At 45.6% G+C, this 130,824-nt stretch overlaps 2 protein-coding genes across 3 annotated transcripts; one reads left to right on the top strand and one right to left on the bottom strand.

The window, feature by feature from the left end:
• Positions 1–18,532: 18,532 nt before the first annotated feature.
• On the bottom strand, positions 18,533–43,952 carry LOC311580710 (uncharacterized protein; the record flags this gene model as incomplete). The annotated part of the gene is made up of 4 exons (XM_084752401.1): positions 18,533–18,626; positions 20,236–20,361; positions 42,075–42,761; positions 43,900–43,952. The coding sequence occupies 4 exons, from the start codon at positions 43,950–43,952 to the stop codon at positions 18,572–18,574; spliced, it is 921 nt and encodes a 306-aa protein (XP_084608527.1). The 3' UTR covers positions 18,533–18,571.
• A 5,025-nt stretch (positions 43,953–48,977) lies between these two features.
• On the top strand, positions 48,978–115,148 carry ELOVL5 (ELOVL fatty acid elongase 5). Of its 2 annotated transcripts, XM_084751903.1 has the most exons (8): positions 48,978–49,136; positions 88,976–89,041; positions 93,208–93,395; positions 106,154–106,231; positions 107,520–107,691; positions 110,444–110,568; positions 112,135–112,269; positions 113,284–115,148. In XM_084751903.1, the coding sequence occupies exons 2-8, from the start codon at positions 88,984–88,986 to the stop codon at positions 113,425–113,427; spliced, it is 900 nt and encodes a 299-aa protein (XP_084608029.1). In that variant the 5' UTR covers positions 48,978–49,136; positions 88,976–88,983; the 3' UTR covers positions 113,428–115,148. The 2 variants fall into 2 exon arrangements, with proteins under 2 accessions (XP_084608029.1, XP_084608030.1); XM_084751904.1 differs by lacking the exons at positions 48,978–49,136; positions 110,444–110,568.
• The last annotated feature ends 15,676 nt before the right edge of the window (positions 115,149–130,824 follow it).

The following is a 130,824-nucleotide window of genomic DNA, read 5'->3' as shown; positions in this document are numbered from 1 at the left end:
TCTGCACAAAGGCAGAGTGGATGCTGCAAGAAAGGATCGATTTCAAGGAGAGACCTGCGCTTCACTGGGATAAAGGGAAGGTGCCCTTAGTACAAGACCCCATCTAGCTAAGCTTCTAATTTGTGAAGAGTTTTCCTTCTAGGAAGTAACAAACAAAAAAAACTGCTGCTAATGTGGTTCAGGGAGGCTGGCTCCATCCCAAGCTGGCAGCCAACCTTGGCCCGTGACATCTACATGGTGCCGGCTTTAGAGTCCTCAACCTGTGGGTCATGACCCCATTGGAGGTCACACATCAGATATCCTGTAGTTCATATATTGACCTTATGCTTCCTAACGGTTGAAGAATTACAGCTAGGAAGTCGCAACAAAAATAATTTTATGAGTGGGGTCATCACAACACGAGGAACTATATTAAAGGGTCACAGCATTAGAAAGAGTGAGAACTTCTGCTTTAGAGGCATGAAGGATGGAAGAAGGAGAGGATTGTGGATACTTCCTTTGAAGTTTTAGGGAGCGACTGAAGCCAGGATTCATGTGTGACAGGGGAGTCCCTGCATGAAGGCTTTAAGCGGACAAGAGGCTATGAGAGAGGGTTGTGGGAAGCTATGAAGATAAAGTCTGAGTAACCGTGGAACCTCCAATATCTGGAGATGCCAGAGTCCTAAGGCATCTCACAAGGACAGCTATATTCAGGAAATGGAACAAGCCCCAGAAGACAGGATCAAAAGATAGTCTGTTATAGGCAGCAACGCTGGAGGGACAGCGCCATCTAAACCCTTTGACAATGAACTTGGAGCTACAGGATTTAATGTGTTTGTCTCGCTTGGTTTTGATCTTACTTTGGTCCAGTATTTTCTCACTCTGGCCCAATTCCTCCCTTTGGCATGGTAATGTATATTCTGTGCCATTTTATATTTTATATATCGTGTTACGACCAGCGAGTGGAATGTGGGGGTATGAATGAGGAGGTGGGAATGAGGCTCAGACCCTGGACACTTGGTGGCACTACTGGGGAGATTTAGTTAGTGTGGCATTGTTGGAGGAAGCAAGTCACTGAGGTAGCAGGAGGAGGTGTTGAGAGTATGCACCATCCCGTACTTCCAGCGTGCTCTGTCTGGTTTTGCTTACACTTGAAGATGTGAGCCTTCAACTTTCATCTTCCTCTATGCCCATGGTTGCCTGCTCCGCCGTTCTGCCTTGACAGACTCTCATCCCTCTAAAACTGTAAGCCCAAATAAACGCTTCCTTCTATAAGTTGTCTCTGTCATGGTGTTTTATCACAGCAGCAAAACAGTAACAAATACACCCTCTCCCTCTCTCTTCCTCTGAGCCCACCACGAGATAGGTTTACTTTGCTCTGCCACAACATCCCTGCCCTGATAGTCTGCCACCTATGAGTTCTGACTCAGTCCAGGGGCCATGGGCTGAAACAATGAGCCAAAAATAAATCTGCTTTAAAATTGTTTTATCAGAACTATCACACCCTAGTAAAGATGTGAGATCCAAAGTCTCGGCTGTGATGGTGTCGCTTCCTGTGTTAACCCATTCCAAAGGGATTTTATTTTTGCTTTCCTGTTGTTACTTTTGGACTTGAGATAAGTTTGAATTTAGGGTAGGGACAGTCTTAAAGGCTTTCTTCTTGAAATCCTATGGACAAGAGTCCAGTGATCTCTCAGAGGCCACTACTGGGATCTCTGTTTCAGAAAACTTGTTGTGAGCACCAACATGGAGGTCCTTGTGTGCACAGATCTTCAGAGAAGCCAGGAATATTAAGCACACAGGATGGTCTTTCCTATGAGAAAGATGAAAAAAAAATCTGTTTTTTTCCATCCAAAAAACTGAGAATTGTAAGTGATTAACAGCCTGGTGATCTGTGCTATCCGTTAGGCCAGGCAATATAAAGCCCCTACAACCAGGACATGAGGTGGGTGGTCATCTAAATGACCCTTATAGCTAGAGGCTCCCGGAAGTTCCCACAGCCAGGACCAGAGATGGCTAATAGCCCAAGTGACATCTATGCTATCTGTAGGAATGAGATGAGGCCAGACCCTTAGGCCCTTAAGCCAGTACAGGCAGCCTGTCTCTAGAACCCGTCTTCTTGGAAGAAATGACGTGACCCTGAGTTGAGCTTCAATGTAATTATAGTTCCTTGTATAATGGGGATTGTACACACCAGGAAACATTTTTCCAGATTATGCTGGACTTAAATGCATTGGGAATAAACCACCTGGCATTTACGATAACCCCCCTGCCATCCCCCCACCCACTCCCCCAGTGTACGATCCAGACTGACAAGTCAGTCTGCACCATGTTTTCATTCTTACCTTTCCATGTGGTTCACTGCTTCCTGCAGTGACCCCCCCCCTCCCCACACACACACCTCAAAGACCAACCTCTCTAAGGAAGACTTTCTGATCTTCTTTTGTTACTGCCACGAAGTTAGATTTCAGTTTCTCTCCTAAGGGACACAGGGCACTGACACTGACATTGACATACTCCCATGGAGGAAAAGAGTAAGTGTGGGGAGCCACGCCAAATTCTGCCATGTCAGAAATCCTGTGCTTAGGCTGTATGCTGTGATCTTCGAGTTACTGACTTTTACCTCACCACGAGGTCTTGTGTTCTAGGCTATCCTTGGACTGTTTAACTTTCAAAGAAGTAGAGAAGTCTCAACTTGAAACCACCCAGAGGATCTAGGAAGTTCTTACAAGGAACTACTCAGAGAACTAGGAAGTTCTACAGAGAGCAATTTTGGCTATTGTATTCTTGCCCGGGGGCTAGGGTGAGTGAGATTAAAATAAATCCTATTAACCTTGCTCTATATATGTTCCTGCTAGTTGGCAATAAAGTGAATCTTGATCAGAAATTTCCTGACTTGATTCGTTATTTCTCACGTCTCTGTACCCTACTTTCAATCCCCACTCCCTCTTTCAGGTGAACCCTGACTCGATTTTTCCCGCGGGCTGGGACCCGACAAGTAAGCTGGCAGCAGCTTTTCCCATCCACTGGCTATGCTCAGCACTACCATGTGGCTGACAATTGCTGTCATCTTTCCTATCCGTGCTGAGTGGTCTCTTCAGAGCCGTGCGATTTATAAGAAAGGGTATTCAATAAGATGCAATGATAGGGTAATCATATCTTTACAACTATAGATAATATGCATAGAGGGGCAATTTCTTTTCTTTTTTGTTTATTTGTTTGTTTGAGGGGTTTTTGTTTGGCTTTTTTGGTTTGTTTTGTTTTTTCAAGACAGGGTTTCTCAGTATAGCCTTGGCTGTCCTAGAGTCTGTAGACCAGGCTGGCCTCAAACTCACAGGGATCCACCTGCCTCTGCCTCCCAAGTGCTGCGATTAAATGTGTGCTCCACCATAGCCCGGTGAGCAGCAGTTTCTTATCTCCCACTGATGAACCTGCTTGAAAATAGGAATCGTTTCTGGAATTTCCTTGCCCTCACCTAACCCTAGCCTTAACCCTTTATCCCAAACTCAAAGCCTAACCCAAGCCCAAACACTAACCCCAGCCTTCTAACCCAAACCCCACTTCTGAGATTTCTTAAATCCTGATTTGCTGCTTCAGTGAGTCACAGAAAGCATGCAGCCTGCTTGAGGTTTGGATTTGATGAGTGCCGAGCCAGGACACTATGACTCCCAAACCCTTCCCTTAACACCACTAAGGAAGAACATACATAGCAAATCTCTGAGAAATGACAGCTGCCATCTGCAAAGAGTTTGATAGTTTAAAGGACAATTTCTTTTGATGAGTATATAGTGTCCCTTCCCATCTGTTTTGATTAGTTTTAGTTTGAAGTCTATTCTGTTAGACATTAGAATGGCTGTACCAGCTTGCTTGTCCTGTACATTTGCCTGGGAAATGTTAATGCCCAGCTGCGGCTCTGGAGAGGTCCAGAGTAGAGAGTCTCTGGGGCTGGATGAAGATGCCCTTCCAGTTCGCTTCATGTCTTATGTCGCCAGAGCTGATAGCTCAGGCAACTGATCAGGATTGAAAGAAGGAAGAGGAAAGGGAGCCCAGGGTTTCTTCTCCAGGGACTGGCTGTACTGCAGCTGAGAAGGAGAACTTAAACTGACCACAATTTTCCTATAGCTGAGGCTGTAAAAGCGGCTTCTGGCTCAAAATTGCAGAGGGGCTGCAAAAGGAGGCTCTTTGATCTGAAGATAGGCCTCTTTGCGGAGATCTCCAGTAAGCTAATGTAAACTTAGACCTGCTAGCCCTAAAAGGCTGATGGTAAAGCCCTCAGTCTGCTAACTTATGTGTGAATCTACAGGGTAATAAGAAATGAGAGAGAGAGAGAGAGAGAGAGAGAGAGAGAGAGAGAGAGAGAGAGAGAGAGAGAGAGAGAGAGAGAATAAAACACACACACACACACACACACACACACACACACACACATTCAAGAGAAAAGGTGGATGAAGTTAGGCTTCCTAATTTCAATGCCGTTTATTGTTGGTCACTGTACTTACACATCTGAGAAAGGAGAATTACCACATAGTCAAAAAAAAAAAAGGCAATTAATCATGAAAACAGACAAATTCTAAACTACAACAGGTTATATGTTTTAAAGCTAAACATTTCTTATCTAGATATCCATTACATAAGTTCACAGTGCGTTCAGAGTGACAAAGGTCCAGCTATCTCTTAGTTTATAATGAGTTCAGGACAATAATTTTATCTGTTTTTCATTCTAAGAAACAGAGTAAATTTAAAACAACAGCATATGATGCCACAAAGTGGCAAGGTATAAGGAATTAGAATAGTTTGTATATTTAGACATTAAGGTTTGTACTTAGTTTAGAATCTCTAGGTAGCCCCTTTATATCTTGGGTTCATGGAAAGTTTAAACCAACTTGAGTATATTTATGATGAATACCAGGATTTGTGGTGCCATCTGGAGTGGAGGCTTATCTGAGGCCACAAATCTGCTTCAAGGCTATCCCTAGAGAGGCATCTGAAGATCCACAAAGGTATTTACTGCAGCCATAAACTCTCTAAAATTGTTTTTAGAAGACCTAAAACAATTTAACTTTTACAACTATTTGAATCAAATCAGGAATTCCATAATCAGGGATTAATTCATCTGAACAATAAACAGTACATCCTCAACAAGATCCTGTAGGAAGTTTGCTCAGTCAGAGCTGGTCTTTACACAGAAAGTAACAGTTCATACCAATGCCAGATTGTTTTTCTTTTTGATTTTCAGAAATAGAGTTTCTCTGTGTAGCCTTGGCTTTCCTGGACTCACTTTGTAGACCAAGCTGGCCTTAGATTCACAATGATCCACCTGCCTCTGCCTCCCTGGGTGCTGGGATTAAAGGCATGCACCACCATGCCCAGCTGTCATGCCAGATTTTAGAGTGATGCAGCGGTGCACAACTGACAGAGTAGTCAGAGGTTGGAAGCAATTCTGGGGTGCATCAGGGTACAGACCTTGAAAAATACTTCATTCTTTCCAGAGATCTCTCATGCCTACTGAATTTCCCCAAATCAATGGCTCTTAACAGTGTGTCAGAGGCCAGAAGCAGTTCTGGGGTTGTATCATCGTACAGACCTTGCCAATACAGGATCACCTCCTAGACAGCCCACATGCCTAGTTAGATTCCTTAACAGGGTGGCTCTTGACAGGGAAATTATCTTTACTCTGAGGTAATGTCAGTCTTCAATGTTGAAGTGTGTTTCTTGTATACAGCAGCAGAATGGGCTCTGTTTTTGCATCCATCCTGGTTAGAGAAACCAGGAACATTAAGCACACAGGATGGTCTTTCCTATATAAAAGATGAAAAAAAATATGTTCTTCCATCCAGAAAGCTGAGAACAATAAGTGATCAAAGTCTTTAGTCTGTATGTTTAATCTCTTTTTATTGGGGAATTTATTCTATTGACAAATTTTGTTGTTGATGGTAGTGGTGGTGGTGCTGGTGGTGCTGGTAATTCTGGTGCTGGTGTGTGTGTGTTTGTGTGTGTGTGTGTGTGTGTGTGTGCATGTGTGTGTGCATGTGCATGTATGATTGCATGCATGTGCATGTGTGTGCATGCCTGTGTGTGTATTTTTCTTCTTTTGGTTTTGCTGGTGTGAGATTATTTATTCCCTGTGTTTTTATGGTTGTAGTTACCCTCCTTGGGTTGGAAATTTCTTTCTAGCACCTTCTGTAGGTCTGGGTTTGTAAATATTTCAATTTGACTTAGTCACGGAATATCTTGTTTGCTTCATCTATGGTGATTGAAAGTTTCACTGGGTATAGTAGTCTGGGCTGGAACCTGTGGTTTCTTAGAATCTGCAGAACATCTTTCCAGGCCCTTCAGGCTTTTAGAGTTGCTACTGAGAAGTCTGCCTTTATACGTTACTTGCTCTTTTTTTCCTTTGCAGCATTTAATATTCTTTCTTTAGGCTGTATTTTTAATATTTTCATTACTGTGTGGTATGTTAGGGGACTTTTTTCTGATCCAATTTGTTTGGTGTTCTGTAAGCTTCTTGTACCTTTATCTCCTTCTTTAGGTTAGGAAAATTTTATTTTATGATCTTGTTAAAAATACTTTCTGGGCTTTGAGCCACGATTCTTCCCTATTTTCTTCTCATAAGTTTGGCCTTTTCATTGTGTCACAGATTTCCTGGGTTTGTGTGTGTGTGTGTGTGTGTGTGTGTGTGTGTTAGGATTTTTTTTAGATTTAAAGTTTTCTTTGACTACTCCTTTTATTGTACCTTCAGCACCTGAGATTCTTTCTTCCATCTCTTGCATTCTGTTGGTTATGTTTGCATCTGTAGTTCCTGTTTGCTTGCTTGGGTTTCCCCTTACAGAATTCCCTCCATTTGTGTTCTCTTTATTGCTCCCATTTCCGTTTTTTAGGTCCTGAACAGTTTCATTCTTTTGTTTATTGTTTGGGTTTTGGTTTTTGTTTTTTTTTTAATTGGCTTTTTTGAAAGGACTCATTCATTTCCTCTAATTTTTTTTCTTGTTTGTACTTTTCTTGATTTCTTTAAGAAATCTATCCATTTACTCTTTAAGGGCCTGTGTCATCTTCATAAAATTGGTTTTTGGTCCTTTTCTCATGCTTCAGCTGTAGTGGAATATTCAGGACTTGTTAGGATAGGATGGCTGAGCTCTGGTGGTGACACACCTTGACTGATGTTGATTGTGTTGTTATCTGGGCATCTAGGCATCTGGGTTTCAGACAATTACAGGTTTTGAGGCTGATTTCTAAATTTGTCTTTGTTGGACGGATGCTTTGTTCCTTGGTTTCTGTTTCCTCTTTAGTCTTCTGGTCTGTGACCTGTGGTTAAGCAGAAATTCTCTGTCGGAGTAGGTGGCTGGAGTTCTGGCCACTAGTTGGAGTCTCTGCCCAAGGTGGGGGCTGGTATGTGACAATGTTGAGAGAGAAATAAGTGAAACTTGAAGTAAGACTGCAATAAACAAGGGGCACACAGATGTTACCATTTAGCTATTTTAATTGCCTTTCTCATTATTCAGATGGTATAAAGGTAGAGAAATCCCCCCTCACTTCGACCTCTGAATGTTGACTGAGATGACCTGACAACACATGGACTCTCAGGAGACATGATACAGCAGTTTGCTGGTGTGCACAGGGGCACTCGTGTGCCTCCACTGAGCCAGTGAGGTCCAGAGGTCAGTGTGACTCCTCACTGTCTCAGTAAGGCTCAGGAGTGTGATTCCCCACTAACCCAGTGAGGCTGGGAAGCCTGTGCACCCTTCTCCATTCAGAAAAAATGGTGAAATAGAGGCAATATAGAGCAATAGTAAATGATCTTTAAAGAAAAGGATAGGTTTGGAGATAGAGTGAGGTCATAAAATGACTCTCTGGATTCTGAATGATCCAGAAAGAGAGATGTCATCTTGGGACAAAGTCCACCCATGTGGGGACACCCTTTGATAGACAATGTGCTTCCTTCATGAGAACGGAAGACAGTTGTGATCTTTTGTGGGTCTGGTCTTAATACAGATTAAGTCCTTTCCTGTACCCGTGGGAGAATCAGGGATAGAGGGGGCGGGGTTCAGAAGGATCCTCTCTAAGATTACTCCTCCTATTCGGCATGCCTGAACGCGCACTTGGAGAGTACCATTTTGTGAGTCCCAACAATACATACATGAAGAAAGCTTAGCATCCCTACCACAAACACTGGTGTGGGGTTGGAGGGTCTCTATACATGCTACCTGTACACAACCATTTGATTCAAGACTGGATGTTTCTGTTCTCTTCTTCTAGGAAGGCTCTTTCACGTTCCCTTCCCAGTGTCTTCCCCATGAATTTACTGGGTCTCATAAAATAATATCCCTAAAGTATAAAGACTAAAGTGGCAATCACAGAGCCTGCATAGGTCTTCACTAGGTTTTTCTCACACGTGATGTGGTTGTTTAGATTGAGGTTTTTGTGGACCGTCTAACAGTGGAAGTAGGACACCTCTGTCTCTTTTATCTGCTCTTGGGACCCTTTTCCTCCTACTGAGTTGCCTCATCCAGCCTTAAGATGAGGATTTGTGTCTAGTCTTGTTCTTTGTGATGCCATGTTTGATTGATATTACTGGGACATCTGCTCTTTTCAGGAGGGTAATGGAGGAGATGTGGATCAGGGAAAGAGGGGAGGTGGACTACTGGGAGGAGAGGAGAGGAGACAGGGGAGGTTACAGTCAGGGTGTATTGTATGTGAGTTGGCTATATCAGTAAGATTTTAGTGTTCTTTCTCTCTCCAGTCCAGATATGTTGTATTTCTTTCTGCCCTATTTGCTATCTTTCATTGTAGACCTGCGTATCAAAACAACCACTCCACAAACTCGGTGTTACATTGCCTTAAAATTTCTTCTGCCAAAGAAATTAGTCTACTATTTTTTTTTCAAGTTTAGCCTCAGACAAGTCCTCAGGACATGGACACAAAGAAGCTAGATTCTTTTCTAAAATATTACATTAGTGACCTATAACCCAGTTGCTAACCTTGCTTCCCTCTGAAAAAGAGGTGGGCCTCCACCACCTGCATTACTTCTCAGATTGCTATTTTTCAGTCTTTCTAGTACAATGGCTCACTAATCTCTGTTTACAGTATTCAACCAATTTTCTAGCCAAATGTTTAAAAGTCTTCTACATTCTTCCTAAAATAGCAGAGTTGTGTTCTTCATATCAACACCCCACTCCTGGTACCAACTTCTGAATTCATTGCCTTTCTATTACTGTGATAAGATACACTATCACCCAGGCCACTTACAGAAGAAAGAGTTCATTTTAGATTGTGGTTCCAGAGGGATAATAATAGGTCATCATGATAAGGAGGCCTGACAGCAAACAGCAGGCATAATGGCCAGAGCATGAAGCTGAGAGCTACATCTTCAAATGGAAGGACAAGAAGACTTAACTAGAAGTAGCACAAGGCTCTTAATGTAAAATCTCAACCCATGTGATATACTTTTTCTTGCAAGTATATACCACATAAATGCCCCCTATAGTACCATCAACTGAGACCAAGTGTGCTGGTTAATTTTATTTTGCTTTGTTGCCAACTGGATACAAGCTATAGTGATCTGGGAAAAAGAAACCTCAAGTGAGGGATAGTCTCTTTCATATTAGCCTGTAGGGAAACCTGTGGGATAGTTTCTTGATTAATGGTTGATATGGGAGAGCCCATCTCACTGGGGGGGGGGAGGGGCAGGACCACTGCTAGGCAGGAGGTCCTGGATGGTACAAGAAAGTAAACTGAGCAAGCCTTGGGGGGTGGTAAGTCAGTAAGCATTCCTCTTTGACCTCTGATTTAATTCTTGCTTACAGTTTCCTGTCCATCTTAGGTTTCGCGTTGGCTTCCCTCAATGACTGGCTGTTATCAGGACATATAAGCCAAGTAATCCCTTTCTTTTTCAAGTTGCTTTTGGTCATGGTCTTTATCACAACAACATAAAGTAAACTACACCAAGTATTTAAATGCTGGAGCCTATTGAGTACATTTCTCACTTAAAGCATCAGAACAGAAAATCTCAACAAGGAATAAGACATTCATTGCTACACTACGTCCGACAGCTTAAGCCCACCACCATCCCAGCTATGCAGGGGTAGAAGAATACTTTTCTTAATGCTGACATCACTGAGGCTATTCCCATGAAAAAGTAGAGGGGCCGCTGCGGATGTTCCCTGTAAAACAATACAGCCTTGTGCTGAACACAACATTAATAAAGGCCAGAGAGCAGCTTTCTCACTGCTAAGCATCGACACGGAAAAGCCTGCTACTAGCATGACACCTCACTGCTTTAAATCAGTGGCTTGGATCTCAGCCCACTAATCACACCACAAGAGGGGCTGGCCATACTCCCGAGCTGGAAACCGATCTGGCAAGTTAATATGAGAGATTAGGAGATACCACACATCAACACCTATCACAAGATCAAGCTTCTATTTCCTCCATTTAGCTTGAATGTCCTTCACTGAATGTAGAGGAGGAAGTTGGGTGTCTAGTGCCACCTCAGATGAACAATGACAGGTTAATCCTGTGCTGTGGGTTTTCTAACAAGCCCCATGCCAACAGGCTGGATATGCCCATTAGCCCACATTTATACCTGGCTAGTGCAGTGAGGTGTGCATCTGAACAGTCAGACACCACACCTTTTGGGAAGATAATCAACACATGAAGTGGTACCATTAAAATAAGACAAATGCCAGCTGTAAGGACAGCTAGTTGCTAATTGCTCCTGGGAACCCAAGGCACCCTTAGCATGCTCAGCGAGCATTTGACCACTGAGCTGCAGCCCTAGCCTTGGGGTAGCACTCTTGATCTTTATAGGGTCCAGGAAAGTAAGGGGTGAAAACAAATTTTAAAAGTGATCTCTACATAAAGACTGGTCTGAAGAAAGAATAAACAATTTGCCTAATGGTCCTCTGAACAGACTTCTTCAAACTCCTTTATTCCAAGGGAAAATTCTCATTTTATTTATTTATTTTTAATTCTCATTTTAGGCCCAGTCCATTCGTCTTCAATACAGACTGGATAAGCTATAATAATCTTCAGGGAGGAAACCACATCAGAAACAGGATGGCTAGACAAAAGGAGATTTTAACAAATTATTAGCTTATTATGAACAAAGATGCTCAAATCATCAGTGAAGAAGCACTCTTTCATGAGATGTGTTTATTTATAGCCAGGCACAGTAGCATACCCTTCTAATCCCAGAGCTTAGGTAGCAGAGGCAGGCGGATCTCTGTGAACTCAAAGCCGGCCGGGTCTACAGAGTGAGTTACAGGACAGCCAGAGCTACATACTGAGACACTGTCTCAAAACAAACAGGCTTATTTATTTTTATTTTATGTGTGTGGGTAGTTAGGGCCTCTATTGCTGTGGAAAGACACTATGACCATGGTAATTTGTATAAAGGAAGGCGTTTAGTTGGGCCTTGCTTACAGGTTCACAGATTTAGTGCATTGTCATCATGGCAGGAGGCATGGTGGCACACAGGCAGTCATGGTGCTAAAGAGGTACCTTAAAGTTCTACATCTAGATCAGCAGGCAGCAGGAAGCGATGGTGACACCAGGCCTGACTTGAGCATCTGAAACGTCAAAGCCCCACCTCTGGTGACATACTTTCTCCAACAAGGCCACGCCTACTCCAAGGAGGCCACACCCCCTAACTGTGCCACTCTCTATGAGCCTATGGGGTTCATATTCATTGAAACCACCATAGTCAAGGTCTCTTCCTCCTTCTTAAGCCGGCAGAGAGCGCCCCCCAGGGGAAGCAGGAAGGCAGTTCAGTTCAACATGGCTCAGTGTCCAACGTTGGTTCAAACTTCAGGAGTCTGACTCTGAGTGTTTTATTTTTGACATGTTTAAGCACAGCACAATTTGGCAAAACTTTCTGGTGATAATTAACTCAATCCCATATGCACAATAGAGTTCACACAAATCTCCTTGAGGAATTAAGTAAGCTAAATATGATCATATGTGAGTATAGTGAGGCTTTTTGTAAAATGCATGTGTCAATTTCCATATAGATGGATTTTAGATTGGTGGGGAAAAAACAAACTTATGATGAGTCTGGGAAAGGCACTAGGGCAGTCTCCAGTCACACAAATAGTGCAAAGGTCATCAGGCTAGAAAGCATTCCACTCCCATCCTTCTGGAATGATAACAGGTGTTATGTTCTTTCTTCTTAAGAACTTGTATACTTAACCTTTCTAGATTCCTCCAGTGTTTTTCTTTGAGCACAAAGACCTCCATGCTCGCAATATATGTGTATAACTATTTTGTCTGAAAGAATATCTTTGCACCACGTGCATATAGTGCCCATGGAGACATGTCATTAGGTCCCTTTGGAGCTGGAGTTACAGACCAGTTTGAGCCATCACCATGAGGGTGCTAAGAACTGAACTTGGTCCTCTATAAGGGCGATAAATGCTCTTAACCACTGAGCCATCTCTCCAGCCCCAAGGAGTCTTTCTTAAATAGGCAGTAGGCCTTCTGTTTTTGCAGGAACAGACCAAAGGAACATGAATTATGGTGCCAAACTTTAGCAAGGAGTCGGCATCTCCTTTGCTGTGCATTTCTGTCCGTACCAAGGGCTACAACTGCCCACCAGGACTCATCTTCGGGGAATAACTGGATGCAGGCAACTGAGTGTTACCATTGGAAGAAACAGCTTGGGCCAAGGTTCTTTCTTCCAGGTGTTTATCACAGCTGCCTGATAGAAACCCATGGGAATCTAAGTCTCGGGGAAAAGTGATCTCATCTTCCCTCCCATCATCAGATCTGTCTCTTCTGATGCTTTAACACTATTCACCCCGACTCTCCATCTAGAACCCTGAAACTTCGCCTCTATCTCAAGTAGGCCACCTCATCATTTGCTTGTTTGGAATTTTTGATAAAGGGTCAGACTATGCAGTCCAGACTGTCCTCAAACTCTCCCTCCACCTTCTCACCTCTGTTTCCCAGGGGCCAAGCTCACAGTACACACAGCCCAGTCAGCGATTTTATTGCCTCATTATGCCTCAAACATCATGCTTTTCTCTACTGTAGTCTCCATTAAACCCAGCATTTATACTATCAGAATAACCCATCTAAAAAATAGTATGTCCATGTTACTGGACACTTCTGTTGTTATTTTATGAGACAAGGTTTCTCTGTGTGGCCCTGGCTGTCCTGGAACTGAGCTCTGTAGACCAGGCTGGCCTGAAACTCACAGAAACCTGCCTGCCTTTGCCTCCCAAGTGCTGGGATTAAAGGCATGGGCTGTTACAGGACATATGATTAGGATGGTCTTCTTGCATAAAACCATCAATGAGTTCCCTTCACTTCCTAGATTCAATCTCAACTCCTCAACTTGCTGTGTGTGGTGATTTGAAGAGGTATGGCCCCATAGACTCATGTGTTTGAATTCTTGGCCCATAAGGAGGAGCACTATTAGGAGACGCTGCCTTGTTGGAGTGGGTGTGGCCTTGTTAGAGGAAGTGTGTCACTGTGGAGGCAGGCTTTGAGGGCTCTTATACTTAAGTTATGCCCAGTGTGGCACACAGTCTCCTGCTGCCTGTGGATCAAAATGGAGAACTCTTGCCTCCTCCAGCACCCTGTCTGCCTGTACGCTACTCTGCTTCCCACCATGATGATCATGGACCAACCCTCTGAAGCTGTAAGGCAGCACCCGTTAAATGTTTTCCTTTATAAGAGTTGCCTTGGCCATGGTGTCTCTTTCACCCTAATGAAACCCTAAGTAAGACAGTATGCAAAGCCTTCTGCAATCTGACCTCTGCCTACTAAGAGCCTCACCTTTTGCAACCCCAACAGGCATGGTAGGTGTCAGCATGTAACATGTAGAGCCTTACACACACACACACACCATGTTACTGGCTCCTGGATGTTTCTAGCATTGTTTTTTAACCTGGAATGTCATTTTTCTTTTCTCTGTCTAGTGCTTAGACTCGGCTGCTTACACACTGTAGACAAGTGCTCCATCATTGCTTGCATCCCAAGGCCTTTTTTTCTCCCTCCCTTCTTCCTTTTCTTCTACTTTTTCTTCATTTAAAATAGGTTTATTTGGCCAGGCATGGTGGCACATACCTTTAATCCCAGCACTCTGGGAGGCAGAGGCAGGCCAATCACTGTGAGTTCGAGGCTAGCCTAGTCTACAAGGAGAGCCCAGAACAGCCAAGGTTACACAGAGAAACCCTGTCTCGAGAACAAAATTGCTTTATTTGCAAGTACACTGTGTCATTGTGTGTATGTATATGGTGTGTACTTGTTTATATGTGTATATGTGGAGAGGAATGTAATTGGGTATATGCGTTCCTGTAGAGGTCAGAGGTTGATGGCCAGTGCCATTCTTCAATCATTCTCCCTCTTTTTCCCTTCCTCCCTTCCTTCCTTTCTTTTTTTCTTTTGAAACAGAGTCTGTCACTGAACCTGATTCAGCTGAACTAGGTCGGCAAGGAGCTGCAGGGATGCACCTTTCTCCACCCTCACCCCTGCACTGTAGTTACAGATATGTGTCACCACCCCTGGCTTTTTATGTGCATTTTGGACAGGAGGACTCAAGTCTCATACTTGCACAGCAGGCACCTTCCAGCTAACCCATCCCCACACCCCCGAGCTCCACGTCAGCATGCCACAGCGATACCAATGCTTATCACAACACAATTCATAACAGCTAAGTCAGGGAACCGACCTAAGAGTCCAACAGCAGAGGACTAGATTTTTTAAAATGTGCTGAGTTTACAACAGAAGATTGTTCAATCCCAAGGAATAAAGTTATGTCACTTTAGAGAAAATGAAGGCAACACGAGATACTCATAATTAGGAAGTTGAGCAGTCAGTCTCAGAAATACAAGTATCTTTCTCTCTCACGTGTAGCTCCTACATTTTATATAAATACATAAAGGTATGCATGTACAAATGAAAGTAGAAGACTGTCTCGGGGGCCAAAAGAGACTAGGGGCAGAAGTGAGAAAGGGAAAAGCAGGCGTGGGTGTGGGTGGAAAACGTCAACTTCTATGCTTGTATGAATATGTCCTCATATAAACAAGTACCATGCACCATGAATGTATACAGTAAAAAAGATTTTTGAAGAAGTATTTGTTCATCTCCCTGTTTTGCTCTGCTTTTCAAAGTACCTCTTTCAATTATTTATATACATAATCTTGAAGTATTTTCCATCCTTCAATCACTATCATAAAGCAAGAAAAACATGTAATCACTTTTATGAAGGGCTGTGCTAGACACTAAAGTACTAGGTTTGAATGAAGTAGTCTCTGTCCCCAACCTGGCCCAGACACAATAAAAATTTATGAGGTGTGATTTAAATTCCAAGAGATAATGTAGGGGAGACGCAGAGGTTTGTCTCTGCTGCCTCTGAATCCATCACTTTGCCCGGCCCGTGCTGCAGCCTGGCCATGTGGCCATAGATATTTCCTTCACCAAGTGTATGGTCAGCTGGGGGGAAAGCACTATGGCCTGTAGGAATGGAAAGTAGGGGAGTGAGGAGGAGTCAGGTAGGAGAAGGTAGAAGTCAGGAGTAAGGGTGAGGAGCAAGAAGGGACCACACTGTGCCTGGAGTCAGAAAAGGCACCGCTGTATTAGCAATGCAAGTTCAGGATGGAGAAGTCCCCAACATGAAGTGGCTTCCAGGACATGATCATGTCCACTGTAGAGGATGTAGGAAGCATAAACTGATCTGATGGGATCAGATAGAATACTTTTTATTCCTACAGATCTATTTACTACCTAGAAATATTTTTCTCTTTTTTCTTGTTTTTGCCCCCCAATCTATTTTTCAAAGATTACTATTGTTTTGAAGTTCACATTTAGTTATAAAGGCTTGAAGTTCAATTTAGGTTTAAAGTATGTATCTGCCTACATTTGTGATACTATCTGCAAGAGACTCATCAAATATAATTGTATTATCCATATTTAGAAGTATTAGATATACAGAGTTACTGAACTTTGAAGTAATCTAAGTTACTCTTTAAAATCTCTGCTGGAGGCAGGAGAGATAGCTCAGCAGTTAAGAGCACCAGCTTTTCTCCCAGAAGACCCAGGTTTAGTTCCCAGCACCTATACAGTGACTCACAACCATCTGGAACTCCCATGCCAGGGTGTCTAACGCCATCTTCTAAACTCTATGAATCCTGCATGCATGTAGTGCTCAAAACATTCATGCACATAGAATTAATAATTTCTAAAAATGAAATAATAAAGAAGTAAAATTTCTGCTGAACCTCCAAGGAGCTTAGGTAGAATAGCATGGCCCAGATCTTAATTGTTTTAACATAAAATATTTAATGTGTTAAGAGAAATTTGTGAAGGAAGCATTTGACGAAATGGCTAACCGTGCTTCAGTTTTAGCAAATCAAATTGTGATAGAATTCTTGAGGGAAGAGAAACAGTTGTCCTAGACGATTGTCCTGGTGTGACCAATAAGCATTCTGGGGGAATAGGATGTGTATCAAAGGGAGCAATAGCAAAGAGAGACAGACAGACAGACAGACAGACAGACAGACAGACAGACAGACAGACAGACACAGACACAGAGACACAGACTGAAACAGAGACAAACAGAAACAAAGAGAGAGAGAGACAAAGAAAGAGACAGGGAGCCTCTTTGATTATTATTTTTACTATATACAAACACCATCTTCTGAGACCATTTAGTGTTGCCTGTATGTGTATGTTTTCAGGGCTGACCACATTACCAACTAGGGGGCTCATCCCTGGAGAAAACTTTCTCCTTCTCTCTGTAGTCATGAATTGCCTATAGCTCTTCATCTAGGGCTGGGGCTCAGTGAGATTTCTCTCTTTCGTGTTAGTATGTCTATTGGTATTGTCATTGTGCCAGTATTGTTTAGACAGCCATGTTGTAAAGTTTTCATTGAATGTAGCTTCTGGGCCACCTCTAGGAAACACAATCTCAGCAGACGTTGCAGTTCTAGCTCTCACAGTATTTCTGCTCCCCTCTTATGCAATCGCCTTTGAACCTTAGATATAAAGATTGTGTTGCACATATATCAAGCGAGGCTGGACAACCCACGTCCAGCTGTTTCCTGTATTCTGACCACTGGAAGCTCTCTGAAACGGTTCTTGTCTGCTGCAAAGAGTCGTGTCTTTGAAGAGAGATGAGAGCTACGCTTATCTGTGGGTATAATATTAAGTGTTTAGAATGCAGTTAGAAATTATAATGGTTTAGCAAAATGACAGCATTTTCTTCTCTAAGATCCATCTATGCACAGTAGGCTGTTTGCAGTACCAGGAATGATTCCCCTCTGGTTGAGTGGGCCTTAAGTCCAATTGGACATCTGTTGGTTACTGCCAAGATATAAATGCCACTATTACACACTTAGGGATGTCTTTCCACACTGGTCACTGTTGTGGTTCCGTTGTGTCACCGTTGGATAGGATATCGGTTGCTTTCCTCTTGGTGGCTTGTGTAGCACCTTCTAGCACTATGAAAGCTAGTACTCAGGGAAGAGATTCTCAGATCAGATCCAGCTGAATTTCTTCTAAAAGTTCTACATCCAGTATACATGGTGTCTTCAACAATAAGTACTTAAGTTCAACTTCTAGGAGGCAACCAAGAGCAATAGCCTATACTGTTCTGGAAGTCTCTTGAGTTCCCCTGACTAACAACTTGACTACCAGGCTTTTTATGCCCAGTACTGAGGTTTTTTGTTAGATGGTTCGTGTATTTTGGAGGAGTCATTTTCACCACAAATGGTTTCATTTAAATTAAACTTCATTTAAACTATATATGTATGGATTTACATATACATACATGTATCATATATACTTTCAGGTAAATATGAAAGGATTCCCTATGGATCTTTAAGCATCCTTGGTATCATTGTTCCTTCCTCCTGCCCTCTCCTCTGCATTGACCTCCTTTCTCCCTTCATATCACCTCTATCTCTCTATTTCCTCTCTTGTGCCCATCAATGATAACCTTTCTATGGTCCTGCTCTCTGGTCACTTTAGGCTATGCGCTCACACCTGAAGATTTGTAACTAGGAATCACAGATAGGGAACAAGCATTTGTTTTTCTGGGTCTGGGTTACTTCATTCAGTGTAATGTTTTCTAGTTCCAACAACTTACCTGGGAATTTTATGATTTTTTTCAAAGCTGAATCCCACTGTATACATGTACCACACTTTCACTCTCTGTGAAGACAGCAGCAACGAACATCACTGAGACGAATTTGCAGTGTATGATGTCAAGTCCTTCAGAGACGGCATGGCTAGGTCATATGGGGGGGCGTTATTTTTAGCATCTTGATAATTTCCCACACTGATTTCCAGAATGGCTGCACCAATGTGCATTCCCAACAACTGTGAACGAGTGTTCTGTTTCCCCACATCCTCATAAGCATTTATTGCCAAAGTTGTTTCATTTGACACTTCCCCAGGTGCTAAGGGTGATGAACATTTTAAAGATATTTCTTAGCCATTTTTATTTCTTCTTTGGAGAACTCTGTGAAAACCCATAGCCATTTTTTAAATTAGATCATTTATTTCTTGGTTCCTTATATATTGTGGATATTAATCTTCTGTCAGATGTATAACTGGCAAAAATTCTCTACTACTCTGTGGCTGTCCCATTTACTCAAAAGATTGCTTCCTTAGCTGTACTGAAGGTCTTTAGTTTTATGAAGTCCCACCTGTCAAGTTTTAAAAATAAGAGGTAAACAGAAACTTCGTAAGAAATATAATGATATCCAATAAGTACATTTTAAAAGGCCCAGGATCTTTAGTTGTTAGAGAAATGCAAATTAAAACTACAATAATATATTACTGTAAACTCACTCATATGGTTAAAGTTTAAATGGCTGATAGCCACCCAATGTTATTGAGAATATAAAGGAGACAGAACTTTCATCTGTGCTGGTAAGAATGTAAAATGGTTTAACCGGTTTGGCAATCTAGCATTTAAAAAAAAAAAAGAGTTAAGCACACATCTGTTGTATGACTCAGTAATACCAATTTTAGTGTTTATACAAAATAAATGAAAACATTCGCCCACAAAAAGCCTTGTGTAAGAAAGCTTAGAGCAGCTTTATTCATAATAGCCCTCAAACTGGAAACAACACAGGTGCCCATCAATAGAGCAGAAAAATAAACTGATGTACTCAGACAGTGGAATGCAATTAAATAATAAAGAGAAACAAACCACCCATGCGTGCAGAAACATGAAGAAATCCCCCAAATCCACACTGGGTGAAGAAAGTCAGTTGCAAAAATGTATAGTATTCAATTCTATGTATCTGAAGTTCTGGGGGGTGGGGGGGGGAGAGGGGAAGGAGTAGGGGTGGGGGGCAGGGGGAGGGGGGCAGGGAGAGGACTATGAAAAAAATCAGAACAACAACTGCTTCTAGGAGTGACCAAGCATGAGTCAATCTCCTGGTTGACGAAAATATGCTAACATATTTTAAAATATAGAGTTCAAAACATTTTAGTAGCAATCTTACTAAGACAGCAGGGAAGATGGACACTACCGACATGTTCTTGCACGCTGGGCCACTCAGAGCAGCTTAGTGAGTGCATAGGATCTACTGTGTGGTTTTGGGAAAATGCTGCAGATACCATCCTGTTGCCCTCAATTAACAGTTTATTTTTTAAAGAAAAGTCCCAAGGCTGCCATTGCCTGGAGACTTGTAATGGTTCTGTGTATCGTTGTGTGGCTGCTGAGCTGAAGGAGGGTGTCACAGCACACTCTGGCTTGGGTTAACGCGTCTATCCTCACATTGATATTAAAGTCACACACAAGTCAAGATGGAAACGCCATCGGGGTTTGCTTCTGCCTTTTCTCTATTTGCAGTCACACATTAAAGCGCCTCTGATCCCGTGCGGCAGGGGGGCAGGGACGGGGGATGTTATCTAATGTTCAGAACTACCAACAACTGAAACAGGGGGGATTCCATTTAGAATGGAGTTTGTCCCTTTGTAGTGACTCTTGAACATACATGCCCTCCATGAACTAAGATTTCCGGAAAGATGTCTTGTCATAATTCTTTCACTTTTAGCATGAGTAGTGTGTGCAGGTTGGTACCCTCAGCGAGGCCAGCTGATCAGGCATGGTACATGACTGTAGAAAGATTATAGGTTAAGGCTTTAAGGCCAGCCTGTGGCTTCTCCCCCCCCCCCGCCCCTCCCCCATCTCACCCATGCACTCACACGTACACACACATCTACATACATCTAGAAATGAAGAATAACAAATCAAAGGTCCAGTGGACTTGTGACATCTAATTTTCCCTACATTTCCAGTACCTGTCAAGTGAGGTTTCTCCTCCCGTCTGGTGGAAGCTGCTGTCTTGGCTAGCTGCTTTAATAGTCAGTCTGAGTGCACAAATGAAACCAGCTCCCTGCACTGTTTCTCCTTTGGCTAACCGGGAGCTACAAAAGGATGCTCGCGTTAGAAAGGAAGGGCTGCAAAGAGTGTCAGTATGTTGACCAGATGTGAGTTACATGAATATTCACATTTGCCAAAACCAACTGAACTCTATCCATCAGCACTGTGAAATTCACTCTTTAAACATCTTAATTTACAAAGAAACATATTTCTTGTAAGCAATCATACCGTCTCCAGCTCCTTTTAATTTTACATTTGCAGTGAGGAATACACTATGTTTTGAAGTGTGTCCCTAGATATGTTTATCTCAACGTTTAGCCTTTTGGTAACATGAACATCATAATGAAAAAATAGGTTCATCATATTATTAGATCATAAACTATAAAAGAACCAGGCGTGGTGGCACACACCTTTAATCCCAGCACTTGGGAGGCAAAGGCAGGGGGATCTCTAAGCTTGAGGCCAGACTGATCTATAGAATGAGTCCAGGACAGCCAATACTACACAGAGAAACCCTGCCTTGAAAGACCAAAAAAGGAAATAAAGAAAATAAACCATAACAGAGAGGCTCCTCTGAATCATCTTCTTAATTCTCTAAACTGCAGCTTTTCATGGAAAGAACAGCATTACCAGATAATGGAACAACTCAAGGCTGCACCCTGGGATGACACAGCTCACCCAAGTGCCTGCCATGAGAAAATTCAAATCACCCAGAGAACGTGCTGCTTATCCAACCAACACCCAAAGACAACCTCCCAGGCTCAAGGCAAGTGGGCACAGTGAAGATACCCAATCTCAAGCTGTACTATAGAGCAACAGTAATTATAACAGCATGGTACTGGCACAATAGGCTGGTTGATCAATGGAATCGAATTGAAGACCCAGATATGAATCCACACACATCTGGTCACTTGAGTTTTTACAAAGACGCCAAATCTATTCAATGGGGGAAAAAACAGCATCTTCAACAAATGGTGCTGGTCTAACTGGATGTCTACATGTAGAAAAATGCAACTGGACTCATATTTGTCACCATGCACAAAACTCAAGTCCAAGTGGATTAAAGACCTTAACATAAAACTAGAGACACTGAATTGGTTAGAAGAAAAAGTGGGGAAGAGCCTGGAATACATTGGCACAGGAGACAACTTCCTAAACAGAACACCTACAGCCCAGGCCTTAAGTCAACAACTAATAAATGGGACCTCATGAGGCTGAGAAGCTTCTGTAAGGCAGGAGACACTGTCAACAGAACAAAGCGACAGCCTACAAACTGGGAAAAGATCTTCCCCAACCCTACATCTGACAAAGGTCTAAAATCCAAAATATATAAAGAACTCAAGAAATTAAACACCATCAAACCAAATAACCCAATTGAGAAATGGGGCTCAGAACTAAACAGAGAATTCTCAACAGAGGAATATTGAATGGCTGAGAAACACTTAAAGAAATGTGCAACATCTTTAGTCATCAGAGAAATGCAAATCAAAACGACTCTGAGATTCCATCTTCCACCCATCAGATCGGCTAAGATCAAAGTTCAAGCGACACTACATGCTGGTGAGGATGTGGAGAAAGAGGAACACTTCTTCATTGCTGGTGGGAATGCAAACTTGTACAACCATTTGGAAATCTATCTGGTGCTATTTCAGAAAACTGGGAATAGGGCTTCCTCAAGACGCAGCTATTCCACTCCTTGGAATATACTCAGAAAATGCTCCACCACAAAACAAGGACATGTGCTCAACCATGTTCATAGCAGCCTTATTCATAACAGCCAGAACCTGGAAACAACTTAAATGCCCCTCAGTTGAAGAATGGATAAAGAAACCGTGGTACATTTACACTATGGAATACTACCCAGCTATTAAAAACAAGGAAATCCCAAAATTTGTAGACGAACGGATGGGACTAGAGATGATCATAATGAGTGAGTTAACCCAGAAGCAGAAAGACTCACATGGTATATACTCACTTATAATTGGGCACTAGCCCAAAAGGCATGTCCCACGAAAGTCTTCACTTACTAGGAGATTGGGAGTAGGAGGACATCCTACTGAGACTCTAGGTAAGAGAAATATAGGAGATGGGGAAATAGAAGGACCCAGAGGGTCCTAGAAACCTACAAGAAGAACATCATGATGGGTGGATTGGGACCTGGGGGGATATGCTCAAACTATTGCACTAACCAAGGACAATACGACAGTAAACATCGAACCCCTACTCTGATCTACCCAATGGACAGAACATTCTCCACAGTTCTGTGGAGAGCAGGGACTGACTCTGACATGAACTCTGGTGCCCCATATTTGACCACCTCTCCTTGGAGGGGAGGCTTGGCGGCACCCAAAGAAAGAATAAGCAGACTACCAAGATGAGACTTGATAGCCTATGACCATATAGTGAGGGAGGAGGTCCTCTTCGGTCATAGACCTAGGGGAGGGGAATAGGGTGAAAGCGGGAGGGAGGGAGGAATGGGGAGGATACAAGTGATGGGACAACAATTGAGTTGTAATCTGAATAAATTAATAAAAATTGTTTTAAAAAGAGTCTCAGAAGCCTCTGTCAGGCGTCACCCTTCTCCTTCTGCACCCAGTCTCTGTTTGCTCACCCTCGTGAGACGCGTGCATCCTTTGTCCTTTTTTAGCTGACTTATTTCCTGAAGGATAATGGCTTCCAGGGCCACGCAAGTAACAAATGGGAAGGGTTTTGTTTTGTTTTGTTTTTGTTTCGTTTTGTTTTTCAAAATCAAAAGTTTATGGTGCATTTCCATTTATCCGTTACCTTTTGGTGGACGTGCGTTTCCAAACCTTGGATGCTGTAATGCTGCTGTTACTGTGGGAGCAAGCATTTCTTGGGGTTCCAACGTTTCTTTTTTCTTTTTTTTTTTTTTTTTTTTTTTTGGATCAGATGCTAATTTGGTTTTTAGTGTTTTAAGGAAACTGAACTGTTTTCCAGGGCTGTGATACCCTTTGTGTTCCTGACAATACTATTGTGTTTGATAAGTGTCCTCCCCCTGCCCCGCCCCCTGCCCCGCCCCCTGCCCCGCCCCCTGCCCCGCCCCTATTCTCTTTCGTTTGTGGTAAATTACCCTAAGAAGTTTGGCACTAGCTCAAAGAGACAGAGCTTTACACTTCCCTGTGATCGATGATGCTGCGTATCTGTTAACATGCCACCAGACATTTTCTGCCTTTTGGGGGGACTGTCACACAATATTGACATCTGTTATCTCTGGTTGGAAAGTCATAGGTGAAACTTTTCTTCCTCCACATTTTTTTTTAAATTTACTTTAGAATTCAGAGAAAAGTGTTTCATCATGACACTTTATATACACCTGTCGTTTTACCTTTTTCTCGTTGGTTGCACCCTTTCACTGCCCTCCCCCCCTCATCCCTTTCCTCGTCTAATTTGTTACCTTTCTTCCCCAGTTAATCTTCCTGTTTTTCCATTATATGTGCTCCATCGCTTTCTCTTTCCAACCACCTCAGAGCCTCTTCCTTACTTCTGATAATCCCCTTTCTACTCTCTGACCTTCTCCTCTCTCTCTCTCTCTCTCTCTCTCTCTCTCTCTCTCTCTCTCTCTCTCACTTTTAAATTTAGTCCCATGTACATGAAAAAAACATGAGTAAGATATTTGTCCTTCTAAGTCTGGCTTATCTCACTTAACATAATCATTTTTAATTGTGTCTGTTTTCCTATATATGTCATGATTTCATTTTTCTTCATGGCTGCATAAAATTCCATTAAGCAGACGTACCACAACTTTTTGTTCATTCACTTGTTGATGGATATGCAGACTGGTCCTAGGTTCTGGACAGTGCCTCCATAAACACTGATGTGCAAGTATTTCTGTAGTGTGTTGACTTAGAGCCCTGTCCATATACACCCAGGAGTGGTAATCATAGTTGGGTCATATGATAATCTTATTTTCAGGTTTCTGGAAGAATTCCACAGTTATTTCTATAGTATCTACAGAAGTTTGCATTCTCGCTTGTTGTGAATTAAGTATCTTTTTCCTCCCACATCCTCCCCAGATTTGTTGCCATTTGTTTTCTTGATGGTGGACATTCTGTCTGACTGGGGTGAGATAGAATCCCAAAACAGTTTAATTTATATGAGCTTGATGGGCAAGCATATTGGACATTTTTAAAGTATTTATTGGACATGTGTATTCCCTCCCTCCCTCCTTCCCTCCCTCCCTTCCTTCCTTTCTTTGTTTCTTCTAGGATGTCTGTTTAGTCCATTGACCCATTTATTGATTGAGTGATCTGGGTTTGGAGTATTTAGTTTCTTGAGTTCTTTATAGACCTTTGTAGTTAATGCCATGTGTACCTGGCAAAGAATTTTCTGTTCTGTGGCTGTCTCTTCCCTCTTGTGATTGATTACTTTGCTGGCCAATAGCTTCTGTTTCGTGTAATTCCATCTGTTGGTTTTTAGGATTATTTCCTGTGCCATTGAGTGTCCTGTCTGGAAAGCTTTGCCTATGCCTCTGAAGCGTCCAGTTTGTATATTTGTTTTGAGACAGGGTGTCACTGGGTAGCTCGGGATGACCTGGAATTCACTGGGAAGACCAGGATGGCCTTGAACTCACACAGATCTGCCTTCCACTGCCTCCTGAGTGCCGGGATTACAGGTGTGTGCCACCAAGCCTCGAACCTGCTTTACCCATCTTTCACTTTAGTAGTTTCCAAGTTTCAGATCTTATACTGTGGCGGTTGGCCCATTTGGAGTTGGTTTTTATACAGGATAAAAGATATGGATTAAAAGATATGGATCTTGTTGCACTCTTCTACATGTGGGTGTCTCGGTTCCCCAGGACATCTGTTAAAGGGGCTGTCTTTTCTCTGACCAGGTTTTTAATGCCTTTGTCAAAAACTAGGTGACCGTAACTATGGATTTATTTCTTGGTCTTCTATTGTACTCAATTTATCTACATGTCTGGGTTTTTTTATGTGCAAGCACAATATGGTCTCTGTAACTATAGCTCTAATATAATTTTAGACGGGATATTGTGATACCTCCAACACTACTCTTTCTGCTAAAGATTGCTCTAGCTACTCTGTTAACTTTAACATTATTTTTCTAGTCTATTAAGACTATCATTGGAATGTGGGTTGCATCGAATCCATAGGATGCTTCCAGAAATAGAGCCATTTTTACAATGATCATGGGAGGTTTTTGTATCATCTGGCATCCTTTTTGATTCCTTCCTTCAGTGTCTTAGTGTTTCACCTCAGAAGTCTTTTGCAGCCTCCCCCAAAGCCTTCTACAGCCTCCATACTCCTTTCTTTCGGTTGAAATCCATCACTAGGTTGGCTTCCACTTTCAGATCGGAAGCACCGCAGTCTGTGGTCCAGGATTTGGCTTCTTAACAAGCCACTGAAGGGCCAGGTAACACAGTCTAGAAGTTTGTGGTAGTCTTGCTGGGCAAAGCTTGAGCAATAGGAAACAAAAGATGTAGCATCCAAGAAGAAAAATCTCTGCTTCCAAGTTTCTGAGAAAGTTGGAAGAAAAAGAGCCAGCTCTCCAGAAGATTCCTCAGACACGCGCATCTTCCTTGTGATTCCTCCAGGGAAGTGCTGCCTCTGGAGCAAAGGGCCTCACTGTCACCTGCTAAGTCTCCTTCCTCCTGCACTGAAATCACTGGGTGAACTTAAGTTTATAAGTATTGCCAAGCTGTTCTTTCAAAATCGCAGAGCCTTAACCTTTCACTGTTTCAATATCCCTTGCCACATAATCAGCCATAAAAAACTTTCATCAGTGGGATGGTTTTGAAATTTTTCTGTTGCCATTTTATTAGTACAGGTTAAAGCTGTCACAATGGCTAGGAACAAATGAAGTACATTTTAATACGCTCAGCAGGTTTAAGATTTTCTTTATGTAAAACAGGCTTTTTGTCATCAGTTTTGTGGGTTATCATTCCTACTATATTACACTTTGAACACAGTTTATATTTGTATATATTCATTTTTAAATTAGCTACTGTTGCAAATGCTCCCGTTACTTGTGATAATTTTTTTTTAATGGATTCTCCTGGAGTAAAATGGTCCTGCCTGCAAGGCATAAAGATTTTGACCATTATGGTGAGGCTGGTCTAGGAGTGCGGGACAGATTCTTTTTCTCCTCTGATTTAAAGAATGAGAAGTCAGGAAAACCAAGGTTTCAGCGCTCAACCAACTTTTACTGAGAGAGAGGGGGGGAGGGAGGGAGGGAGGGAAGGAGGGAGAGAGAGAGAGAGAGAGAGAGAGAGAGAGAGAGAGAGAGAGAGAGAGAGAGAGAGAGAGAGAGAGAGAGAGCATATGAACAGAAACCTCTCCATCCCCATCTGGAATCCAAGGACATCGTCAGTCAGAACCAAAATTTTAAGTTTGGGGTGAGAGGAGTTCTCTTTCTTTCTTTCTCAGAATTGGCAGGTCTGGGCTACTACAGCGGATTGGCTAATTCAAAGAAACGTAAGCTGATTGGTTCCCACCAGGGTGCACAGACCACACCCACCCCATCACCCTGAAAGATGGAAAAGTTCCCTTTGGCAGGAAAAAGCCATTTTAGGAAGTCGGCCATCTTAGCTGTGTAAGTGAACAATACATTGACCGGCCTGGACGCTGTCTGGGTCCTCGAGCTCCTTTTCTCTGGCCGCCTCCGCGCCGGGGACTAGTCCCGCTCCCAGTTTCATTCTCTCTGGTCCCAAATACCCGAGTGTCTATTACGTGCCAAGCACAGAACAAACCTAGACCTATTTTAAATTAGGCTCATTGGCTAGATCAGAGTAGGGGTTCCGTGCCAACGGACAGGACATCCTCCACAGTTATGCGGAGAGCAGGGACTAACTCTGACATGAGCTCTGGTGCCCCATATTTGACGACCTCCCTCCCCTTCGTGGGGGAGCCCTGGTGGCACTCAAAGAAAAGAATAGGCAGACTACCAAGATGAGACTTGGTATCCTGCGACCATAAAGTGGGGGAGGAGATCCTCCTCGGACATGGACCTAACTAAAGGAGGGTGATGGGGTGGGGGTGGGAGGGGAGGAGGAACGGAAGGATACGAGTGATGGGAGAACAATTGAGTTGTCATCTGAATTCATTAATTTTTAAAAAATAAATTAGGTTCATTTCATGGTAACGCACATCCTGCCCTCTTCATCTAACTTCGAGGAGAACATTAGTGTTCTCATTGAGAGTGATGTGGCACGGAGCTTTCAAGTAAATACCACTCATCTATGCCTACTCTGTTTAAAAGAATGTTTATCAAAAAACAAACAAACAGCTGTTGGGGCCATACATGATGGCGCCCGGCTTTAATCTCAGCACCCAGGAGGCAGAGGCAGGCAAAGCTCACTGAGGTCTCAAAAGGGAGTGTGTTCCAGGCTGCCAGGGCTGTGTAGGGGGAGTGAGTAGAAAGAAAGAAAGAAATAAAGAAAGAAAGAAAGAAAGAAAGAAAGAAAGAGGAAAAGAAAAAAGGAAGGAAAGGAGGGAAAGAATATTCGCGATTGGCGAGAGGGCTTAGGCTCAGTGGTTCAGAGCAACTGCTGTTCTCCCAGATGACCTGAATTAAGTACCAGCCCCCACACTGGGTAGTTCACAACTCCTGTAACTGTAGCTCTATGGGGATGCGTATATACATGCTTATACCCACACCCATACACAAGATTTTAAGTTACACACACACACACACACACACACACACACACACACACACACACACACACATATGTTTAATTTTGGAGTAGGTGCTCATTTGAAACAAGATCTCGTTACATGCTGCTTTAATCTATTATTCTGTTGCTGCGATGAATCACCATGACACTTCCGCACCGCTGTTCATCATCAAAGGAAGTCAGGACAGGAACTCACACAGGGCAGGAAGGTGGAGGAGGAGCTGATGCAGAGGCCATGGAGGGGTGCTGCTTACCGGCTTGCTCCCCATGGCTTGCTCAGCCTTCCTTATATGACCCAGGACCATCATCAGCTCATGGGTGACCCCAGCCATGATGGGCTGTGTCCTCCCCCATTGGTCACTAAAAAAGATTAAAAAAAGAAAAAAGAAAAAAAAAAAGCCTGCACTGGAGCTGAATGGAGGCGTTTCCTCAACTGAGGCTCCTTCCTTTCTGATGACTCTAGCTTGTGTCAAGTTGATACACAAACCAGCCCGTACCGGTGGCCCATGCTAGCCTCAGACTTGGGATGCCTACAGCAAGTGTGCAACACTACACCTGTCTGGATGATTCTGTTCATTGTCTGTTTTTGAGACAGGAGCTCGCTCTGCTGTCCAGGCGGCAACTCACTCCCACTGGCTACCATCCCTCCTCCTCAGCCTCCTCAGTGCGAGCACTATGAATACAAAACACCATACCTAAGCCCGCTAGATTTTTATTTTTTTATTTTTTATTTTGTTATTTTATAATATTTATTTATTTATTTTGTTTGTCACATGTAGTCTTCATTTATTAGGCTGGCCAAAATAATTCTACCTCTCCGGCTGATTCTATGCTATAAGCCCCATTTTAAAATAATTTCTGCATTTTTGCAAAACCAACTCTACATCTCTGAGTTATAACAGTGGGATGGGGAGAGAGAGAGAGCGCAGTAAAGGAGGAAAAACAAACGAGAGAACACGCTCAAGGTGTGGTGATGCACATAGCCCAGGGAACACACTAAAGTAGGCAGTACAAAACTGCTGTGCTGGGCGTGTCTCACCAATTTATCAATTTAGGTAATTACTGATTAGCAGTTTTCTCCTGCCACTCTCTCTCAGAAACATTTAAAGTTAAGGTATAGAAAAGCTACCGTTAGAGATCATGGCTGCTTACCATGCCTTCCTCTGTCAAAAGTTGAAGGTTTGTGTTTTGTTTTGTTTTGTTTTGTTTTGTTTTTTAAGCCAGCCATACATGATTACAACAAGCACCAAAAAGGTTTAAACCACTGGTTCTCAACCCATGGGTCACAACCCCCACAGAGGTTCTATATTAGATGTCCTGCATATGGGATATTTACATTATGATTTAGTTGCAGTACCAAGCAAAATTATAATTATGTAGTAGTAATGAAATAATGTTATGGAAGGGGGCGGGGTCACCACAACACCAGGAACTGTATTTAAAGGGTCACAGCATTAGGAAAGCTCAGAACCACTGGCTTACACAAACCCTTCCTGCTTAAATTAACACTTCAGTACCTACTATGTATAAACAGCAGTTGACTGGACAGGAAGTCTGTGTTTGGTAGCCATGGAGGGCTGGCATAAGGGTCCTGCCAGCCGGCCTGTTCTTTAAGGGATGAGACAAAAAGAGTCTTCTGGGCTTTCAGGTCATTGCTTTAGTGATGAACACACCTTAGTAAACCTCTCTCTCTCTCTCTCTCTCTCTCTCTCTCTCTCTCTCTCTCTCTCTCTCTCCCTCTCCGACCCTGACAAGCATCTACTAGTGCCCAGGTACAAATTCTAGAAACAAAACTTACAAAACTGATGCTACCATATATGGGAGGAAACAGGATTGTGTGAGGCTAACTTTTCCCCTAATTAGCAGCTCCTGGAAGACGCTTAGCCTGTGGATGCCGCCAATTATGAATCCTAGAGAAAACATCATCAAGTCACTAGGGTATGTAAATACGGCTGGGCAGTGGTGGTGCATGCCTTTAGATGGATCTCTAAGTTCAAGGCCAGCCTGGTCTACAGAAAAGGGGGACATAGAGACACCTTGCCTCAAAAAATAAATTAATTAAAAGAAGCATGTTTAAGAACTGAATATCCCACTGTACTCGTATGTTTCATGGGATACCTTTGTAGTCCGGTCCAGTGTTTTATGATACCCACAGCCCTTGATGGGACTATGATTGCTACTTTCTATCCTGTCTTGCAGAAAAGTGACTCAGATTATACACTAGAGTTTTAAATGAAAGCCAATGAAGGAAGATGTTTAGACCTAGAAAAGTGGTGTCATTCCCCCTCCCTCCAGAGCATTTCTGGATAAATGGAATATGATCAAAGGTCCCACACTGTCCACATGCAAAGATCTTGTGTCCAGTTAATGTACAACAGAGAGAAACAGACGTTCAAAGGGTGAGGGAGTGCAAAGAGTTTGCTGTCTAAACTTAAATATACAGAACTTGCTAACCAACACTAAAGAGAAAGAATAGGAGTATATATATATATTTAAACATTATATGCATAATAACTGAGATGTGTATCTGTAAATTATACTTTATAAACAAAAGCGGCAGGAAGGAAATAAAATAAAAACAATAGCAATGATCTAAGAGATGAGTGGTGCAGTGATTTTCTTCAAACAACAAATATTTTCAATTTTCCATGATGAATCTATATCACATTCATAAGGCAGAAAAAAGAAGACAGGATTAAAAAACAAACAAGCAAACACCTTCCAATGGAAACACATTACCACGTCCTGCTGACAGAAATGTGATTATAATTCCTGAGTGAATTTGTCTCCCGCAGCCTGTCTGGGCTGGAGATGGGAGGACTTGCCCACTAAAAAAAAGATGATGAAAAAAAAATCAGCTTCAACTGATGGATCCAGCAACCCAAATTCTTAAGCAACCATTCTCCTTAGATGGTCAGATGACATTCAAATAATAAGCAATTACTTGCTTGTCAACTCAAGTAAGAGAGTACAAGCAGGAGCTGGAGAGACGGCTCAGAAGTTAAGAAAACCTGTTCTCGAAGAGGACCCGGGTTCCGTTCTCAGCACCCACATGGTGGCTCAGAACCATCCATAGCTCCAGTTCTAGAAGATTTGCCTCCTGACCTCTGAGGACACCAGACACATAGGTGGTGCATATACAAACATAAAGACAAAACTTTCATACACATAAAACTGAGAGAGAAGCAGACGGCACCTTGAGCCATCGCTCTCCGCAGCTTGTGAGCTACGTAATATTGGAAGCCGGCCTTCTAGTTTTAAAGGAAGAACAACACTCTGTCTATAACAAAGAAGAGCGAGTCTGGTCGTGGACATGACCTCTAAGAGTAGCAGAGATGTGAATAAACGGCTGCCCAGCTAGAGGACAGGAACCAACTCGACATTTTGAAAAGATAAAAAGCAAGGACAAACAGACATAGATGGATGATGGATGGATGGATGGATGGATGGATGGATGGGTGATAGGTAGGTGGATACACAGATTGACAGATGATACATAGGTGGATAGATAGATAATAGATGATAGGTAGATAGAGACAATAGATAGATGATAGATTGATAGATGATTGATAGATAGATGATAGATAAGTAGATAGATGATTGATAGATAGATAGATAGATAGATAGATAGATAGATTGAGGAGGAAGGGAAGGGAATCCCATTGGGTGGAAACCTCATTTCAGGAAGAACAGAAACAGATATGACACAACATTCAGGCTGGAGTATTTTCCTCTTTGAGTCAGTAACTGTGGTGTTTTCAACACAAAATTGAAATTACACTGTGTTGAACTGAACCAGGCACACACGACCTGAGATACCTATGCCAGTTTAAGGCATGGCCTGGCTGTCACATACCACACACTGGAAGAACTTACTAATGACGGTTTAAAAAAAAAAAAAGCTCATATAGTCTTCTCAAACCCGAAGGAGGCTTGTTTGCGTGCAAGCCCACCACAGTGCTGAGAGAAGCCGCCACAGTGCTGAGAGAAGCCGCCACAGTGCTGAGGAAGCCCCTTTCTCTGGCCATGTTTCCCAGAGCTAACCAGTGCATTCCATCAAAGCGGCAATACTTCAAAAGTATCCAGGAATAGAATCAAGAGACTGATCAGCTGGCGTCTGTAATTAGAATCTACAGTCCTTTCCAACGGACAACAGCTTTGCCAGTCTCTTGCTTCACTGTTTATAGGCATGAATGTTCACCTACACAGCTTGTGTCATCCATTCCCTGCGAAGGAATTCACCGAGATTTTCATGGCATTGCTTGCCCCACACCGGGCCGACTTTCACTAGATGTGTCTAAGTCTGATTACTGAAACGGGATAGCCCTGTGAAGAAAGCATCGTTTTCCCCAGCTCGAAAGCTGCGTTGCCTACGACACAGGCTTCTAATCAGTGCAACTTGTGAGCACAGCCCGCCTCCAGAGGACCAGGATGCTTTCCTCCCTCGGGTCTTGCTGAGTCCTGTTCGGCTCTTATGCAATGTTGCCGTTTGTTTTCTGTTGTTCCTGCTTGTACTGGCTTCCTTCGTCGTGCTGAGAGCGGGGCTAGTCTTATTCATCTTTGTGTAATCTCTCAGCAATGTGGGAATACTAAAGAGAGAGAGAGAGAGAGAGAGAGAGAGAGAGAGAGAGAGAGAGAGAGAGAGAGAGAGAGAGAGAGAGCATTGAGCTGAATTGCATATCATTATTTCATTAGTGAGAACTGCGATCTCACTGAGAGCTGGGACAAATTGCACTCACGGTAAATTCACACTCATCGGTTTAAAGTGTCTCTGTTGCCCTGCGTTTTTAACGAGTCACGTCACAAACAGGCTCCCGCATACGTCTTCAGCGCCTCCCGGAATTTGCTGGTTCGTCCTCTCAAGCCCTACCAAGTTCTGTGGCTGCTCCCTCACCCCCAGCCCTCCCCTCCCCCTCCCTGCTGCCTTGCTCTAAGGATTCATTGTTTCATCACAGGCTGTGTGTGAGATGATTCTAAATTATCTTGCCCTATCTACCGAACCCTTCTTATCATATCTTCCGAGGCATAAACGATTTGTCTTAAAAACCCTCAAAAGCCCTAACTGGCTTCTCCCAGGCCTCCTGCTCCGTACCCACCCATCCTCCAACGCCATGTCAGCTGATGGTTCTACAAGCACCACACTCAATCATAGCACCCTCCAACCCTGCTCAATTTAGACGCATATGTCCCTCTGTGCCTGTATTCGACAGTTCTCCAGCATTTCAAAAATTCTACATTACGATTAAATATACGGAGAACGGACATTAACAGACACGGAAAGGGAAGATAACTGAAACTGCATTGGTTATTAGAAGTCAGATCATCTCTCTGAAATATGCCACACAGCCATCAAACCTCCGGAAAGCCTGACAGCGACAGGACGCTATAACTCTGGGATTGTCAAGAGTTTTATCTCTTTTGTCCCCTCATCTGCCAAGTGGCTGCCATATACTAGAAACTAAATAGAAACCCTATTGTATGATGAAAGATATCAAGACCTTTTTTTTTTAATATGGAAAAAATGGAGGCCAAATGCCTTTAACATCTTTGTTGTAATGCCGCTCCATCGCTGGCCATACATGAACCCTGTGGACAGTTGTAGGCATAGGGAACCCATGCTTGGCTCCTGAGAAACTACAAGCAGGAAGGAACACCAAAACGTCCATAGTAGCTTGACTCAGGAATCTGCCATACCAGGCTGAGTTTCCTCCCAGAAAGGAAGAAAGGTTAAAATCTTAGATCCATAGGTTCTGGTCCTGATGCTGTCCATGAAACATCCTGTTTATTCCCCCAAACAAAAACTCCTGGAGGGTCTTCAGGGATCCTGGTGCAACTAATTCCTGTAATCGTGATAAGAGGTACAAGTAAAGGCCGGGCGGTGGTGGCGCACGCCTTTAATCCCAGCACTTGGGAGGCAGAAGCAGGCGGATTGTTGTGAGTTCGAGGCCAGCCTGGTCTACAAAGCGAGTCCAGGGCAGTCAAGGCTACACCGAGAGACCCTGTCTCAAAAAAAAAAAAAAAAAGAGGTACATGTAAAAATCATTCCAAGGTGCCATTCAAGGGCTAGAGAGGTCGCTGGGATGGCAAAGTGCTTTGCCTTGCAAATATGAGGTCCGAGTTTGACCCCAGAGCCCACTTTTTTTTTAAAGCTAGGCACAACGAAGCAAAATCCTAGCACTGTGGAGGTGGAGACAGGAGGAAGCCTGGGTCTGGCTAGCTGGCTAGCCTAGACAACCTGGCGCGCCCCAGGCCAGTAAGAGACACTGTTTCAAGGAACATGGCAGAGGGTTTCCAAGGAACAGCGTCCAAAAGTTTTCTTCTGGCTTTCACACACATGTGCATATACATGCAAACGCACCAGCCCGCATATACGTGCACACCCATAAAAATACAGGCCAAATAGCCAAGGACAAGATGGAGGAGTGTGTATGCTTCTCAATAGGTATTCTCTCACCCCAGGCCGGCAGCAGTGCTGTAGCTAAATTGGTTCGGGAAGTACATTTTGGTAATTATGAAAATGGTCAGACTGAGACACTGTTTTAAGCCATATAAAAAGAATGATGCTGTATGTAGCTGTCCTAAAGATGAAAGCAAAAAAGATCTACAGATAAGCAGACAGATAGGTAGATGAAAAATTAAAAAAACCTTATTTGGTGCAAACTTTTCAAATGTTACTATGCTTCTAATTTTGTCCATGCTGAAAAAACTCCTCAGTTTGTGTGTGTGGTGTGTGTGTGTGTGTGTGTGTGTGTGTGTGTGTGTGTGTGTGTGTGATGTAAAGAAAGGTATCATTAAATTCATATACTGGGCCAGAGACTTTCCTCTATCAAAGTATAGTTTGAGCCCTGCATGCCTTGGAGTAGAGCAACGTTTTCACCTAACTCAAGTGAAATTTTAATTCTGGAACATAAATAATTTTGACCGTGGTATCTAAGCTATCAGACACCAGGGCCCCAGGGGTGCTCATGGGGCAGGCCTCCAAACCTGGGCTGCTTCCTAAGCCATATGGAGGCGGGTAGGTATGGGTCAGAGCACACTGGAAAGCTCTCATGCTGGGGCTGAGCTCAGTGATACCCTCTCTGGGCTGCTTGGCTTAGATTAGAGGGCCCTTTCACACATACAGTAACTCATCCAACCCCACAACAAATGAGGAACACCACATTGGGCATACTGCCAACTTAGCCCATTATGCAAGTGACGTACCTAGCAGGTTCCCAGTTAGGCCACAAGGACTTCACCCTACGGTGCTCCCCAGCCCCAGAGGTTTCCACATACACTGTTTTATACTCCCCCCTCTCTCTCTCTCTCTCTCTCTCTCTCTCTATATATATATATATATATATATATATATATATATATATATATATTTTTTTTTTTTTTTTTTTAACTAAATCCTAAGCTCATGGGTTCATCATTATCCTCTGCCCTTTTCCAAGGAAGCTTATTACTTGGAAATTTGACAACATTGACAAATCCCTTCACCACAGGAGTTTACTTATTATCTCCCAGCTGTTTGACCTAGTTCTGTCCACTGTCCATGAGATATATGAGGAATACTGTTTTATTTACCTCATTTTTGTGGGTGTGGTTCTCCTCTTCCTTGGGGGGGGGCGGTTCTGATGGCCACCAGGAGGCAAGAGGAGCAGAAGACGAGACACGGGGCCTGGAAGGCTGTAAGCACGCTGGAGATCTAACATTCCAGGATCAACTCCAGGAGCTAGTTCAACTTTAATCATGGCGAACAAAGGCTATGTAGCCCTTGGGGAGTGAGTAGTGGGGGCTTCCAGGATAGGAGTTCATCACTGATTGAAACCAGGCACTTTAAGGATGCTTGTTTTACATTTGGCAGCAGGCGCCTATCATATGAGTGGGAACACAGTTCCTCATTATCCTACAACAGGGAGGTGAGCGCTAGCAGGGAGCTCTGTCAAGGGGCCGTATATCAAATGTGCTTAGGGGCATCTGTGACTGAAGACGCTCTTCAGATAGAGTCATGCAGAGAGCTGGAGGGCCTGCTAGGGAGGGGAAGTCCTACAACTGACGCCGAGCTCAGAATGGCTGTCCAGACCCGGAGGACTGCAGCTTCAAACAGCAGGGTTCTTCCCACAGTGGGCTTAGAAATTATCTGATAATCATGGCTTATTCTCATCCACATTAATGGTGGGGTTTTGGTTTTGTTTGTGTACTTGTGTCAACAAATACACAAGTAGCAAATGTATAGAGTCTGGCAAAGCCGTCTTCTTTTGTTCCTTAACAGCTGCATATGGACATGATACGGGATGTTCCTTATTCCTTTGGCCCGGAAGCTTTGCAGCTTCATATTAATGCACACCTCTGGAGTCCCGATTACATTCCTAGCAAATAATCCAGGTCTCTTTGAGTGCAGGAGGAGCAGGTTTCCTGAAATCCAGCCCATGCATGTGTCCTGCTGATGGTGTGCTCTCTGGTCAGCACATCATTGTGATGGTAAAATGACATTTCTAGCAAGACTTCTTCCAGCTCAGGTTGGAAGCCATGTCAGTAATTTAAATTTTCCTAGTTGAAAATTAAGTACAGATAAGTGAAGTTAGTTTCTAAATTTCTTATTGTAAAAAATGTACACAGCACAAAATTTACTGCTTATACCACATTTTGTTTATGTTTGCCAGTGGTTAGACACTGAGGTGCTACATTTGGGGCTGTTGTTTATTTATTTTAAAAACTGGTTATTTGGGAATTTCACATCAATGCACCCCAATCATGTTAACCTTCCAGTCTTCCCATGTTGACCCCCACCATGACCTTCTCCCCCCAAAACAGAAAAGGCAAGTCCATTTTATGTTGTTTATATACTCACTGGAGGATGGTGAAATTCCTACTGGCCAGCCTCTCTCCCTCCCCCCCTCCCCCCCCCCCCCCCGGGGAAGATGAGTATTTCTCCACCTGCATCATCCTTAGAAGCCATCTGCTAAGGAGAGTAGTGTGATGGCCAGGGAGGGACAGGGCCGGCTCTTCTGCACCCGTAACACTGCCTGCATCACAGTGCTGTGGGCCAGCAAGGTACCAGCTCATTTGGAGCCATTTTTAATAATGCTTCCATGAGGGCTGGTGAAATGGTTCTCTGGGTAAAAGAGCTTGCCATGCAAGCCTGATGATCTGAATTTGATCCATGGTGGAAGAAGAAAAAGAACTCTGACTTCCAAACATACATTATAGCACATATGCATTTTCATCATCACTCATACACACATGGTAATAAGTTTAAAATGATCTTAATCTAACAAAAAGGAAAAGAATGCTGCTATGGGTGTTGGTGTCTGAGACTCTGTGTCCTTGCTTTCAATTCTACTACTGTGAAATTAGCTCTAACAATGTATTTTTACTTAACAGATACAAACATTTCCATTTAAACATGCAATCAATAAAAAGATGAATTGGGGGAGAAGGGCTTGTATAAGGTCTCAAAATCCAGGACATTTACAGTGCCACTCAATTTAGATGGGCAATTTCTTTCTATATTTACATTTCATAAAATTTATCATTACAAGAGTAGTAGAGTCACATTTACGAATTGCTCAGAACACACTTTACAGCATGTAAGTTGATTTAAAACTTAAAATTCAGTTCCTTGCTCCACCTGACTACATTTTAAGCGCTCGCAGCTCTAAGTGCCCAATGATTTCTACATGGAATACAGCAGGTCTAGCTGATTGGGCAAAATACCCAATCACAATCTGACTCTGTTTGGCCTCTCTCAGCCTGTCTCCCTCTATCCCACAGCACATATCCTACGGTAGACCATCCTAAACATAATGTTTAGTAGATCCTAAGCATAAATTTGACAAAATCTACATTGAGCACTTGCCCGTGTGCACTGGATGTAATCGGACACAAAACCATGTCTATACGGGGCATAAAGACAAGTAAGGCCAGTAGATCGCAACACTATGGGCTGCACAACAGACACAAAGCACGTCATAAACTCTTATAAGCCTAAAGGGAAAGGATCCAATAGGAGTCACACAGAACAGACACCGCCGTGACACAAACAACAGCATCCTCTCAATTTTGATGATATTGGGGAACAGGAAAGGATTTAATGACATGTATACTGATAACACATTTTAGGGATAAGGGGAGCTTCTCAGTGGAAGGAGGAGCAGATCAGGCATGGAAAGGGTTAAAGAAAAGGGCCAGGTTAGTGAAGGAGCCAAGGAGGCGTGTACAACAGGCTTGTAGTGAGAAAAACTTGCCTCTGAGAAACAAAGAGAAAACGGTGCCCATAGAAGAGGGCAGAAAAGCAATACCCAGCTCATGCAGGCCTTTAGAAGCTGTAGGGCATAGACTTGCCATTTTGCACAAAATGCACTGGGAACCCTATTGCACAGTGACTTAAAGATGCCGGTTGCATGAGACTGAAAAACATTATACTGAGTGAGCTAGCTCAGACCCAGAAAGACAAATATGTGTTCTCACTCATATGTGTACCTTAGTGTTGACTCTTTTGCTTTGAGTGTTTAGCTTGGAGTACCTGTAGAATCCAGGAAAGCAGAAAATGGCCACTGGTTGGAAAGGGCAACAAAGATCTTAAGGGAAGATGAATAGTGGAATATGGGTGATATAAAGGGGAAAAGGGGTGGGTGTTAAGTGGGAAGAGGGCTGGGAGGACAGGGCAAAGGGGAAATCAGCACTAAGATGTTTGGGAAAGCCATATGGAAAACTAAGCTGCTCTTTTATAAGCCCCCTGTTTAGTTGGAGTTAACACCGCTCAGAGGATAATGCCCTTCCAGGAAGCCAAAGGTTGCCAAATTAAAATCCCAGAGCCAGGTAGAGGATACCCCTCCCTTGAGTTTGTTGGTTAGGGGTGTCTCAGAGATGCCCAAAAGAATACAAGTTATCACCATTGCTTTTGGTTGCCCACTAGAACATGAAGGTAAGATCATGCTGCTGAAGACGCCACACACTTTGGTGTGGAGTAGAAATCAAACTGGTATTGGCCAGGAAGGCTCCTCCTACTAGGTAGCCTTTAGAGTATCAAAGAGTACTACACGGGCTGCTGGAGGGGGCAGGGTAGTCGTCAACAGTGGTACCCAGCTGGGAATGCTGTGAGCTACAGAAATGACTGGTGTGGCACGATACGCTCATGATGCAACAGTGGCACAAGTGGTTCAGGAGTGTCCAACAACCACTTTCTCATGAGATTTAAGGCCATGCCGCAGGAGGAAACTCATGCCTAGTAATGTAAATCTGGCCATGAACTTATGGTTGGGGAGCTCACAGGCTCCAGGGATGAACTTATTCTATTATTTTGCTAAACAGACAAAAAAACACTGGCCTCTAAATCCATCTCTCTTTACACACAGGTTAGTGCAGTTCTCAGACCTCATCAGGGAAGTGCCTATGCGTAGTAAACAGTAGTTATTGTAGAAACTCACAAACACAAAAATGTTAACGAGAAGACATGTTTAATGAAGTGCTTAGGCACAAGTGTGACATTTGTATTACAACTCTCCTCCCGAGGCCCAGAGATCACCAGGGAAGAAGAAGAAGCAGAAAGATCATATGAGCCAGAGGTCTGGAACAAGTAGTAGCCCTTGAACATGACAGGACCACCGCACTCATGAACCTAACAGCATCTGTGCTTGTCTGCAGAAGTTCAAGACAGGCAGCATTCCGGTCCCCACCTGGAACCGAGTAGCTATTGATTTTTGACGGATTCCAGGAAAGGAAGATTCAAACCACTTATCAGATCTCTTGAAGGGCATGTCCCCCCTCCCTGAAGGTCAACCGAGCTCCCATATCCAGAAATATATGGACAGCATAAACGACACTCAGTGGGTTATTAAAAAAGACAAAAAAAAAAAAACCATCAAGGACGTAAAGTTGGAAGGAGATGTAAGCGGGGCATGGGGTGTGATTTTGGGAGGAGGTTAGGGGAGGAGAGGGAGGTGAATGTGGTCAAAATACATAAAGAATTAATACAAATACTATACTTAAAAAGACATTGGGTTAACCTATTTATTTTACTTTATTTACCTTGTTTCCACTTATTTATTAAAACAGGATCTCACCGTATGTCTAAGGACGACAGCCTGAAACTCACTTGGCAGCCCAGGCTGGTCTGAGACTGAGATTCCAAGAGCGCCCCACCATGCCTAGCTGGCATTTCTTTTAAATGGCTAGTGCGTCTATTAACAATGCTTGACGCCTTCAAGAGCCTTTCTTTCCCTTGAATCTTAACCTCTGATGCTCTGTCAAAATTTCTTGTGTCCCCATAATTCTTGATTTACACTTAACAACGGTTACACCATGGCTGACTTCCTTTACTATTTATATACACAATGGACTCCCGGCAGACTTTCCTCCAAAGCTTTCCCAGCGACAGGAGGAGGCTTCTTCACTAGCTCCTCTGTGTGCCCAAGTGTAGAGCAGGCAGCGCACACATTCCTAATCTGCCAAACCAGATTATTTTAAATCCGATCACAGATTTCCTCCTACAAAGAGGGCGGTAGTAATCCTGCCACAAATATTTACGTCCCTGAACAAGCCTCGCCCCCCCCCAGGCCCCACCCCCCACTCCCGGCCCCCACTGTTCCCCATCATCCACTCTACCAATACTTCACAACAAAATAGGATGTCATTGGGCTGGAGAGATGGCTCAGTGGTTAAGAGCACCGCCTGCTCTTCCAAAGGTCCTGAGTTCAATTCCCAGCAACCACATGGTGGCTCATAACCATCTGTAATGTGATAGGGCGCCCCCCCCTGGCTTGCAGGAGTATATGCAAGCAGAGCACTGTGTACATAATAATAAGTAAATCAAAATTTAAAAATAGGACGTCATTTCTTTAATACCACGTTGGGGGTCATGTGCTGGCTAGTTTTTTTTTTTTTTTTTTTTTTTTTTGGTTTTTTCAAGACAGGGTTTCTGCTGGCTAGTTTATATCTCCTTGACACAAGCTAGATTCATGGGAGAGAGGGGAACCTCAATTAAGGAAATACCTCCATAAAGCCAGGATGCAGGCAAGCCTGGGGGCATTTTTAAAATTATTGATTGGTGTGGGAGTGCACAGCCCATTGTGAGTTGAGGCATCCCCTGGGCTGTAAGAAAGGAGGCTGAGCAAGCCACCCTAAGCAAATCTGTAAGCAGCCCTCCTCCACGGCCTCTGCATCATCATCAGCTCTGGCTTCCAGTTTCCTGCCCTCACTTTTTTTTTTTTTTTTTGATTGTTTGTTTCTTCTGTTTTTGTTTTTCCGAGACAAGGTTTCTTGGTTTCTCCGTGGAGCCTTGGCTGTCCTGGACTCGATTTGTAGACCAGCTGGCCTCGAACTCACAGAGATCCGAGTTCTGGGATTACAGGCATGCCCCGCCACACCTGGCTGCCTTCACGTTTTTGATGATGAATGGTTGTATGGAACTGCGAGTAAGATGAACCCTTTGCTCCCCCAAGTTGCTTTTTGGCCATGGTGTTTCATCCGCACCAACAGTGACTCTAACTAAGGCAGGTTTACAAAGGGCGGCACCAACCTAAGTGACCTTGTGATTAACATACTTGAACTTTCCCTCCGCCCTCTCAAAGTTCTGGCTTGGAAACTACTCTTGAAAGAATTCTGAAGAAACACAATGTTCGATCCAAGCCGTGCTTGCCTTTAGCCAGGCGCACCCTGCTGACCTACAGGCCAAAAGCTTTCCTATGTCCCCCATTGGAATGTCAGCTCATCATCTGCAAGGGCCCCCGCACTCGGTTAACTTCCCAACTGTGGCATTGGCAGGATAAATTTCTGAGCCTGTTTCTACATCTAAACTGATGGGGATTCACTGAGAAGAGAAAACATTTAGCAGTAGTTCATGATCGAACTGCTCTTCTGTGCCTTTAAGGTTTACCCCATGCGGAGGAGTGGGGGGGGGGGGGAGGAGAGGAGGGAGTGACCCTTGGTTGACAAAAGAAAATGTCACTGTTTCCTCTTCCTCTCCTGAGCGGTTAGATCTCCAAGCAGATAATCTCGGGAGAAGGTTTTTGAAATAGGCCGAGGGCATTTTCATTGTCCCTTTTCCTTTCCTTTTTCAGTTCACAAAAGGGAAGTGAAATTCAGCTTCAAGGAGGGCGGCTTTTTAGGGGTTCCTACCCGGGCCCACAGCCTGCTATCCAGGATGTGGATTCCCCGGAGCACGCGGGCACCCTCCACAGGCGTGGAGCTGCGGTCCCCGGTGTGTGTCCCCCATCGCCTCTTCTCCCAGGCTTCCGCGCCTGGCCCTTCCCGCGGGGCTGCACCCTCCATGCCCCGCCTGGTGTGCTCGGCTCGCCAGGTCCCCGGAGGTTAGCGGGCGGCCGCCCAAGGCCAATGGCCCGGAGTAACCCCGCGGGCCCGCCCCTCCGCACAGGCTGCCCGGCGCGACGCGGTGATTGGCGGGCGCAGTCGCGGGTGAATGGGGTGACCCTACTTTCCCCGGCCCACCCAAGGCTAGGCGCCCAGACGCTGGCCGGAAGTGAGGCCGTGGGGGTCCGCGAGGGTTCGGGGGATGCGTCATTAGGACAGAGAGCATCCAGGCCCCGAGGGTCCCTGCGGCCACCCGCAGCGATCGCCCACCCGCACTGGCGCCTCGGAGGCAGGGCAGGGCCTCCATGAGTCTCGCTCCAGAGCCCGGGCTGGCCCGGCCTGCAGTGCACTGCGTAGACTGTACCTTGTTGAACATAGTATTTTGGACTCAGCCGATTCAGCATGCCTGTCAGGCGCGCGTTGTTTTTTGCCATGCAGACCTCGGTAAAGGAGGTCTCTGCCTTGGGGAAGTGTAGAGAGTGAGAAGAAAGCAAACTAGAGGGGAAATAGGGTTCAGTCAGGGTAATTCAGGCCAGTGGGGCGTCGGATAGGAGTAGGACAGAGGTAGAAAAGGAGCTGAGGAGGAGCTTTGAAAAAGACTGGCTTTTGTAGTGTTCTTTCCTTTTTCTCTCAACATTGAAGCCTCACAAGCATTTTATTTTTTAGTTGCTAAAAAATGCACCACTTTTCATAACGTATTCCTGGAATATAGCATTTCTCCAAAAGACCAGTCAGTACATATGCACATGGTGTTTATTTACTGCTGTCTAGATTTCTGGCTGGGTGCAAAGGACGATTTTTAAAATAAATAGAATATTCGTGAATGTTTGTTTGCTGAACTCCAATTCTATCTTTTTATGCTTATCCCACACACCCAGAGCTGCGGCACCCTTTGTCCTCCCTCTGTGGAAGACTCTCTTGAATAGTTAACCACAACACAACTTTCCTGGCGTTCAGGCCCTCAAGTCAGCCCATAAAACTACTGTCTAAGTGAGATGAAAGCACAGATGCCCATAGGATGTTTTTATTCCGTGTGTGTGTGTGTTACTATAGTTATCTGCAATGCATCTATCCAGAGTAATAAGAAAACAACAAGCAAATAAGCAAAAACTCATAACATGAAATTGAGACTCCCAAAGTCTTTAGTGTGTCTTGAAGCAGCCTGCTGAATCTAACGATCATGGAGAAAGTAAATGGTCTTCTTGGGATGTTGTTGTGTTTTAAGTAAGTGGTTTTCTACACATCTACTTCAATAAACGTCCATTTCTTTTAGCTTTTTATATACCCGGCCCAACACCACACTAGAAGTTTCTGCCCTTGTCTCGAGAAAAAGAGATATTAGAAAGTGATACCAAGGAGTAGAGAGTGCTCTGTTTTAAACAGCTTACAATTGCTCCATATCTATGCTCACAGGGTAATTGTTTAACAGCTTCTAGATTTGTTGAAATAACCTGGTAAAGGGCAGTGTGCTAATGCCATCATCTAGGTAGAAGACAGTACAGCACCTCGACCTAAGGGAATATGTGCTTTTGGAAGAAAAGGTGCTATGTAATCAAATGACAAGCAGTAATCGTCAAAAAACCATTAAGTTGGTGCTGAAGAGATAGTTCAGTGGCTAGTGGCATTTACTGACCTTGAGGGGATCTGGGCTTGGTCTGCAGCACCCCCACAGTGGCTCAAAACCATCGCCCACTCCAGTTCCAGGGGGATCTGATGCCCTCTTCTGTCCTATTGGGGCACCAGGCACTCACATGGTGCATGTACCTGCATGCAGGTGAAACACTTATACATATAAAATAAAAATAACTCATTTAAAAATATTAAGCTCCTGCACAAACTTGTAAAATTTCACTTGAGTCTTAAGTGGTAAAAAAAAAAAAAATGACCTTGCAGCTGTAAGAAAAAAATTGTACTGCCCTCTTGTTTAAATTTTTTATTTTATTTTATTTTATTTTATTTTTATTTATTTTTGACAGGGTTTTTCTGTGTAACCTGGGCTGTCCTGGACTCACTTTGTAGACCAGGCTGGCCTTGAACTCATAGCGATCCACCTGCCTCTGCCTCCCGAGTGCTGGCTGGGATTAAAGGCGTGCGCACCACCATGCCCGGCTTGTACTGCCGTCTTTTGACATGGAAGATTATAATAGTTCAGATGCACAAAAGCCAGGTTTCCAGGTAACTAAAATACCGCTTGGTGTAGAATGACTATATCTTTTAAGGCTAATATTTAGAGAACTTGGTTTTTTTGTTTTTTTGTTTTTTTTTTACAAATGATAGAACCAGGGCAAAGAATACCAAGTGTATATTGCAGCTCTAACAGAATACAAATCTCACTGGAAGCATACTTAGCCAGGGTTTACTTCCTAATGTCAGAATCCATATCACTATGCTCTGCCAGTTTACAAAGCTAATGTTTGGCTAACAGTAAGCTTATCAGGTGCTTTTTATCTAATCTTCAGCTTTAATTGGTTATTGAATTAAATAAATTAGTTTTAAAGTTTATCTTGATAACCAGCAAAGTGAATGACACAATGATAGTGTGTCCTGGTGGAAAACCTTTACTTTCAATTACATAATGACATTATTGAAACGTGACTCCTACATTAAGCCAAATAAAGTATACGATCCAACCATTTGAAGGAGGTGAGAATTGCGCGTGGTCAGTTTAAGACTGAATTTTTAACTGGCTTTGCAGCCGTGGGTATGCCACTTTACTGTTCCACGGCCTGGTTTGTTTTTTTTTTTTTTTTTTTTTTTTGTCATTGTGCTGTTGACAGAATAAAACCAAGGGGCTCAGCTCAGCTGTTAAGACCACTTGTTCTTGCCAAGGACTGGAGTTCAGTTCCCAGCACCAGCATGGTAACTCCCAACTGTCCAGGTCTTCTTCTGACCTCCTGGGGCACTGTACATACACATACATGTGAGCAAAACACTCATACACATACCAGAGAATGACTTAAAAATGATGGCAATCAATCAAAAATTCCTGATAAGGTCTTAGAAATTATTATCAGTAATAAAAGAAAAATCGGTACCAATTTTTTAACTTATTTCAATTAAAAAATGCATATGAGTGTTTTGCACATGTACCATATGCATGCCTGGTGTCTGCAGAGGCCAAAAGGAAGTGTGTTCAGTCTCCTGGAATGGACTTACAGACAGTGGTGAGCTACCACATGGCTGCTTTTAACTGCTGAGCCATCTCTCTGGCTCCCCCAAATTTGACTAATTGTTGCAATAAATATAATAGTTTCTATCTCGTGGGAAAGTACTTGGTATTCAAATTAATACAAATTTAAGTTTTATGAGATATTTTTGTTTATGTATGTGTGTGTGTATATATATGTATGTGTGCCATGTGTGTGCATGCATGTGAGGAGGCCAGAGAGTGTCAGGTCCCTTGGGACTGGAATTAACAGGTGTTTATGAGCTTCCTGATGTGTACTGGAATCTGAACCCAGGTCCTCTGCAAGAGCAGCAAGCGCTCTTAAGCGCTGAGCCATCTTTCTATCAAGCTTGCCTTCACCGTAATTGCATTACTTGGAGTCCTGAGACACAGTCCTAAAGAGAGTAGAGTCTGTACCTTCAGAAAGCTTATTAGGGGACAGATAATAACTATTAGAAAAGCAAATGTGGTGTAACAAATAGTGATGGGTGCTAAGGAGAGAAACCGAGTAGAGGGGGAAAAAGGGCTCTGGAAAACAGGAGCAAAGAGAAAGGTAATATGGAGCGTCAGAAAAAAATGTCATTTGCTTCCTAAGGAGGTGGCCTTTATGCAAAGGTCAAAATGAAACAAAATTGCAAGCCTTAGCGATTTCTAGGTTAAGTCATTGCAGGCTTGGGGAAACCTAAGAGGAAGGGCCTGGTGCTTGCTATGTTCAAGGAGGCTATTGTCTGGGAAAGACAGTATGTCCAGCCTGGCTTGGTCCTGAAAACCTGACGGGGGTGATGAGAGAATGAAGACTGGGACACACACAGGTACAGAAAAGCTGAGATCAGGTGGAGCGTGTCACTTTGATGGAACCGCACGAACTCCTCAACAACCTGGAGTCTTCCTCGTCTTTTTATTTTGCACAGTTCAAGGAGAGGCCAGCTGGTTTTAGTAGAAGGGTAGAGGCGCAGTCTCGGGCTGCAGATATCAGAGAGGAGGAAGCTGCAGTTGCTAATTTTTTGCACACATTGGCCAATCATTCCTACATACTCCCACGTGAACCACAGGAAGGCTTCCCCGTGTCTCTTAATCTCACCCAGATGAAGGCGTTGCCAGTTCCCTCGGGTCTGAGGCAATAGCCCACATTCACACAGGAATTCATCTCCTTATGTGTTCACTCAGGGCTTTCTCAGCTCCCCACAGAAGGCCAATCATTTTGGAAGATTAGAAAAATAACAATACGCTAAATAATTAAAGTCCAAGGGCTATTGTTAGGATTTGGGCATCAACTCTCTATTGAGATATGAAGTTGATAATAGTGCTGAAGGGAACTGAGAAGCAGAGGAGAAAAAGAAGAGAGGAAGAGAGGAGGAAAATAGAAGGAAAGGAAGAAAGGGTAACAAGAGAGCAAGCTCAAAAGATGACACGGCGTCATCCTTAGTATAAAACAAGTTGTCTACGATGCTAGTCAACTTTGAAATGTCCAGAGACAAACATAGACTTACATATGACTTTAAGGACAGGTTTCATTATGTTATGTAAACACTTCTTAATGGAACAGTAGCGATTTCAATAATTAGAATTGTATTATAATGAAACGGTTAGCTGTATTTTTAATTCAACTGCAGCTGCAGTCGCAATAAAACAAATCGCTCGGGATTTTAAATAATTCCTTCCTCAAAAATAATACTGGAGGAGCCTTCTTATATACTTGATAGTGTATTGGAGGAGATCTAAGCCGATAAAAACTAAGAGCAAAGTGTTTGGGGGATGCTACCATAATTTTAAAGTAAATAAAAGTATTAAATGGAGAAGATGTGATATTCAATATTATCCCATGGCTGCCACTAAGGAACTATCCCAGATCACATATGATAGGTCAAAGAGCAGGGATGGTGTCTCATAGTCTCATAGTTCTGATAGCTAAGAATCTAATTCTTGTGGTACCCACAACACTTCCCTTGAATTCCATTATTTAGTAAGCCTGGTACTGAATCATTGGTATGTTCTTATTTGGTGAAAAAAAAAAAAACACAGTTAAGATGGGAAGTCATACTTGCAGGTTTACATTTGTACTCATAGTGACTAAAATAGGGGTAGCTCCGAGGGTGGTCATTTCACACTCTGTGGTATAAGTTTAGCTGCTGTGGCCGAGAAGATGCTGACTTGAGGAAGATGAGGGCGTGGCCTTGCTAATAGATTTGAGAAGATTAAAGACTCCTGGAAAGGGGAGACAAGGATGAGAACTGGAGTGGAAGTGGAAATGGAGTGTTCTCAATTCACCCATTCAAAAAAAAAATTCGTTAGTGACGTCTTGTCACACAGCAGGCACTGCTGAGACCTGTAGGCAAATAACACACCAAATATTGTGAACGCCACGAACAGGAGAAACACGCTAGATTTGGTGGACTGCTTGCCTACTACAGACCTTAGCAGCCCCTAGTACCTGACAGCTACAAGACAACCACAATGCACACGGTGAATGCTAGGTACCCATGATGCACACATGGTGGCTCGCAGGCCTCTTGAACCACAGCTTGCAGATACACACCCACTTTATGAATGGTTAGCGCTCTGCACTGTTGCAGGGAAGGTGGGGAGAGGGGACAGGGGGGAGGTCCTTAGACAGTGTTTGTAGAAGTGAATGGCAACTGTTACCACAGCAGTTTTTGTGTGTGTTTAGATTATCAAATGTGAATATAGTTTATATGTCTGTATTCCCGTTACAGTGGTCTGGGTCTTGGGCCATTGCTGGTACATGATAAACGTCTTATCATAAATAATAAAAGAGTGTGCCTACATTGAATGGTTGGCTGTGGCAATGGATAGAAAGCAAAGGTGGCACACACACACATACAGACACACACACACACACACACACACACACACACACACACACACACGGTTAAATTTCTAGTGCTTGAAATTGGAGTTGTATGGTACTCAGATGAGGGCCTTGAATTATGAAACAGCAACGAAAACCAGAAAGGCTTCTATGTTTATGCCTGAGTCCTTTTTAAGTGTCTAAATCCACCCAGCTGAAAGACATTACAATACTTCATTACAAAATCCCAATACTGTGTAATCAAATTAATCTATGCTAGAATTACGGTTACAAACTTCCGAGTGATTTTTGTTGCTTCATCTTGCTCAACTGCAGCCCCACATAGGTTTTAGTCCTCTGCAAAAACCGTGAACTGTGTCCCTTTCAGAAAGGTGGAGAAGCCCGTTGGGTGGGTGGGCACCTGCCCAAAACGCCGCACCAGACCCTGCCCCCGACCCCCTATCCGGGCTGCTGGAAAGAGTTGAGGGCATCCAGAACTTCACTGTGGCTATTGCGCAGACTCTGCGTCCCACGCAGGCTTATTAGGAAGAACCAAGAAAACTGCCCCGAGACACGTGAACCACGGGGGACCAACCCAGGCCTCCGCTGCTCATCGCATCGGATTCTGGAATTTACAATCACGAAAGTTCTATCGCCCCAGGATTGGCTCCAAGGCCGCATGACATCATAGCGCTTGATCCATCCTCCGGGCTTGGATTGGCTGGCCGCGCCATTGTGACGTCACGGTCAGCCCACGCCGGGGTTGAAGCTGCCCGGCGCCTTCCTCTTGCATCGCGGCTGCCGCTCGCTCCTGTTCCCGCGCCCGCTTGCACATCCTCCTGCTCGCGCAGTCCTGCCGTCGCTCGGTGCTCCCGGTCGCCGCTCAGGCCGAGAGGTGAGCCGCCTGCTTCAGGAACCTGGCGGGTGCCGTGGCACCGGGGCGCGGCTGGGCTGCTGGCGCCGTGAAGTCCCGAGTTGGGCGGGGGGCGGCAGGCACGGCGACCGGGCGAGCCGGGGTGGGGGGGCGCGGGCCGAGCGGAGCTCCGTCGGGATGCTGTCGCACCTGTTCGTGGGTGGCAGCCACTTTGGCGCACTGACAGGCGCGGAGATCGCTGGAAGGGATGGCTGCGCGCTTGTATCTTCCGCTGAGCTTTCTCCGAGCGGCGGCAAGGGCTGCCGAGGGGGAGCCCGCGCGGGTCCCGGCGACACCCGGCGTCGGCCTCTCCGTGCCTTCCGCTCCTCTGCTGCTTGCCACGGACGCCCGTTAGCCCGCGACCACTCCGGCTGGTATCAGCAGCCCTGCGTGCTCCGGGAGGGTGGGGACGCGGGCGCCGCGCTGCGGGTAGCGGCCTGGAGTCTGCCGATCCATAGAGTACGCTGCTCAGAGTTTTAAGAAAAGTGCCCTTTATTGTCCCTGCCAGCAGGGCTTCCCCTTCCCCCTAGCCTTGAGGTGGAGATAGTGACGCCTAGAGCGAGAGTTCTTTTTAAATGATCTTGAAGCCCTTCGGCACCTTTGAACTTAGCGTCCCCGCTCAACAAGATTGTGAGTTATGTTCATATCCAGGTGCCTTGATTGCGAATTTGAAGGATACGTTGGCTGAATTTTCGTTAGAGGAGAGGGCGGTTGAAAGACTGCAAAGCGATACTCGTTAGCTAGATACCGAGAGGTGCCTGATAAGAAAAGTGGGGAGCTAGCAGCACCCCACCCCACCCCCACACCCCGGACTATCTTTCTGTTGTTTTTTTTTTTTTTAACGTCAGGTCTGGGTGGCAGGAAGTGTTTCTTACGGTTGTGCAGGAGGGCCAGTGTTGCCTGTTGGTTTTGTAATTTGTTCCTCTAACCGCTTGGCAGTTATAACCTGTTGGTTTGTACTTGTGTTGTTTGCAAGTCTCAGGCAACAGTCAGAATCTAGAGGTACAGCTGGCTTTGCCTTAGGTGAGTGCACACCACAAGTGGCTCGTCTATCTGGTCAGCCCTGACCTTGACAGAAATGCTACTTTTGAGATTTTTCTCCTGGTGATGACGTCGGTGCCGGGACCTTTCTGTATGCCATCCATCTCCTATTGCATTTTTCTTTCATCTTTTAGTTTCGAACTGAAGACAAAAAAAGGGGGGGGGGGAGATGTTATATGCTTTCACAGAATGTAGAGTAAACTTTAGAGAAAAATGAGAGGCGTGGTTGTAGGATTTTTCAGAAATACCTGTCTCGTAAGTTCCAACACGGTACTTCCTTACTGACTCAGTTTCCTTGTCAATCAGCCGGGTTCCGTGTTAGTGACTTAATTAGGTGCTTTCAAGAGAATATAAATGAAAGAACCCAATAGGGGGTCTGCTGAATAGTGGTTTGATAAATGTTTCCTTTTCCTTTCCTGGGATTAACAGTGTTTCTCTTGGCCAGGACCTTAGCCTTTGCATGTCTCTTGTTTGCAGAAGCCTTTTCCCCAAGCGCTTCCTGCTCTGCCTGAGCGGCAGTTACTGCTGGTGCTGCTGTTAGAGATGAAGTGCTCACCTTTGTGTTTTAATTCTGGCTTGAGGTATACATACAAATCAAGGCAGAATTGTTTGCCTTGTCTTCCAGAAGCTGTAGCAGACAGAGTAGGCAGGGCATGTGCGCTGCCCATTTCCCTACCACACTCTTAACCTTCCCCATATATATTTTTGCCTGTCAACTCACAATAACCCAGAACACCTCCTTAGTTGCCTGTCTTTCCCTGCATGCACTCCTTTTCAGGCACCGTTCACTTGCCTGCCTCCCCCATGCCTTTTTTTCTTTGCCTTTCCTGATGCTGGGAGTTGAACCTAGAATTTCACACATGCTCAGTAACCACCACCTTTGAGCTACTCAATCCTGGTTTGTAAACGACAGGGAACCGATTTGCTAAGTGTCTGTTTGCATATACCAGGCTTCCTAGGGGGTTCTTATCACCCACCTTTTTGTTTGTTCAAACAAATAAACAAGGAGGCAGAGACAGGTGGGTCTCTATGAGTTCAAGGCCAACATGGCCTACAGAGCTAGTTCCAGGACAGCCAGGGCTACACAGAGAAACCCTGTCTCAAACAAACAAAACAAAACAAAACAAACCCCAAAACCAAACCAAAACCTGGACCAGGTTTTTCAACTCTCCAGCAACACTCCTGCCCCTCACTGCATCCTTGTGCTGTTCCCCTGTTTGTCTAATCAGCTATATATAATTTATGTAATTATGCTATTTGGTGACTTTAAAAAATATATAACCGTGTGCTTAAAGCACCCTCTTAAACCATCTAGGATTCACAATTTACTGTTTCTCAAATCTACCTGAAGTATGTTCTTTCTATGTATCCTAAACCTGATTCATTTAAGACAGAGTCTCATATAGTCCAGGCTGGCCTCAGCATAAGGGTTTCTGAGGTCGACCTTCAACTTCTGATCCTCCTGCCTCTGTCTCTTGAGTACTGAGATAATAGGTATAGGTCAGCACATCTGGTTGAGTTGTGCTGGGCATGCAACCCAGGGCTTCAGCATGCTAGGCAAGCGTTCTGCCAACTGAGCTATGTCCCCAATCCATGATTTGTTTTTATTAACTTACTGACTTCTGTTGTCTGATTTGTATTAAATGTGTGCATGGATGGGGTGTTAGGAGCCAAAGAGGAGCGAAACGCGTCCTTGTGTTGGGAAAGCTTCGGCACAATTCTTAGCGCGGTGCCTAGAGATGCTGCTGAATTTGTCAGGATGCTTTTGTTGCAGGAAGCAAAACCCAGTTCAGATAAGCTTAACCTCACACCTCTGTAAAGGCCTTGAAAGCAAGACCTGCCCCACTTCACTGCAATCCTCTGACATACAGGATAACATATATATCCTCATCTATCCTTAGGCTTATTTTGCAAGATGACTGCCAACAACCATCCAGATTCCCCCTTGGCCCCTTTAAGCAATAACTGAGACAGAAGGATCTGATAACCTTCTGTCTCCATCCCAAACAGTGGGTTGATTCTTAGGTCACCTAACTGGCTGCTGCACCTTTAGGGAAGGCTTGCATTAATACCAGTGTGTCGAAAATAAGTTAGAGCAAGTTTCCAGAGTAAACAAGTGTGGAGCCGTTGAGTAAGAAGAAGTGCCGGTGGCTGAAGCAGGTAGAGACAGCAGAGATACAACATGTGTCTGGCATTGCTATAATAACGAATAACTTGGCTATTGAGTTGTTCTGACAGACCGTTAGGCCACTTCCTGAGAATGGACCTCAGGCCCTATTAATTGATACCAGAGCATTCTCGCTTTATAAGATCCTCCGTTTAGATTCTTGCCCAAGGTCACAACCCATGCAGCCGAGATGTTTCTGATGCCGGATCCTGTTTTCTCTCCAGAGATGCTCGGTAACAGAAGACTACAAGGGATTTTAGCTAGAAAGGAGTACATTGAATGCTGTGTTTAAGAAATCGGAGTCTTGTCAGCATATATAGGATGTGTCAGCTACCGTGGAGGCTCGGAATGTGGAGAGGGCCTGAGAATATTAAGGGGGGAGGTACCTGTCTGGCTGACCTCAGGTTATAGTGCACGTGACAGACTGAAAAGACACAGGCTCTGCATGCAGGGTTTGAGTAAAGCAGGCAGCATGCATGTGCTAACCAGCCTTTGGGAAGGTTAAATTTGAGGGTTTCAGCATTCATGTGGAGAACTGACTGCGTGGTTCCTCATCTTCAGCATGCCACCAAACAAGGCAGATCAGCTCTGAGGTCTCTCGTTCTTCTTTTTAAAAATGAAAGGTTAACGTTTCTTAGTTTCATTTTTTTTTTTTTTGCCAAGTATAAGCCCTTAGTTTCTGTTTGGCAGTGGATAGAGAACAAAAACCGAGATCTTTCAGGTCTCAGGAAGGCGTGGCAACTGGCGCGAGAAATTGTAGTCATGGAAGCAAAGTGCTGCCGGTTTTGACGTTCGGAGCTGGAGCCGTTTGCAGTAGGAGATGTTTCAGCCCAGAGAAGCAGATTGTTAAGGAAAACACATAGGAGCAAATACTGAGCTTCTGTGATTGGACCGTCCTTCCCGGGCCCTGATTTCAACACACAAATGTTACTGTCACTAAATTTTTACTTGACTTGAGGTCATCCACTTTAAGCGTTGTGTGGTCCCTGGGTTTTAAACAGTCCTATTGGTGAGTTTTTTAGAGACTGAAATCCCAGGATAGAGAGATGACTTTGCCTTGCAAGCCTGAAGACCTGAGGTAGATGCTTAGAACCCGTGGCTGGGGATAGGGGTAGGGCTGGGAGCAGGGAGTGATGGCACCTGTTTGTACTCACATCATGGGGAAACATTGCAGGCAGGTCCCTGGAGCTCCCTGACTTCAGAAAGTTGTGGACCAATGAGAGACACAGCCTCAAAAGACAGCACACGAGGAATAATGGTATAATGTTGTCCTCCGGCTTCCACAAGCCCACAGGTCACAAATACACAGAGGCTAAACTCCTCCCCTTCCAGTCCTCCCCTTTCCCCACCTGTTGTGTTTGGAGTTCGGCTGTAGTTGTATTCAGGTGATGCGGGATACCCCAGTCAGTATCCCTTATTGCCAGTTAGACGTCAGTGCTTTTGGCTTAACATCTTACACCGTCTGAGGTTTAGGACATAGCTTGTTATTCGTATTAAGATTATCAGTGTTGACCCCGTCTTGCTTTTTCTAACCAGAGTCACCGCTTTCTTGAAAAACACTTGTGACTTTTAAGTATATTCTTAGTTCCTATGTGAGGCCAGAAGTCCCCACATGTGCTAGTGATGGTTTGTTTTTTGTTTGTTTGTGTGTTTGTTTTTTACTGGTTGATTTCCACTGTTGCCCTTTCCTTTTCTCTTAGTTGCTAACTTCCAGGAAGCCATCTTGAATGGGCTTTTGCTGGAACCATTCCGAAGAATTGTCCTCTTGGGGATGTGTTTTGAGTTTCTGAAGCCAAGAGAGCTGTTCCCCCTTTTGTCGTGGCGCACACAGCGCATGCTGTGACAAAGTGATTGTTACGAATTCTCCTTCCTTAAAGTATATTCTCAGGGTACCAAATTCAGCAATTACCCATTCATTTCTCTGGGGGGTTTCAGCAGTACGGTGCGTCCCCAGGGCTAGTGTTCAGGGCACACCTGCTCCTTTGGAGAAGCAACAAATTAATACTTGTAGAGGCTGCTGACACCCCAGTCAGCTGTTTTGTTAGTTGATTTGCACAATTGAAAATTAGTATACGCTTCTGGCCGATCTTGGGAATAGCTTGGGAATTCACATGCACCTTATGATCCGAGGTGCGTTTACAAGAACGTCTTGTGTGCATCTGAGTACGGAAGGTTGTAGGAAGCATAGCGGAGCCAGTGCCTTCTGAGTTGGCAGCCGCACACCTATGTACACTTCCACACTTAGAGAAGCGTGTGCTGTGGCAGGTGAGTTGCACCCAAGAGCCGAGCTTGTATATATATAGAGAGAGAGCTTGGATACTGACAACAGCCACTTTGAATGACACTGGAACTGTCAGCACTATGCATGAAAGTTAAGTGGCATATTGACTGGCTCTTGCAGTAAAGAATTTCCTCTGTACAGGATACCTCTTGAAGCACTGTTTGTAATAGCAACAGATTAGAAGTGGTCCCTCAGCAGAATAAATTGTGCCATGTCTTGGCAAGGGCACGCGCCGATTGGTGTGTGCAAAATGGAGCTTTTTTCCCCCCCTATTTCCATAAGCCACTTTTGGTAAATATTCAGCATAAACGAATTCATTTCCAACTCACTGGACCTTATAAGGTAAGAGCCTGAGTTTTACAGAAGAGAAATGGGGTTCAGGAATGTCACCTCACTGTTCAGAGCTCCATAGCTAGAAGAGCCAACTCTTAACCCCAGGCGGGTGCTGCGAAGTCCCCTGGGTGTTTGCAGGGCTCTGGTGGCTGCAGCTACCTGCACAGCTAGCCCTGCCTCAGAAAGCACCGGAGCAAGTGGAGCTCAGACCCATCCGCTCTGGTGGATTTTGTTGACGGCAACCAAGCAAAGCTTTAGACAAAGAAGTGGACAGGGAGTGATGACAGGGTTTTTTGTTTTTTTGTTTTTGTTTTCACTTTTCCCCTTACTTCTTTTTTAGATAGTCTGACTGCAGGGCTCCTTTGTTTGGGTAATCAGAGTGCCCTGCTGGAGGAGTGCCTCAGTGGTAGAGGACTCCCTCGCTTGCTTAAGCCTGCCCAGGGCCTCGTTCTGTTCTCTGTAACTAGAGAAAAAGCAAACAAAAAGTGCAGGCGCAGGACTCTACTGGGATAAGAAGCCTGGGTTGAGAAGCCTAGCATCCCACTGTGGGAATCAAGCCTTGCTGTCTGATGTGGCTTTGCTGCCCAGTAGGTTTTCTTTACAAGGTGTAAGCAGGTGTGTGCTGCACTGGGGAGGAAAGGCACTCGGAGTCCTCAGATTCTGTCCATTTTTGCAGGGTTGTTGTTGTTTGGTTGGTTTGGTTTTGTTTTTTTTTTTTTGAGAGCACTAGTTCATTCTGCTATGGCTGCTGTGCTGGGCTGGGTGTTCCAGGCTTAGGCGCTTTCTGCCCCTTCAATTCTCTCAGGATCTCCCCCATGCCCCCCTTTCTTAACCCCCAAATCTTCTTTCTCCTTGAGCCTTGAGTTACTAGGTTTGTCTGACAGGACCGAGATGACTTGAAAAATAAAACTGCAAGTCATATGATGGCTTATATATTAGCAAGGAATCTGATAATAAAACCATCTCGACCTTGGGCCACAGTCTATAGAAGAGATGAATCCATGAATAGTATTACATTTGCTGCTTTAAAAACATAACCACAGCGCAGCAGACTTTGAAAAATATCCTGCATGTTTCAGTTCTGGGTGTACTGCACTCACCTCCACCCAGTAGTGATAGCTACAAGCTATAGGTGTTTAGTTGAATTTTTAACAAAGAAATGGGTTTTCATCCTGCATGCCTTAGGTTACACAGGCTCGGATGGAAACCTAAGTCATTGTATAACCCTGTTAACGTTCCCTCCTTTCTTTTAATTTTAACTTGGACTGGAATACAGCCTTTGTACAAATTAGCTTGGAGAACATTAGAATTTATTTTGAATATTCAAGTGATCACATCAGCCGTGAGACTGCAATCAGATAGGAATTTTAAGTAGCTACCCAAAGAAGAAAATACTGCTTAAAGGCCTCTTGAATATTTGTCTCCCAGCTATCCGTCAGTGCAGCCTGTTGGTTTAGCTGTTCCCAGCCTGAGTGAGGTAGAGAGCCCAGTCCGTCTGTGCTCAGCCTCTGTGGGGTTGTCTTGATGTCGGTGGGCTGTCCTGGCTGCTGTCTTCTGTCTGGGTGCTCTTCACACAAGAAGGTAGTTGGCTCCGAGTGTGTGGGAGCTTCTCCAATGAGATCCTTAAGACATAGCAGGACCTCGGTGTCCCTAGACTGCTGTGAACACTACAGTGGCTCCATTTGCAAGACAAGAAATAGTAGACTTTGGAATGGCCTTCGTGACCCCAAAGGAGGTTGTCTGGGACTGGAGAACTTTGGGCATCCCTTTCTCCCTCCCTCCCCTCCTCTCTTGGTACTAGGCATTAGGACATGAACCCAGGAACCTATGTCAGGTGTACAAGCACTCTGCCGCTGAGCTATACACTTCCTGGGTAAGATAGTTGCTGTTGTGTTTTGTTGAGACAAGAGTCTCATACATAGCCCGAGCTGGCCTGGAACTTACTATGTAACTCACGTTGGTGGCAGGTGCTCTGAACCTGCTTCCCCTTCCATGGTCCTGAGGTTCCAGCTGTGTGTGTACCACTGTGCCTTCCCCTCCCCCAGGGCTGAGGTTCCAGCTGTGTGTGTACCACTGTGCCTTCCCCTCCCCCAGGGCTGAGGTTCCAGCTGTGTGTGTACCACTGTGCCTTCCCCTCCCCCAGGGCTGAGGTTCCAGCTGTGTGTGTACCACTGTGCCTTCCCCTCCCCTGGTCCTGAGGTTCCAGCTGTGTGTGTACCACTGTGCCTTCCCCTCCCCCGGTGCTAAGGTTCCAGCTGTGTGGGTACCATCGTGCCCTAGCACAGATATTTGCTTTTTATTCAGCTGTAGAATAGGAAGTGAACTTTTCCTACTATCATGGCTCATGGCCTGATCTCCTGGTGGGATTTCAGAGCTTCTGCTCATCCCCTGATTGTCCCTCTCAGCTTTTTTTCCTCCCAGTCCACCTGTTTCTTCTGAGCTCCAGGCTCCTGACTTCTCTTATCTAAGTCTTTGTGAGCTGTCACCACAGACTGTGCTACTGTGAAGCAAGGTGCGATGCGTCGGTCTGTGCCAGTGTGCCTAGCCATTAAGCCAGAAGCAGTCCTCACGTCGGCCACTCTCGCTCTACCCACCGGGTATGGTCCACTCAGGCCTGTCCCGGCCCTGTCAGCCACTCAGCAGTTTTTTCTCGGCCTCCTTCTGTCTCCCTTGTGTTCTGCTGCCAACGTGGCTTTCTGACATGTTTGAGGCTCACTTTAGTCCAGCTAAAGGCCTCCTCACACCCATCCTTTGACCCCCCACCCCCAGCCCCCAACCTGCCTCTTAAGACTTGGGTTTTCCCGATATGTTTTCTTGCTCCCATCTCTGCTTCAAGTGTCATGTTTTATTTGGATAGCTTCCTCATTTGAATCTGTATTTATTCCCACTAACGAGAAGCAAGTCCCTAACAAAAAAGCCAAGGCAGAGCCCTCACTGTCTCTTGATTCTTCCGGCTGATTGTGTGTTCTGACTCCTGGCCATTTGGCCCAGCACATGTGTCTCAGTTTTCTCTTAAAACGAGAGTGACCAGGATTTTTCTTCTCACGGTTGCTCAGATTCTCCCTGGCAAGACTTCCTAACCTGTGTGCTTTCTGGCCAACATTTGCATAAGCCTTTTTCCAAAGTGTCCTTCTGTGTGAAGCCCGTGGGGTCCCCGAGAACGCTAAGCTGCATGGTACTTGAGATGCGGAGCCCATGATCAGGGAGCTGGGCCATGTCTGCAGGCCAGGATAGCTGTAGAAGGGCAGCAGCTCACAGGCCACATGGACCACGAGACATTCATTTCCCCCTGCCCAGGACCATGGGCGATGAGTGCTGTTTTACAGTTGTTATTTGTATATCGCTTTGTACGTTTCAAGGTTGGATGTGCCAGGATAGCACGGTCTGGTGGGACTATTCCCAAAGAAGGAATAAAGTCAGCTCTGGTGTTTAAGTACTGATCCATTATTAAAATAACGGCGCACTTGCCATTCGTTCACGGCCAGGGAGGGTAAGGGTGGACAGAGCTCGGGTGAAGTAGCCACAAGGTACCCGATCCATTGGTCATGCGCATTCTGAGGAACATGGGTCCTAGCTGGGCGTACTGGGAGCCAGAGGCAGGTGGATCTCTTGAGTTTTAGGCCAGCCAGACTCTGATGGGGGACTGACAGAATGAACGGCGAGGGCTGTATAGGAGAGTGTACCCTGCCAGGGGACAGTCACGGGCTACTTCATCAGATTGGAAAGCCAGGAGGAAGCAGGAAGCAGTGTGGGGAAGGGGGGAAGAGGAACTAGCCGTGCTGCTTGGGGATGGAGAGGCATGTGAGGAGTGGGAATCAGGAGACCTGTGAGGGAGGAAGCCACCATTGTGGGCCCCGGGGCCACTCTGAGAGAGATCGCAGCTGGTGTTGAGCAGTGGATGACGGTGCAAGACTCGAAGGCGGAGCAGCTCAGGTGAGAGGGACTGCGTGAGTACAGTGGAGGCGAGGCATGCTGACGACTTCCATTACACAGGGGCTTTGGGAGAAGTAGATAAAGCCGTGTAAGTCAATAGACTTTAGGGACTGGGGAAGAATTTAGAAATAATCTGATCTGTTATACTAACCAGGGCTGGAAGCCCAAATGGCTTCCTGGGGTTTGCACAGAAATTAAAATAAAGCAATACCAGAATCTGCTTTTCCAACCCTTTTTATGTCTCTGTCTGATGTGCTAATTTGGGAGCACAGGGCGTGATGGACTTTGGTGTTTTTTTACTTTATTTATTTTTATTCTTTAACAATTCCATACCTGCTATATACAGTATGTTTTGATTGTACCTCCACCTCTGCCTAGACCACCCTCACGACATCCCTGGGTCCACTTGGTGCCCACAGGATGCACATGGATGTAGGGTGCCCACCGGAGCATAGGCACCCTGCCAGGGGCCACATCTCTGAAAACTGGCTTTGCCTTCCCAGCAGCCATCAGCTGAAGTAGCTCTCAGGTAGGGATGGAGCCCATGGTCCGTGTTCCCCCCCCCCCACACACACACACACTTAGGCTAGAATTCTGACTGGCTTGGTCTGTGCAGGATCCACAGCTGTGTGAGTTCATGAGCGCAGTGGCCTTCGTCCAGAAGACAGTTTTACAGCAACCCAAACTTTGACTCTTAGAATCTTTCCATCTGTTTCTTCATCTGGGATGCTCCCTGTGTCTCTGAGGGAGAGGTGATTTCGATGTCCTGTTTAGGGCATAGTCACTTACTCTCTGTGCTTTCGTCCATGTCGGTCTCTGTGTTTAATCCCCATTCATTACAAGAAGGGACCTCTCCGGTAAGGGGTGAGGCTGTGTTCGTCATAGTTGGCCAAAAGTTAACACTAGCTGCTGGAGCAGGGTCTCAGGCTGTTTTGCTTGTTTTCTTTTACATTGGGGGGGGGGGGATTGGGAGAGAGAGGGGAAGGGGGACAGGAAGAGAGAGGGAGAGTTTTGTCACTTTGTCCAAGGAACTACTACTCTCTGGCCCTCACTTGCTGTTTTTGAGATTGAGTCTCTGTATAGTCCAGGCTGGCCTGGAACTTTGGTTCTCCTGCCTTAACCTGGGATTTCTAGGTGTGAGCCACCACTTGGAGCCTCTGTGGGGTTTTGGAGAAGTAGATTTGTTTCTGGCGTGCAGAGTTAGCAGTAGGAGGTGGGTGCCTTTGGATCTGAAACTTAAGAGCTGAGAATAGCTTGGAGAGAGAGTAGTGAGGGCCTACTGTGTGCAGGGCCTACTGTGTGGAGCATCTACTGTGTACAGGGCCTACCTTGTGAAGGACCTACTGTGTGCAGGGCCTACTGTGTGGAGCATCTACTGTGTGCAGGGCCTACTGTGTGCAACGCCTACTGCATAGAGCAGCATCTAAGATTGTGCCCTTAGTTCTCTGGTGTGAGTGAGGCTGGGTACCTCCAGCAAGTGTGAGTCGAAGAGCTGTCCCAGCAGATGCTGTAGAGCAGCCTCCGTGCTTTTCAGGGTTGATTGATTTGATTATGTAATCATCGGTACTGAGAGCTCTGCTTTGCATACATACATAGTGCAAAATGGCAGAAGTTAATTTACGACCACTTTAAAATTGTTGGAAATCTGTCCTAACCCCAAGCCAAAATTCACTCAGTGATTTTGTTTGTTTTTGTGTTAATGAAATCCAAATCAGCTTCAACAGCAGTTTTAAAAATTGAATGTACTAAAACCCTAGAATCCAAAGATATGCTGGCTTGGTATTTACAAGCTGAGGAGTGACAGGAAAATATTAAACATCCTTGTTTTCTGTAAGTAAACTATTGTTTCTGTAAGAGCAAGCAGAAGGCTGTGCGTACTGCGGAAATGCAGTTTGTAATGTGACAGTCATCTGGAGTCTGGGCGCGGAGGTGTTCCCAGTGGCATAATGGTGTGGGTAGTGCAACATTCACACACCTTCAGAACCAAGGCAGCAGAGAGGAGTCACGGGGCAAGGGACGGGTGGGCGCTTAGGCAGAAGCGCCTTGGACTTACTCCACATTGGATGAGGAGTTAAGGTTTGATCACTGTGCATTCAGAAACCTTTTACTGTTCCAGTTTGTTTTCATGATTTCAGTGTTCAATTCTGGGACCTAGTTTAAGAAGGTGGGTCAGAGAGAAAACTTAAATCTGCTTGGTATATGTCAGTCACTCAACATGACTCAAGCCTGAGTACAGTAAAGAGAGGTGTTTAGCATGACATGTGTGGGGCAGTTGCCATTTGCAGTAAATGTTTTTACAAATAGGAGGAGTGATTGCATATTCCAGTAACCATCCCTCCCGTTCTTTCTAGTATTTAGCCTAAATTATTTTTTTTAAAGATTTATTTATTTTATTTATTGTATATGAGTGCTTTATCTGCAGAAGAGGGTATCAGATTACATTATAGATGGTTGTGAGCCACCATGTGGTTGCTCAGGACCTCTGGAAGAGCAGGCAGCGCTCTTAACCACTGTGCCATCTCTCCAGCCCCCCTAAATTATTTTTTTTGTAACTTATATTATAGTTCCCCCCCCCCTCTTTTATCTTTAAACCAATGCTTTCTTGATTCCCTATTAAAACCAAGGCATAAACTTTGGGCCAGGCTAAAAATCTTTACCATCAGATCTCAAAGGTGATTGCTTTCAGATATATCTGAAGAATTTATCAAGCCTCCTGACTCAGTAGAACACAGTGTCTTGTCTGTCTGGAGCTGCAGCGCCAACCACTGTCCACGCTGCGGAGCAGAGGCAGGAGCCTATGGCTTGGGTTTCTCTGAGTACTCAGTAGTTTGGCTCTGTCCTGAGATAGCCTTACCCCTTCCGTCAGTCTGTCAGCCTCTCTGTGGCCCGTGAATCTTGAAGCCCAAAAGCTGGCATGCACAGAAGTCTGCGCCCTGGATGCGCTCCAGTCTTTGTCTGGTTCTGCCACACTGGTTCCTCGCCCCGCTTTCCAGTCTTGAGCTCAGTTTGTTGTCTCTAGGAGAATGTGTATACTGGCTCATCTACCTCAGGGCCTTCTTGGCTGTCCTGCCTGGGGTGGGGGATGTGTGATCTCCCTCCCTCTCTCCCTACAAAGTCTCACTCTGCAGCCCTGGTGGCTTTCCTGGAACTCGAGACCAGGCTGGCTTTGAACTCACAGAGATCTCTTTGCCTCCCAGCAGCTGGGATTTGAAGGTGTGCACAACCATGTCTGGCCTGAGTCTCTCTCACTCTTTTCAATTGTTCCTCCTATATTTTGAGTCAGTCCGGGCTCTCACTTCCTGGTTCCTCTGGTAGTTATGCCGTTAGCTCATGCCTGAAACACCCTTCCTTCCCCCTTTCTGCTAGCTACCTAAGCTCTCAGTTTAGGATGCCACTTTCTCCGGAAGCTCCCCTGGGCTCCTAAGTGCCTGTGTGTGGCTGTGAATGATGCCCCACTCTCAACAGAACATGCTATTATAATCCTGCGTTAGCTAAACGCATATAGACATTGGGTCCCACAACAGCAGAGCTGCCCCTGCCACATGTCAGCTGACCTCTGACCTGAAATACTTCCTCCTCCCTCTGCCTCACAAGCCAGGTGCAGCCTCACAGCAGCCTAGAGCAGGGGTGCTGAACCTTCCTGATGCTGCGACATACTTCCTTGTGTTGTGGTGACCTCCGATCATAAAATTATTTCATTGCTACCTCGTAACTGTAGTTTTGCTGCTATTATGAATTGTAATGTAAATGTCTGATATGCAACACACACACAAACATACACACACACACAAACACACACAAACACACAAACACACACACACACAAACACACACACACAAACACACACACACACAAACACACACACACAAACACACACACACACACACACACACACACACACACACACACACACACACACACACACCCCTGCCACCCACCAGGGTTGCTACCTAGAGGTTCAGAACCACCGATCTTGATCTTGCCCTATGCACTAATTCTGACTGGGGAGAAACTGCCTGTTCCCTTCACCAGTGACCAGACTCACTAGAAGAAATAAGATTGCATACAGCTTAGCATTTGTGGTGAAAATACTGTCTGTAGACAAATTTTATTACTAACATTCTGAGCCTTTTTTTAGCCAGTGGCTTTTGCAGGCCGCATGGCTTTGTGGGTAGTCTGTGCAATCGAATGCCTACATTTAAAGACTGACCTCTGACCCCCATGGCCGATGACTCTTGCTCATGCTCGGGGCCCCATCAGATGATTTAAGAAAAGGTGTCCTTGATGGTGGAAGAACCTGCTTCCCACGTGTGTGTCTGCTTTCCTCCTCACCTCATCCAGAGGCTCCTGGGTCGCTTGCAGTTTCTCACCGCTGACTCCTGTACCTGTGTATTTTTTTGCCCTTCTCAGTCTCCCCCTCCTCCCCCCCTTAAAGCCCTAAGCACCCTGACCCAGTGTCTTTCCCTTCTGACATCTTAAGCCTGCAAATGCAGCTGCTGCCGGGGGCCAGCCAAGGCCACTGGGGGTCAGAGGCAAAAAGCCTGTGTTGCTTAGATACCAGGCCACATCTGCGGCCTCACTTCTGATGATGAATACCCCTAATTTTTTTTCTTTTTAATAGCGAAAGTAAGTAAGTGAAATGTAATTAGTAAGTGAAAATAAAACACAAACGGCAGTTCTGTGGCTCTTTGATGCCTTTGTTCCCTGTGCTGCAAGGTTTTCCAGGAGCCTCTCTGACTCTGGTCTTTCATTCCTTCTCTGGGTAGCTCAAGGTCACAGTTTCTGCTCTCTGGGGTCAGCATTCTCTGGCCTAACCAGTGGAGTCAGGGAGGGAAGACATCACAGCTTGAAGACGAGTGGAGGGAAATCGATGCTGCTGGTTTCATTTTCACGTCTGTTTTTAAATTCTTGGTTTCTAAATCCTTTTGCTTTTTATAATTAAATTGATGTAGTGATTAGAACTAGTGTTTCCCAAGGAATGGGAGAAGAACCTTCTAGAGTGACCTTAGAGTGTTTTGGCATTAGAGCTTATTTTCTCTGGCACCTCGTTGCCTTTCTACCTGTCTGGAGATGTTAATAAAGTAGTTGCATGTGCCACATATGGAAATCACTTTAATTACAATCATCTTTACCTTCCTTTCCTCTCCAGAGAGGGAAACAGGACCGAAATGGGAGCCAAAGCGCTCTTAGGTGAGGAGCCTAATTTTCTGCTCCCTCTTTAACCCTTTGGTTTGCTTAAATATGATGTCTGTGTTTCAGAGGGTGGGGTTGTCATTTGCAGTGGTCAGCACACCATGAGCCAGAGCCCCTAGCCGTGCTGCAAGCAGAGGCTGAGCTGTGGGGAGGGCCTGCTCTGCACTGCCAGTGGGTCCGCTGTATTCTCTGTAGTCAAGATATTTTCTTCTATCTTCAAATCATTGTTTTCCCTTAATATGATAATGTACCTGGCTCATAGGCATCACTCATAATATTTTCCAAACCAAGAAAGCAAAGAGAAAACATCCTGTGTTGAGAAACCCTCAGGTGTCTGTTCCATGGCTGTGCGGTGCCCAGCACAGCAGGGAGTGTGCACACACAGGCGGTGTTTGCTCTGATGACACTGCAGCCCTGCAAAGGAGTACGTTCCCAAAGCATGAGAGCCATGCTGGGGAGATGAAATGCCACCTGCAGGTTCTTATTTTGGGAAGAAGAGTGTCATCTACTTGGCCCTGTCTTCTCCCCCCCCCCACCCCCTGCTCCTCCCCCCCCTTCTTCTTCTCTCTCTCTAATCCCCTCCTCTCCCTTTATTTTGCTACCTTCTTCCATCTCCTCTTCCTTTTCTTCCTCCCCCACACTCCTCTTTTGTCTTCCCATATATAGGTTTGAATATGAGCATTTCATGTATGCAATGGTTAGTAATTGAATACATTCCTTTTAAATTAAGTTAGCATACAGAGTAGTGAATTTTGTTAAAGCATTTTTATTTTTATTTATTTATTTTTTATTTTTTGAAGCAGAGTTTCCATATGTAGCCCTGGCTGATCTGGAACTTGCTCAGTAGACCAGGCTGGCCTGGAACTCAGAGATTCACCTGCCTCTGACTCCTGAGCGCTGGGACTAAAGGTGTGCGCCACTGCACCTGGCCGTATAGCATTGTCTTACATGTGTGCCATCCGTACTGTGTTATTTCTCATCCTCCTTTGAATGTACTCTTTTTTGTAGGAGTACATTAGCTACTGTAAGTTAGTTCAAGAAACTATCCAAGAATGCCCTAATTCACAGGAGTTGGTGGTTTGTTTTTTTTTACCAAAAAAAAAAAAAAAAAAAAGATTTTTCAGATCTTATGCCCACACCGTAATATGAAAATCAGCTTACTATTGTTGATTGACCATATTGAATTTTTTTTTTGTTGTTTTTTTTTTGTTGTTGTTGTTTTCGAGACAGGGTCTCTCTGTGTTAACCTTGGCTGTCCTGGACTTGTTTTGTAGACCAGGCTGGCCTCGAACTCACATCGATCCACCTGCCTCTGCCTCCCGAGTGCTGGGATTAAAGGCGTGCGCCACCACGCCCGGCTTGAATTTTTCTTAACCCTTTGCATGTGACTTCAGTCAGTAGGGAACTGGTAATGTGATTCTCTCACAGGTACTTTTAATCATAACATATTCAAGTTCTGTTACTGCTAGTTTTATTTTCAAAATGATTACTTTTGGTGAATTTAAAGTATTCGAGTGTTCAGTTTTTAAACTGTGTATCTTTAACTACTGAAGTCAGATATTACAAATCATTCTTGGGGGTAAAGGTGGCTGTTCATACCAGGGCCTAGAGTGGTGCAGCTCACAACCCCCTCCAAGTTCAATTTCCGGGGATCCAAAATCCTTTTGTGGTCTCTGTAGGCACCTGCACATGTGTGTGCAGACATACAAAACTGACAAATAATAAAGTAAACCTTTAAAGAAACCTCATTTTTTTCCCCTGAGTTTTCTTTTTTGGGGGGAATGGATATTTAAGTTTAAAAAGTGCATTTTCAGTATCATTTGGAAATAAAACTTTGGGGGAAGGATCAGCATAGGTCCTAACTTAACAACTGTCAAGCGTTTGACCCACTTACATTTACTTTAAAAACTACTGAGCCTCAGAGAGTTTTAGCTTATATGGATTATATCGATTGATGTTTAGCCTGTCAGAAATTAATTTTAAATAACTTTGAAATTGAGTTCTTAAGATATTTTTTTCATTACCTGACAACATAAACAACCTCTTTGTGGAAAATGTGCTTTATAAAACAATGACAAAAAAATTAATGCAAGCAAGAAAGCTTGATATTTTTGCCCATCTCTTAAATGCCTGCTTTAACGAAAGACACCTGGGTCCTCTCACTCTGCTGCATTCAGAAAGTTCCAGATCTTACACGTGCAGTCTTGGGTGAGAAGGAGATGGGGACAGGAACCCTTTAGGATTAGGAAAGCAGTGTATATCTTCCTGAAAAGGGTCCAGAGGCTAGGGGTGACTGTACTGCATGTTATGAGTCCCTCTGCAAAAGGTCGTATGTATTGTGTTTTTAAAGAGGATCCTTCCACTTAACTATTACAAAATCGTTTTTCATTTCTTCTTGCCCTGGTTTCCTTCCACTTAGGGTTCTTGACGTATGCCTCAGGGTTTGTGTGTACGTTCCTCACATTTGACCTTCATCGGGGACCTGATCACATGAGCATGTCTGTAGTATACCCTACTTAGGCAGTGTAAGATTTACTGTTAATGTGTTCCAGTACTGGTCACTGGGGTAAGTGCTATATTACAGAACTGTGATAGAAAATATTTAAATGGAAATCTGAGCAGACAGGAGCAAGTGCGATTCAGGTCATGATGTATGTGTGTTAGAGGTGCACTTTTCAATCCTAGCACTTGAGACACAGAGGTAGGTGTGTAACTGCGAGTTTGAGGCCAACCAGGGCTACATAGAGAAACCCTGTCTAAAAAAACAAACAAACAAACAAAAAGATTCGTGTAGCAGTAATAGTTTTTGGTTTTTAATATTCATCTTATTTTATTTTTTAATTTATCCCTCCCCATTGAATATTTTTGCTTTATAATCTTTGGACCTTAAAGTTGGCTGAAAATTGCTTAAAAATACATCCTCTTATTCTTATTCAGGCCTGGTATCTTTCACTGTTGATGTTGGAGGGTGCCTTTGTTTTAATACAGAACCGCTGCAGCATGTCCCTGGGATGTTGTTTTGTGTGACTGCTTAACCCTTGACTCCCTGTGTTACAGGGACTCCTTCCTGCAAGTCGGCCTGCTCCACGCTGGCTCAGGCCCCAGGGCACTGACTTACAGTTTCTAGTTACTGGCTTTTCTGTTGGTTATATTTGCACTGTCCAGTCCAGTAGTCACCAGCCACATGTTGTCACCAAGACTTGAAAAGTGACTAAGCTAACTGAGGAACTGAATGAATTTTTACCTTATTTTTAATGATTTGTTATTGTTGTTGTTGATTTTTTTTGAAACAGGTATCTGTCTCTTGTTGTGTGACAAATTTCCTGGGGATTCAGAAAGAGTATAGGTTAAGGCTTTAAGGCCCTGTGTCTGTCTGTCTGTCTGTCTCTCTCCCTCTCCCCCCACTCCTCTCTCTCTTTCTCTCTCTCTCTCTCTCTCTCTCTCTCTCTCTCTCTCTCTCTCTCTCTCTCTCTCACACACACACACACACACACAGAGAGAGAGAGAGACAGAGAGAGAGACAGAGAGAGACAGAGAGGAGAGAAAGAGTCTACTTACCCTAGTTAGGAAGCCCAGGACAGACCAAAGTACAATTACCACCAAAGTCCAACTTGGTGAACCAAGTGTTTCTATGATCACTCAAAGGGGCAGACATGACTCAGAGACAGCTGCATCACCAAAGCCTACCCTGGAATGAGTAACAGCTCAAAAAACAAAACAAACAAAGAGCCCACTGGAAATGTGGAGCACACAGCAGCTCAGAGTGGAGCGTAGGGCACAGCCTGCAGGCAGCTCAACAGGTCAAGTCCTTTCAGGTGGCTCAGCTGATCTGAGCCCTTCCAGGCAGCTCACTTATTTCCACTTCTACCAAGCGGTTGGGCCTCTTTTAAAATCTCCTTTGGAGCACTCCTGAGAGTGCTCACTGTTTATACTCTTGGCAGAGGGAAGGGTCCAGTGAATCCCTGTCATTTTCAGGGACTTCCTGAAGTACTTTTGAGTTATTTCCTGTCTTAAGCTTTCTTGTAGGAGGAAATGTTTCAATATCAAGGAAACTACCATTTAACACTCCTCCATAAGGACCCCAATGCCAGCTAAATATGTTTTGATGTTGTTGTTTTTAAATAGATTTTAGGGGCTGGAGAGATGGCTCAGTGTCTGCTCTTCTAGAGGTCCTGAGTTCAATTCCCAGCAACCACCTGGTAGCTCACAACCATCTATAATGAGGTCTGGTGCCCTCTTCTGGCCTGCATGTGTACAGGTAGATGGAGCACTATATGCATAATAAATAAATTTTTAAAAATTAATGGATTTTAGTAGCCAAAGACTACCTAGTTATTTCTTTTCTAAAGTTTTAAGTAGCACTTGATTATTGTACATATTTAGAGAGTATACTGTAAGAGTTCGATAAATGTATTATGATCAAATGGTATTGGGAACCTTCAGGCTCCTGGTCACTTAGGAACGTGTATAAGTTACTGTGGGTCACAGCCACCCTGCAGTGCTACAGGACGCCAGAAGCTGTTTTCTCCAGCTGACTGTCCTACAGTTCCTAGTATCCAATCTGTGTCTGTCCCCTCTCCTGCCTGCTGTTACCTGCTTGACCTGCTGGGAGCACCAGGGAATGAAAACAGGGAATCAAGCCGTGACAGACATACGCTCACAGACAATTTGGGATCAGGCAGGACATGCATTCTGATGGAGACTCAGCAGGTCTCTGGAGAGGTGTAGTCACAGGCTGCAGGCATCCCAGAGGAGAGGAAGCTGTGCTTTGTACTTTCTGCACACACTGTCAACAGCCTTACCAGGACCTGGGGAAGGCCTGGCCATTCCCATGGGTGTGAGGCATTGGCCTCCCTGTCAACAGTGCATCCTTAGCAGCTCACCCACCCGCCTCCCCTACCTTTCTACCTGTCTTTTTCTATGAGACCATCATTTAAAATCCTACAACTGAAAACACCAAGTAGTTTCCACTCTTCTTGCTGCGCGTGGCTTTGTTTTATGGGTCCCATTTTTGTTGATTCTCCATCTCGGCTCTTGTGGATTCTGTCCTTGTAAGTGTGCGTATGTGTGCAGATGCATCTTTTGGATCTCCTGGTTTCTTGCCTTGTAATTCTGTGTGCATGCATGCCTGTATCTTGCTGAGGATGCAGCCTAGGCCACCCCACATGCAGAGTGTAAATGGTCCATGACTGACTAAGTTCTCAGCTGTTTGGCATCAGGATCTCATCACCTTTGGAGATACACCCAGGAATGGAGTTGCCAGCTCATACAGTAGTTCTGAGTTTACGGTTTGGAGGAACTTCTTTCTTGCTGTTTCCTATTAGTGACAGCATTATCTGCATTCCTGCCAAGAGTGTTTTTAGCATCCCCTTTTCCCTTGCCCACTATATGTTTAACCACTGCCGTTCTGATTGACAGAAGATGATTTCTTAATGCTCTTGGTGACACCAAGAGTTTTTTTTTTTTTCATGTACTTCTTTGTCACTTCCTTTTGAGAAATGTCTGGTCAGAGTGTTTGCCCGCTTTTTGAAAAAAGGCTTAATAAAAATGATGCATATTTTACAAATGAGCATTGTCCTTGCACAGAGGCTGAGCTGACCTCTGTTTCATTGGGTTGCAGCACGTGCGCGGAGATGAGGGTTTCCACTCTTTCAAATTGAGAAATCTTGCTTTCCTTGTTGAGTGTTTGAGTTCTCTGCACTTGGGGCAGTCCCGTGAGGAGTGTTTCCTTCAGTTTGGATGGTTGTCCCTAGCAACAGCTCTTTATGATGCACCCTCGTCTCATTACTGACCTCAGTTTCTTGAAGGCTTATCTTGCTCATCTGTCAGCCTCAGATGTACCAAAGCAAATGGGTTTTACTGTCGAGGTTGCTTTATTGACGTTATTTGCTTTTTTTTTTTTTTTTTTTTTAAATGTTGAGCAGGGTTTACACAGCTTTTGGGGGGAGGCAGTAAAGATATAACATGGGAAATGGAATATGAATGAATTCTTGACAGGGGAATAGTGCAGACAAAAGTAGAAGGGTGAGAAGACATTTTATAAAACAGGTTAGCAACCCCACACTGCTGTTGTGCAGGATGAAGAACACAGTGCGTTGAGGAGACCCTGTACTTGGGAGCTTATTGCTGCACCGTAAGCAAGCTGTCCGCCGGCTGAGCCAAGTAAAGCAAATAGGATATATCCACACGGGGTGATTCTAATTAGCCTCTTTGTAACACGTGTGGAACCAGAGAACACTGTGCTAAGACAAGTAAGTCACGCACGTGCCCGCATGTAGACAAGGAAGCTAAAAAGCAAATCTCATAGATGTCAGTGCTGGTGGGGCTCCCAAGGGCTAGGAAGGGGAGGGGGGAGGGACAGGGAGAGAATGTTCACAGGTGGGGGGGGCGGGGGGGCAGGGGGGAGGGGGAGGAGTGACTTGTCATGTTCTGTAGCTCAGAGCAGCCATGGTTGACAGCAGTGGGAGGCTACTAGAGAGGATTTTGAACGTCCTTAGTGTGGAGAAGTGATAACGTCCAAGGTGATGCATAGGGCTGCCACCACTGTGTCATCACAGGTTGCATATACGTGCAGAATGTCACACTATACCTTGTAAGTGTTTAGTTCTTCTGTCAGTTAAAAATGTTTCTAAAAGTCTTAAAGTGTTCACAATCAGACTTGCTTTGCATTTCCTGCCTCTCCAGTCCCATTCTCATCAGTAAAGCAAACTAGACGGTGGAACATGGCCACTTTGCTACACCTGAGGTGAATGTCTGCTGAAGTTTACAGAGTGTACAATTAATGGTTTTAAGCTTTTAGTACTTGGGCGTGTCCTCGGTGTTCCACAGACACTGCTGTGTTATTGCAGAGCATTCCTTCTTCCCTGGGAGACCTGCACCACGGCCTTTCCCCTCAGCTCACCACCTTCGATTGCCTGCCTCACTTGTCTCCATCCACACCTCTGCAGACTCGCCTGCTGATGCTTCCGCACAGCGCCCGGACGGTGTTTCTGTGACTCATCTGCTGTGTAAAGAGTGGTGCTTGAGGACAGAGTGCTGCTCGTGTGGACACTGCACTAGTTGTTTTTCCTAGGAGGAAGGCTCCGTGGGTGCGGCATCAGGAGTATGCCTGGAATGACCAGCTGGGATCCAGCCTGAATCGCAGAGCAAAGCTGGATGAGTGCGACCAAAGGTGTAGCTCCTGTGGGCATCCCCCGGAGCAGTCTGAATCCCTGAAGGGCTCAGGAGGGGAAGGGCTGGCTAGGAACTTGTGTTTAAAGAGAGAGAGAGGGCACCAGGCGGGTTGGCGCACGCCTTTAATCCCAGCACTCGGGAGGCAGAGGCAGGCGGATCACTGTGGGTTCGAGGCCAGCCTGGTCTACAAAAGAGAGTCCAGGAGAGCCAAGGCTACACAGAGAAACCCTGTCTCAAAAACAATAATAATAATAATAATAATAATAATAATAATAATAATAATAATGATAATAATAATAATAAAAGAAAGAAAGAAAGAGGGGTGTCCAGTTTCAGGATGAATAACAGAATTCTGAGTTAGAATGCCTGTGGACTCATAAACTCACCAAAATGAGATGACCCCCACTGTCTGCTGCGGCATACCAGTGAGAACCTCAAGGTTTAGAGAAGCTTGAGGGACAGCTCCGTGAGCTGGCTTAGAGGGCTTCCCAGTCAGTTGGAAGCAGTACAGTAGACAGTAGACCTGAGTATATTTGACAAGGAAAGCTGAGTCAACCATAGCTGCTGGTGCTTTTAGCCAACTGGTCAACCCTGTTGTGTTCCCGGTCTACTTTCTAGTGTTAACTGCACAGCCTACCATTCAGCCCATAGGAGATGTAGTGGGCATCCTTTTAGCTCATGGTGGATCAGAGAGCCACAGCTTTGCCTCCATGTTCACTAGTTTGTATCTAAAGCATGATTAGATAGTGGGGCCTAACCTGGGCTGCGGCTTTCTAGAGGAGTCCCCAGTCCCAGTCTTGCAGTTGGTAAATAAAGGCCAGCCTCTTATATATAGAAAATTCTAGGGCAGCAAGGGGAATATAATAGTCTTGCCTTAAAAAAAAAAAGAAAGAAAGAAAGAAGGAAGGAAAATGTCCTTCTGTGTCTTATGATGATGCAGGTGGGAAGACTTGGGTTTTATAAAGTTCTTGGGAGATACCTTTACTAGGCCCATAGATAGTTCTGTAAGTGGTTCTTATGTCCTTCATACCTCACTCTATTTATTTTGTGTGAAAAGGTTTATGTCCGCATGTCTATCTGTGCACTACATGTACACGGTACCCACAGAAGCCAGAAGAGGCTGTTGGCTCCCCAGGACTGGAGTTATAGATGGTTGGGAGTCACCGGGTGGGTGCTGGGAATACGACTCTCTCAAGCACTGATGCATCTCTCCAGCCCCTTTATAAAGCATTTTAAAGGGATATGGGAGAGGCTTGTGTCTCATCCTGCATGCTGAGCACAGTGGACACCCTTATGTCATAGTAGCCGCCAACACGCTCAAACGGGAACTCCCTGGAGACATGTAGCAAAGCCTCACTAAAGGTATTCCGTCATTGCACGCACTTCCGCACCATTTCAAAGCAGGTCTGCTGCACAGGAATTGACGGGTAGATCCTAACTCCTGCCTCCAGGGGACCAGTGCCCCGTCTGATACTTCAATAGAATGGAAATTTAAAGTGAAGGGGCATGTGTGTGCCACCAGTGGCTGGTTCTCTGACATTTTTTAGAATCGTCATCCTGGTGTTCAGTTGCCCTGTATATAAAGCGCTCCTCACAAACCTTACATTGTTATTACTTGGATGCTGTAGCTTGTCATCTACAGGTTGCTAGTTTGATGCACTTTCCAATTTTCCTGGTAGACAAGATTAAACCTGTTCTAATTTTAGTGGCAATTAAGAGCTGAGCAGCCCAGGTTGGATCTGTTTTCCACCGGTACAGGCTCTGTGGTTTCTAATGTGTGAGTCTCCACTTCTGTAAATAAGAAAAATAACCCTTTACAAGATTATAGAGAAGATTAAATAGAGCAAGTTTGTGCGGTATTGTGCTCAGTCCCCAGTGCTCAGTGGTAGCTACGACTGGGATTGTCACTGGTGGGTTTCTGTTACTGATGGCCCCATCCTGAAGCAGAGTCACCAACGGAAGCCACATTCAGGCTTCATAATGAAATCGCCTCAACTCATTAGCAAAGCGTTACAGTCCACAATGATGCAGGATGTGTTTGATGCTGGGACAAGTTAGGCCAGTGTTAATACCTCCTCATCCTATGAAGTCTAAAACAGCTTTTCTCCATACTTGCTAGACAGCTTTCTACAGTGAGACAGTTCTCAGACAGAGCGCCACTTGCCACTGTGAGGCCACTTTAACCTGGGTAGAAGTTAGTTGGTTATAAATGGAAGCTGTGTGTCCCAAGCCAAGTTATTCTGTGTGTGGCAGGTAGAGGACGCCTCAGGGTGTGTTCTCTGACGCGGGTTATAAAATCTCTCAGTGATCAAATCAAAATATTTTCCTGTTCCTCAGCACCTGCACAAGGATTGGAAAAATCCAGCTGTTTTATACCGCCTTAGTTCCTGTGATAACTGATGACGTAGTGGAGTCTGGCTGACTCAGCTTTTGATCACCAAGGCCCGTCTCCTGCAGGATGCTATGAACACAGTTAAGAAACCAACTAGAAGATGGTGCCCTCTTAAATACACAAAATATTTGACTTTAAAAAAAAAATGGATCTATGACCCTCTCACAGACCAAATTAACTGTTGCTTCAGAGGACTGCTCCCCTTGAAGATGCGTTGTGGTTGTTGTTGTTGTTGTTGTTGTTGTTGTTGTTGTTGTTGTTAAACAACAGTCTACATTTTCAAAGCCAGATAACGAATGAGTATCTGTAACACACCTTTACATAAAGGAGAGACTTGTATATTTTTTAAAAATTAGGGGGATTTAGATATACCTCAGTTGTTACAACAGCCCAGGCTGGCCTTGAACTCACAGAGATCCGCCTGCCTCTCCCGCCCAAGCGCTGGGATTAAAGGCATGCACCACCATACCCAGCTCAAAGTGAGTCCAAGACAGCCAAGGCTACGCAGAGAAACCCTGTCTCAAAAAACCTAACCTAACCAAACCAAACCAAAATAAGGCTACTAGAGAAATTTTAATATGATGCATGATACCATAGGTCCTTAATCCTAGCACTCAGAAGTCATGGAGGCAGGTGATGAGTTTCAGGCAAGCCTGATCTACATAGTGAGTTCCAGGCCAACCACAGGCTACACAGAGACCCTATTTAAAAAAAAAAGCAATTTTACACATGGAGGGATTCCTGTCATTATGTGACTCATTTGGCTCTGCATGGGGCTTTCTGTAATGAAGGACCCTCCACTGCTGACGAAAAGACTTCCAAAGCTGCCTCTGAAAACTCCAGCCTCTTCCAAGTAGTACTTTGGGAGGGGGGAGTGTTTTAAGCCAGGATTTCTCTGTGTAACAGCCCTGGCTGTCCTGTCTCAAAACACTTCCCACCCCTCACACCCCCCCCCAAAAAAAATCAGAGTTGGTAAGAAATTAACCAGACAATAGGAAATTTTTGTTTTTTTTTTATAATGCTAGGAATGTTGGTATTTTATTATCACAAACACCTAGGATGTTGCACTGTAAAGCTGCTGAGGATTTTTGTTAGAGGGGCCTGAGTCTATAGCTAGGCAGCAGCACACTCTTAGTGCACGTTAGACCCCAGAGTCAATCTGCAGTAGAGGGAGGGGCCGAGAGGAGGGAAGGGTGTCCCACTCACTAGGGACAAGGTCACTCTGGCTCCTATGCACTGTTATGCAAAGCCCTGAGGCTGCTGTAGATTTATCCCAGTCATTTTTGCCTCCTCCTCCTGCTCAGCCCTGTGAGGTGAAAGTTTGCATTTGTCATTATGACTGAGGTCGCTCAGACCGCAGTGTGTTTCTGAATCTCAAAGATGGAATTTTATTCCAGGGGTGTTACTCGTTCCATGAGTTTCTTACTCTGAGAAGTAGCCTGAGTGTAGTGCAGCGCAGGGCTCCTGAGGAGATGCAGAACGGACGCTGCAGGACACTGGCTCCCCACCCAGCTGGTCTGGGGTGATGAGGTAAATGAAGCCAGTCAGACCGCCATGGAGCCGAGGGCCGTGGAAGCACCAGTGTTTGGGTGACCCCAGAGGACCACCTCCCCTCCAACACCCACCCTTGTTTACTTTAATTGCACCCCCAAAGCTACCACCATGTAGACTAGATTGAGTGTGTGAGCGTATGCTTATTTTAATAAATGTTTAGCCTTGTTTATTGGTTTTTCTTCTAATAGTTATGGATTTTTAAGAATTGAGCCTTTTGAGAGAGTTGTGCATTCATGTGCAGCCGTAAGAGAGTGTGCACACATACACGGAGGCCGCTGAGGTCGGGGCACAGGGAGAGGATGAACAGAAGAGGGAAAAATGATGTAATTATATATTAATTTAAATAAGCGAAAGAGCACACAGATCCTAAATACCTTTTACCTAGTGTCTCAGGGGAAGCGCCTTGCAGACACTGACCTTGGTACAGTCTGGCTTGGGTTGGCGCCATCAGTGCAAGTTTGCTTTGATTGCCACATCGTTCGCCTTCACCTCTAAACCTTGGCAACCACTAGGCTGTCCGCCATCTCTCTAATTTAGTCATTGCAGAAATGTCATATAACGGGATTGACTTCTTTGACTCAATTTAAATCTCTGGAGATTCAACTAGATTGCTGGTATATCAATAGGTTGGGTTTTTTTTTTTTAAGATTTATTTATTTTATTTATTGCATATGAGTGCTTTATCTGCACAAGAGGGCACCAGATCTCATTATAGATGCTTGTGAGGCACCATGTGGTTGCTGGGAATTGAACTCAGTGCCTCTGGGAAAATAGGTGGTGCTTTTAACCACTGAGCCATCTCTCCAGCCCTGCTTTCTTTCTTTCTTTTTTTTTTTTTTAATGTCTTTTATCCTTTGACAGTTTCAAACATGAGTACAGTATATCTTGATTCTTTCCACTCCCAACCCTCCTCTCCAATGACCCCAGGATGTCCCCAACATGTCCCTTTCCCACAGTCATGTCCTCTTCCTTTTTGTTGTTGTTGTTTTGTTCGTTTTGTTTTGTTTTTTCCTCTCTCTCTCCCTCCCTTCCTATTTCTTCTGTAACTCAGCAAGTCTAGTTACTACTGCCTGCTGGAGTGTTGACTGGTGATGTTGACGTGATCCTGCGCAGGTCTTGAGCAGGTAAGCACAGCTACAGAGAGTTTGTCACGTTCGCGCCACATCCAGGAGATCCCTCCACAGGACCCTCCTGGCGTTTACATTACTTTCGCTCTCCCTCATGGTTCCTGAGCGTTAGGGAGTGAGTGATGTGTCCTATTTGGGGCTCAGCACTCAAAGTCACTTATTCTCTGCACCTTAACCGGTTGCCGCATTAACTGCAGAAAGAAGCTTCCCTGGTCAGGGTCAAGAGCAGCGCTTACCTATGGATATAAACATAATCCATTTACACCCCACCCCCACACCCCCCACCCACCCCGTTCTCCACCCAGAGCCTTGGTCGTTTGACCAGAATCCCTCCTGTGGAGCAGGCCTCAAGTGAGAAAGTGGTTGGTCGCCTCTGTTACCCTCATGCGCTGTGGTATGTAGGCATACCTAGTCAAGCTGGTTGGTGTTCTCCTTCAAGGTTCACTGCTGGACAAAACCATTGATAATGTTTCCTCTCCAGCGGCGCAAAGCACGCTCTGGTGTTACGAAAGCTAGCCAGCAAGGGAGAGATGTTTGGATCAGTTCCAGCTTGATTGACTTCTCTCATATCCAACCAAAGTGTCCTCAGCAATAGTCTTACAGTGCAGCTCTTGGGCAACCAAGTACAACATGGAAATGGCTTGCTCGCATTGTTCAGGGGCCTCCCTGACTAACAGCTCATGGAAAGAAACCTACACCTGTTTTTTGTGTTTTGCTTTTGTGTGTACGTGTGTTCTGTTTTTAATAACTGCTGAGCAATATCCCATATAATGGACATATTGCTGTTTAACTGTCCACCTATTAAGTACATCATAATTATTTGCGTTCAAGGCTTACCATGATAAAAGCTGCTAAGTAGGTGTTTGTGTGAACATATGTTTTCATTTCTCCAAATGTTCAATAAATTCATTTTATTGATAGAGTAGTATGTAATTGTGGGCCTCTACCGTAGTTTCTTCAGCTCATAATTTCCAGATAGAATTTTAAGTCAGCTCCTCTCAGTATTTCTGCAGTTCTAAGCATTATCTATACGGTAATCTCTAATTGTAGTATACATCTGCTTTTATTTCTTTAGTATTAATTTCTAGACATTTACATAAATACCAAAAAAAGTTTAAGCACTTAAGTATTTCCTTTTTAAAAAATCCTTTTAAAATTATTTAAGTGTATATAATTTTGGAGCATTTAATGTCCTGAAAAAGAAACTCTGAATGCACTGTAGGCGCTTTCCTTTCCACCCCCACCCCACCACTGGCAGCTGTGTTTTGTACTCTGTGTCTCTCTGGTCACTTGTCTGTTCTGGACATTGAATGTAATGGGACCAAGTGGTAGGTACTTTTTGCGAGTCGTACTAAGTAACATGTGTCATGTCTTTCTGTTCCGTTGACTCGTTGGTGGGCTCTGGAGAAGTACTACGTCTCGTAGCTTCTTATTCTCTCAGGTGAACATCTAGGATTGCTGGGTGACGTGAAATTCTTTCTTGTTCTGAGGACTTGCTGAACTCTTTTCCATAACACGTGAACCTTTACACAGCAGACCTGGCAGTGACCTTGAGTATCTGAGCCCTGCAGAGGCAGGTGGATCCCTGGCAGTTTGAGTCAGCCTGGTCTTTGTATGAGCTCCGGGCCAGCCAGGGCTGCATAGTGAGATGCTGTCTCAGACAAAAAACAAACAAACAAAAAAAAAAACTGAACAATATCAAAACCTCACAAGCATCCAATTTCACCATATCTTTGCCAACACCTGTTATTATCTGACTTTAGTATAGCTTATCATGGTGGCTATTGCATGGGTCTTTTTAAAGAGAGACGGCTGGAGCTGTCACAGCAACCCTCCCTGGTGGCCCCCTTGGTGTGACCACCACAGTGACTCTGCTAATGTTGAAAGTTCCTTGTGAACCCAGTTGACTGCCTATGGGCTTCTGAAAAAAAAAAAAAGGGAGGAAGGGACTTGTGGGATTTTTTTCCTGTTTAAAAAAAAATGCTGTTATAATACATAAGATTTGAATTTAAGATGGACAGCTTTCTGTTCTCAAAATACTTCAGACTTTCCTTTGTGGCCTAAAGAACTAATAGCCAGGGGCTGCTCATCACAGTCTGAGGACTGTGCGAGAGATAGCTGCAGTCTATAATGACTGCTGGGTATATGTCACATGTGTGAGGCAGGGCAGTATTAGTGAGCATGAGAAATAATTCCCACGATGGTAGAGTTGTGTTTCATTTGGAGAGATTGGGTTGAAGAAAAGTGGTCCTCCCTCCTCTCAGCTGGTGAAATTACAGCAAACAAGGAATTGTGCTAGAACCTGTTGGGATAGAAACCAGCTTGTCCTTGAGCTGCTGTTTAGGCTTTATCAGTGTAATGCAACATATGGATGCAGTGTGGGTGACTAAGCATCAACAGCTGTAACTGTCGGGGATAAACGATGCTCATCTGTGCACAGTTCCAGTGAGGTGTAAGTTCTTCCAGAGTGAAACCTGGAGTTCATGTCTGTATCTTTTATGGAGATCCTGGGGGTGCCTGTGACTGCCCGTGTGGGCCTGGATATGGACATCTGTTAGAGTTCAGAGGCACATTCATTCATGAGCCAGTTACTGGGGCAGACTGCTCCTCAGATACCCGTGGAGCTGGTCAGGGCGCTTTCTCAGCCGCCAGAAGGGTGAGCCTGACCATCTAGGCACAGGTTCCAGGCATCTGTGTTTTCCAGCTTCTGGGTGATCATGAAGTGCCACCAGCTTTGAAAAGTTATGCCAGAAAATTGGGAAGTCAGGAGGCCATGTGTGTGTGTACTCACTTGACCAGGCTTGCATGGCCAGGTTCTTTACAGAGACACAGATGTGAACTCGGCTGTTTCACTCTGGGAGAGCTTAGACCTAGTTGGAATTGTGGACAAATGGACAGATAGTTTTAAGGAATAGTTACATTTTACACATAAAGGCCCCATTTTGTCACTGATAGAAACACAATGGAAATGGCTGGGCCCAGTGGCATACAACTTTAATCCTAGCACTTAGGAGGCAAAGGTAGACAGATCTCTGAGTGTGAGGCCAGCCTCATCTACAGAGTGAGTTCGAGGATGGCTGGAGCTGCACAGAGAAACCCTGTCTCAAACAAAACAAAACTGTGGAAACAGTGGTGGCGTTTGCATCTGAGGCCAAGGGAGGATCCTGGCCTCTTTCTCCTATCTAGTACCGCATTACAGAGGTTTCTGAGGCCTTGTAACCATCCATCTTAGGGGAACACAGCTGTTTTGGGGGTGGTGTTCATATAGGTACATTATAAAGTAATATTTAAAATTGTATTAATATTGTTTATTCTCATAAAGATGTGTATCTAAGCAATACTGGAACCTATTAACGTCATCGTAGAACATTCAAGATGGTGCTCCCTTGTAAGGCTGTGTAAGTACTTTTAAGAGCAGTAGGCTGTAGAGCAGAAGGCCCAGGTCTGTTTTGAGTGCATGACCACTGGCAGCTCAGTAGTCCTCTGGACCTGGACAGTGATGTCCAGATAAATCCATTGCAGCTTAGCAACCGAGCCTGCAAGCATTTTCCCGAATGGTTGCATGGCTGACTGGTAGCCATGGCTCACTACTCTTGCCCAGCATCAGCGGTAGAGGCTGTCACACTGCCTGTCACCAGGCCAGGGAAAGATGAAAATGAAAACATTGTTTCTTCTGAAGATTGCTCTCATGCCATCACAGTGTCAAAGATCTTGAATCCCTTGGCTAGAGAGATGGCTCTGGTTAGAAGCACTCACTGTTTTATGGAAGACCAAGGTTCAGTTCCCTGCACCCACATCAGCGGGCTTACAGCGGCCTGTAACTGTAGTTTTGACACTTGGTGTGAGAGAACATTTCTGTAAGTGTAGTGCACATAAACTCCGGCCAGACATACAAGCATACAAAGGCAAAACACCTGGAATTTAATTAATTAATTAAAATAATTTAACATGGTAAATTAAGAAACTCATTGTGCATTTGCCATTTGCTGGTTGTAAGGAGGAAGAGGCAGGTCATTTCCACTTTAAACCCAAGAACCGGTGATGACTTTTGGCTTCATCAAACACACTCTGTGTTTGCTGAATAAGCCGCCATGTGGAGTCCTTGTTAGAAGACGAAAAGCTACAATCCCTGCTAGGAAGCCCCCTAGAGTGGTATTCTAGGACCATTTTACCTTCCCTTTCAGAGTGATGGTTTTCTTCCATCTGCGTTTCTTAGATTGTTTACATATGACTTTTAAAGACCAGAGTGGAAAAGACCTTTCAATGTTGAAAGGGGTGTGTGTGTGTGTGTGTGTGTGTGTGTGTGTGTGTGTGTGTGTATGTGTGTGTGTGTGTATGTATTTTTAAAGTTGTTTCACATCTTAGCTGATGTTTTTGCTGAGCATGTCACCAAGATGAGAGCAGAGCACTGAAGTAGGGCTCCGTGGGATGTGCATCTGTAGCTGGGATCTTAAGCTGCTCTTGTGGGTTAGTGGGTCTCCTCCTTCTTCCCTGTGTAATACCATGTGCCATGCCATATGTAGTATCATGTCTGTAGACTCTCTGACTCAGAACAATTTGGAAGGATTAGAAGTCTAAAGTGGCACACTGTTAATGTTTTATAATACTTGAAACAAGCAAGTTCTGTCACCTAGAGGTTGCTGTGTGCTGAGTGAGTGGTCCAGAGAGCAGAGCTACGAGAGGCTGTGGGGAGGGCACCTGGCGTGGGGCTCGGAGGAAGGAGAAAGAGCTGGAAGTGAGAATCAGAGAGCAGAGTACGGAGGAGGATTACAGATGATTTGTTATGCTTTGATGATGCAGGGTCTCTCCCTGTAACCTTCAGGGTCCTGGACTCACTTTGTAGTCCAGGCTGGCCTTGAACTCACGTTACTCTGCCTGCATCTGCCTCCCTGAGTGCTGGAACGAAAGGCAGGAGTCACCATGCCCGGCTTCAGAGGTGATTCCTTTAAGAAGAGAACAACTGGGTGTGTGTAAACTCCTTAAACTCCAGCTCCCCAGGAGGCTGAGGCAGGAGGATTATGAGGTTTGAGGCCAATTTGGGTTACATAGTTAGACCTTGTCTCAAAAAAAAACAAACAAGTGAACAAACAAGCAAACAAACCACTGCCCAGAGCACATACAAAACCAGAGCCAGTGGAGAGGCTGTTAGTTTAGAACCGTGTCCTCCATCAGGGTTTAAAGGCACCCTCCTAGGTGCATGCCAGCCAAGTGCTCTGTCGATGCAGTATGCCCTCAGGACCCAAAATAGGGCGGGGGTGAGGGGGCAACCTAACAGCAACAGGAATGGGAAGTGGAGACTTCTCATTTGAAACATCTAATGTATTTTAGTACAAAGGAATGCTAGTTGTGGCATCATTTTTAAATGTGTTTGGCCCAAAATTGCCCATTATATCTGAACACTACAGAGGCTTCTCCTTCTTAATAGTGGCTTGACCTGTGACCTTGCTTTGAAAACCACTTCTGAGCCTTGCTCTTGTAGTTACTGAACTGAGAGCCTGAATGGGCTGTACTGTTTTTCTTCATGGTTGTCAGGAAAAAAGGGATGTCACCGGGTTGTAAGGAGAGTTATGTTCTTGAGTGAGGTTAGAGCATGCAGGGACTCTACAGTAGAAAAAGACTGAGTGTAGATTTGTGTGTGCGGGAGCCGTGGCAGCCACTGAGCTAATGGTGTGGGTTATTTTTTTGTAGCCAAGATTTAAGCCAAGTTTATTATTTATTTAAATGCCAGAATTTTTGAGGGATTTTGTTGTTATGTTACATTCATATTCTAAAGCTTGTTAGTGTGTTTTTCCCTTTATAGGTGTGTATTTAACATTTCTTTTTTTAATTTTTGAGCAGGTTCTTAACTCTGTAGAGTAGGTTGGCTGGGAACCTCACAGAGCATCACTGAGGACCTGATTTCTAAAAAGAATTGCTGTTCTTTCTCTCTCTTTAGAAACTAATATTATCAGTGTAGAACACCTCTAAAAATTTAGGGGGTTAGTGTGTGTGTGTGTGTGTGTGTGTGTGTGTGTGTGTGTGTGTGTGTGCGTGCATGTGTGTGTGTGTATGAGTTTGTGTGCATAAGTGTGTGTGTGTGTGAGTGAGGTGTGTGTGTGTGTGTGTGTGAGTGTTGGCAGCCAATATGAAGAGTGTTCCATGCTCATCCCAAGTTGACCATTACAATGGATGGCCGAGCCCGGGTGCAGGTTGTTAGTGCCAGCCTGGCACCTTGCAGGTCATAGGTTTGTTAGTCCAGCTTAGTTGGCTGTCTTTAGGTGAACTTTGACAGTTAAACTAAATAAATAAAACACAATGAGATGCGGTAACGTGGTAGTCAGCTAACCTTCCATGATTTGTTTTTAAGCCAAAAGGAATTTGAGTGGACTGATTTCACAGAAAAGGAGGCTGCCACCTGTCAGGGTCACCTTTGCACAGCCAGAAACACAGGATTTCCAGAATGTCCCTGGCATGGATGGGTCAGCATGCATCCTGGTTGTATGTTTAGGATATCAGCCGTGATCTCTATTCTAACCCTTTATTGGTTTGTTAAGTCTTCTTGCCTGTCCGGACAGACGGCCTTACGTACTGTCCTGGCCCCTTTCCTTGCTTGGCAGCTTTATTGCTTCCTCCAACAACAGGTGGGCTCTACCCAGAACATCACGAGCACACTTGAGGCTTAGCTCCACCCTCTTGTGAACCTCAAGGGTCTTTGCCGTCGTTGCCGTCCCAGCCCCCGTGCCACACTGCTCCTCAGCAGCCCCGTGGGAAGAGGGGAGCAGGCAGACCTGTTGCAGCATCAGTTTTCACTTTTGAACATGTTTCTGGTAACTCTGCCATACCGTTCACCCGGACTTCCTCTGCATTTGAAGAGAGCTAATGAGATCGGTTGAGGGCGAGTTTCCTCAGGAGTAGAGCTCGGGCTCTCTGTGGAGATGTGGTTTGCGCCTTTGGGTTCACAGCATTTCATGCTATGGTGGTTCTGACCTTTCTTTGAATTCAGGCACAAGCATCCTAAGTTCTGGAAGTGCTTTAGATGGTGCGCTGAACGCTTCTCCCCTCATGCTGCCTTCAGCCGTCCTTTTAAATATAAGGGAGTTTCTTTCTTTCTTTCTTTCTTTCTTTCTTTCTTTCTTTCTCTCTCTCTCTCTCTCTCTTTCATTCATTCATTCATTCATTCATTCTGGGTTTTGCCTGCATTTATGTCTGTGTGAGAATGCTAGATCCCCTGGGACTGGAGAGCAACAGATAGTTATGGGCTGCCATATGGGGGGGGGGGAGGGGTGGTGTTGAACCCAAGTAAATAGAAGGGAGTTTATAAAGGGAAAGCTAGCAGCAGCCAGTTTTCCATAGCGTACTATTTAAAATGTGATACAATAATATACTCACATGATTAGCAACAGTGGTCTAGAATGTTACAATGGGAAATGAGGCAACTAAGGCTGTGTGTCCTGGAAAATACGCGGCGGGTAAAATGGGAGTTCTTAGCGCCACCTGGTGGCACTCGCCTGTTACCCTAGCACTTAGGCTGAGTCAAGAGGATCTCCAGTTTGAGGCCAGCCTGGGCTGCTTTTGTCTGTTACAGACAGAAAAGGAGATTCTCTGAGATCTGTTCTAACTTACTAACAGCCCTTGCTTACTGCCCCGCCTCCCCCTTGTCCGTGTGTTTATGTGTGCTCTCAAACTCCTGAGTAGCTTTGGGGGTACTGTTAGTGTTAGAATTTTAGAAAATGGATTCTGTTATACCTAGCTGTGGCCTTTGGTTTCCAAGAGGCTAGCCGGGTTGAGTGGAGGTAGGAGCTTGCTTAAAGAGACTGTCACTTTGGTTTTCTGTCAGCAGGGCTCTAGTTTCTGGGGATACTGATCCACTCTTGTAATGTCTCTCTTGTCAGTTTGTGGGGGAGCCAAGCAGAACAAAAAAGGCCATTGTTTGATACACAGAGGACCAAAGTCCCTCCTCTAGAGGGTCCCAATGCCTGGGTTGGTCCCTACTAGCCCCGTGGTACAGAGTGGCTGTGTTCCCACTCGGCCCAGCGTGCTTGAGAAGTCGTGTCTCTAGGATTTACAGCTTGGAAGCTGGAAGCTGTAGCAGGCTGGCCGGCAGTGTGGTCGGACATCATTGCAAACTGGGTCATGGCCTTCCCATAATTCCAGACCCTTCAGGGTCCTGTGCCTATACAAGAGTATATCTGAAAGGCCTCTCAGCAGTGGGCCAGTCCAGCCTGGCGGTGAAGCCCTTTTGTGTTCCTGCGGCACAGCAGACGAAGGAGGTGAGAATGGAAAGTTCACGGTGCTGGCAGGTCATCTACAGCCGGGGACATGAGGAGGAGTCGCGGTGGCGTGAGCAGCCGAGGACAGCACCACTCTGCTCTCCCTGCAAGGTGTACCACGTGACTGCCCTCTGCTGAGCAAGGCCAAATGCCAAGGCTTGGAGCCTTTGTGCCCCTCTGTAGTGAGCACAGTGCCCTTTCTCTTGATGGATGCAGGGTTGGCTCTGGCACTATGACCCCCGCTGCACCCTGGTCTGTTATGTACTGACTCTGAGTGTTTCCACAGTGGCTAGTACAGTTGATCCTGACCCTCTCGCTGACTGGCTTCCCTCGCTTCTCACTTCCCCTACCATTCATGGTGCTTTGGAGGGGATCACATGTTAAATAAACTGTTCATTAAAAAAAACGAACAAACAGTTGCTGCCAGCTTCTCAAGGCAGCCCCCTCTCACTTTCTTTCTGACAATCTTCCTTGAAGGCTCATTCTGTTCCTTTTGCCATGGTTTATTCTTCTTGTGAAGGTGTATCGTGTTTCATGTATATATATGTCATTAATACAGTTGTTCTGTTATCCACTTGGGTGTACTTCAAGACCCCCACAGAATGCCTGTAGCCAGACACTATATAAAACCCTATATATACTATGTTTCTCTCTCTCTCTCTCCCTCCCTCCCTCCCTCCCTCATCCCCCTACTCTCTCCCATATACACAGCATAACAAACTTTGACCTTTTCACATAAAGCACACTTTAAAAGGCGTATTTTGACATCCCCCAAATTACCAGCAGCAATATTCTTTCGGGCCATTAATAAATAAAGGCTGTGTGAACAGCTGGTCTGATAAGTAGATGTCACTGTTTGTCCTGTTGGTAGCATGTAGTTGGTGGGGACGCCCTGGCCAAAGCTGCTCGTGCCCCGGGCCGCATGCTTTGACCTGTGCCGCTCTCCTCGGAGTGTAGTACACTCTAAAACCAGGAATTGCTGTAGCTATTTTCAGTTCAGTGTTTTCAGACTACAGTTGATTGCGGGTTATTGAGACCATTTGGCTTCGTTTTTATTTATAGTGTTTCTTTCTCCACGGCTTTGAGTTCTGTTTTCTGAGCTACTGTGTCGCTTAGTGTCGTAAGGCCTCAGGGCCTACCAAGTACGTGGTGTAGACAGTAAGTGTAGGTGTAAAGTGAAAATAATGAAAGGTGTGGATGGGTGAATGGTAGATAAAAGCATGGCATTGTGGGTGCAGGTGATGCGACGGAGCCTTTGGTGACAGCCTGTCTTTGTACCTTACAAGAACAAGCAGCCTCGGCTGAGAAGAACACATAGACGCACCCAGTTGTGGGTGTGTTGGGAGAACATACCTGACATGTCAGAATCAGGCTGGTGAGTCATGGGTTACCCCCCGCATGGGGGCCCATGTCGCAGGAACACCTCTCCCCACTTCCCTTTCATTATATGAATAGCAAGCCGTTCTGTGAAATATATCCCGCACGACCGCTTCCTGTGTCTGTTCTTTCAAAGATGGTTTGTCTGCTTTTTGTTCCCCCACTCTATTCCTAAGTTTGATTAGGAAAAGCAAACCCAGGAGAAGAAGAATTGAGAAGAAAAGTGTCCTCAGAACAGATGTGGCTCTCTGGCAAAGTCTCCTCCTAGGTGTGTTTTTAGAGAGCGCCCGTGTGCCAACCTCTGCAGGCCTCCACACAGAGTAGCTTAGACACAGATAAACCAGGACAGACGCCAGATGCTGTCTCCAGATAGACCCGCAAGTCTTTTCGGTAGCCCTCTCCTCCTGGATTCAGTATTCTCAGACTAAAATTTGACCGAACGTTTAATTGAGTTGCTTTTCTCTGGCCACGCACGTTAGCCTAGATTCTCACACTGGACTCTGTCCTGGGCTGTTGTCGTTACAATAATGGGTCATTCAGAGCAGTTCCCGGTCTGACTTTTTCCCCCCAAACCACTAATGGCTATCCTGCCTTGCCTACCTCACCCCGCCCACCACACACACACACACACATACACACACGCACACACAACCAGTTAGCACTGTATCATTTAAAGCCTTTCTTTACTCTTTGTCTCCAGCTTCCCTGTGGCCTCTACTTAGAACACCGAGCTTCTAGCCTTCTGAAAAGCCTCTTAGTCAAAGTCAGAGTGAACGATTCTTGTTTGGCAATACTTAGAAATAGTTTTGGAGGTTTTCAGAAGAAATGGAAGTTCAGTGATGCTATTTGGTGAACAGGGACCAGGGAAGGGTTAGTGGCCCATTATGCACAGGACAGGGCTCATTTCCCTCACAATGTCAGCAGTACCCATATGAGCAGGTACAGACAGCCATGGCTGACTGGCAGTGCTCCTCATAGAGCTGGTAGCAGACACAGGAGGCCTTACTACCCCCGCCCCCAGCAGGGCTTTAAAGGCCTCACATGTGGTAAATAAAGCCTGTCCATGATTGTCCAGTTTTCTAGGCAGTTGCTTTACTGTTCCCCTCACTTCCTAGATGGTAGGTTAAACAGCTGCCTGCCACATTTTGAGTAAGTAGAGAAATGGGTTTCAGGGCTCTGCCCCACTCATTGGCCGCCTTACACCCGGCCTTTGACGCTCTGTGTGACCCAGCATTAACTGAGTAAGTGTGCCCATCAGGTAGTGCGATCTGGATGTAAGATGCCTCGGGGGAAGGGAACTCTGTCCAATAGTCACAGCCTTTGTTCCGGAACCAGGGCTTCCATCCCTGGGGATGGAGGGTGGAGTCGATGCCCTCAGTGTCCACCACAGGCTGAGGGAGTCAGTGCCTCCTCAGAGCAGGGGAGCCCAGAACTACCGCATTCCGTGCCGTTGGTGCCTCCTCCCAGCGCAGCTCCACATCATATCCCAGCTGTATTGACTTAGCCATAATTACTAGAGCTACTGGATGTTTTCATGCCTAAAGTTGTTCGTCTGGAAATCAGCCACAGAGCACACATACTTGAGTGTAGCAAGCCAAGAGCCCGAAGGAGCACTGAGCAATCAGCGATTACTGAAACTGGCTTTGCTTTCTGCCCCTTGAAAGTCAAAATGTTCAGTGGTGGTTTTTGTTTTTATACAATATTCTTCAAAATGTCATGCGGTGGTAGAGTATATTTTGATCATATCCATCCACCACTGCCTCCCACCAACTCATGGGCTTTTCCTGGAATAGAGAATAGAGAAATAAGAAAAGTCAAAAATGTATTCTTCTTAACTTGAACAGAGAGTTGAAACAATACACACATGAAAAGATGCTTTGCCAGTCTCTAATGTAAGCTTATGTTAAAGAGAGCTCACAAGCAGCTGTAGACTTTTGGAGGATGTCCCAATCACTGGGACAGCAACGTGTATTCACCATGTATTCACCCATTTATCATGACCTTTCTTGTGCTCAAAAGAGGAGTGGTTTCTGGAACGGTTTATTCAAGTACTGCCACTGGCCTCCTCCTGTGCGGAGCTGGTAGACCTGCTTTTGGAGGACATGGTGTTTAATATTTTAATTTTTTAAATTAAATTAAATTCATGCGAACATAAAATGTTTAAAATAAAAACAAAGGTGACAAGTAATTTAAAGGGGAGAGCAGAGTGAAAGAGGGCAATTGAGTTTATATGACCAGCAAGTGGAGTGACAGTGAGGAAGGGGTGTGTGTGTGTGTGTGTGTGTGTGTGCGCGCGCGCGTGCGTGTTATAGTAACAACATCAGGGGAAAGATTGGGCTGGCAAGATGGCTCTACAGGTAAAGGCACTTGATGCCAAGTGTGACATCCTGAGTTTTGAGCCCTGTGGACTGACATGGTAGAAGGAAAGAACAGTTCCCAAACGGGTCCTCTGACCACCACTTACATGTCTCCCCACACTCTAGCACGAGAATATTTAAAATTATTGCATTTAACATATACACTATATTATATATAGTGTGCATACTATATGCCTGTGAGTCTAAATACTATATACAGTATTATATATGATAACAAGCTAGGAAGCAACTCCTCTCCTCCTGTGTTTGCTGTTTTGAGTGCTGTTTCCCTGTGGAAACGAATGTCTGCCACCTTTCAATCTGGTTCATTCTTTCACGCCAAGGCTCAGCATCACAGGGTGGGTTTTTACGGAACTGAGAAAAGAAGTTCAGAAAACTGGGACTTTATTTTTTTGATGTGAATTCACGGGATTCATGGTTGTTCTGATTTTTCAAATTAGCTGTAGCACATCAGTTGCATGGAAGAGTTAAGAACAGTTTTGGGTTTTTTTTGTGTGTGTGTGTGTGTAATTCAACCTTTCCCTTTGTACCTTGGAAAATGGCTTGTTCTTGTTCTTTTAAAAAAATGCATATAAAAAGTATTTTGAGTAGGCACTAATCAATGTCTCCTTTTTCTTTAATAGGCTTTAAGATGGAGCACTTTGATGCATCGCTCAGTACCTATTTCAGAGCATTACTGGGCCCCCGAGGTAAGCGGCTTTGGTTTGCTCATCATCTATGCTCCCTCCCATCTCTTTATAGCCTCTTGTAAATATTGCATGAGGAGATCTTAGAAAACGCTTTCTGTGATGAGATCAAAACTTTACCTCCAGTAACAAGGGACCTTGCGAAGTTCTCTGGTAGTTGAACGTTCTCCCCTGGCTCTCGGGACATCTTTCCGCTGGCTTTGGCTTCCATACTGGCAGCCTGTGAATACCAATGATTTAACGCTGCTTAACGGGTGTACGCTTTTCCTAAATCTTCACTCTAGAAGAAACCAAGCCGGGGCGTTCTGACCACACTCAGCCTGAAGATAAGTGTTCCAGCTTTGGCAGAGTTCAAAGGGCTTTTTCCTCTAACAGCTGGGTCTTGATGGATTGCCCAGGCTGGCCCCGAACCCCTGGGATCCTCTTGTTTTAGCAGCTACCCAAGTGCTGGACTGTAAGTGTGTGACACCACACCCAAATAGAAGTACACGCACCCGGTGCTATGCATGAAACCCAGAGCTTCATGTTTGCTGGGTAAGCGCTCAGTTGTTGAGCTATAATGTAAATAAGCCCTTAAGGACTTTTACTCTCATTTTTCTAACTTTAATTTTTAAAAGTTATCCTGCTTATTTCTGCATATGTTAATTGCACAGCGTAATGGGCTTCATTCTGACACTTCCATGTCTACAGAATATGCTTGCTTTCTATTCTTTCCCTCTGTTCCTTCTCTTTTGTATCCTCCCTGTCACCTGCCCTCTTCTGTGGGGCTCAGGAGTCCTGAGACCCGGGGAGCTGATCCAGAGCAAGAGTGAGATTGAGGTTAAAGCCCAGCAGGAGTAGGACTGTCCCTCTGTGCCCTGGGCCTGCATGCCCCGCCCCGTCCCCCCACCACCACCCTTGAGGTGGTCACATAGCCTGGCAGCCAAGTTACAGGTTAAACTTTTTTCCTCCTTATAAGGTCATGTCCAGAAAGCACCTGGAATTCCTTTTGATGCAAATAAGGCATTCCCAGCACCCTGGCCCCAGCCAGTGATGTACACACATTCCTGAAGCCTCTACCCACTCCCCAAAGGGTTAAATGGCCTTTGTTGCCCCCATTCAACAAACATCTCACTGAAGCTATCTCCCGAGAAGGCTGTTTCCTGTGCTTTCAGCACTGACCGCTCACTGCCAGCTGAGATGCTGCATTGTACTCACCCACTCCAGCTAAGTTTCCCTCCCTCCAGTACAGCTTGAGGCTTGATACTCCAAGGGGGAGGCTGACACGGGGCGCCATTCTTCCATGTCTCTAATAGTCCTTTAAGGGTGTTGGCCTTGAGCCCAGAGACCTGCCTGCCTCTGCCTCTTAAGTGCTGGGGTTAAAGGCGTGTGCCACCACTGCCTTTTTTTTTAAAGTGACTCATTTACTTCATGTCATAGACTTGAAATCCCTTGTCATACTGCTATTAGTCTTCATAATCTGGTTTTTTTTTATTTTTTATTTTAGTGAAGTAATTCTGTATGGCCTTTTAATGTTATCTATAATGTCTTTATTAGAAAAGAAATTCTGACAGGTACACAGAAGTGCATTCAAATTCTGCAGCTGACAAAATAAATGAGAAAATTTAAACTTAAAGGAAGAAAGACTACAAAGGCCCCAGCCTATGGTCTTCTTGCTCTTTTTCTGGACCTGAGACAAGGCTGACTGTCCTCAGAAGAGCACAGCAGATTAAATCTGTGGGTTTTGAAACAGGGAAGAGGCAGAAGGTGTGAGGACAGACCCAGGAAGCCTTACTGATCCGTCCTCTCTGCCAGGCCCCACCTTCTACAGCTTTCAGTACCACGAGGGAGCAAAGTCCACTAACTTCCCCCCAAAGTCCTAACTAGGAAGCTGCTTGCAAACAGCCGCTTATCAGACCAAAAGGGTCTCAGTTTCCCCTGTGATTTATAAAACACAGAAGAAATGACAAAAGAACGTCATCTATCAGCAGGTCAAAGATGAAACGGTGTTTGGTACCATCTGTGATAAGAATAAGGGTCGGGGGTTGAACCTGGTGCCATCTCTGTGCTTCTGTGACTAGTGACCCTATGCAAAGATGCATGAAGGATGCCCTCTTCAGAACTGATGAGGCCAGGTTTCCATCCGTTTCCCCTCCATTAGGAACAGGTTAAACTCGAAGGTGGTCAGTTGAAAGAATAGGTTAGGTTGGCAGTGGTGGCACACGCCTGTGATTCTCGCACTCAGGGAGCCGAAGCAGGAGCATCCTGGCTTTGAGAGTAGCATGAGCTGTGTACCAAGTCCCAGACCATATCAGCTGTACAGCGAGAGTCAGAGAACGAAGGGTTAAAGGCACCTGCATCTGCTTGTGTTGAGACACTGCCTTCTTGCTTGGTTTTAAGAGGCAGAGAATCCAGCTCCTGGTTGTCTGAAGTAATAATAATGATTATCTTACTTTGTAAGGAAGAGTAGCCCCTGTCCTTCTGCAGGGGTTCTGTGACATAACCAGGAGCACTGTTCCTTAGTTTCCTCTTTGCCATCCTCCCCTGACGGCTCTGTCCACAGTGTGGCCACCTTCATGATTATGTCATCTCCAGGCTGTACAGCCAGCACAGGAAGGAAGTCATTACACGAGCTTAGCTTTCCACCTAAAGGCTCAGTGCTCACAACTGTTCCACATCTCCATTCCTAAACTGGCCACCACACAGAGCAGGGAGCCACCCAGACTGGCTGGATCCCGAGGAACTCTTTCCTAGGGCCTGGGGTTGTGACTAGATACTGTGGGTGCTCGCAGAGGGAGGATGGGTACTTGTTGAAAATACACAGTACAAAAGGGAAGGTGTTAAACTGAACTTTAAGTAAAAGGGCATGGAAAATTTGTAGGTAAGTACGTATATTCATTGTGTTTATTTTATACACACACACACACACACACACACACACACACACACACACAGTGAGAGAGGACAGAGAACATGTTAACTTACTTTTTCAAAATGGACTGCTAAGGGACCAGAACAAAAGGTGTTAGGAATTTCTTTGTTGGAGTCTTTGGGCCCAGCCACTTCCCTGAAGGACCTCAGAGACCCCTCCCTTCTGAGACTCAGTGGTACTGTCTGCCACCCCTCTGGCATAACTGGTGGGGAGGATATGGAGGCAGCATCTGTTTCTGAAGCCAAAGAAAGCAAGCCATGCCAGACATGCTAGGCGGGATCAGAGTGTCTGCACGGAAGGAGGGCTGGCACGTAGTTCCCCAAAAGGAGTGTGTGTTTTATCGAGCATGTTCCTCTCCCTGTGAGAGCAAGGTAGAAAATGAGGGAAGATGAGCAAGGCAGGCCATTCAGAAGCTGCTGGCTGTTGGCAGCAGGTGCTTGGGTCTCTCCTCTCATTGTCCTGCCTAGGTGAGAGGGAGGGAGTGTGCTGTCCTCTTCTACACAGGCAGCCCCTCCCGCCTGAGTCAGTGTGAGTCACGAGTTCCTGTTAGTGCTCTGAGTATCTTAACTCAGTGTTTCTCGGCTTTGCGACCCCTTTTGGGATGAGGGTCGAATGACCTTTTCACAGGGGTCGCATATCAGATATCCTGCATGTCCAGTATTTACATTACAGTTCATAACAGTAGTAAAATTACAGAAGTAGCAGTGAAAATAATTTTATGGTTGGGGGTCACCACAACATGAAGAGCTGTATTAAGGGGTCACTGCCTTAAATAGTCCCTGTGTGATAATGGCGGAGCCAATAGCATTTCATTTTTACTCATTGGCCCTCTACCGCTGGCCTTCGAGTTGGGCACAGTGTCCCTAACCTGGCTAAAAGGCCCATTGCTTATGCCTGCACATGCTGGGCTCGTGCAGGGTGCTCACAGAGCTCAAGGGATTTCGAGTGCAGACTGCCATCTCCTGTGGTTCACAAGTCCATGTTAATTCAATAAACATAAGTTTGGTGGATGATTTAGCTTTCTCCTCATTTTCTCTCAGATTTTTCAAAAGCATGTTTTTCCTGTTTTACATAGCAAAACCCAAGTAATAAATTACTCTAAACCTGGATCAAAAAGCTTTGCCTTGTTTGATGTGCACTTGTGTGTATTCTGCTTTGTGCAGACTCAATGCGACACGAGTGTCATATGGCTTTGGACGTGGTTTTCCGTATGTGCGCCTTATTAATGAGTAAATATTTTTCTTCTGGTGTCTTTCAGATACAAGAGTTAAAGGATGGTTTCTTCTGGACAATTACATACCTACTTTTGTCTGCTCTGTCATTTATTTACTAATTGTATGGCTGGGACCAAAATACATGAAGAATAGGCAGCCGTTCTCTTGCCGGAGAATTCTAGTGGTGTATAACCTCGGACTCACCTTGCTGTCTCTCTATATGTTCCATGAGGTACGTCAGTGGCTGTGAGGGATTGTTTCCAGCAAGCTGTACTGCTGATGCTGCCCTAATTTGTGTCCCTAAGTGAGGAAAGACACCCAGTTCACTCAGGGAGAGAATGGGGCAGCGAGTCTGTTGATGCATTTTGAATAGGCTTTAAAATTGTTGATCTTTAAAAAACAAAAAAACAAAAAAAACCAGTTGTTTGTACAGTGTCTCCCAGAGTACCTAAAGTAGAAGCCTTTGCCGCAGATTCCTTGGTTACTCATGTGACATGTGACATTCAGAATGAAACATCTTCAAAAGCATTCTTATGCATGCAGAATACAAGCTAGAAAATGAACGACATGTGAAAAGCAGACCTGTGCATATCTTGTTATTAAGTACGTAATGAACACTTGTTTCTTGTGTGGAGGTGGAGGAGGAAGGAAGTAGGTGGCACGTTGGCAAATTCTGTGGCAATTCAGCCTTTATTCTGATCTGGTAACTTGTCAAATCTCAAGTTTTCTTTTTTGTTTTTGTTTTTTAATTTTGCTGTATATACTCATTGTACGTAGTGCTGCATTACATGAGGGGTGCTACGCTACATGAGGGGTGCTGCATTGCATGAGGATGCTCTCACACAGTGTGCACTAGGTTGTATGTAAGCTGATTTTAAAAGCTAAGACACATGAATGTTACAATCCTCGTTTAGGATCTTAACAGTCTGTGTAAGTTCAGGCCCAGTAATTTCTTTTACATGACTAGAATGTTCAAATCTGGTGTTTTGGCTTCAAAAGCAAATATGAGAATCAGCATTTCAGTTCTTTCTATTTTACAAGGAATATTAATAGACCTGATAAAGCCAGGAAGAAAGGGGGAAGGTGTCCTCCACTGCTAAGCAGTTTGTCTGTCTTTGGGAAGGACTCTGTATTTTCCAGTCTCGTGCTAACCTCTTGCTAAATCCTCTTGCACAGAGAAGTCACATCTGCACACAAAGTGGGCGCATCCAGATACTCCTAGTTGGCATTGTTGCAGCCTTACTCCTCTAGGGGGTAGTAGAGAAGGGGAGGGGTAGAGGACGGGTGGGTTGCCGTGGTGACTTCCTGCCCCACACTGTGCAGGGATGGGAGCTAGTAGAAACCACTGTGACTGTTGAAGGTGCAACTGAAAGCTCTGCTTGTCCCCTCATGTGTGTACCCCTCTGCCGTGGTATAGACGGAGCGGCCGGGGTGACAACAGCCCTAGCATTGCTCTTAGCGTTAACACTCAGAGAAACGCTTACAGCCTGTTTACTTTTTTTGGTTTGGTTTTTTGCTTTCTTTTTTTGTCCCATTCTAGACTGAAGGCAGTTTAGCCTCCAGGGTGGAGATTGCGGGCCTGAAGGGGGGGGTCAGCGAATGGGTCCCAGCGCTAGGCACTGCCCTCAGTGCTCAAGGACAGCCCAAAGCAGCCGTCAGGTTCCAGAGAGAACTTGTCTCTCATATAATGGAAAGGTGATAGAGCCATTTCTTTAAGGAAGCCTCTATAGACTTTCTATTCTGTGTGTGTGTGTGTGTGTGTGTGTGTGTGTGTGTGTGTGTGTGTGTGTGTGTGTGTTTTAATTAATTTAAGGTGACTGAATTTTAGAGCACCTAGGTACTTGTTTGCCTTGGATGCTTCATGTTTCACATGCCCCAATGACGTAGCTATGATATCACTTAACTTTGTATTACAGCTCTCTCAGAAGTAAAAGAAAATTGCTGTTTAAACTGACGGTTTGTGTATCTGGTTAGGGGCTTCTGGACAGCATGTAATCCAAAGCACAGATACCCCTCTGGCAGCATGGTACAATGGTGGAGTGCTTTGAAATCTGCAGAGGGAAAGCCTACCCTTCACTCCTCAGCTTTCAGGATATACAGGGCAACACAGCAGAAAGCAGTTACTTATATTAAATCAGGTTTGTACATGTATTCAGATCACGTACGCCTGAGTGAGAAGCCCCCGTCACGCCAGTGCGACTGTCACATCTGGTTGTTGTTTCTGTTCATCAGTGACGTGACTGTAGTCTGCTTCTTGTCAGGCTTGGGATTTCAGTTCGGTTCCAGGTTTTTTTCTGGAACTAGCATTTATATTCCCTTGACTAACAAGGCATGTAGGGCAGCCATGAGCCTCAGCAGGCAGACTGAGGACATCGTGAGGCTTGGGGAGCAGTGTCAGGTACACTAGCCTCTAGCTACCTTCCTGCTTATGTACATATTTGAGGCTGTAAAGAATTTTTAAAGCAAGTATGTAGTCCTTTGTATTTTTGTTTGTTAATTACAAACCTGCCTTGACAAGTTCTGGGTCAGTACAAGGAAAAGCAATAGGCACTTAAAAGAAATGTGAAAGTCTTATTAAAAGGAGAGTAATAAAGAAATGAAAGAGGAGCCACAGAAACAGTAAAAGAGGTGGAGTAAAAATAACTAAATCAATTTTGAAAGTGAAACTCAAGTTCAAGATGTAGAAGGAATATAGGTGTATTTATAGTTCATGCATTTGGTAGGGGAAAAAGTTAAAAGAGGAGAAGAGGTTGTGCTTTTAGTTACTGATTGACCCTATGCAAAAGTCAGAGGTCCCTGACTTTTAAGTGTATTTGAGGTTTGGAACGGACTAGTTTGAAAGTACTAGGTGCTTCAGGCTTCTCTCAGTGATGTAGGCGCTGTCTGGCATCCCAGACAGGGGTGAGGATGTGAGTGAGATTCCAAGTTGTAAAAGAGAACCCATTTGCCTTAGCACCTCAGCATCGTGAAACTGCTGTTACAGAAGCACAGCATCCATGTGCCACCTGCCCTCTGAGAGTGAGTCTCACCAGCGCAGTGCTGCTGTTGGTCAGACTGTCCATGTCACCTCTGAGAGTGAGTCTCACCAGCGCAGTGCTGCTGTTGGTCAGACTGCCCATGTCACCCTCTGAGAGTGTGTCTCACCAGCGCAGAGAGTGTGTCTCACCAGCGCAGTGCTGCTGTCAGACTGCCCACGTCACCCTCTGAGAGTGAGTCTCACCAGTGCAGTGCTGCTGTTGGTCAGACTGCCCACGTCACCCTCTTGAGAGTGAGTCTCACCAGCGCAGTGCTGCTGTCAGACTGCCCACGTCACCCTCTGAGAGTGAGTCTCACAAGCGCAGTGCTGCTGTTGGTCAGACTGCCCACGTCACCCTCTTGAGAGTGAGTCTCACCAGCGCAGTGCTGCTGTTGGTCAGACTGCCCACGTCACCCTCTTGAGAGTGAGTCTCACCAGCGCAGGGCTGCTGTCAGACTGCCCACGTCACCCTCTGAGAGTGAGTCTTACCAGCGCAGTGCTGCTGTCGCTCAGACTGCCCACGTCAGTCTTCTTGGTGAGAACCCAGTGATCGGGGACGGTACATTCTGAACATCAGCTTGCTTGTTTGAATTAGGAGCCACCTAGGCCCTTGGTCCTCGGGCATTAGCGACTCGTACTTTTGGGTTTGTTTACAGACAGGATCATCTGAAGGAAGCCCCATCCTGACTGAGGGTGCCAATAACCCTGACCTGGATAAAAAGTAGGGAAGGAGCCGGGCGTGGTGGCGCACGCCTTTAATCCCAGAACTCAAGGAGGCAGAGGCAGGCGGATTGCTGTGAGTTCGAGGCCAGCCTGGTCTACAAAGTGAGTCCAGGACAGCCAGGGCTTCACAGAGAGACCCTGACTTAAACAAAACAAAACAAAAAAGTAGGGCAAGGAAAGGCCAGACATTCATGATGATGACTTCCTGTCCCTGCTTCCAGAGGGAAGCAACCCTCTCAGACCACCAGGAGGGAATGCATCCTCTGAGCTGGAATGAACTCCCTGGAGTTGATTTTTATAAGGTAAAAAGAACCAATACAAACCCATGCCTTCAAGACAGAGTGACTTTCCCGTCTTTCTGCATCTCCCTGTCAGCCGAGCAGCAAGCTATCAGACTTCTGATCCTTTGCTACAATGTCACACAAGGTGTCCCTCTCGGGCAGCTGCTCTGCTCTGACGTGGAGCTGTTTTGATGTGTCCGCTCTTTTCCTTCCCACTGTGCTCTGACCTCTGAGGCCCTGTACAGAGAGCATCTAATTGTGTGGTTTCATGTAGTCCAAAAAGGGGCGTGTTCGCCTTGCTTAGTCTGCGCTTCGCACACTGAGCTGGACCCCGGCACAGCTGTCTGAGAGCAGGGTGGGTGCTTTACAGCGCCTGTGCTCGCCCCAAGCATTCTGCTCTTTAGGGGCTACACTGGGCTCCTCCAGGCTGTCCTGCCCAGCATTGTCTAACCCCACCAACGCCAGCTGTTTGATTTTTTTCCCCTCCCTTCCCCCTTGCCTCTTCTGTATCTCTGTCCCCGTCGCCACCCAGTGCAGACCCGCAGACCACTATAGTGAAGAGGGTCCCTCTGCATCTTTTCATTGTTATTTTGGCTGTTTTGTTTACACCACAAAGTCTGTCCAGTATAGGGATAGGAAAAAGGCAAACACCAGAACCATATTTTTATACTATTTAATAATCAGATATAAATCATAGATTATAAATGGTTACTTTTTATGTTTTCTTCTCTAGTAGTTGTGTTTAGAACTGTGCCATGGAAAAAGTGACCGAATTATCTTTTAAACATCCAGAACATTTAAAATTTTATATAAAAATATATTCCCAAGAAGAACCTCTCTCCTCCAGAACAGGCCTTACATATGTCCACTGCTATGCCCGCCTTTCCCATGGGCCCTTGGGGTCTGCACTCAGGTCCTCAAGTTTATGCAGCAAGCATTCCACCATCTAAGCCATCTCCTCATCTCCTGAACCAGCTTTTAAAGGAACTGATGCTGCAGCTGGGCATGGTGGCACATGCCTGTAGGAGCAAGAGGATAAGTTCATAGTCATCCTTGGTTACACACCAGGTGTGAGGCCAGCCCTCCGAGACACACGAAACCCTGTCTCAAAACGAAACCTTAAAGAAAAAAAAAAAATGCCCTACAGCGACAGCTCTTCTGAGGTAATGATTTTAGCCTATGCTAATTCTTTTTCACCTTAAAACAAAAGTGTTGGCTGAATGTTCCAGGTGAGCATCCCATACTGACATTGCTCAGGTTATATAAGATGAGTGCCCCCCCCCCCCAGCATCTAAAAGATTGTGGAAGAACTTGAATACTTCTGAAGAACTAAGGGGGGGGGGGGGAGAGAGAGAGAGAGAATGAGAGAGAGAGAGAGAGAGAGAGAGAGAGAGAGAGAGAGAGAGAGAGAGAAGCTTACCTTTCCTGCCTTCCTGGTTGGCACTGATGGTGGTAGAGCTGGCTATGCATTGCGCCCCGTGTGTTCACCCTGAGAGGCGCCTGCCTTTGTGCAGGCTGCCAGGAGCTCATACTGCTGTGTCTTTGAATTGTGCTTTGAAGATGGAAGGTACCATATTTGATTGATTGGTTTTGTACTGGAGCCTCCTGTCCTCTGAAATTGGGGGGCTGCTAAGCACCTCCCGAGGCACCTCTGGCCTCTCTGCCTTGCTTGGGGCTCTGATGTGGCCCGGGAGCAGTTGCTTGGGAACTCTTATATTACAAGCTGCTTTTCTTTTGGTTCACGCTCTCCTAAAATGAGAGCATTATTATGGGATGCCAGGGTTTGGAGAAAGTGTTTTGTTTTCCAGAATACTTTGAAGAGGCTCTCTGCTCTTTGCCTTCTTGTTAAGGAGGGTGCAAAGAAGTCAACTCTGCTGGAGAGACCAATATTTGTAAGAAAGCTCTGCTAGCTGTGCCAGCCTGGGTCAGACATTGTGTGTCAGCCTGTGTCCAGACATTGTCACCTGCGGAGTTCACACCGTGAAGTCATCACCTCTCCCCCATGTGAAAAAGTTTGAATATTTTAATTAAGTTCATGGTTTATGTCAGTGCCCGTTCATAGCTATCCTGGGGTGTATGATTGTAGGTTGGGTATTCCTGGCTCATTGCCCAAAATAGGTGGCATTTTGTTCCCTTATACCCAAAGTTTCTTGCTCAGAAAAACTCTCCTGAGGGATCATAAGGAATAGTTACTTGCCCTTCCGTGTATCTGGCCTCCTGCGAGGATTGCACACAGTGGAGAGAGGAAGGAGGGTGGAGCAACACAGTCCAAGCACCTCCTCCCTACTGCTTACACACAGCCGGAAGGAGGGAGGGCCTTTGCCAGAGGAAGCCTTGGGCCTGATTCTGCAGACTCGTCATAGTCTACTGAAGTAATGAAGAGTATCTTTTTTTCCTTCCTTCCTTCTTTTCTTTTCTTTCTTTTTTTATTTTTCCCTTAGATAAGGCCCCTCTGTGTAGACCTGGCTGGCCTGAAACAGAGATCCTCCTGCCTCAGCCTTCCAGCACATGTTATGTACCTCCCTGCCCCACCTTACAAGTTGTTGGTTTTAGCCAGGTTTTATAAAGCAAGGCTAACGTAGGTTGGCTGGAGAGTTTTAACCTATGCAAAGGGAACAGGGGCTCCTGTTTCCACCCTCGCTGTAGATTTTCTGTATTAGAATTAGACATCCCACACCTTTGACTGGAATCATATCAGATGCACGTGGTACCTGCCGAGTGCTGTGCAGTGGACTTCCTCATGCAGTGCTGTGTGTCAGTACGCCTGTCCTCTCTGCAGAGGAAGTGTGAACAGTAAAAAGACCTTCCGCATAGGAGGGCAAGAGCTGTGCTTAAGGATTCCAGGCATACCTGCCTCAGGTGAGCCTGTTTGCTCTGTGCTGAAGGTTTGTCAAGTGTGCGGGAGCAGTGCTTATGACTTAAACAAGGGAGGTGCCTTCAAGGAAACAAAACAAAACAAAACAAAACACTTCTGAAGGGTGTGGGTGTGAGAGTTTCTTTACTGGCTTCCTCGTGATCTGGACTTGAGATTGCTGATGGAAAGCCACCTACCTATGTGACTCCATTCAAAACAGCAGCGCCTAAAGTGGCCTGCTGTACCGGAGAGGAGAGGGGTGCTTTTGACTTCGGAATAGCTTATGCTTGGTATAAATCAGACGTCTATCAAGGAGATAGATAAGTACAGTAGAGGTCTAATTTCCCCAGCATCCTTCACGGAGAGTCTTACCAAGAACTTAGGACCAGGCATGGAAGGCAGGGAGCCTAGAAGTGCCGTGCGGCCCGTGCTTGGGCTCACCGGAACGTCTCTGTTCCCTCACTTAACGTGCTCCGTTCCACCAGATAGAGAAACATGCAGCCAGCAAGTCTGTGAAACGCCTTAATGGCTCTTAGGAACGCTCCTCAGCTGTGCGCCCCTTGTATTCAAGCACTGAAAGTCTGTTTTCATCGCCTTTCACTCAACCTCTGCTGTGCAAATGATGTCCACTAAACCTTCCCACCTCTTGTCACCAAAGCCAGCCAGCCCTTCTGACATCTCAGGGTTCTAGGGTAGCAGTGGTCAGGCCGTGAGGATGGAGCTTTTCCCGTCAGACTCAAATAGTTCAGATGACCTTGTTTCCTAAGAGGCTTTGGTAGCATTCCAGAAAGAACTACGCAGAAGGCAGTGCTCCGCTGTTGGCTACAAGTCAGTTCTCACCACTAAAGATCATTCACTGTGCAGCTGCTGCGTCACCCAGACCTCACTGTGTTGCTCACCTATATTTTCTTAAGGTGAAAAGATGCATAAAACCTCCATTGGCTGTTGACTAGTCTCCTAAGCAGAGAAGGAAGCATCCTGCTGTGTTTTAATTATAGCTCTTCACACGCTGCCGCCCTAATTAAGGTTTGCTTTACTCCAAGGAAGGAGAAAGCACATAGGGGTTTACAGTGGTACTGCCCCTGTCTTGGCTACTTGGGGAAAGCTACATAAATAATCCTCTTTGCTGTCCTTGGACCAGTTAGTGGTACAGGGAGTGTGAGGATAGAAGCAAGCTGTTTGTTGTGGCCTGCTTTTTCACTCTGGAGCAGGAGTAGGCAGCAGGCCTTTCTCTCCACCTCACCGTGTCCATCCTCCCAGGCCCTCTTGTCCCAGAGAGTCTGCCGTCATGCAGCATCATGACCAGAGCAGCTTGTTGGAGAAAAACTGGACCTAAGCCCTGAAGAGAAGCAGCAGCTACAGGGCTTTGTAGCAGCGTCTTCTCCAGTGTGCTCTCTGTAACGCTGGGGGTGCCAGCCTTTGCATTGAGAGTTATCATCATGGTGTGTGTGTGTGTGTGTGTGTGTGTGTGTGTGTTCCATCCCCCACCCCGCTAACAGACATCCTATTTTCCTCACAGTAGCAAAAGGTGTGGAAGCCTTCAGTTTGGGCCCATTTGTGGAGACTCGGAGACCCAGACAAATGAATGCTAAGCTGAGTTCTGAGTTTGGGGTGTTAAATTATTACAGCCTGTCTGACATTTTCCACACCCCCTATGATGTTTGATAAATGGTTTTCTTCTTATGAACAGAAGGTCAGAAGCCTGCCATATAATGTAAGCCTCTTCAAAATACTTTGGTTGGTTGGTTGGTTTGTTTTTCTTCATCTGCAAAGCAAAAATGAACTGGAATTCTTTCTCAAATTAGGCCTGGAGTCTGTGTCCTGCAACTGTAACCTGATGGCTAGAGTTAGGGCAGTTCTCAACCTGTGGGTCGAGACCCCCCACAGAGGTCACATATCAGGCATTCTACACATCAGATGGTTCATTATGGTTCATAACAGTACCAAAATGACAGTTATGACATAGCAATGAGATAATCTTATGGTCAAGGGTCCCCACCACGTGAGGAAGTGTGTCAAAGGGCTGCAGCACTAGGAAGGCTGAGGACCACTGGTTTAGAAGGGGTGGAGCATGATGCTTTGAATTTCCTCCGTCAGTCATTTCATAGAGTTGATTTGCCCTCTCTCATACACAAGACTTCATGCCAAGTCTGTTGATGCATGGGTCAACGTCTCCCCCTGAGTTTATAAACAAGCATGAGACCTGTTAACAAGTGCTGATCAAATTAAGAGAACCCACAGAAGGTCGGGCTTACAGGAAGGAGGCTTCAGGCTGCAGTGCTGGGGGTGGGGGGGGCAGTCATGGAGAACACAGAATCTTAGCTGAACCCCAAAAGATAGATGTTTGAGATGTGGAGACCTAGGGTACCCAGAGACAGGATCCTAGTTGATAAGAATAAAATGGTCATTGTGAACATTTATTATGCTCATATTATGAGCCATATTGGGTGAGATAAACAGGGTACATTTCATATCACCAACTTCTCCAGACAACCTTTCTGAAGCGGTTCCATGTCTGTGCCACTTGAGTTGTGGGGCCTGAGGCTTAACGGGATGGAGATGCTAAAGCCAGTGCCCCTGTCTCAGCGGAGGCCTTAAGGTGAATGCAGCCCTTTGGCCTCGGTGGCTAAGGAAATGTGTATCTGGAGAAAGCGGGGAGGATACGTGATGTGTGGGTATAGAAGTTAGGGGAGGCTTGGAGGCTCATTTTAGAACGTGAAGTCTTTAGCACTGCACCTGGGATTTGGCAAAAGAAAATCCTTAAAGGGTTTTTTGTTGTTGTTGTTGTTGTTGTTGGTTTTTGTTTGTTTGTTTGGTTTTTGGTTTTTGGTTTTTGGTTTTTCGAGACAGGGTTTCTCTGTGTAGCCTTGGCTGTCCTAGATTCACTTTGTGGTCCACGCTGGCCTCGAACTCACAGCGATCCGCCTGCCTCTGCCTCCCGAGTGCTGGTATTAAAGGCGTGCACCACCATGCCCGGCTCTTAAAGGGTTTTAAATGTGGAATTTAGTATGTCGAGAGACACACTGGCCCCAGTAAAAATGGTTAGTGACAGTCCCAGGGGAGAGAATGCTGCCACAAGGACCTAGAATGGGAGAGGTATGCTGGGCTCAGGCCAAGAGCATGGCCACCAGATGTGCAGCTTCTGGTGTCTGTCACCAGTTGATGCAGACAAAGCCCGCCACCCAGTGCCTGGTCTTGAGCCCTATCCTCCAAAGGTAGTGTTTTACATAGAGGTTTTCTGCTTCTGTCCCAGGCCAAAGGAAAGGGCAAGTAGGATTTTAAATAAGTTTGCTTATAAAAGGAAGTTCCCACCCATATGAAAAAGAGGCACATGTCAGGAGGGGCCTGCTGTGCAGGTAACAAGAGCCTTCCTTGTTAAGAGTCACCTGCAGGATTATAAGGGGTGGACGTTTGCCTTCTTTCCTACACAGCAGCCCCACCCCTGCACAAGGGTCTAGGATTACAGTCTTATTAAGTGGTGATCATCCAACCCAGGTACCAAGAGAGGAGCTATGAAAAACAATGATGACGTTCCTTGTTTGCTTGATTTTTATTTTACTTTATTTTTATTTATTTATTTTGAGACAGAGTCTCACTATGTACCTTGGCTGGTGTGGAACTTGTTATATAGATCAGGCTGTTGACAAACTCACAGAGAGATCTGCCTGCCTCTGTCTCTCAAAGGAAATTAGAAGTGTGTGCCACCATACCCACATGAAAATAACCATATTCGCAAATTTGTTCTTGTACACATTTACTCTGGTGGAAACTGTACTGCATTATCTGTGACATTTTGACAAGAAGCATTTCCTTCTCGTATCTCAGGAGACACTTTGCATTTCTGTCCTGGGATGGAGGAAGGACAGTGAACAGTGCACTCGAATGTTCACAGCACTCTCCAGTCAGGTCTCCTAAGGACCCCAAGCCTGGGCCTCCTCACCGCACTTCCTGCTCCTCTATTCACTCTGGTTTTGTATCTTGAGCTTCAGAGTTCTGATAGGTCTGTGAGCAAAGGACTTAACTGGCCTTGAAAGAGGACATAAGGCCAAAAACGAAACGTGCCTGGATGGTACCGCAAGGTACCAGTCTAGAAAAAATAGCATTGTGTATGGTCTGTTAGGAAGTCTAGCATAGAAACTATGAAAACTTGGACAGAAAAACCACTGAAGATAATTTAGTCCACTCTCACTTTTGGCAGTAAAAACCCGTGGGATCCCATGGCCTACCCCCTTCCCCGCCCCCATCAAACCTTCCCAAGCACAGCGCTCCTCATCCAATGGCATTCCAGATTCCTGCGCTGTTCTTTGGCCATAAAATGAATGTTTCCATGTAGAGAAAGTAACAGGATAGAAGGAAAACAGTGGAAAGGAAGTTAAAAGAAACATCAGATGCTAAACTCTGTATTCATGCAAGTGTACCATTCCTGGAATTTATTTCTGCTAGATTGGATGAAAATGTGACGGTGTGTCTTCCAATCCTTGTCCAAACATGCCGCTTCACTGTAGGGCATCTGTGCTGTTCACCAGGCCGAGTAATTGTCCAGAGACAATGGGAGACCAACCTGAGCCTCCAGGTCCTGCCTCCCAGGTATCCTCACCCCCCACCCCCCACCACCCCACCACCCCACTTCCACCCCCCACCCCCCACCTCTGACACTTCTTTACTGAGGTCCATATCGGGAAGCCACTGGTCTACAGTCTGGGCTGCACCCTGTGTTCTCCTGAGAACTTCCTAAGAGGCCCCTTGAGGTCTTGTTTCATGGTCAGGGTGAGGCCAGGCAGGCATTAGTAATTCTCTAAAAGCTCCCAGGGTGATTGTGTTGTGCAGCTACGACAGAACCCACAGCCGCCGTGCCCAAATTTCATCTAATCAAAATCATCTGATTAAACACTGGCCAGCTGGGAAAATCACAGCGCTCAAGAGGTTGAGGCAGGAGGATCAGGATTTCAACCTGCTCATAAACTTCAGGGTCACAAGATCTAGGGAAGGGCCTAAGCCTAATTAACAAGTTGGTGTCAGCCCTGCTGGGTAGGGGACAATATTTTGAAGTAACATCATTAGATTCTCTTGTGAATGTGGACTCTGAGTGCCAGCCTTGGCGATGTACCACAGGGTTTTAGAGTCCAAAGGTGTGCGGTAGTTCAAGAATGCATTTCTCAGGGGCCCTGGGTGATGCTGGTGGCCTGGAAGGAGGCACACCGGTGACTGAGTCCGTGTGTGTGTGTGTGTGTGTGTGTGTGTGTGTGTGTGTGTGTGTGTGTGTGTGTGTGTGTGTGTGTTATACTTGGATGGCATGCGACTCAAAGTATACCATCTCAGGCACATCCTGGCATTCTTTGATCAACAGGAACAGTCAAGATTGTTCTAGAATGTAGAAGAAAGCAAACAAGCAGGGAGCTGTGGTTTTCATAGACAAATAGCATCCCGTAGGTGTTAGGAACATGGTGGGCAGTATGGAAATAAAGAGTTAACTTTCTATCCTGACCGGCAGAGTGGGTGCTAAGGTCTGCCCACCATAGGCTCCTCACCTCGCTGTGTGCTGATGAGGAAACAGGCCCTGTCAGCGAGCCAGTGAGAACTGCAGCTTGCAGCCCAGGTCTGGGGTCCTTTCTGTGACACCCAGTTTCTGCAGATGGCTAGTGTGAGTCTAGAGGTCGGCCCAGCAACAGGAAGTGACAAGGAATAGGAAGTGCTGTTAGAGCTACAGATCCCTGGGCCCCCGTGCCCTGGCTAGTCCATGACTGGCTCGCTCCGATGGCTGCAAACTCTGCCCTCAGGCTGGAGGAGCCCGGGCTTAGGGAAAGTGGCATGAGGAGACAGGATGACATCTTCAAGTTGGATGGGTCTGGGCATGCGGAAGCAGCAGGCAAAGCGGGTTCTGAAGGCAGCAGCCCAGGAGCGAGCGGCTTCAAGCTCCTCTTGAGCCCTCCAGTGTGAGGACCTGTGTGCATGAAGGCGCAGTGTTCATCCAGACTTTTCTCCTCACAGTGGCCTGTGACCATTTTACTTTGAGCGAACTTGAAGTTAATCTTCATATACTCCAGACAATTCATATAAACTTCGGTCTTTATGAACAGAGTTCTGATGTAGCAACTAACTCTTCTCCTCTTTTTCAGTTGGTGACAGGTGTGTGGGAAGGCAAATACAACTTCTTCTGCCAGGGAACACGCAGTGCAGGAGAATCAGATATGAAGGTATTGTTTCAGGGGGGTGTGGGGGTGGGGGTGGGGGTGTCTGTTGTGTATTTGTGTTTTTGATAAAGAACTTAGACAAAAAGTGTAAACAAAAAGACAGTAGCCTCACCATCATGATCAGTCCTGTTGACATCTTGAAAACAGAAAGAAGTGCTGGGTGTGGTATGAAAATTTGAACATGAAAAACATCAATAAAATGTGAAAGAAGAGGGGGCTGGAGAGATGGCTCAGTGGTTAAGAGAACTGACTGTTCTTCCAGAGGTCATGAGTTCAATTCCCAGCAACCACATGGTGGCTCACAACCATCTATAATGTGATCTGATACCCTTCTCTAGCCTGCAGATGTACATGCAGGTAGAGCTCTGTATACATAATAAATAATAGATCTTTCTTTAAAAATGTGAAAGAAGAAACCCCTGTGAGCAGTTGACAGGGGACATTGTGTCTAGCAGGTTTTCGTAGAAGATCATTTGGATATAAAATCACTCTTGTAAGTGCCCTCTGAGTGGTGATAGTAAAGGTAAAATCCAACTTAAACTCTGAGAAATGAGGATTTTTTTTTTTAACAGAAGGCTGACAGCCAAAGCTCAGTGTGGTCAATGTTTCCTTTGGGCATATTGGTTGGACCAGGACCAGGTACTGGATGTGCTGGTCCAATCCCTCCATGAGTCCTACTACCTCACTCCCATCCCTCCAGCCCCAAGCACCCTTCTCCCTTCCAGCAGCTCTGCAGAGCACATAAAGGTACTGCTGGCCCGAAGCTTCCCAGGATTTTTACAATATGATTTAGTTTTGCTTTGAGACCGGGTCTTTTTCCCCCTTTGGTTTTTCAAGACAGGCTTTCTGTGTGGAGCCTTGGAGCCTTGGCTGTCCTGGACTCACTTTGTAGACCAGGCTGGCCTTGAACTCACAGTGCTCTGCCTGCCTCTGCCTCCCTGAGTGGACAGTGTCTTTTGTAGCCTCAACTTCTACGTAGCTGAAGATGCTCCAGAACTCGAGATCCTCTGCCTTCTACCACCAGGTCCCAGAATTGCAGATGCACATCTTGCTGTTCTTGTTAGACCATGCAAGAGTGTAGGGGCCCTTGGAGGACGTTTCCTGCTGTCATTTCAATCCTCCCAGTGTAGTATGTTCATTGACTAAAGGCGCTCCCGGCGGCTGGAGTTCAGTCACTGGAAGGCACCAGGGGACAAGGCGTGGGCCTCTCCAGCTCTGTGTTGACTGCAGCGTGTCACAGGTGACTTTCCAGAAAAGCACTGGACATAAACCGCGAACTCTTTGCCCTTAGATCATCCGTGTCCTGTGGTGGTACTACTTCTCCAAACTCATAGAATTTATGGACACCTTCTTCTTCATCCTTCGCAAGAATAACCACCAGATCACCGTCCTGCATGTCTACCACCATGCTACCATGCTAAACATCTGGTGGTTTGTGATGAACTGGGTTCCCTGCGGCCACTGTAAGTAATGGGTGTTTGGGGAGCATGTGACATAGACTGGAGACTTAGGCCTCAGGAAAGGTGTTCCCTCTGTAAATCTTATGGCTAAGCTTTTGAATTTGTGTTTAGGTTGTTGTTGTTGTTGTTGTTGTTGTTGTTGTTGTTATTATTATTATTATTATTATTATTATTTTAGTTAGCGTACACTGTAAAGGGTTTCATTGTGACTTTTTTTCCTATCATACTTTTTTCTCATTTGTCCCTTCTCTCACCACCTTGTCATGTCCCTTTCACCCCTTACTAATGTCCTTCCTTCTTTCTGCTTTCATGTCACTTACATTAGACACAATAATCCTAAGCAGAAAGAACAATGCTAAAGACATCACGAGGCTGGATCCCAAATTACACCACAGAGCCATAGGAACAAGAACAGTATGGTACAGGCCCAAGAGGGAACGTGTAGGCTAAAGGAGCAGAGTAGAAGACCAGAAAGTAAATCAATACTCAGTTCATTAAAGGAAACACAAATGTCCAATAAGTACTTGAAAAAGGTGTTCAGCCTTCTTTAGCTGTCCTGAAAATGTAAGTTAAACTGCTTTGAGACCTCGTCTCTTTTTAGTCACGTGGATACCATGAAGAAACAAACCGCACTGGGGGTGCTCAGTGGCAGAGCACTTGACCAGCTGATGAAGTCATAGATCCAAAATGCTGGCAGGGATATGTACTATAAACTGATGGGGCTGCTGTGGAAGGCAGTACGGAGGTTCCTCAAAAACTGAAATTAAAACTACTTAGACCTTGCTATATTGACCTTGGGTAAATAGCCAATGTCTCCAAGTCAGCGTACCACAGGGATGCAAGCACATTCGGGGTTATTGCTGTTCTTGTCACAATAGCCAACAGATGGAACCAGCCTGGATGGCCACACACAGAGGAAAGTACACAACACACAGTGAAATTTTATGCAGATCTAAATCATGGCATTTGCAAGAAAATGGATGCAGCTGGTCATTGTGTTAAGTGAAATGAGCCAGGCTTACATACTGCATATTGTATCTCATAGGTGAGCCTAAATATAAAATTGTATATGTGCATGATACTTATATGTAGGTTGCAAAACTAGAAAACATCATGAGAGAGGAAGAAGAGATCTTAAGGGAGGTAGGAAATAGTGGGGGTAAGGGGGTGTACGTAAGAGCAGAGGGGACTGGTTACTGAGGGAGGACAGGAGAGGGCTTCCTGGGGAAGGGGAGCAAATGGTCACAAAGCACAATGACAGGACTGCACGAAGCTGTCACGATGAAACCTGTTACACTGTGTGCTAATTTAAAAGTTACAATAAATAACACAAGCCTCTTCAACAGATAGTTTTGGAAAAACTAGATATCCACATGTAAAACACTGAAAGAAAACACAGATTTCTCACTCTGGAAAAAAAAAATCAATTCTAAGTAGGTCAGAGGCTTTGAAACCAATGGCTTCAAGACACAGGCTTAGGCAGGGACTTCTGGAAGAGGGCCTGGGTTGCTTTTAATGATAGTTTGTGTGGCCTGAACTCACAGAACCTTTCTCTGGCTGTCGGTGCCCTACGCTGATTGAGTAAGATGAAGGGCCTGCCAGCCTGCGGCACATTAACAAGTGGAGAGTGGACAGGCAGGTGAAGGTGCTTGCTGCCAAGCCTGATGCCTGAGTCCATCCCTAGAAGCCATGTGTTGGAAGGAGAGCACCAGCTCTCACAGTCATCGTTCTGTCTGGTGTGGAAGGCGCGTGCCGTGCCGGGGAGGAAGGCATTCTTGGCTACCCCGTCCATGCTGACAGTGTGGCCACCAGGGTGGCTTTTACAACACACACTAACATTCGCTGCTTTTGAGAGGTCGAGTGTAGTTGGGTTCTACTCTGGATTCCAGCGTCCTCTCAGCCACGAGTTTTCTCATCCTAACATTGAAGAGTTTGCCTGGGAATCTTTGTGTCTGCTCACGGATTCGCCCTGCTCCCAGCAGAGTTGACTGTCTCTGCCCACCAAGATTCAGAGCTCCGTCAGGTTTATAAGTAGAAAAGATTTTCTCAATACAGTGCCTTTGGGCTTGGGGGAGAAGCAAAACCCTAGAAGAGTGGGTTGAGCTCCAACACCCTCGAACTGGTGTGTTTTCCTCATCACCTGTGGATGGGCTAGCCCAGATTCCAGTAGGGGCAGCCCTCCACCTGATTACATTTGGAGAGTATTTTCCATTTCAAGATAGCTCATAGAACAGCTAGCCCCATCCGGCCCCTGGAAAACTAGAAAGTGTGCATGCCCTGTAGCAAGGCCACTAGGAACTCCTCCTAATATAACCCTGAATGCCTGAGAAGCTAATGGCTCTGCTCTGCTTCATTATTTGCTGTTGAGGATGCAAGTATTAAAAAAAAGAAAAAAAAAGAAAAAAAAAGATTCTACTGGAAATTGAAAGTCATGAGTCTTTTATCCCTAAAGAACTGACTCTAGAGTGACCTATTTTCACCACGTGGGAGAAGGAGCCTCCCTGCCAGTCTCCCAGGCACACCTGCAGGTGCCAGGTCTAGTTGACCCCTGGGTTTAAGCTGTCCCGGTGGCTGCTGCCTGCCGTGCCCACGCAAGTGGAAACTGACTTTCCATGACACGTCCATGTAGCGCTTAGGGCGGCAGTTGTCCTCCTCTGTTGAGAAGAATTTCTCTAGCTCCGCAATTGTCTCGTGTTTCCTCCACCTGTCATTCACAAAGCTCTAACGCATCTTCCTGATGCCTTTGTTCCCGCAGCTTATTTTGGTGCGACCCTCAACAGCTTCATCCACGTCCTCATGTACTCGTACTATGGTCTGTCCTCTGTCCCTTCCATGCGTCCTTACCTCTGGTGGAAAAAGTACATCACTCAGGGGCAGCTGGTGAGTAACCTGGTCACTGTGCCTGGAGCTTGTTCCCTGCCGGATACGTTCTAGGCCTTACTGTTGTTGAATGGAATCCAGTTGATCCGGTTAAACCCCTCATGGCACATCCAGGAATGCTCTTGTCTCTCCTAGATGGAGAAACTGCTCTGGACTGGGGGTGCCTCAAGTCCTAGGCTCCCAACTCCCTGATGGGCTTTGTCCTTACTTTGTGTCTATAAGCACACAGTGCGCACACATGTAACTGTGTGTGCTTTCTCATTTCCAACATGAAGACAAAAACTGCTTTGTGTGCTCCCAGGAGATTCAGGTAGACCTTTCCGAGTGCTAAGCCCAGAGCCTTTGTAGCTGACAGCGAGTCTATTGGCTGAGATGGGTACCAGGTGACTACTGAGCCGGGAGCAGAGCTCTTGGTGAAAATGACCTCCGCTGAGGCAGGCCAGCAGCTGTCTGGTCTTGATGATCTTATTCACCACTTTCTTAAGCCTTGCCCAGTTGTCGGTAGCTTATAGGTGTGCATTCCTTCCCCTCAGGAAATCTTGCTGAGCTACTTAGTAATGCCACTGCTGATAAACACTGGCCTATTCTGTGCTGTATGTCAAGCCCTCCTGTTACCTAAGTGATTCCTGCATGAGTTGTCTCAAATACTTCCTGCATTTTATAGGTGAACACATTGAAGCAGGAGGCTGAGGGCACAGGCACTAAGCTCTGCAGTCATGTTCATTTGTCCCAAATGAATCTAATTTAGATCCCCTGAATCAATCTTGATTTTTTTTTTCTTTTCAAATTTTAAAAATAACATTCTGAGAAGTTGGAGCTCCCTCTGGGTCTGGTGTTTCATTGTCACCTCTGCCAGCTACACTGCGCTCCTTGTTAATCTTTTTCTCACCTGTGAGGGAGAATAATTGTTCTTTAGCCTTCTCTGATACGGAGGAGAAAGGATGCGGAAATGGATTTACTATAGCTATAGCTCCGGCAGACAGGATGCAGAAGAACACCGTAGGCATAGACTACCTGCTGGGCCGCGTGCCATCTGCTGAGTTCTTAGCTTGGAGGACCAGCGGGGGGGGGGGGGGGGGGGCGGGGAAGAGATGGCAGAAGCTGCTGGGTCCTCGGGAGCCTGATGGTGCTCGCGTAGCCAGGTTGCCATAACACCTTTGCAGTGCACCTGTCTGCAGGCGTACCTGCTTGCCACGGAAGTCATCTGTGGACCTAGCATTTTGCCAAAGAAGAGTTTAACTGTTCGTGACAGCTTTCACCACACCAGAGTCAACGCAGATACTGAGTAGGAAGCCAGCCAATCAGTCAGACCATGCATCACAGGTGACATCACTGGCCCCTTTAAATACCACCTCACTCCTCTCTTGTTTCTCGCTGATGACTCCTAGAATTTTGGAGAAAGGAGGTTTAAGTAGGGGAGGAGCGTAAAGAAGACACATCCATACAGAGGTTAGAATAAAGTGTGGTTCAGAAACTTGGGGGGAGGGGTGGACACTGAAGCACAGTCCCCTGGGTGGAACCCCTCCTATGGGCCGCCACTGCTCAGCCCTGCCCTGTCTCCTCCAGGCGCAGTTTGTGCTGACAATCATCCAGACGAGCTGCGGAGTCATCTGGCCTTGCTCCTTCCCCCTCGGGTGGTTGTATTTCCAGATCGGATACATGATTTCCCTGATTGCTCTCTTCACAAACTTCTACATTCAGGTAAGTGTCATCCTTCACCGGCACCCGCCCAGCCTTCATCCTTTCACTCTGTAGGGCTGTGTGGACCACGGCTGGATGCTGGCACTGTGCTCTGAAGGGGCCCCTGTAGGGATGAAGAGACCACGGGCTCTGCTCTAGATACAGGGCCTGCGTCTTGGGATCAGGTGGGAAACCATGCCACGTGTAGCAGGGCGCTTTTTTTCCTTCCCTCTGGCCTCGTGCAGGGAAATCTAAAGGTGGTTTTCAGTCAAACTCTCAGCCCCACTGCCCTGCTTGTCACAGCTAAGTGCAGTTCCCATCGCTGCCCTCTGACGGGATTGAAACCTACCTTTTTGTCCCACTCTTCTTAGATTCCCACTGGTCAAGGTTGGGCCTTGAGTTTGGTCCCCTGATGTGATAGAGACATTTGCCTGTCTCCAGCAGCACCTGACCACTGGACTGACACTGATGAGCCTCCTGCTTATGCGGGCATCATCAAGACGCTTTCATCCCCACTAGCCTGGTCAAGGAGCAAGGGCAAAGGCCAGTAGTGTGGAACAGCCCCCTGGAAGCTCAGCCACTGTTTATTTTCTGTGTCCCCATGTGATTTGTGGACTCATGTTTTCCTGGGCCATGACGATGGGACATTTTTCTAGTTCCTCCATCAGCGTAGTACCAGTACATGAGGTCTGAAATAGTTGCTCTATTTAAAGATAAGCATTGGCCCATGTGTTAGAGGAGCTAATGTCCACTGGAGAGGCCAGTTTGGTCATATAGCCCGTCACTCCACCGTCCACATCCTGAAGAAGACACAAACTCCGTGTACTCTTATGAATGTCTATTTGTGGCCTAGGAGTCAGAGGAGATAGGAGCAAAGCCTCCAGAAACCTGGAAGAGTGACTGAAACAGGAAGCGGTTATTTGAGCGCAGGAGTTACCTGGTGAGCTCTGTCATACAGGGAAAGCAGGCCTAGTTAGATGCAGACCAGCACCGCTCATCTGGCTGGCAGGCACTTATCTGCCTTGTACCTTGCAGACTTACAACAAGAAAGGGGCCTCTCGGAGGAAAGAGCACCTGAAGGGCCACCAGAACGGGTCTACGGCTGCTGTCAACGGGCACACCAACAGCTTCCCTTCCCTGGACAGCAGCGTGAAGGCAAGGAAGCAGAGGAAGGATTGACACGGCAGAGCCGAACCCTCCAGACCACGGCGTGTGATTGTAAGCACAGTATAGGTTGTGCCCGACGCTCGTAACAGCTGCTGTCACTAGTCTGGCCTACTGTAGTGTGATTTATGTAGAACCTTTTTTCATCAGTTCAAAACCCCTAGAATATGTACACAGATTATACAAGTAGGCATAGGATTTTCTCACATTTCTGGGCTCTCATCGACCCCTGCGCTAGACTGTGGAAAGGGAATGTTATTGTAGTATATGACACTGCTGTTGCCTTATTAGCTATAACACGATAGGTGCTGAATTGTGGTTCACAATTTAAAACACTGTAATCCAAACTTTTCTTTTTAACTTGTAGACCATGCATGTGATTGTAAATGTAAATTTGTACAATGTTGTTAACAGTAGAAAAACACACATGCCTTAAGACTTAAAAAGCAGGGCCCAAAGCTTATTAGTTTAATTAGGGTATGTTTCCATTTTGTATTCATTTGTAATAGCTCTGTTTGGAAAAAATCAAATATGTGATTTATGAAACTGGTGTGTGATATGTAACTTCAAACGACTTGGAGATGCAAACTCTGACAGCACCTTCGGTTTTATAATGCTGGCTTTTAATAAGCAGGCTCAAGTCTAATGGAACAGTCAGCTTAACTTTTTAACAGATCTTATTTTTTTATTTTGAGTGCCACTATTAATGTGTTAAAAGAGGGGGGAAAGGGTCCAAAGCAGTCTTGAGACACTTACATATCTACTCTTAGTCCCCCAGAGTCTGGGGCGCCTGTAGGGTGAGTAGGCCATTTTTCATTTCTGAAGTGCTTAGTGTTTTTATACAAGAGACAAAAAGTCCACTCCACTTCCCACCACTTGGAGAGAGGAGAAAGACCTTTTAGGAAAGGCGATTAGGCATTTGCCACGTGTCAGTCACACAGACCAGCAATGGGGAACTGGTTGCCTGGGTCCAAAAATTTTTTTAATTTCTGTAGTGCTATTTTGACAAATACTTCCTTTTAAAATGTGCCTAATTTACCAAGAGGCCAGGAAGCACCTTAAGCATTTTGAGGTAAAATTAAAGAGGTTGCTGGAACACGAAGGAACCGGGCATTTGGAGAGTGACCGCTTTTATTCAATGTAAATCTTGGCAGCATCTGTAATTTTTTTCTGCTTAGTGTCTAGAGATTGGTTTAAAGCGCTTGTTTAAAAGTAACAGATTGCTTATCCTAAAGTTGTGTCTCGTGCACTTGAGGCATTGGTCATATAAGCGGGGACTCCTATATGTGTCATTTTTAAAGTGTTGAAAGTTTAGCCTTTGAATACCTTCTGCATTGAAAAAAAAATTCATTGAACCACTCACGATGCATCTTAGAAGATGATTGACAATGTATAAACTAATTGTGGGTTTGATATTTATGTAAATACCAGTTTACCATGCTTTAATTTTGCACATACATATTATAAGGAGCCAATTGGTCCTAATTAGTCTTGTGGGTTTTCTGTTTGGAAGGAGTTGCAGCATCTGTTTACATTTTACCTTATCAAATCTAGAATGTGTATATTTGTGTGTGTCTTCATCCTAGGTACCAGTTTGCAGGTGTCTTTATGTATTTCAGTACAAAAACTATAGCATTCAATAGTGTGCTGTCAAAGTGTGCTTAGCTCATCTCGGTATACCCACACTGTTAAATAATGTCTAAACATTAATCATTAAAACATTTTTGATTACCGGTTTCATGTTTTCTATTATTTGATGTGCTGCCAGTTCTGAAAGACTGGAGGATGGCCACCTCACCTTGTAGGTGCTTAGGGAGTGGGTGTGTGAGTAACACAGCATGGAAAATGGTTGTACGAGTCAGGGTTATAGTGTACAGGAACAGAACTTACAGGATGAATCTTTAAAGCGGATTGATGAGAGCGGCTTGTAGGTTGTGGTCCAGCTAGTCCAATGATGGTTGTCTGCAAACAGAAGCTCCAAGAACCCAGTAGTTTTCTGGTCCACAAGGCTGGGTGTCTCTGCCGCTCTTGAGTATATAGTAGAGTCTTGAAGCAGTGGGATCTAATGCCAGGGAAAGCATGGACAGAGAGGGGGGAGGGAGGGAGGGAGAGAGAGGAGAGGGAGGGAGGGAGAGGAGAAGCGAGAGAAGAGAGAGCAAAGAGAAGAACTTCTGTGTCCTTTACAGAGGCTGCCAACAGAAGGCGTGGCCTGGATTAGAGGTGGGTCTTCCTACCTCACACATCCGGATTAGAAGTGCTTCTTCCCACTTGAAATGATTAAGGAGAAAAAAAAAAAAAACAACAACCAAGGACCTGGAACGGACTGGACCCAGGCTCCCTACAAAGATGATCCGATGGAGCTCAGGATTCATGTGGGTCCTCTAATAAGGGGAGCGGGGCTCTCTCTGACATGGACTCTCTTGCCAGCTTTTCAATTACAACCCCCACCCCAATGGGAATGCCTTGCCAGGCCACGGGGGAAGGGGACGCGCTCAGTCCTGATAAGACTTGATGAGCTGGGATGGATGGGAAGGGGGTTCCCCTTTTCTGAGGAATGGAGAGGAGGGGTTGAGGGAGGGGGGTAGACCTGGGAGGTAAGGGGATGCAACTACGATCAGAATGTAAAGTGAATGAATGAATCAATCAATAAATAAACTATTTTTTTTTTAAATCCTTTACTGATAGGCCCTGCCATTTGGGTTTTGTTAATTCCACGCATAGTCAAGTTGATGACCAGGAATTGCCCTCACAGTGGTGCTGTCATCTCCCATGACAAAGGACCCTATTGGATAAAGCATGGTGTCTTCCAACCCTAGCTCCTCCTTCCGCACCCCAGCTCGTGGTTTCAGCTCTGAACACACTCCTTGATCCATCCATCCTCCCTTCCTCCCTCCCTTCCTCCTTCCTAGCATCCCACTGTCTCCTTCACCTTCGGGCTGTTAGGATTACTTTTCTCATTGTAGACATAAAGCCTGCATGTTCTTCTGTGAACAGCAAGATAGAAACCATTTCAGTCCACGTGGAAGCTACTCAACTGAGCCACTGTAGAGGACAAAACACCCGCCGGCACGTAAGTGAACAGCTGTGGCCGTCATGAAACTGTACAAAACAGAAGACCTATGCTGTGAATTGTTGAGCCTGCTGGAGAACAATGTGTTCCTTCCTCCATCCCAAAATGTCATCACTTTCCTAACAACAACAACAAAAAAAATTCCAAGTCCTGCCCCTCCCAGCTGCCCCAGGCTTTTATCTTCCATCCATGTCTACAGTGAGATGGATAATCTAACTGCCTCATCTTCTCTTACAGTGAGACTGATGATGGCCTAAATGCCCCATTCTCGTGCTCCTTTACCTCACGGCCGGAAGTAGGGGCTGGAGCTTTTGTATATGTAAATAACACGTTAAAATATCACCTGACAATGGCATGTTAAATGTTAGCAACCAGTTAGTAACCAAGGTTACCAAGGGGATTGCTGGAGATCGGTTAATGGTGATAGACATTTCAAATTAACATTGTTCCCTTAAGAACTAAGGTAAAACGTTAAGACACAGAAATCACAGTAGTAGAAATGAAAATAGCCTAGTGTACTGGCACTCAGGAGGCAGTAGGGAAGATGGTGGCAAAGAAGGTCAGCTTAGAGTTCCATCCAGGCCAACCAGGATCGTGTAGAAAACAGCTTTCATACAAAAGGAAAAGTGAGGAGGAGAAAGAGAAGACAAGAGGAGAGAGGAGAAATGAAAGTAACACATCTCTCTGAAAAGGCTGATTGTTGAGCGGCAATTTAGAGCTCTCCCGAGCTAACAACTGTCCTGGACTGAACTCAGGGCTGGCAGCTCCACCCCGGTGGTGATTGTGGTTTCTTGGTCCTCTGCTGAACTGGTCACTAACACATTTGGAAGGTCAGCCCTGGTGCTTGCAGTCTCCGCTTCATGCAGATTCTGACCCCTGCTGCTGACCTTGACCTCACCAAGACAGCATTCCGTTTCATGTCCTGGTGTCAGCTGTCAGTGTCCCCCCTCCCCTGGGAGGAACAAGTGAAGAGAGCAAGGCCAGGCGTGTGTCCCTTTTCTGTTTCCTGGGTTCTCTTGCCTGTGTAGACATGAGCATCCTCCACAGCAGCCTTTCTACTCACATGGAAGGTGGTGTGGCCTAATCTGAGAAGTACAACTTAGGGGTCACAGGGGCTCTCTTAGCCTATAAGACTTTGATCTACTCCATGCCCCCCCCCCCACTCATTTCTGTCAAGTACTGTTGAGGCCCTGATTGGCTGCTTCAATAACTCTATCTCAAAGGCGTGGCTTTCTTTTGTTGAGTCAGAGTTGAGTGCCTTACAAGTCAAAACGTTCGCAGTCTGCCTCCCCAGTTTTGCCAGATTTTCCTTTTTATTAATTTGAAATTTTTCATACAAGTATAAGGCATTGAACACATTCCCTTGTCTCATCTTTCTGCCCTTCCTTTGTGGTCCCTTTTGTTTCCCCAAGCAGTGTGATTCTACTTTCATGCTGTATTCATGATTTTATTTCTCATCTATGCAAAAATCTAAGAAACAAAGCGGAGGAAAATAATAGAATTTTAGACTTTCTGAGATTAGCTTATTCCACTTAACATAACTCTTTTCAGTTATATCCATTTCCCTAAAAGTGACATGACTTCATTCCTTATGGCCAATTAAAAAAAAAATTGTCCATATGCTACATTTTCAACGCCCAGGTCGCCTTCATAACACATGTATGTGAACGCTGCTGCATGGGACGTACATAGCTCTGTCAAATGTTGACTTGGAATCTTCTGGTTAAACACCCAGGAGTGGTGCAGCTGGGTCTCATGGAAAATCTGCTGTTGGGGGCCAGGGTGGTGGTGGTGGAGGAGGATGTGAATTTCTTTAAGCTGACCGTTTTTCAGTCATTTTCACTGGGGTTGCATTGCATGCGCACTGTGCTTTTTTAATAGTGCAGCCAGGTTCCGGTTCTTCCGGTTCATAAGCACAGTGTTTCAACCTTCGCTTCCTTGGTTGTTTATACTCCAAGTTGGATGTTTTGTTTTGTGAATGAGATTGTTACCCTGAATTCTTTCTTAGTGTGCTTCCCTTTGGAATATAGGAAGGCTGCTGATTTTTTTTTTCTGCTTTCTTGTCTTAAAGCACTACATTGAATAAGAATGAGAAAGCGTGTACCGTTGGCTTGTTTCTCATTGTACCGAAAGTGCATTGAGTTTCCTCCCATTTAATATAATGATGGCTATAGGTTTGTTGTGTAATATCTTTATGATACTGAGATAGGTTCCTTCTTGCCCTAGTCTCTTGGGGACATTTATCATGAAGGGAATGTTGAATTTTATCAAAAAGCCTTTCCTGTATGTGTTGAGGTGATCCCTTGAGTACATTTATGTGGTGTAGGGCATTTTGAAGCCAATGTGATCATGATGAATCATCTCTTTGATTTGTTCTTGAATTCAGTTTGCAAGTGTTGAGAATTTTTGCCTTTATCTTCATCGGGGAGATTACTGGGTAATTTCCAGTGTGTGTGTGTGTGTGTGTGTGTGTGTGTGTGTGTGTGTGTGTGTGTGTGTGTGTGTATGTGTGTGTGTGTGTAGCTTTACAAAAGTCTTTTGTAGCATATCTGCCTTTTCTGGTGTGTAGAGTACTTTGAGAGGTATTGGCACTGTTCTTTAAAGGTCTGGTGTATCTGGGCAGCAGGTCTGTCTGGTTCTGGTTTGGTTGGGAGATCGTTTCTTACTACTGCAGCTTCACCGTGTATTACAGATCTCTTCAGATTCTGTCCACTCTGGCCTTAGATTTGATAGGTCAGTATGCATCTAGAAATTCATTATTTCTTTCAGGTTTTCCATCTTCATGGAGTATTTCTAACTTAAGTGGTTATGGTTTTCTGACTCTCACTGGCATCTGTTGTAATGTCTCCCTTGATGCACCTTCTCTATTTGGCTTGGTTTGCATAAGGGCTCACTGAGGTTGTTTATCCTTTCAACAAACCAGCTTTGCTTCATTGATTCCTTTCCGCTTTATTTCTGTTTCATTTAATTATTTCCCTGATCTTATTTCTTCTATTTACTGCTTTGGGGTTTTGCTGAGAAATATTATGTATTCTGTAGCATTTGATGAAAAATTTTCACAGGTCCATTTGCTCACTCTCTCTCTCTCTCTCTCTCTCTCTCTCTCTCTCTCTATATATATATATATATATATATATATATATATATATATATATATATATATGGACTTTCTTATTTGGTGTCATTTTTCTCTGCTAGAGTGGTGTTCAAGGCAGCAGGCTCAATCCCCAGTACTCTGTGAGAGTAGAATACTACCTGGAAAAAAAAAACCAAAACAACAAAAAACACTTATCAAAAGTGTTGGCCCCTTATAAAAATACAGTCAAATAGAAAATAATCACTGAGTAGCAGCCAGTCATTTTATAAAGTAAGGAGCACTGCTAGCGTTCTGTGACTGTTTCTTACCTCAGGCATGGGTAGGAAGGGGAAAAGCAGAGGGAGACTGATCATTAATACCGGTTCATACAGACAAAGCAGAGAAAGAAAATCGAAATACAAGGAGGGGAGCAGCAGGGACTGAGCTGGGGAGGTGAAGCCATTTGGGCTAAAGGTAGAATGGAAAGAGCTAAAGAGACAGCTAGGTTTGGGGGGAGGCTGGGCTGCACGCCCCTCACAAACTGGACAGGCCTCCGTTTCTCTGGGAAAGCTGTTTAAATGAGGAAGGGAGGAGGGGAGGGGAGGAGGGAGACCACTGGAGCGGAGCGGAACAACTGCGCTGCCAAGCAGACGTTGGATAGTAAATACTGTTACGTAAAGCAGAGGTGAAAGTGAAAAGTGCAGAGCCGCCCGGGGCTGCAGACCATGACACGGTTGACCTGTTGGCTGGGTGCAGTAGGAGCCCCTGCATTCCCTCCTGGTTTCCAGATGCCACACCCCTGGGTGTTCCCTTGTAGGTTGACAACTTCTCAGAGGATTGCGGAGTCGGGTTACAACTCTTCTCACTGCTGGGCTGGCTTTGTGTGGTCCTGTCACTGGTGCTGGGCACACCTTTGGGTAGTCCCTCAGGAGTCTGGTTGGGCATGCTGGCACAGCCCCAGGCAGGCCGTTACAAGGATGGGTTCACCCATGGTGTTCCTGTCTTCACCAGTGAGGTTACCAGTCAGTGCTGACCCTGCCCCCTGGCAGTTGTTCCTGCTTTGGGGGCGGGGGGTACCACGTGGACCCCAAGTCTAAATCCCCCTGCAGATTCTGGCTTCAGCCAGGCTTCTACCTCACTGAACACTGCCTGGTTCTCATGCAGACCCTTGTCCCACTTGCTCTGTGTTTGCTAAGAGTATGTATGGGTCCCAGGCTCACCAGATACCTAGTTGCCAACTCGGCAAGGGGTTTCATTAAGGTGGCATGCCCAATCAAGAGCTGAGAAAGGAATTTTTCCTGGTATCTCTCTTCCCTCTGCCAGTATCACTGATGCTGTCTTTCCCACTCTCCTTTTTCTGATCTGTAAAATGTCCCTTACTTAAAGAGCAGATTCTCTGGGCCTCTCTAGCTTAAGCCACAGTTCCCACGCTCTGCGTCTGGCATTCCCTCCCTCGGGGAGTGGGGCCTTCACCAACTGAGACAATCCCTTGGGATGCATTTTAAAGTTCTTGGTTTTAGAAGTTCTGTTTTTGCCTGGGTTTAAAAACCTAGAGATATCTGGGTATCACCTCTTGTAAAAGCTGCTATCTAATTTTGCCCAGTTTTTTTTTTCCCCTGAAGACTGTGCATTTGTGTTTTGCCTTTGTGGGTATATGAGTATCATGCATGTGGGAGCCCACAGAGGCCAGAGGAGGGCGTTTAAACCTCTGGACAGGAGCGCTAAGTGCTTGTGAGCTGCCACGTGAGTGCTGGAAACAGAACCCAGGTTTTTTTTGTTTTTTTTTTTTTTTTTTTGAGACAGGGTTTCTCTGTGTAGCCTTGACTGTCCTGAACTGGCTTTGTAGACAAGCCTGGCCTCGAACTCACAGCGATCCCGCCTGCCTCTGCCTCTGGAATGCTGGGATTAAAGGCGTGTGCCACCACCCCCGGCTAATTCTTTATAATTTCAAATTTGAGGGATGATCCCAGTGAGGAGACAGCAGGGCAGCGGTGGTTGTTCTCTGCTCTACACTATCCCTTGGGCTACCACCTCTTCCTGGAAGATTTAAAGCTCACGTTTGTCATCCTTGATGAGTATTTATGAGGTTTTTTGTTGTTGTTGTTTTTGTTTTGTTTTGCTTTGATTTCGCATCTCATCTGTCTCTCTCTCCGCTATGTTTATGACTCCCATCTATGAGAGCTTATGCCCATCTTTGCCAGAATCCATGTGGGACATCTGGGCTTGGCTTTGGTCTGAGGTCATGGAAGCTGTCCAGGGTAGAACTTATAGGAGCAAGAAGCAGCGGCGGAGAGCTTAAGATGTGGAGACAGTTGTTCTCAGATAGATAACTGGGACTCCGTTGTAATGATGCTCAGTTTCATGGCTGTGGTGACTAGACTTCTGTGGCTGTTTATTGGGGGAGAAAGTAGTGCCAGGGGCTGAGTTAAGTGCATCAAGTCAAGTATCTGTGAGAAATCACATCAGTCCCCAGTGGAGCTTTTGCTCAGGATCCAAAGCTTATATACACCGATGCTCTACGTGTAAGACGGCTGGTGGCTCGTGCCAGCTCCTGAGAGTAAAGGGAGGGAGGGCTCTTCCAGAGAAGATGAGGATGAGCTGCTTTTCAGCTGGGCCTTTGGACAGTCTGGGTTTCCATATGAAGATGGAGGCTGGAGATTTCCTGGGAGTCAGCATTTCAAGCCCAGGAGCCTACAAGAGCAAATTCGTTGACGGCGGAGACAGCACATTGCACTGAGTTGGTGTGTATAGGGATAAAACTATTAGTTTTTAAAATTGAGTGGAAGGGGGGAAGAGAGTGGAATTTGGGTGTTCTCGTTGATGGAAGGTTGGAGGGGAGGGAATAATTATGCTGTAAAAGACTCATTCTGCCCTTGCCTTCTGTCCTCACCACCAGTGCTGAGGAGGAGCGTCCAATTGATGCTGACATTTGGGATGGCTGGTCCATCCGCTGTAAACTGACAGCAGGCCTGTCAGAGGCAGAAAATGCCTCCCGACCCAAGAGGTGGCATTTGAAGTCTGCATCCATGGGGCACCTGAAGGGGGAAGAGTTGGAATGTGGGGGAGCTTATAAATATGCCAGCTCCCATGTTGACTGTAACCAAAAAAATCATTCGGCGATTATGTCAACACACCATTGGCATTATCGGTCGAAGTAACGGACATAGATTCGGCTTTCCCTTCATAAGTGAGTTTGACAAGGGTTTAGCCAAGCTAGGTAGCACTTCTCAGCAAGCTCCATGCCTTCCGCTGTGAGTGTTCACAGGGAAGTGGCTGCTCATTTGTGACAGTGCGTCAACACCAAGTCCCTTCAACGGGCCCTACCCTGCTCCCTCAGGCATCACTTCTGCGTCCTGAGGAAGCGGTGTGCTTGGGTTGGCCAACTGTAAAGCTCTGGCTCTCTGCCCTGTGCTACTTGGGTTTAAAGTATTTTAAGAACAAAGCCAAAAGTCACTGCATGCCCGTACAAGGAAACAGTCAGAAACCAAGTCCTAAACCCAGAGCAGTTTCCTTGAGGAGTGGAGCAGAGAGATCATGATGGCCTCAAGTGAGACGCAAGATCACACCCTGAGTTCACACCGGGTTGAAAGAATGCATATTAGATGGGGCTCATCCGTTCAGGTTTGGTGGCACCGTAGCATCCTGTAGGGTAGAGGGGACCTCAGGAGAACTACCTCGCTTTTCTGTTCAGCTATGACAGAGATCTGAATGCTTACCCAGCTGGCTAAGGTTAAGGTAGGAGAGAGAAGGCTTTTAAACACAGCCTTACGGGGAGCATCATAGGTCATTTCTTGTCATTCCTTATGTTCGCCAGGAACATAGCAGCAAATTATTCATCTAAATTATCATTGAAATTTACTTAATACCACCTTTTTTCATAGAGGAGTTTTAGATACCTTAAACTTAGTTGACTCACAATATGTGAACGTGAAATTTGCCTAATGAGAGATGGCTATTGGAAAACAAGCCGTTCTTGCAGTAACTGGCGTGCTGCGTAATTGTAAAGCTGATTCAGAACTCTGGGATCTATTGTGTGGATGAGGGGGTTCCCTTCTAGCGTCTTTCCCTGCAAGGCATAAGAGGTCATGTTCCCACATGCTCCTGACATCGAGGCACCAGGAGCCAAGGGCCCTGCTCCTGGCATATGTCCTTGCCGCACTGGACAGCAGTCCCTCCTGGAGTTGCCAGGAAACAGCCGGGATGACCACCGGAAAAACCAACCACCTCGTTTGTATTAAATAATTTGAAATATAATTACACTCGAATTAAACCATTAGTTAATTAAAATGTCTTTCTCCCATGTATGGGTGTGCATATGTATGCATGTTCCTGTGTGGAGATGCTTGTGTGTGCAGACATGTGTACATGTATGTGCATGTGTGTATGAAAGCTTGTAGGTGGCATTGGACATCTCCCTCAGTTACTGTCTACCATGTTTAGTTAGTATGTTCTCTCTTTTAAATCCATGGTTTGCCTATCTGGCTAGCCTGGAGTGCTTGCTTGCTCTGGGGTTCTCCTAGCTCTATCTGCCCAGAACTGGAATTACAGGTGGGCCACCATGTCTATCTGGCATGGACCTAGAGACCCAAACTCTATTCCCTGGCAAGCACTTTAACTATGGACCCATCTCCCTGACCTAGATGACTTTCAGTTAATTGTTCTTGTCTCAATTCATTTTTATTATTTTGTAAAATACATTTTAGGGGAAATTTTATATAGTTTTGTCACCATATGTTTTATTTTTAAGAGAGTCTCATGTAATGTAGCTAAGGTAGCTTTGGATTTCTGTCCATGGAAGATGGGCAGGCGGCTTTGAGCTCTGAGGGTCTAAGCTGCTTAGATATTTAACATGGCCAACTCACAGATGCTTCTTGCTCCCCAGGACAGACTTGGTGGGTTTCTCCCTATGGAGGGAAGTGTTCAATAGGATTTCCAAGTGGTGTGTTTGAGGGGGGCTCCTGTGGTAGGAACCAACCAACTTCCCTTTGGTCTGGATTGTGCAATTCAAATAGCCCAAACCAGCCTCTTTAAGGGGGAGCAAGAGAACTCATTCCCAAATAGTAAAAGTCCTGGCTGATTGGGCCTCCAGCCCTGGGTCCTCTTCTGTCTGGGAAGTCTGTCTGTGTGTGCTTTGCTGTGTGCTCCTGCTTTCAGGCCTTAGGTTTTGCCGTTTTAGTCTCTAAATCATAGGAGGGAAAAAAAAAAAGCTGAAACCTTAGCCCTAACCCTGACAGCACCTGTTTGACCCAATTGCCGTCTTACCAAGATGGAGCTGTGTAGTCCAGTCTGGTCTTGAACTCATGATCTTCCTGCCTCGGCCTTTCAACTGCTAGGTTGCTGGTGTGTGTGCTCCGCCTGTAGGCTGTACGTGTTGTCCTTGGGAACGAGATGAAAAGGGCCTACAGAGCAAGGGAGCGTAGACCGGGTCGCAGCGCCTTTCCTAGTGGGATTTGCCACGAGGTTCCTGAAGGCAGAGGTGGGGCTGGAGTAGTGTGGAGAAAGGCTCAGAGGGTTTGAGCTCAGTGCTGGAGTGTAGACATGAGAAAGTGTCCTGGGGACAGGAACTTCCCTCAGATCTGCGTTCAGCAGAGGCCTTCCAAGTCACATGGGGTGGAGGGTGGACTCACCAACTCCCACGGGAAATTGGTAGAAGAGAATTGGGCAGGCACACGTTCCCAATGAGGGTGACGCAGACGCACCTTTCTTTCTGTGCCTACTGTCTAGATCAGTGGTTCTCAAGCTGTGGGTCTCGCCCGCCCTGTGCAGTTGAGCTTACCCTTTTTTAGGGGGTCACATATTTATATTACAATTCATAACGGTAGCAAAATTGTAGATAGGAAGTAGTAATGAAAATAATTTTATGGTGGGGGTCATCACCACAATGTGAGGAACTGTATTAAGGCATCATCCCAGCATCAGGAAGGTTGAGACCACGGCTCTCGGCACTGGTTCCAACCCGCTGTGGATGAGGAAACGGAGGTTGGAGGTAATCACAGAGTGGTTCATGTTCTGATGGTGGCGAGAGAAAGAAGCCAGCCAGCCGGTGCCTCTGCTCACGTCAGAGCTGTACTTGCTCCAGTCAACCTGGCAATGTCCACTCCAGCCGAGGAAAGTCCACATCACCTCACCGAATGAGTGTGCCTGTTCCACGGATGAAAGAGAATCACTCAGATACTCAAATCCTATAATACCCGATTTAAAGCTTTGACGTCTTATGAGCTACGCTGTATCTTGATACATGTATACAAGACAAACCAGCCAAAAGTGTTCTTCAAGTACAGCAGACTGTTACACCAAAAGTCGTCATACTATGCTGCAGAAACCCAGACCTAGCTGGGCGTGCTGGTACACATCTAAACTAGCACCAGCATCAGCAAGGCAAGACGAGAAGATCACAAGTTCGGTTTGGTTTTTTTAAATAATGGCTGAAATCTATTCCTCTGTGCTCCGTGGTGTGTGTGTGTGTGTGTGTGTGTGTGTGTGTGTGTGTGTGTGTGTGTGTATGTGTGTGTGTGTGTGTGTGTGTGTGTGTGTGTGTGTGTGTGTGTCTACATTCTGTAGTTTCCTTCCCCAGTCAACTGCTGCAAGGCATCGCGTACAGAACTGCTGTACAGCCACGTGCTATCTCTGCTACGCTTTCATTTCATGGCCAGGGGTGCTCAGGAGTGGGAGCTTTTGGTCTCTCTCTTTTCAGCTTGTTGGGGGACTCTCCATACAGTTCCCCATCGCTGGCTGCACCGCTTTGCACACTCCTCCACAGTGGACAAGAAACCCACCCCCCTTTTTCAAATCTTTGACCTGCATTTTCTTTTAACTTTAAAGTTTGTTTTAATTGCATACATTGATTTATGGGGAGAACAGAGGAGAACTTGCAAAAATCAAGTCTCTCCTCCCACAGTGCAGGTCCCAGGGGGTTGACCTTGGGTCTTCTGAACTTCGAAGCAAGCACCGCTACCTACTGAGCCATCTGGCCACCACCACAGTTGTGGTCTTGACTTTCCTTTTCCTGTTGATTAGAGAGGAATAGCATTTCCTCATACAGCAGCCATTAAGACTGATGCGCTGTTTTTAAAATTGGATTCTTTGGGGGTTTGTTGTGAAGGATTTGTTTTGGCTAGTTTCATGGGTTCTTATACATGTGGGGCATTAACTTTCCTATAGATGGATAGTTGGCAAATAATTTTCTCTCATTCTTCAGGTTGCCAGTTAACTCTATTTCCTTTGCTATGTAAAAGCTAATTAGCTCCATCTGACTTGTCTACCTTTGCTTTTGTTTCCTGTACTTTGGGGTCCTGTCTACCAAGGCATCACCTGTAGGAAGTGCCTTGCAGTACTTCCTGCATCCCTGAGCACTGCAGATGTTCAGCAAGAACACTTGGAAGCAGGGTCGTGCAGCTGGCGTCACACTGCAGATGATCCTCCTTCTGCCTCCTAAAGTCTAGAATGAATAGGCTTATGAGTCACCCCTCCGGCTTCAAGGAATGCTCAGAGAATGAACGGGAGGCATTTGGGAAATACTAGACACCACTGTGCACATCAAGAAAGAGGCTTTCTTGCCAGGTAGAGCTGAGTTTCAATGCCTCTATCCCTCAGCAACTGTGGGACCTTGCTTGTCAACCTGCTGAACCTCCTTGACAAAGATCTCCACCATAGTTGAAAAGAGAGCCCCCCCCCGCAATCGTGTGGGTCACATGGGCGGAGTCAAGGTCTATGACCCCCCCCCACCCCCCACACAGTAGTTGGTGGTACCTGAGATGGCTAGAAACTAGTCAGTGGCACAGAGGAGGATACAGTTGGCTTCCAGTTGAGCAGCTCACCTGACTGGTGGAAGCCTCCAGAAGGGGGTCAACAGCACCTGGAACCTTTCCTGACAGTTCCTGAGAGGCTTCCTTCTGCCTCCCAGCCACCTTGGACCATTGCTTCCCGGGGAATAAGGCCTTCTTCAGTCCATCCTTCCCTGCGTACTGTCCACTGCTCACACATTCAGCCACACTCAGCTGCTGGCTGTCTAGAGGAGTTGCCTGCAGTGTTGGAGCCTCTGCCCTGCTCATCTGTGGACACCTGGATGGCCTATCCCTGTACTGGAAATGCCACCTGCCCAACGAGCCCTTCCCTGGTGACCAACTCTAAAAGCATGTTCTTGCCCACCTCCTGTCCCTCCTTGCATTTCTATTCCTCATGACATTTCCCTTGCGCTGTGTTTTTGGTTTCCTCCTGGAAGGCCCTGGCCTGGTGCATTTGAGTCCTAAACACTAAGAGAAAGTTAACTTACGGATGCGTGAGCTGGGTGGTCTATGTAGCTGTCACCTCCACCTTCCCTCGGGGACACGCAACCTTGTCTCAGATATGAAGGGTGTTGTGCTTTTAATAGCCCTGAAGTTGTCAGTAAAACAACTTACTCATCTCAGAAGAGTGCGCCCAGGTTTATTTCAGAGTGAGCACATGATGGTGACAGTCAGAGCTGGCCAGTGTTCAGATTAATGAGCTTTCTGTTTTCCTCTAAACAATGAACAGACTCTGCTGCTCTGGGCCCTTCACATTTAGATCCGAAGACAAAAATAATTGTGAAGGTGAAGGAGAGCACTGGAAACTATTTTTAGAACCTGCGGCAAACGAGAGGTTGAAATGGCTGGACAGTAGGAGGTGGTTAACAGTTACTGATGCTCAGACACTCAGTTTGGGTTTGTTGGCTTTTATTACCTCTCTCAGTCTCATTGTAGTTTGACAATGATTTTCACCCCAGATTTTTTTTTTGAGGTTGTTAGAATCAACAAAACAACTCCTGAGAAGCAGAGAGACTTGGAGGATGGTAACTCAGTCCACTGAGAAATGTCAAGGGCTAGGCACGGGTTTGTGGATAGAGTGCGTGCTTAGCGTCCATGAACTGCTAGGTTCTGTCCCCACATCATGTAAGGTGGAATAGTGATACATCCCTATAACCCCAACCCTCTGGTGGAGGGGCTGGAGTTCAGAATTATCCTCAGTAAGTTAGAGGCCAGCATTGACTACGTGGGGTCCAATAGAGAGCTGAAAGAACTCCAAAGATCCTGTCATTGTCAGTTATCTTGAATAATTGTAGCTGAGTCATGGAAAAGTACTCATAGGCAGAATGGTGCAAAGGATTTGTCAAAACTCATGGCCACAACTTCAGAGACATGGAGCCTTCGTTTGCTGTCCTTAGAAATACCCTCCCAGTCCCTAGGTGGAGACACAAAACATTTGGCAACAGTTTCACGGAGCAAGAAGGTCTGTTTAAGGGGAGGGAGAACCTGGCAGGGTGGAGGCTGGGAGGTGGCAGCAGAAGTGGGGTCGATAAGCTGAGCTAGGAAAGAACAGAATGGACAGCAAACAGGAAACAAGTCCCTTGGAGACTTGAAACCAGCAGCCTCAGCTGGTCCTTCTCCAGCAGTCCAGCCGAAGTTGAGCTCATGTCTGTTAGCTGGCTTTTTCCTCTATTTTCAGTGTCCTCAAATCAAAGGCCCAAGCAAATCAATGACTGGGTGAAAACATCATTAGATTTTTTTTTTTAAAAGACGATGGATGCATATGTACTTTTGTTTATAATTAAAGAACCAGTAACAACTTTAGAGGCCAACTGAGTCATATAATACAGTGCATTATAATACAGTATGGTCATATGCACTTTGAAAGGAGTTTGTGGTATTTTTATCACAACAATAGAAAAGTAACTAAGACACATGGATGGATGGATGGATGGATGGATGGATGGATGGATGAGTGGATGGATGGGTGGATGGATGGGTGGATGGATGGATGGGGGCATGGATGGATGGATGGATGGATGGGTGGATGGATGGGTGGATGGATGGATGGATGGATGGATGGATGGATGGATGGATGGGGGCATGGATGGATGGATGGATGGATGGGTGGATGGATGGATGGGGGCATGGATGGATGGATGGATGGATGGATGGATGGGTGGATGGATGGATGGGTGGATGGGGGATGGATGGATGGATGGGGGCATGGATGGATGGATGGATGGGGGCATGGATGGATGGATGGGTGGATGGATGGGTGGATGGATGGGGGGATGGGGGGATGGATGGATGGATGGGTAGATGGGTGGATGGATGGATGGATGGATGGATGGATGGATGGATGGGGCATGGATGGAGGGAGGCATGGTTGGATGGGTAGGTGGATGGATGCATGCATGCATGTTGGAGGCATGGATGGATTGGTAGAATGATGGAGGGAGCCATGGACAGGTGGATAAAGGTAATTGTAAATAAATGCAATTTGCCTACATGCTTTCTCTTGAAGGCAGATGCAGATGGCTTCCAGTATCAGCTCTTGCGATTGTCTGCTCTTCACCTCCATGTCCACTGTCCCTTCCTTTCCTTCTCTTTCTTGTCCTGCTCATTTCCTGGCTTTCTTGCTGGCCAGAACTCCTGCCCCCCAGAGCAAGTCCTATCTCTTGCCCATCTTCCATGACCCCTGAAGTTGCAGATGGCTGTGGGTCTGGTCTCTTGCTCCAGGTGCAGATTGGCCACGGAAGTAAGTTTGTCTGAAAGCAAACTGCTCTCCACAGTGCAGCTGAACTCAGATCACCTCCTCGGGGCAGGTTTTAATTTGGAAAAAAAGAGAGGGAAAGAACACTCTTTCTTTTATATAAAGCAGTGGCTCTCAACCTTCCTAATGGTGCAACCCTTTAACACCGTTCCTCAGGTTGTGGTGACCCTCAGCCATAAAGTTATTTTGGTTGCTACTTCATAACTAGTTTTTCTTCTGTTCTAAATCATAATGTAAATATCTGTGTTTTCCCGTGGTCTTAGGCCACCCCCATGGAAGGGTCGCAACTCACAGGTTGAGATACACTGGTATAAAGTAACATTAGACAGAAAGATTTCTTTTTAAAGTTCACCAGAATGGAACTGGGGGTTAACTAATGTTTTAGTCAGGCTGGTGCCTTCATCAGCATGCATGCCGCTTAGCCCTAGGCTGCCTTTTGAATGATTGGCAGCCCCACGGCTGTCGGCTCCCTTCCCCACCAGTCATCCAAAGAACACTCAGCCATGGCTTCCCCCTTCTTCACAGCCAATGCAGTTGAGAGACGACTCATTAGGCCAGCATCCCACTGCCATGGAAGCCTGAATCTGAGATACCAGGGGACATAGCATCAGTCCTGGCGGAGGACTGTGCTTCCTCCCTGTGGGTCACACTCATGCACCAGAAGCACTGCACTGGCTAAAAGATGAGGCTTGTGGTCCTGTAAGCAGCCAAATTGCTCCTGCAGAGC

The sequence above is a fragment of the Acomys minous genome (genome assembly GCF_964271855.1).
Source record: "Acomys minous genome assembly, chromosome: 13".
NCBI classification, from domain to species: domain Eukaryota; kingdom Metazoa; phylum Chordata; class Mammalia; order Rodentia; family Muridae; genus Acomys; species Acomys minous.
The sequence above is the reverse complement of the archived record's forward strand: the minus strand, read 5'-3'. Positions and strand labels throughout refer to the sequence as shown.

Bases quoted from the DNA above. Each gene is read 5' to 3' on its own strand.
- ELOVL5 (XM_084751903.1), top strand. From the start codon at position 88,984: ATGGAGCACTTTGATGCATCGCTCAGTACCTATTTCAGAGCATTACTG. The intron at 110,569-112,134 runs GTGAGTAACCTG...TGTCTCCTCCAG, and splicing joins ACATCACTCAGGGGCAGCTG to GCGCAGTTTGTGCTGACAAT. The intron at 112,270-113,283 runs GTAAGTGTCATC...TGTACCTTGCAG, and splicing joins TCACAAACTTCTACATTCAG to ACTTACAACAAGAAAGGGGC.